At 35.0% G+C, this 139,538-nt stretch overlaps 1 protein-coding gene and 1 non-coding gene across 2 annotated transcripts; both read left to right on the top strand.

Moving 5' to 3' along the window:
• The first annotated feature begins 24,399 nt into the window (after positions 1-24,399).
• On the top strand, positions 24,400-134,765 carry LOC124540563 (twitchin). The gene is made up of 153 exons (XM_047118239.1): positions 24,400-24,565; positions 27,577-27,820; positions 29,848-29,987; positions 31,521-31,542; positions 31,962-32,124; positions 33,607-33,748; positions 34,916-35,051; positions 35,132-35,335; positions 35,420-35,721; positions 35,871-36,497; positions 36,586-36,758; positions 36,845-37,018; positions 37,102-37,356; positions 37,491-37,607; positions 37,710-38,180; positions 38,434-38,541; positions 38,657-38,773; positions 38,895-39,059; positions 39,161-39,274; positions 39,429-39,530; positions 39,612-39,710; positions 39,789-39,884; positions 40,274-40,366; positions 40,501-40,578; positions 40,660-40,776; positions 40,892-40,987; positions 41,479-41,592; positions 41,678-41,743; positions 41,978-42,109; positions 42,588-42,695; positions 42,901-42,933; positions 43,203-43,241; positions 43,978-44,010; positions 46,629-46,688; positions 47,762-47,854; positions 48,298-48,366; positions 48,609-48,707; positions 48,793-48,891; positions 48,967-49,074; positions 49,164-49,262; positions 49,470-49,613; positions 49,699-49,803; positions 49,877-50,002; positions 50,080-50,139; positions 50,211-50,279; positions 50,359-50,439; positions 50,518-50,610; positions 50,852-50,938; positions 51,610-51,786; positions 52,173-52,379; positions 52,966-53,010; positions 53,673-53,714; positions 59,477-59,621; positions 59,782-60,018; positions 60,129-60,265; positions 63,581-63,706; positions 63,794-64,223; positions 64,313-64,418; positions 64,511-64,671; positions 65,090-65,228; positions 65,526-65,740; positions 66,063-66,394; positions 66,486-66,669; positions 66,749-66,873; positions 66,960-67,137; positions 67,234-67,358; positions 68,512-68,671; positions 68,850-68,983; positions 69,103-69,274; positions 69,889-70,040; positions 70,743-70,893; positions 71,291-71,399; positions 73,142-73,338; positions 73,753-73,894; positions 74,307-74,455; positions 74,642-74,799; positions 75,538-75,679; positions 76,402-76,541; positions 77,023-77,257; positions 77,720-77,926; positions 78,548-78,711; positions 79,572-79,707; positions 80,181-80,305; positions 81,080-81,236; positions 81,969-82,166; positions 82,600-82,859; positions 83,380-83,530; positions 84,242-84,523; positions 84,865-85,005; positions 85,827-85,985; positions 86,172-86,310; positions 86,731-86,894; positions 87,279-87,592; positions 88,248-88,515; positions 88,786-88,946; positions 89,560-89,701; positions 89,888-89,996; positions 90,142-90,346; positions 90,835-91,102; positions 91,194-91,354; positions 91,507-91,651; positions 92,037-92,189; positions 92,523-92,651; positions 92,919-93,109; positions 93,509-93,623; positions 94,100-94,295; positions 94,891-95,109; positions 95,225-95,426; positions 95,950-96,094; positions 96,665-96,796; positions 97,089-97,302; positions 97,809-97,962; positions 98,461-98,697; positions 99,250-99,464; positions 99,777-99,996; positions 100,104-105,092; positions 105,194-105,361; positions 105,700-105,852; positions 106,254-106,403; positions 106,917-107,111; positions 107,514-107,718; positions 108,465-108,623; positions 109,089-109,293; positions 109,807-109,943; positions 110,563-110,772; positions 111,096-111,451; positions 112,047-112,167; positions 112,547-112,744; positions 113,015-113,134; positions 113,968-114,132; positions 114,791-114,961; positions 115,098-115,214; positions 115,383-115,548; positions 116,036-116,196; positions 116,768-116,926; positions 119,620-119,827; positions 120,344-120,530; positions 121,339-121,493; positions 121,904-122,056; positions 122,571-122,700; positions 123,198-123,297; positions 123,744-123,909; positions 124,595-124,719; positions 127,597-127,792; positions 128,095-128,264; positions 128,719-128,837; positions 129,243-129,393; positions 129,949-130,115; positions 130,643-130,781; positions 131,289-131,394; positions 132,243-132,379; positions 133,196-133,365; positions 133,925-134,765. The coding sequence occupies exons 2-153, from the start codon at positions 27,648-27,650 to the stop codon at positions 134,129-134,131; spliced, it is 29,022 nt and encodes a 9,673-aa protein (XP_046974195.1). The 5' UTR covers positions 24,400-24,565; positions 27,577-27,647; the 3' UTR covers positions 134,132-134,765.
• On the top strand, positions 72,168-72,329 carry LOC124540587. The gene has a single exon (XR_006967150.1). It is a non-coding gene; the product is annotated as a U1 spliceosomal RNA (small nuclear RNA).
• Positions 134,766-139,538: the final 4,773 nt, after the last annotated feature.

Here is a 139,538-nt window from a genome sequence, read left to right as displayed (position 1 = left end):
AATTATATAAATTGCAGCAATAGACTCCTTATGTAATTGCTGTTTGTTGTCTGCCAAAAACATTGAATTGTGATAAGTATCTGAATTCATTTCCGTAATGATTTACAGAATTATATTAATTTAAAACTACAGTCACGTGTACAATGACGTTAATAGGAATGATTTAATAGTCTTATTATTGAATCAAATTAATTATTGGTATAGTGTCTGGAAAATCTTGTTATGATTTAATTTGGAAACTATAGAAAACAACGCAGATATAACAGCAACTAAACATCCTACTGCTATGAAAAGAGCTTATATTACGGAACCAGATTCGCCTAACTCAGAACAAAATTGTTGATTGGTAACTTAGAATTTATTTATTTTTATATTAGGCAGGTGGTCTGGCTGAGCTGAATATAATACATATCCATAAAACCCGTATTTGTATAGTCTGGTCAAAAAGACAATAACAGAATATTATATATCTTAAGCGTTCACGATATATAAACAATTGAATGACGTAACATTATTTTTTTTCTTCTAATTAATGACTACTATCATTAATAATAATTATTTATATGCGTAATAATTAATAAGCGCTTTACAGACGACATTGGAGTATTCCCAAATTATATTTTAATTATAAATTATGTATTATTATATGAAATTATGAAATATATATTACTTTGCATGTAAAATTAAACTAAGCAATTCTTAATACATAATGATATTTTATAGATTATCTGTTTTCAAAAACACGCTATTTTTACTGAAATACATATTATTCAGGTCAAGTGAACATTTGAGGCGACATTGAGTGACGTCATCTACGCGTGCGCATGACATTTCTAACAAAATTTAGGAGTGCGTGTTTTTGGAAACTACAAAAAATTTACTATTTTTTAAGAACAACAACAACAACAGCCTGTAAATTCCCACTGCTGGGCTAAAGGCCTCCTCTCCTTTTGAAGAGAAGGTTTGGAACATATTCCACCACGCTGTTCCAATGCGGGTTGGTGGAATACACATGTGGCAGAATTTCTATGAAATTTGTCATATGCAGGTTTCCTCACGATGTTTTCATTCACCGCTGACCACGAGAGGACTTATAAAGGCAAATTAAGCACATGAATCAGCGGTGCTTGCCTGGGTTTGAACCCGCAATCATCGGTTAAGATGCACGCGTTCTAACCACTGGGCCATCTCGACTAATGAGTCTTCTTAACAATTGTATCAAAGCATTATAATATATTTGTAATCTATATTTATATCATAAATTTGAAAGTAACTCTGTCTGTCTGTCTGTCACGAGCAAACTGCTGAACCGAATATGATGAAATTTGGTATGACGCAAACCCGATTTCCAAGAAAGGACATAGGCTACTTTGTTTTGCCTAAAACATGACAAGTAACACCTTTAAACGCGAGCAAAGCCGCGGGCGACTACTTGTAATCTACAATATATATGTATTTTCAACCGACTTCCAAAAGGAGGAGGTTATCAATTCGTCTGTATTTTTTTTTTTTTTTTTTTTTTTTTTTTTTTTTTTATGTTTGTTACCTCATAACTTTTCACTGGGTGGACCGATTTTGATAATTTTTTTTTTGTTTGAAAGGTAGTGCTTCCCGTGGGGTCCCATTTTTTTTAAATTTTTTTCCGATGATGGTATCCATATGAAAACGACATAAGTCTTAAATTTGCATTATGTATATGCGCGACAAACAGGTGAATAACTGAAAATCACGTCAACCAATTTTGATAATTCTTTTTTTATTATAAAATATATACTACAAGGGTAATTTGGTGAAAGTTTGGTAAGGTTCTGAGCACAGGATCCATGACAAAGTAACGGAACGGAAGGGAACGGAACAATTCTGAGGAGCACGTTAGCGATACTCAGTCGAATCTTTTATTTATAGGTTATTTGGATATTTGAGTCACCTTCCGTAATGTGGTTATGTTTATGTAATTATCATAGTCGAATATTATAATCAACTAGCTACCCACCCCGGCTTCGCACGGGTGCAATACTGATACTAAATATACTACAGAATTTGTTTATTTACGACATCACATCGCAAACTTCTAAAATTATCAGTGTTTCTTTACTATATTGTTCATGTATTATATACACAAACCTTCCCCTTGAATCACACTATCTTTTAAAAAAAATCGCATCAAAATCCGTTGCGTAGATTTAAAGATATAGGGACAGAGAAAGCGACTTTGTTTTATACTATGTAGTGATGGAACTCCTATACGGCTCGCAGTTAGGGTGCGATATGGGGCAGAATTTCTCACAAATTTTGTGTATGTGATGTGATGTCATATGATGTACGAAATATAGTTGGTCTTTTTCAAAGTTTTTTTGCTGAGTTCGATTACAGCTCTTTCGAGGGATCCTTGTAGTTTACACCGCGTGACGTATCAAATCCGCATTTTCGAAAGTCTATTTTTGCTTTATTCGCAAGTTTCCTTTGAAATTGTCCTCGAAGTAGTTTCTGACTCATATAAACGGAACGCTTAATCTATCCATATTAAAAAAAAAATAGTCAACATCAGCTTCACTTAAAATCAAAAAATAAATAAAAATTTTAACAAAAAGAAAAACCGACTTCAAACAAAACACTATTTTAAAACAAATGAATATGCACGAAAAAGTAATAAAAATAATTGCGTATTCAACATATTTTTTAGAGTCTTCCTAAGTTAAATGAAATGAAAAATATTAGACTACTTAAAAGTCGATTAACGATTATATCATGTACTTATAATTATTGTTATATTTGGAGTCGGTGTCAGCCAATAAAACCCTACAGTATATCTATCAAAAAACAATACGAGAATACTTTAACAAATATGTTTTTTACAAATTACCTTTTACACAATAATATACTGGATCAATCAAGGGGCTCGTATCGCTTCTTTCTTTTGATTGTTGGGGCAAGGGCACCGTGGCTGACACCGGCTCCCAATATACCAATAATTATAACTACATGATATAATCGTTAATCGACTTTTAAGTAGTCTAATATTTTTCATTTCATTTAACTTAGGAAGACTCTAAAAAATATGTTGAATACGCAATTATTTTTATTACTTTTTCGTGCATATTCATTTGTTTTAAAATAGTGTTTTGTTTGAAGTCGGTTTTTCTTTTTGTTAAAATTTTTATAATAACTCATAGTAAATTAGTCAACTGCGACAAAAATAAGAAGTAATTATATTTCTGAAAATAGTTTAACAGCTATGATTGACAGACGTGACAAATAGATATTACGATTTTAAACTTGCTCTGACAACATTAATACATATATATAAAACTATGTAAGCTAGCCTTGAAAACATAAATTTTTCATGAAAAACATTTTCTATCGTATCTGGCTATGAGTACCTCAGCGCTAGATAGCTAGTCTTCCTTGGTAGGGCCTGCAAGCCCGTCTGTGCAGATATTCTACCACTAAACAGCAGTACTAAGTGTCGTAGTGTTCCGGTTTGAAGGGTGAGTGAGCCAGTGTAACTACAGGCACAAGAGACATCTAAGTTCCTAAGGTTGATGGCGCATTGGTGATTGTCTGTAGTTGGTGCTGACCACTGAGTATCAGATAGTCAATTTGCTCGTCTGCCCACTTATATCACGGAAAAATGGCACTTCAAGACATGACCTTATATATGTATAACTGGATTTTGTTATAGTTATTTGAGTTATGTACTTCGACGACGATTGAACGATTACCATGAAATATCAAAAGATGGCTAATATACATAAGCCGGTCAATATCTGACTGGTTTACTTAATCGAATAAAACTCTTATGCTTATTGATATATAGCATAAAATCCATTAACGGACACTTGGGCCATCTGATGGCAAGAGATTACGGTACATAGACATTTTGATACTGTTAGAATTATTTACCCTCTCTTCGTCAATATACGCCCAAATTTTGGATCTAAAATGTTATGTTCCTTGTGCCGAGGAAGGAGGAGGTGTACGAGGATTTTAACATAGTAGTATATACCTAACTCATCATCCTTCTTGCTTGTGTATGTTTTTGGCGTTGTAGTCATTTATTTTTATGTGATAGGTATAAAACGAGCAGGAGAAAATTCAACATCTATCACACTGCAACAAACATTACTTTATTGCACAGAAACAATCGTTCAAGGAATATAAACACGTTAACCCTTATTGGGAGGTGTATGTTCGGAACAATTTTGACGACGATTGACGATTTCTGTGTATTTTTTTATGCATGTTCCGTCACTTCTGGTTTATGAAAGATTTGCGATACAGTCCCAAGATTTTTTCAAGATGCGTAAAACTTTTTTATTTTATTTAACATATCACTAACCTTAAAACATTTATGTTAGTAAAGAATTTTATTTCTGTTATGCAAACTCACGATAACCAGCAACAAGTAAAGTGCGAAGTTTGGCGGACTGTAAACGTAATATCGCTATAAAGTTACGGAAATAGGTGCGAAGCAATTGAACTACAGAAATAGAAGTTATACCGAAACGCAGAAATTTGTCAGTGAACGAGATTAATCAGCTTCCAACAATTAAAACATGCGATTATATATTGTCGATTAGAAGCCAGATGACCTTATTTATCGGCGACACGCTGAGCTTATGACCCGTTCGTGGAGATGATGATTCTGGATATGAGGATGACTGATGTACTCCTGAAATTTCCAGTAGCAACTACCTAATATTAAAGCGCTGCCACTCACCGCTGTGAATCTACATACTATACATATAATATACTAGGGACATCTTTCTAGGATAAAATCCGAAATGAGACTATCCGATGAAGAATTGGAGTTAGTTAGCACTTATCCTAGAGTGGAAATCCGTTCAGCAAATGCAGTGTAATTCACCTTCCAAACAGGTGGCCCGATAATTTGAAGGATGTTAGGACTAGACCGGACGCTGAAGGCACTGAACTGGAACAGGGACTGTTGAGACATTTTGGTAAAAATCTGTGTGCAGCAGTGGATTGGTAAAATATAGTCGCTGCTGGCAACCAATATTGAAGACTAGTCTATCTTCTAACACTTTTAACTTCTTTATTCCAAGCTGTTATTCAGAATTCGAAGAACTGGTAACTAACTATAGTTTAATATGAGACAACATCACATACATTACTCTGATCCCATAGTAAGTAGCTAAAGCACTTGTGTTATGGAAAATCAGAAGTAACGACGGTACCACAAACACCAAGACTCAAGACAACATAGAAAACTAATGATAATCTACATCGACTCAGCCGGGAATCGACCCCAGGACCTCCGAGTGGCCTACCCATTAAAAAACCGGTGTACACACCACTCGACCACGGAGGTCGTCATGTCAGTCTATGGCTTGTTTGGCTCAATTCACTTTCTTTTCACTTTACAGATACGTATGTCTTCTACAATATTTTAAACTCAATTTATTATATAAACATTGTAAAGAAATAGGTTAAATTAGTCAGACAACATAAGCGTAGCCAAATAAAAAAAAATTGAACTACTAGCGCAACCGACAGACGTTTACCTGTCTTAACGATAAATATTGATTTGTAACAGTATAATTAATTGAAAAAAAAAACCACGTGTATTCATATAGTTTTATTTGTATTCTGACACGAGAACAGGCGACATATAACTGGCTATGTGAATAACTTTCAAGATTATATATAATACTACAAGAGAAATGAAATTCACGTTAATCATGATGTTAACAGTTTGAATTAAAAGCGAGAGAAATTAATTACACTACACTGTCTGACATGTTTTTTGTTATTTGTTATTACAAAAAAAAACTCAAATGATTAGACATGAGAAAATTGGGCCTAAAATATAAAAAATAGGGCATTGTGGTTGTACCTTCATATAAGTTGAACGAAACCTCAAAATATTTTTTTTTGAATAGGTTTAACGGATATTTTTTGAATTTTTGCAGTTTTGATAATCGGATCAACTAACAAATTTATATAATAAGTATCTTGTAAAAGAAGATTCTTAAGTAATCTAAACTTTAGAAATCAAAAATTACTGAAACGCTAATTAAAGATTAGTATAGTAGTAGTAGTATAGAAGAAGAAGAAAAGTTAGTAAAGATTTCCTGCATACGTTATAAAACTGAATCCAAAAAATAATATTTTCTAAAATTAATAAATTGTTACTTGAGCTTAGAATTCAAAACAATTGTTTCGAAAACAATTTAACATTAATCGCACCCAATGGCAGCGGTGTTGGAATAGGTAGTTGCCTGACTGCAGGCGATCTATCACTGCGATCTCCTGCGTCTGCGCCGCTCGTCCAGTATCCAGGTTAAATCATTTGGGTTAATAGCACCAACTGCATCTACTACTTTATACCTTTGCTGTATCGAACCCGTGCTATTAATAAACTTCTCCGAGATTTATACTAAAGCCTAGGTATTATAAGTGTTGTGAATGTACACACAATGAGGGGTATTTTTGGAGCGACTAGCTGCGGGTTTGGTCCGTGCAAAGCAGTTTAGCAGCGGCTGGCGCCGAGCGCGTATCGTCTCGGCAACGCGAACGTATAACGAGTGAGCAGTGAGCGTGCAGTGAGGAGTGTAAGTTCGGAGGTGCGCTTATTAATCGATTAATGCTTCGAAGTGCTTCGGTGTCAGCGCTGGATTAAGTGGAAGTATTCGCCTGTGCTAACATACTAATGCATGACCGTCGACGGCGGGGATTGAGATCGGAATGGGATTTTTGAGTGGAGCGTGGGCGGTGGGTGTGGGCAGGGAAATTTGATAAGGCGATATGTTGGTCGGCCCGCAGACCACTTTTGTATGCAGCCCGGCGTCGGTCGGCGCGGACTATTTTTGAACTTCGACGCCGCGAGATATTTCGGCCATACACCAAGAGCCACCGTCGACTTCGGCCGTCCCAATAATCTCTGGATTATGAAATATACGACTATGATATGAGTTTCAGTGGAACACTTCAATCATATGCGCTTTGCATGTTAACATAATATTAATAAGATTATCGATATCTCGCAAGACATCGATTTTGAGCTTATCGTGTTTGATATAACCAGAAACGCGTGTACGGTTTCCTAAAATAACTCTTAACGTGACGGATATGATATTAATCTCCCTCGTATTTTATGCTGTCGGTTATGTCATTATATAAATTTAATACGAAACATATTCTTTTTTTAAATTTGTATTATATACAGCATGATTAAAAAACAAACTGTATTTAAACAATTAATTAACTACTTTGGAGTAATAAAATTATTCATTTGTTTTAACAGTAAAATATTAAGTATATTGAAACAATTTAACGTGATATAAGGCTCATTTTATACGCCATATTGAAATATATATTTTGGTTTCAAAAAGTTTAAAATGATGACGCTCGGATGACAAATGTTCTCCGTAATTTACAAATATCGTAACACACAAAATAAAGGCATTAAAAATATTAATAGATATTTTCAAATGTTGTATGCGTGGTGGAGGAACATCTCTGTCCAATAAGAAATTTATACGGAGCGGTAAATTAATAAAATTCGAGTTGGGAAATACTTTTATGTATCTGTGTAACGTTAAGATGTTCATTTCCGAGAAGTTGTGGATCCTGGATAGAATCTCGGACTCGCAATTATTGATTGATGACTGCCAGCTCAAACCCAGGCACTATTGAATTTCCTTAAGCTTATTTGTGTTAATTATTTCACAGAAACCAATTTTAACTTGTAACCCCTACTTTCTGTTTGCATACGGTTATTTATTAAAATAGTGTTTTTTCTTAACAAGGTCTAGATTTAGGTTCGGGTTCCACCACAGGACACTACTTATTGTAAAAATAATTGTAAATCTGTTTATTTGAAAAGATAAACTATGGAAGTTTCTTGCCGTTCCTTCTCACTGGAGGCTGCTTTCCGAAACAGTGGTAGTATTTAAATATCGACGATTCAAAAACGCTTCATTGTGAAGTTTACTTAAATAAAATTGATTTGATTCAATAAAAAAGTAATCCATTCTACTCACTCTGTATTTTTTTTAAGATTTTCTTAGGAAGTTTTTTGCAATTGTAGAAATTTATTAAAATTTGTGGAAACTATTATTTAATGTTTAACATAAAATAACCTTTTATACATAATAACCGAATTATAAAATATACTTTATATTTTCATTTTACTTCTAAAATCAATTTTCGATTGTTATTTTACAATATAAAATTCAATAAATATACAGGTTATACATATTTATAGACATAAAAAAGGTGACGAAAATTAATATCTAGACCTACATATATTTATTGCTTTATGAGACGCTGTAAAAATTGAGATGAAGAGCCGAGAGGGCCCAGTCGAAACCGATGATTGCGGGTTCAAACCCAGGCAAGCACTACTGAATTTTCATGTGCTAAATTTATGTTAATAACTCAACTCGAGCTCGACGGAAAACATCGTGTGAAAACCTTCATATGTCTAATTTCAATGAAATACAGCCACATGTGAATCCATTAATCCGCAATATAGCAGCATAGTGGAATATGCTACAAACTTTCGCCTCAAATGGAGAGGAGGCCTTAACACAGCAGTGGGAAATTTACAGAATGTTACTATTGCTGTAAAAATCTGTCTGTCTTCAAAAATGGTTAAGACAATCACTCGGCAGTACACTTTTGTCGAAGGCCGCCTGAGCAAACATCAATATTGTATTGTTGTGTTTGTGTTGTGTTTCACGATAGAATAGCGAAGTAGGCTGTAACACCAAGACCTATACACGACTTTCAAGTCTTACTCTTAAAAGAAAAGTCATTTATCTTAGATAAAAGTTACTATAATACTAAGTAACAAAATTATTAAATTATTTTCAGCATTGTACAATGTAATTACAAACTTAAATTTTTAATACGCAAATATGAAATCAATACCAAAAATTTTGGGATGTTATTTTAATTAATAATTATATTTTACTCAATAGCGATTGCTTATTTTCAACCTAATTATAATCAAAAACAAAATTAGATAGTCTGAGAATGTAACAAAACAAGAATCCGATAAAAACCTCCTTATCACTTTCTACATAAAGAGGCTGGTCGTTAATGGTTGAGTGCTCGTAAGGTGGTCATACTTGGTCATAGATATGGTGATATTGATATCATTTTGTAAGACGTAGTGCTATATACTTGTTAGTATATGTATTTCCAATATACTCTGTTCAATACTTGATCACTTGGTAATGTGAACCAGCACACACACATAATCACAATTACACAAAAACATTCGGTCGATTAAACCCATAAATTAAATTACACAAATTTCCAGGTATTTAATAGGGAAAGTCTTCTCTAAAATGTTTCTAATTTGTTTAAAAATAGGAGTGTCTGTTTGTAATGTTAAAATAATCGCTTTTTACTAAATGCATATTTATGTATACAAGGTTTTGGTTCATGAACCAAGCATTAACACAAATTTCCAACTTTTGTCTATTTATTTCTTCCGTCTAATCTCTGGAACGGCTTGCCCGATTTTGACGGTACTTTCACCAGTAGATATCTGATGTAATAAGGTTGTAAGGTAAGTTTGTTGTTAAACGAAGTCGCGGTCACAGCTAGTTAAAATGTTTCAGTCATTTTATGTCGTGTTTCAATATTAGTAGGAAATTCAGGACTAACTAGGGCCATTTTATATCCGTGTTAATATTCATGTTCATTTAATTTATATTAATCTGTAAATATTACTTTGCTTCTTAGGTACACTGTTATAAGTACAAACCTAGGGAGCCTTACTTTAGGGCCTTGACTTTGAACACATTACGTTATCATTAAAAATCTAAAGATAACTTACTAACTTCTAGTTAAAAAAGTGCTTTCATTTCTAATCTTTACGTTTATACAAAAAAAATATATAGATATACATATAGGGATCGTGCAAATATCAACAAAAAAAATTGTCAGATAAAACAATATCTTTCTAATATTCTAAGAACAAAATTTAAGGAAAACAAAATCTTTCCTACGATATTCGAAATTCAAAAGTTATTGTAACAAATTAATTGAGCCATATGTCGTTCTATATTTCTCTGACAAATCATTAGAAATCAAAACGACAAGTATATGTAGTCCAGCAAATGTAACGGTATAATTATCCCAAGATGACTAATGGGAAATGGGTCGTGAACGCAACTTGATATAGTTGAACTTCTCTGAACTATCTAGCTGAAATGTTGATCAATGATCTGTCTGCATACTCAGTCTAAGACGTGTTTGGAGCTGAAACGAATTAATCGATTCGATTGGAATCGATTTATTATTGTTTGATTTTAGATCTTAATCCCGTTCTTAATATCGATCGATTAGTCTTAGTGCAACTGTTGACTTCAGACATAATTATTTCTGTAGAATTAACAATAAAGATGAATGTGTATATATTAATATTACTGTTAAAATTAGAGTAAGGTTTGGCTCTTTTATTCAGTACAATATTCAAATATATAATATTTATAAGGATATCATTTTCTAAATCTATTCGTTGGATATTGAATTAAAAAACAAAAGTAAAGTAACAGTCTGTAAATTTCCCACTACTGGGATAAGGCCTCCTCTTCCATTAAGGAGAGGGTTTGGAACATATTCCACCACGTTGATCCAATGCGGGTTGATGGAATGCACATGGCAGAATCTCAATGGAATTAAACACATGCAGGTTTCCTCACGGTGTTTCCTTCACCGCCGAGCACGAGATGAATTATAAACACAAATTAAGCACATATATACAGTGGTGCTTGCCTGAGTTTGAACCCGCAATCATCGGTTAAAATGCACACGTTCTAACCACTGGGCCGTCTCAGCTTTTAGGATATTGAATTAATAAATTGAAATTTACAAAAGTATACTATCAAAATTGTATGTCATTCGTTTAAAAATAAGCAACAGATTAGTCTGACTAGATAACAAACATTTAAAAGAAAATAAATGTCATCTTTAAAGTCGTTTATGTTAGTAGGTGAACTAATATTTAACATTATGTTAAGTTCAATATCAGCGAAAAAAAATTGTAATTGCATTAGCCCATAGCTGTGCCAGCGACAATAAAAAAGTTATTGTTGTAAAGCCTAAGATACTCCTTATTCCATTAGCCAAAGTCACGTCAAAATAGGTCCAGCCGTTCCCAAGATTATATAGACAATCGGAAATAACAGTCAGACAGAAAGATAAAAAAAATGTAAAAAATGTTATTTTAGTATATGTACCGTTTGATTTATTTTGATATTACAAACTGACACTGTAATTATATTATATGTATAGATTAAAAAAGTGAAAGAAAAGTGCAAACGAATGATAAATCTAAATTAGTATCTGTTACAACACCAGATGTCATTCCTCCATCTGTCAGAAAGTCAGTCAGTCAGTTCATAATAAAACAAGAACACATTTACTACGTAGTTTATGATTTATAGCCTGCGTTTGAACAGCGCACCAATGGTCTGGAACTTCTAAGTGCAGGAATGCTAGAACCATTCCGCTCACCAAATATTCTCAGCTAAAATGCAATGCTGTAATAATACAATACACTTTTAGTGTACCAAAAATATATGTGTGACACGCACAATAAATTGTTATGGTCTTTTGGAGGGCAATGTGATTCGCACAGTTTTAAAATGGTACCGTATAAGTTCTTAGTGTTGAACTTCAAATTTTAAAGTGAATGATTTATTTTTATTCCATTCCGCTTATCGAAACATCATAATTTAGGTTTTGCAATCAATCTTGATCGTTGATCATATTTTAGCCAAAGATTTTATCGAAAATAAATTTTGCAACATCAAAAATTAATTCAATTCAATATGAATCATTATTTATGTCAAATTGTTAGATATCTTAACAAAACAAGCATTTATTGGTACTGCAGATGAGAATGAAAAAAAAATTCATTTAAATTATTTTTCTCTAGGTTATATCTGATTTCACTGCTGGTTAAGTGCAATAGGTCATAACTTCAAAAATACTGCTGTTAATAATCACATGTCAATGACATGACCTTATGACTGTAATTTTTTCTCGTAACCAAAATCGTCTGTCCCAGCTCATGAAATTTTATTGTTCAAAAATACGCTCTTCGGATACCAACAATGAAGGCGATGGAAATATTACTTGATACATATACCTATCAATATAATTCCATCGTCTCTTATGTTCCAGTGATTATATATATGTGCATTAAATAGGAGTTACCTTGGATTACAAATGTTGACAAAAAAAAACGAAAACATCAATGTCATATCTCATTATAGAATAGTAATCTAAGAACATTAGGTCCTGTGAAAGAAATACGCACGACTGACTATTCACATTAAGTTACCTCATCTAGGCTCTCCAGATGTTGGTCAGTCCGAAAAAAAAGTTTTTTGGGATCTAAAGATTGCTGCAACTATTGTGAATGATAATAAGTCTTCAATCAAGTGATTTTTCCTGCATCACTTGTAAAACTCATATAAATCAACCCTTATCCCCGTTGCTGCCCAAAACACAACAAGCATATTTTCGCCTTGATGCCACTAGTAGGTATCATAGACTAAAAGATAGTGATAGTAAAACTATCAATACGTTGAACTGTAGCCAAAGTTACTTAAAAGGTGTATAACTTATATATTCTTGGACAAAACCCAATTTTGTCCATACATATAAAACATTAAATAACTTTCAGCCAATGTTATGACTCATTCAGCTTTGTCAGGGTTAAGTTGGATGGTGATCGGTATTCAGTAGGAAAAGTGTTTTTAAAATTGAACAGCTGTGCGCTCATAATTGATTATTGATAACAGAAGTTTCCAAAATATTGTACAACTTTGATAGCATTCTACATCATAAAAATCGATAGACAAGTTTTAGTTTAATACTCATTTTTGCCAAACTTATGAGCTAAATTGGTAATTTAAGCATTATTTGATAAGGTAGTAACAAAAGCATAAACCGTCTTATAATTTCTCGTCTTACATGGTATCCTGACCGATTACAGTCACGGTAAGTCAATGAATATCAGCCAACTACGCAGGACATATTACAGTTCCTAAGTGAAGATTACTTGTTGGTATTGCTTTGTGCAAGCCCATCCCATCAGATATTCTACCGCAAAACAACAGTACTTGGTATTGTTGAATTCCAGTTTGAATGGTCAGAGAACCAATTTAATTAAAGACACAAGGGACGTAACATCTTAGTTTTCAAGGTTGGTGGCGCATATGGATAATATTTGTTACAACGCCTAGGTTTTAGGCTTTACATCCAACTTCCAGACTTCTGGCTGTTACTAAGTAGGTATTTTACTTTAGAAAATATATTTTTTTATTACCTCGCCTTAAGATTTGAATCCCGAACCTCGAGACGTGGCTTCATGTCAAGCCACTAGACAACCCAATCAGCAAACAAACAACGTCTTACACATATAGCTCGTCTAAATATAAAATTATGATGTTGTCGAATATTGTTTCCCTTTCATTCTTATTCTGAAACGTCTACCATTATACGAGTATAAAAGAATTTATGAACAACTTGACTATATTTATAATACTAAATTCTCCAAAATGATTACATAAAGTTTTATTTGTTAACAAAAACTAATGATCTAACAATCGTTAAAACAAAATATATGATAAACTTTGTTTTAAATTTTACCCCCAAAATATTACTAATTCTTTTCTCCTGCTATGTGCTTCAAAACCTTATAATATTGCTCACAAAAATATCTAAGCATAGATGTTTGTGTGGTCAGCCAGTAGAAATAAACTTAAATCATATTAATGAATTATTGCAAACAGTGTGTTTGCAATAATTCATTGATATATTCCAGCTCGAATGATAAATCTCACAAAAATCTTGGACGTAACATTTGAGTCACTGCGTTATTTTGGATAATTTTAATTGTACTAATTGCGTCATTAGAGTTTATTGTTTGACAACTGAGGCGAAGTGAGATACAATCTTATGGCAAATTGTTTATCAGATCTGGCTCAGATGCTGACAAAAATATTTTGACGAGAATCTCATACAACTCAAACGAATCATTATTTTTTCCTTTTCTTTATTCATTATGAAGTTTTCTTAGATTTGTGAGATGAGTATTATAATTGTAGTTTTTACTCTTTTACTCTTATTGTTATACGTCCAGATAACACGTCCATCAATAGATCGAATAATATATTCAACGTCCTAATAATATGATTACACCATTAGCGAACTACTTGTTTAATTTTTATTATTGAAAAATTTGCTAAATATATCTTCAACTAACTTTATTTTTAGTTTTCCAAGACAAGATTTACAACTGTCAAAACATATTAGTGTAGTGCCAATATTTTTATGAAACATAAGAATCGTCCTTCTCAATATCGCTATGTTTTTGTCAGAAGATAACAATATCTGTTATTAGCTCCATTGATGACAGGTGGGCACTGTTTTTGGCCAGAGAGTCGGAATTCCAAGTCACTAGGGAACGGCTACTAGCATTCCTGCCATCATACTTCTCGAGATTTATAGGGTAATTATTTTCAAATTGAACTATATTTCTTTCAGTAAGCATTTTATCGTTCAGGAATCAATGTACAACATGAGGATATGCCCTGTAATGTCCTTAAGCGTTATCTATTTTTTACCTGGTGGTAGGGCTTTGTGCAAGCCCGTCTGGGTAGGTACCACCCATTCATCAGTTATTCTACCGCCAAATAACAGTACTCAGTATTGTTGTGTTCCGGTTTGAAGGGTGAGCGAGTCAGTGTAACTACATACACAAGGGACATATCATAGTTCCCAAGTTGGTGGCACACAGACGATGTAGGGAATAGTTAATATCTCTTACTATATTCTTCTTACTTACATAAAAAAAAAATATTTTTTAAGTACTTTCATATTCGAAATAAACTTTGTGATCGATCAATTAAAGTAATATCCGATTTTAGTATTTATGAATTAAATTAAATTCTCAATGTATTGTTACATAGATTTTGTTTGTCAAATACAAAAATAAGATCTCTTTTTACAGTAAAATGGTTATAGCCTAAAATATGATTTCAAAAAGGTCTTTGGTCTTTTTTGCACTGATATACTTCTCTCCTTTTCACTTTTCGCTAAATCTCAGTCTACCTACATATTAGTCCAAATGTTCGCTCGCGTTTTAGGGAGTTGATTATCATATGTTAGGCAAAAAAGTAGCCTATGTCTTGGAGTTCAAGTTTGCTTCACACCAAATTTTATCGAATTCGGTTCATTGGTTTGAGAGTGAAAGAGCGACACACAGACAGACACAGTTACTTTCACATTTATAATATTAGTATAAATAATGCCGCTGTCAATATTAAAATTTTTCACGATAAAATCAACCGCTAACCAGAAATTTCCGAAACGAAATTCAGTTAACCTTCATAGCGCGTCTCAGAAATAACCGTCCGTCCGTCTATTCATAGTTGAATTCATAGCAACAGAAGGCCTTAGCATAAATATTTTTCACACAAGATTATCACCTGTCCTGCTTCCACTCATGCGAAAAACCATCTCTGTCTCTCTACTTACTGGCTCGTTGCCAAACCGACATGTTACGAAATATACAATCTAATTATGAAAACTGATTTTAATAAAGTTGCACTTACGTTTTCATAACTAAATCGATTTTATCAGAATAAGTTTAATGACATTATCTTTTAGGCTTATAAATATTTGTACAGATATTTACTTACTACTATTAAAAAACAAATAGATTACCATTACTATTTTAAGTGCTCTATGAGAACTGAAAAATTGTTGATAAAAATTATAATTTACTCAGTCATAATGACATACGTGTTTTTATATTTATATTAATTGTTTTTTATCAACCTTCAAAATGTTTAATAACTGCATGTTTATTGAAATATCTGATTGAAAAAGAACGTATTTGACAAATTGGATCTATGTTATAAGTAAACACAAATTGTTCTAATTTTAAATATCTTAAGTTAAGACTTATTTATAATAACAGTTTCTCTTTACACTTATTTAGATAAGACATTTCCGTAATACTCAGTTTCTTTAAACTTAAGACCTTTTCCATTAGAAGCGCTCATTGTAAATAAGCATGTTATAACCAATTTCTAAATACCCTTTAAATATTCATGAATAACTGTCTTCATTTAATTAATATATCAACAAATTAATGTCATACGCCAAATTTTTGAGCCGAAATGACTGCAAAAACATCATTAATTAAGAAAGGTTATCTTGTATATGTTCGTATATCTGTTGAAGATTAATGGACATAGCTTAACCAATCACCATGAAGGTTGACACATATATACATAATTATTTTCACGTATGTCATCATCATCCGCCAATATTGCTGGAGCCCATCTTTACTATTAAAATATATACGCTGACAGGTCATAGTTCGCTGGGTTTTCGTAGTAGACTAAATAACATCATCCAAAACCGCTTATCTGTGTCGCTCAAAGCAGACAAAACCAAAGCAAGTGAAACGTATAAAATCAATGACGATATTTTGAGACCTAATTGAAGACACTCCAATAAATACTTCCAATGTAAAAATGCAAATCAAATGGCATAGTAACAGCCTGTAAATTACGCACTGCTGGGCTAAGGCCTCCTCATCCATTAAGGAGAGGGTTTGGAACATATTCCACAATGCTGTTCCAATGCGGGTTGGTGGAATGCACATGTGGTAGAATTTCGATGAAATTAGACACATGCAGGTTTCCTCACGATGTTTTCCTTCACCGCCACGCACGAGATGAATTATAAACACAAATTAAGTATATATATACAGTGATGCTTGCTTGGGCTTGAACCCGAAATCATCGGTTAAGATTCACGCGATCTAACCATTGGGACATGTCAGCCCTAATCAAATGGCCTAATTATTTCAATTTAGATGTGGAATATTAATAAGTAAATTAATGTGTTATTTGAAAATGTAGGGCTCTTGTACACCGGTTTTCATGGGTACGCCACTCCGAAGCTCGACTCCCGGCCGAGTCGATTTAGAAAAAGTTCATTAGTTTTCAATATTGTCTTGGATCTGTATATTAGTGGTACAGTCGTTATTTCTGATTTTCCATAACACAAGTGATTTAGCTACTTACATTGGGATCAGAGTGATGTATATGATGTTGTCCAATATTTATTTATTATATATTTATTTACTTTCTGTTGAAGAATCTATTTGAACGATCTTCAAGTTTTACTATTTCGTTTCTTCACGTCACATTTTGTCCTTGTTGGTTATTAGAAAACGAATATAATGTTATAGTTTAAGAGGTTAGAATTGTTATTTAGAATAATCGTTGGCACGCCTACTCCTATAAATAATAAGTGCATAGCCATCACGACATATCAATTAGAGAATAATGCAGTTTCTTTGAGTATTTTGGCACAAGTTCCAACAATGTTTCAGAGGTCAACTGAGATGAGTATCGCAGGAAGAAACGATTAACAATGAATTTTTATATCTAGCTATTATGTTATATACATTTTGAAATTCGAAACATTGAAGTCAATTGTATCAATTCTAATGTAAAAGATGGAATTTTATGGAACAGGCGTGCCGGAATAAAAATAGCTTAAGATATTTAAGGAAAGAAAATAACAAAAATATATTTTCACAAACCATACCGTTGGAAGATTTTTTATCCACTATAAAGGTTTATTTGTTGGGTTCAGGTGTTCAGCAAAACTTCAAAGATTTTTTATTAGGCAATAGAAATACTAGAGAAACTTTAGAGAGAGAAAGGTATTGCCGATTGTGAGAGATATTTGTGGACTATTGTTTGTTATATTGTTATTCTGATATGCTCGTCACTTCCCGTGGACGCAGATCTGACCCATGTTGACTATGAGCAAGCACCTCTGGAGAAGAAAACATCCCGAAGAAGTTTGCAAGTTTCCAAAGTAATTCTGTCACTTTTATGGGATATAAATAAAAAACAATGTATTGCAATAAGTTTCAAACTTAATGTTCAAACAGTTATGTATATACATATATATGAGATCTTTACAAAGTCCCACTCCCTTAAAGTCATGGCGAACAAAGATACAGTTGCAAAACTACCCTTTAAATCTCTCGAACTTGACCTGCAAATTGGCATAACATATAAATATGAATATATTTATATCGATTCGTATAAAGCGTACATATGAGTCATATTATCAAAAACATCTGTTCTTTGATGTAAGATGTTATAATCACAACTCATGAATTTACACGTAATATCGAATGATACATACATATATTTACAATGATAATGTTCATACTTAAATAAAATTTATGAGCGAATGAAAATAATTTTCCCTTAAGTAGCAAATAAAGTCACGCGTTCTAACCACTGGGCAATCCCAGCTCAGTAGCAAATAATAAGGACGTTATTAATGCCTCACAGAAATAAAAAATGAATAATAATTAAATAGTCACAATATACTTAGCTACGTAAATTAACTTATAAGCTTAATTTAACACAAATAATGATGATATAACATACAAGAAATTATGAGGCCCTAGTGTTATGGCGCCCAACATGGGACAAGTATTTATTTATACTATTTTATACAAAATATTGTTTATTCAATGACTTAAAACAAATTACAAGTTATTATTATAATAAACCCACGTGTTATCGTGATATAAAATTCAAACACCTGCATCCATAAAAATAACATAAAATACCGACATAAAAAGGATTTTTTTTTCAAAGAGATGTACTGTGCAAATTTATAGTAATAATAGTTAAGATTTTTCCCCTGTCTTCTTACTCTATATAACATTTTTAAAGTTCCTAAACCTGTGATCCAAATATTTGACATGACATGGATATAAAAAAGTAAACTATATATGGCCAGGAAGATTATCAATTGAAGAATAAATAGCTCTAAATGAAAACCGAATGAATAATTTTAGAACGATACTGCACTTCTGAAATACTTGGACGCAAACAATGCATGCGCCTACGCAACTTTGCGTGGGCTTCGCTGAAACGTGTTGAGTTATAAGTTGTGACCTTTACATATAAGACATTTTTTGTCACACTAATATGGCTTAGCGGATACATCTAATTAATTTTAACTACAGATCGAATGTTCTAATCCTATTCTTAAATATTAGGTACTATTAGTAAGTAAAAAAAATAGATTTGATTTTAGATGTTGGCTTATAATGTAAAGATTCCAAGATTAGAAACCTAGTCAAAAATTGTGACAAAAATCGCTAAGATTCTGTTAATTTTTCATCAGCTCAACAATAAGGAAAAACTTGAAGACACCTGTATCACATAAAATTAGCACATGTTAGCCACCTGATACAATAATTTAAGACAAAAATTACCGAACAGTGCGATATTAACCGTTTATATTTATATACGTACCTGAAATAAAGACCAAAACGTAACACGTTTTGGAACAGTAAATGATCGGTAAGAATAATGTTAAGACAAAAACATCTGTAGAATACTGGCCTACGAACACATAATATTCTAAAGTTATTTTGAATTTAGAATTTAACTCGAATTCGCAAAATTTACACAAATACGAAAATTTCGCCGAAATAATTTGCTTAAAGATTTATCATTATTTATTTTAAGAACTCACGCACTTCGAAAACAATGAGTAGGTTCGAGAAAACAACCCACGCATTCGTTGATAGAAATTAACTGGTCATTTTACATACTCATTATATACTAAAAATAATATATACTTAAAAAAGAAATTGGTTTTAGAAACTTATTTCCAAACGATAAAAATTAGCGAATTTTTCAGGTTTGATTTCATCCAACTTTTAAATTTTTTAAAAAATAAAAGAAGAAAATCAGATAAATATATTTTCAGTTGAAGCAGTGGTTGAATATAAAATATCCACTAGCGGAAAAAAAACAGTTACATTAATTTCCAAATCTTCAGGAAAATTCTTTTTAATTCTATTTTCAATTTTGAATTTAGAACATATCGAGATTATTTACAAAGTCTGTTTATTATTGAACGAGTGGCGCTAAAATAATAAGACAGATTTAGGTTAATTTTTAGCAAATGTTTGTGTTAACGATTCCTGAAAATATGACCGAAGAGAAGAAACAGAACTGTCAATCGACTTACTTTGTTTATTTTTTACTATACAATAAAAACCTATTTATATATAAACAGTTCAGCATTTCTAATGACTTTGAGCTTTTCTTAAACATTTTATCTTTCAGGTTTCGTATTATTAAGTTCTAGTATAATTGCAAAGAATATATGATCACTGGTTTCATCCATAATCACTTACTTGATGAAGAAAGGAAGTACTGGGTATAGGGTTTCTTTCCTATACCCAAGAGTGCTTCCTTTCATTCATTTCCTAAAATTGTATTTCAATTTCAATTTATGAAAATACTAGTGTAGTCTATGTACTTATTTTAATACTTCTTGTAGTAACAGTATCTGCTATCTAGTAGTGTACTCGTTAGATTATCTAAAAAAAAAATTGTACAAAGGCTTACCCATCTTAACGTGTTTATTTTTCTTCTATCTACATCATAATTCCATTCGAATCGTTTAAACTTTCATCAATGATATAGTCATTGGAATACGCTGAATAATTAATCTCTCTAAATGATGCTTCAAAAATAAATAAAGCTATATTATTATTTATTATTATATTATAAATGATGCTTCTCCTAATTTAGCATGTCTGTCACTATAATTGTCTACGTGCCTTATACGAGGTATCAGAAATTTCATCTTAAAGTATTTTCAGGCGAATTAATCACTTAGCGCGTGTTTAGTGACTCGGCCAAATCACGAGACGCCTGTAATTGATCATTTGTTACGCGAACTAGCGTGACAGATCTCATAGGTTTTAGTTTAGCGACTTTGAATTTTAGTTTAAAAAATATTATTATATTTTTTTAATTAAATTATTTTTGTATATTGCCAAATGTTGAATTTATTTAAAAAGTCCTAATTTTTTACCATCATATTATTACCATGTATTATATTATTACTGAATATATAAAGAGGCTCTCTTGTAATATTTTAATTTAGATTGTTTAACGTGTATGTGGGTATATTTACTGTGTCATTTTTTAGAATTTTAGTAACCGACATTAGCACATTCAAAACCTCGAGATCGCATTTTATGTCAAGATATATACATATTGATTGCTAATACAAATTTAAACATACAAAATCACTTGAAATAACCTTGTCTGATATTGATAGATGATCAGGTTCCCTTGAAAGATTAACAGCATAATATATAAAGGTAAGCATTTAGGAATCGTAATGAAGATTCATAAAAATCTATAAATAATAACAAATACAATGTAATAACAAACAGTAAGACCAGCAGGAAATCTAATTCAAACAATAGCAGACAAAACAAACTAACAAACGACCCACGCAGCAGATATTTTCGATGATCGGGACACATAGCCTCTGATTCAATCATTTGTATATTCAACGGTGAGACTGAAGAATATAAATTGGCTATATATTTTAGCACATTAAGAAATAAACGATTGAGATTAAGGTTGTCTGAGCTTATGTAAGATTAATATTTACACCATTTTGTCATTTCATGTTCCAATTAATCTAGATCTTCTCTTTCAATGACCGTATTTTACAAATAATCTCACACTAGCGACATTGACACTTTAATATAATCCTTTCCTAATATCAAAATAGAGTGCTGTTGTAGTCCCTGCGATTTCATTACAATGCTTTGATTAAATCTTATGTGAGATTTGGGTGGCGCATACCCAGACAGACTTTTAAAAATACCAATCACCAAGTAATATATTCTTGTTACTAATTACTTTTGCAATGTCGTCATTATTCGTGTCTGTTTTTAAATTGTTACAATGAATACTTGAAATAATACAAACATATCGTTTCTTTTTTTCATGGAATAGGTTGACGGATGAGAATATGGGCCACCTGATGGTAAGTGGTCACCATCACCCGTAGACAATGACGCCGTAAGAAATATTAACTATTCCTCACATCGTCAATGCGCCACCGACCTTGGGAACTAAGTTGCTATATCCCTTGTGCCTGTAGTCACACTGGCTCACTCACCCTTCAAACCGGAACACAACAATACTACGTACTGTTGCTTTGCGATAGAATATCCGATGAGTGGGTGGTACCTACCCAGGCGGGCTTGCACAAAGCCCTACCACTAAGTAAATCGTCATGTACTCCATCTATACATTATAATACTATGTTAAATGTTGAATTGTATAATCATCGTGATACAGGATTTATTTCCTGTAAAGCTATCGTTGATTGGGATTTATATTGTCTAAATTTAGCTTTACCAAATAAGTTACAATATGATTTTTTTCATTACTTTTTAAATACACATCCAACTTAGGATATCATTTATATTTTCTCTAAATGAACGATATCTTTAAAGACATATTTCTCATTATCTTTTAAATCTATGGAGACCTAAATTATTGCAATAATAAATTTTCAAGTAAATCACAAGCACATGAATTGAAATCAACTCTCAACACAATTTACATAACGTAAATTTATTTTGGTAAGTCTCATTGACTGAATAATGACGAATTTAAAGCTCGCTTACCTGTGAATTTATTCGTCACCTGACCACCTGAGTTGCCAAGAAGCAATTTAATGAAGAAAATGAAAAATATAGTAAGATAAATGGGCCTAATAATTCTGGACTCGTTGACTGGTGATTAAGTGTAGCTTATAGGAGTCAAAGTAACACCGATTTTGTAAGATATTGTAGATTTAGAATCGTGGATGTAAAAGAGAACCATCCAAAAATAAATAGAAGAGTATTTAGTGTACTTGCTGGTACTTAAACGATCAGTATGTATCACATATAAAAATCCGAGAGACATAGATTTACATTTAGATAAATTGTGCTAGCAAACATTGACTTCTGTTGGTTTAATTTGTGTTTCCCTATCCCGAAAACTATTCAGAAGGTTTCAGGCTTCCTCAGTATAAAAAATCATTATGATCGGATCAGAGGTGTAGGATAACGTTGTATTTAAAATGTATATAGTTTTGGCTTGCTGTAGAACATATTCATTTTTCTTGTTTTTTATTTAGAACTAGCTTACTAAGTTTAATTGATATGTATTAACGGAGTGATATGTTAATGTACCCGTAGATATATTTATAGCACACTTGAACAATAAAATTAACTTTAACGTTAACGCAGATGGCAGCTTTAAATTCAATGTCACGTGAAGTAACGTAGTTAGTGAAACAAATCAAATAGAAAGGGATTAAAAGCATAACTTAATAAAATGTCATTACGACATTTTTTACTTAATATTTAAATGGCAAAATAGTCGATTTTAACTGACTAGCTTACTAAATTGAAAGCAATTTAAATCTTATAAACATATTTGGATATAAATTGAAGCAACGAAAACAATTTGCCCAATATTTTGTCATATCATCGATTTTCATTCAATTAACATTTCAATTTTTATCTGCGCCAGATATTGGTCACCTAAAAACAAACTACACAAACTTGTTATTACTATTTTAAATATACATATAAAGGATTTAAATAAAAAGGTTAACCTATCTGACATTTACAATCTGAATTACACAACAAGACCTATTAACCGGTAGATGAACTCGCTAACGAAAATAAAATTGTTAACCAGAGACCAAATCTTTGAAAATATTTAAATCTTATTTAGTAATCATGAATTTAATAAACATGTATATAAATTGTTTTTACAATCTATTTCATTTCCATTAAATATTTCAGAACTATGATAAAGGACTTAAAAGGAAGCTATTTATTTAATATCGTTAACAAAAATCCACGACAATATTACCTGATATTTATTGAGAATTTATTTCCATCACAAGCTAAGCGTCTTCTGTTGAGTAATTTACATTGTTTATTTCCGTCTGTAAACATGTTCTCTTAGTTATTATGTTCAGAGTAACTGTAATTATTATCTAAACATATACAACTAATTGTTTTCTGTAACTTCGTCCGCTGTTTAACAGCTTTGCTTCCGTTTCTGTCATAATATCAATCTCATAAATTTTATGGTTTTATGATATATTTAGTTTTGGTATTAAAAAGTTACAAACTAGAAGAAAATCTTAACATACTCTAATTGAGGATCGCTTAACATTAATTTCAGTTTAAGGAAAGGATATGCATCATTTTGTTTTGGTACCACAATTATGACAATGTTAAATTGGTAATATTGTAATACTTGAAACAGTCAGTCAGTGCTGAAAGAATTCGTCTCAATCCAACCCTTAGGATCCATTAGATCATATTCTATCTTCGACGGAAAACACCTCTGCATTGGGAACGTCACGTTTCGTTATCCAACCGGCTGCAGCGTCCCACGCGAATTCCCACACCACCTCGGCGGTTCGCCAACTTTTCATAGTTTAGTTACGATTTCGAAAACGACCCGACGCGTCCCGCCGCCGGCGACAACCCTGTCTCTCGATTTTTTATCTTTGTCATTTTCTCGAACATCGTCGTTTAACTATTTGACTAATTGTGTGTGTGTTTTGATTGTGAATTGACTATCTGTGTGATTTGGATTACTTGATCGCTCATCAGACGGTACGTTTAAACTTTCTTTATCTATTTCTATCAATTAAAAGATAAAAGGCAAAAATTATAATTTGTCAGAATATAATGAATTAAACCAGGAAAAAAAATTCAAGGATAAAATTTTAAGAGATCATTTCAATGAAAACTGTAATATTCAAAAATTATAAACTTAAAAGTTTTTGAGGAATGGTCAAATATAAGGTTTTAGTATAGATATTTGGTAAAATGAAAATAAAATGAAGGAGCATTAGGTAATCGTCGGAAGTTAGACGAAACTAAAAAGTTCTCCGAGGCCTTCAACGATTACAGAAATAGATGCGACGTTTCATTTATACTTCTGAAATTCTAACACTGGACACCCACACACTCACACTTCACCTTGTTGGTAGATGGCGCTGACCGCAAAGAAAATGACTCATTTCAGAGCTTTAAGACAAATCTCGCCTAGCTACGCTTACGTTATTTTGTACTGAGATCATTGATTTAGTCATTGAAAGATATTAGACGATCTAATATATTTGAATGATATTTTAGCTTCTCAAAATTTATCTGACTCTAAAGTCTGAATAGATTAAAATAAAACTGTCAAATCTGTTAATCTAGATTAATGATACAGGATTATTGACCTTTTTAATTTCTTGCTCTTAAATCATTTATTTACCTTTATTAATTAATTTTCAATCATAGTAGTTTCCTCATACTAGGTGTATGTTAGGTGTAAGAACAAATATTTCAGTAGTTTTGATATATTAAACTTGATTACCACGACTGGCACTATCTAGTATACCAATCCTATGATGGCACTAGCAAATTTAACGTCGAAAACGTTGGTCTATGTTTCAAATTCTACTCGAAAACTATCTTCTACTCAAGTTCTTTTATTACCACCACGAATATCATCTTACGTTAACAGTTTCACTCATTCAACTATAAAGAAACGATTACTAAATATTCGTACTTGTATTTTGACAAACTAACTACAATAAAAAGTGGAATAAAATGTATAATTGATTATACATTTTCCAATAATTTCAGCCATTACATGACAATTTCCACATTAATTATTGGCAATACAAGAATAAGGAATGTCAATGCCATTAAATACAGATCACAGTTATCACACTATCCTGATAATCATAAAGATAATTTTTCATTTTAATTATATCTATGTCATTACATATTATAACAGGTTACGGATATGAGTTCTTAATTTTTATACGAACTTATAACAAAAACAACGACACGGTGACGTCTCAAAAAGGGGTGTCAATGTCTGCCGTGCGTACAAATAATAATGTAGTTTTTAGTACAGTCTACTAAGAGATGAATATTTAATAGTAATGTAAACACCTATATTTAAAAGTAAAAAAGTTAAGTAACAGCCTGTAACTGTCAAAATTGCTCGTCTTTTGAGATTTCGGAGCATTAAGTATGAAATCGCTAATCCAATGTAATTTGGTGGAAGAGCTTCATCCATTAGATGCAGATTTCCTCATGATGATTTTCCTTAATGTTCTGATGGATAAAACACAATTCAGTGGTAGTTAGTCGGATACAGCTTCAATGAAGATTCATGTCTTCTAACGACTGTGATATCTCGGCTCGGTCTACACTTAACTCAAGTTAAAACTTGTATTTTTACACTTCTGGTTGTAAATCATTCAACTCGTGCAAGATTTCTGACGATATATTGTGTCACCATCGAAATAGAAATACATAAATAACGCGTGGCGTCCGGTTTTGAAAACGTAACCTTCAATTAAGATTTACTATAGCCACCATACCGGTTCAAAATACATTTTGAAAGCAAATATTTATAATTTTTATATTCTCACAACTCATAATTTTAGAAATTTAAATCCCTTTCAATGTAAAAAATAAAAATAAGTTCATTAAAGATTAATAAAAAATAAAATCTTATTTGCAATTAATTACAAAAAAGTATACAAATTTTTTTTTATTTTTTGATCGTAGCAAAACAGATTCTTAATTTTCGTCGACATGGCAATTACTTGTATTCTACAACAGCCATTCAAATGACTTTATTTGAAAAAAATAAATAAGTGCGCGGCAGCGTATGCAATAACAATGGATTTCTATACTAATGTATGAAAAATAACAGGCTATAAGTGTATGAATTAAGTATCAAGATTATTTGAATATTAAAATTATTAATTTAATTAATGTATAGTCCAATCCAATCTATAACACAAGTATCAAAGGTAGCTTCTATCAAAGAAAGACTACTGCTTCACACACCTCGTCCGTAGCGTAGCATAAACTAAAATGATGTAGAATTTGCATCAAAGTAAAAAAAAAATTCAAGTTCCAATCTCCACACCGACGTGTCATAATCGTCTCTCTTTAATACTAAGCATAATAACATGACTTCGGTTCAAAATTCAGGCTAAAGAACATAATTACTCATAAACTTTTACAGTTCTTTATACAATGAGCAATACATATAACTTATATACAAAGTTTGTTTTTGTAGTAGAATCTGCGGCAGTACATATCCACATTGACCTCTAAAAAAAGTTGGTTAAAAGCACTCTTTGTATTAAGACTAAATAAATCGATGCATTTATTCGAAACGTTTTATCCAAATGCTGAATACTATAGATCTTACCGAGATAAATCGACAATATACCATGTAGTTATTTGGATTAAACGTGAACGTATCTAACAATATTATTAATAAAAATAGTGTAAATTAACAATAATAATAATACAAACATCCGAAATCAAACTTCCTAACGCTTTAAATCTATTATTATTGACATTGAAATGAGAATCAAGTTCACCTACAGGTACCACCAAATATTCATATATTTTACCATCAAACAACAATACTTTTTATTGTTGTTTACCAAGGTTGGTGGTGCCTTGGAGGTGTATGGAAGGATTGAAATTTCTTACGGTTCTAACATCTATAGGCTGTGGTGACCACTTACCATCAGGTGGCCCAATTGTGCATATTAGTTAACAAATGCTTATTATATAAATTTCTATTCCACCAGGTCGACAGCTCGTCCGTTTTTCATAGACGAAGCTTCAATTTTTCAACCAGTGATGACAAACGGCTAGCAATATGGGGGTGACCGACGATTTTGCCCCGAGCTTCACTCAGAAGCCGCAGCTGCGCCAAGAGGATGATGGCAATAAGCTCATCTTCGAGTGCCAACTCCTGGCTTCCCCGAAGCCAGAGATCAGCTGGTACCGCAGTGATGAACTGCTCAAAGAGGATACTAGGACACAATTTAAGTAAGTCTTTTCTTTTTTTATTAATTTTCAATTTATCAAACACATTTTTAATCGAGTTAATATAACAGCCGTTAAACTAAATAATTTAAATACAATAATCTAAATAATGGAATAAATTATTCATATTCGTAAGTTGTATTTTGTAATGCGTCTTTTTAATTTGCATTTTTTTTTAAAGTAAACGAAAATGTTTATGTAAACTGATATTCAGTATTCTTTTTTTTATTTATCTATAAGGTTCACTTTAATACACCGCGTTAAGATCATCATGTTTTTTTTTTTTTTTTTTTTTTTTTTTTTTTTTTTTTTTGACATGTTGACAGCGTTGAGCGTATACTCGTAACAGACTAAAACACCTTGGTTCTCTTTGCCTTTACAACGTAGACCAATTAATTTATAGCATTAGGGTCAACGACACGGTCGCCTGACCGATTCACGATTTCTTCTTAATGTTCCTTTTGATACTAATATAAGCCAAGACAAACGAAAGTTGACACATTTGGCACGGCCGGCCGTCTCGAGACAAATAAAAAGGACAAAATCGAATCGGTATATTTGAATCATTAAGTAATTGAACAAATATTGTGACTGTTTTAACACCTGTATTACCACTTACTGTGCTATAAATCTTCATATATTTGAATTTAAAATACCTAATTACAAGTTGTACTCTATTTGTCGCCGACGTTAATGTTACCTTTAAATTCGTCAGCACCTTAGGGCGACTTTATTTGACTTAAAGTACAGTGCTTTTGTAATTTTAAAGTGCTCTTCAGTTTTCATTTACGTGGCAAATATTGAAACCGATGTTATTTTCGTATTGAGTTTTGCTGACCCTACTTTCATCAGTACAGTTTTTCACTGTAAGAATTAATCGAACGATGCTGATGATGACCATATCATTATGACCGATATATACACTGCACAAAAGTGTGTGCAAAAATAAGTGCACTTTCTATACCCTTGTTTTCATAATCAGATGGAACAGCAAATTCAACACGTTTGGAAAAAGTTTATTCGTAGAACGAATAATTTAGATCATTTACATATCTATATAGTATCACTCTACAGGAGAAGCTAAACAAAAAGGCTATCTTTATTATCTTGTGTGAAGGCTACGCATTTTATTCCGACGCGTGTTCAGCTTTTACACTTGATTTAGATATATAACAGCTCTTCCCTCGTCCTATGAAGAGACAAATCTAATACATGATTCGTGTTTGTGTTCAAAATGTATGTTATCCAATTAACTATGAAAATAAAAATGGATTGCTAATATTTAAAAACATTATCTACCAAGAAAATTATATACTCAAACTCAATAAATATAAATATGGAAATGAACCTATAATAGTAGTCTGTAGTTTTGAGTTCTAAAAGATTTTCTTTAATGGTACAAATCGATCCCATGGGCAGATAAGGGACATAATCAGATTTAAAATTTGACTGTAAAAAATCTTATGATATTTTTCTTCTAACTAAGAAGGTACACTACTGCTCGGATACATAAATTGTGAGATCAGGATTAGAATTCAAATTTTTTTTGTTCTATGTGATAATTTACCTCTTACATTTTATTCTTCAGAATATACGAATATGATATTACATATAAAATTTAAGGACTTTTTATAACATCTAGATGACCACATCAATAAATATAAATTAATTTGCTCTAAAATATTTCAATTATAAAAGTAACTTCCTCAACAATGGTTAATATGTTTGGCTGTCACCATTACGATCTGCGGTCATTGGGATTCGAAATAAAAAAGTTTCTGCGTGATCTGAAAGCACATATTATTATTGATCCTGAAACTGATTTTCAATTCTGATATTGAGACAATAGTTATTAAGTGCGTAAGTGTTTGTACACATTTGTGCATTACGTCACAATCTTGTCTTGAGATGTTACTCAAATTACTAAATTAATTTTTATTAAAATGTCAGTATTTCTCTTGAATCGATGCTAAGGAGTATGATTTTATCTCGTGGTGATGGTGTTATTTCAACATAATAAACTTCCTCAGGATCCAGAGCATCGCCAACAACAAGTTTCTGGTGGTGCTGGAGCTGGACGACGTGATCGAGACAGATGCGGGGCTCTACAAGGTTAAGGCTAAAAATAAGATGGGCGAGGTGGCCGCCTCCATCAACCTTAACTTTAGCCGTGAGTATCGAAACAGTACCATCAATAACCAGCGCGACTTCGCCTGTTACATATATCTGTGGATTTTATAAGCGACATGTTTGTTAATCTTCAAAACTTAAGTGATATTTTTTATAGTCACGCTATGAGTAAAAATTACATTTTGAATAGGCTATTTGAGGAAAATTTAAGCATCTCACCGTATTATTTCGAATTATCTATGTCGAATTAATACGCAGATATGAATAACAACAAAATTATTATCCAGAGTATGTAATCAGCTACCTGTATAAGTTATATTTCTCAAAGAAACTTTAAAATTGTAAATCACAATCTGTATATAGAAAATCATATTCCTTTTATTTTTAAAAGACGAATATATGATTCAGGAATGTTCGTTAAAATCTATTTATATATAGTAATAAAATAACTATACATTGTAGAACACAGCGTAACTCAACACTGGTGTCAATAAAAATACAAAAATAAAAGCATTAGTCAGAGATAAAAATATATTAAGAAAAAAATCCGCCGCGCTGATCGCAGCCAAGCATTGGCAAGATAAAACTAAATACGATGACATGTTCATGACAAATACTTGAGATGGCATTGTCATGAACATTTAACATATTAATGTACGTCTTGTATCCCTATTTACTTGTTATTTGAATAGAATAACCTGACATTCTGTTGACATTATTTATGTAAAAGAAATAGAGACAAATCTCTTTGATGCAACCTCTTTGCAGTTATTGTGTACTTTGAAACAAATTACTTTTACGTGTATGTATATGTTTGATAAAAATAAGTGTAGAAATGCAGTATTTCTTCTGTCTGAGGTGTTAAATTACGAACTGACGGTAAACTTTTGACTACCGATAAGCATTGAATAAAGATTTTGACTTGTCCTTAACTAGGAATAAATTCGAGATAAAATAAAGAGCACTATTTACAATTATAAATAAATAGCAAAGCCCAGGCAGATCGCTGGTGTTTGAACTAATCACCTTCTTAACAAGATTATGCAAAGTTTAAATTGAATATCAGCAAGAATTAGATGTACTAATATTCAGAGGTCGTTCGAAATACCAGGCACCTGGATATATTCTGAGATCATGCCTATTGCGATTTCGAATGTTTATATCTGTTTGATGTTATTCAAAGTAAACTTTCAAACGATCAGACTGTTACAGTGCTATTTTGTGAATCTAATATATTTAAACGAAACATAGTAAATCATTTTCACGCAGAAATAACAGTTTATATAAATAATTGCAATTTTTTTGTGGTATAAATTAATATTTATTCTTCAAGATTCCAATGCTTATTGGTGGATATATAGCAAATTTTCATTAGAAAAATACAGACTCCTCATGATTTATTTAATCTAAGCACAAACTAGGTACATAAAAACCAGTAAACTCTTGCCCAATTTCGAATTCAGAATCTTGGGTACAATTACCTGTTTTAGTTTACCAAGCCTTCTCAGATTCGATTAAAGTAAGTGTAAGAATATAATTGTTATGAAATTAAATGAAACCTTTTCATTTTCAGCCGCTGACGAAGACAAACAAAAGTGAGTACTTCTAAATTTTTTTCAAATGAAATTTAATCTTAGTGACAACGCTTTATTAAAGTTTTTCTTTAATGGTGCAAATCGATCCTATGGGCATATAAGGGACATTCTCAGATTTGAAATTTGACTGTAAAAAATCTTATGATTTTTTCTTTCTAACTAAGAATGTTCACTTCTGCTCGGATACATAAATTGTGAGATCAGGATTAGAATCCAAAATTTTTTGTTCTTTATTATAATTTACCTCTTACATTTTATTCTTTATAATATACGAATATGATCTTACATATAGAACTTAGCTAGAGACAGATAAATAAATAAAGCTATATGAAAAATAAATGAACACACTTATAGAGCTAAAATACAAGGTACATTTATGTAAGTTATTCAAGTTCTAAGTGATATAAATAATTTTACAGACAAGTGGACGGTAAAGCGCCAACGTTCGCGCGCAAGCCAGCCATTCGACAAGAGGACGATGGCAAGCGACTCATATTCGAGTGCCGTATCGAGGCCGAGCCGGTGCCCAGTGTTGCCTGGTTCCACAACACAGCGGAGGTCTCACCAGGATCAAGGCACAAGGTAGGCCTTTGAAATACAGAAGCAAATTGAATCACAAATATTAATAATCTGTAAATTTCTCAATGCTGGGCTAAGTCCTTCTCTTCTTTTGAGGAAAAGTTTCGAAACATATTCCACAACGCTATTCCAATGGTGGAATACATATGTGGCAAAATTTCTATGAAATTAGATACGTGCAGGTTTCCTGCACGATGTTTTCTTCGGCTATAAATTATAAACACAAATTAAGCTCATGAGTATTTGGTGGTGCTTACCTGGCCGTTTAAACGCGCAATCATCGTCTAAAATGCACGCGTTCTAACCACTGGGACATGTTGGCTCATCTTTATCATAATATTTGCGAAATTTAAATAGATTGAATTTCTTTTTTTGAAATTAATAGAAGAATGAATTATTGATTCAGTGTCTAGATATTGAAATAAAATAAAAAATAAACAACTGTTAAGATAAACAACATAAAGATGACCTTGACCCATATAGTTTGTTTGAAAGATAGGACTCAGCTGATAAACTGACCTAAATTTATATAAATGTTCAGCTTGTTAATGAAATTATAGTATACATCCCAAACCCCAGAATATCATCTGTATCTGTTCCATTACTACAAAGCGTGATAGTGTAAACTGAAAACAATGTCCCTTATTCATAAGATTCTAGAAATTTCGATGAAGCTTTTATACGACCATGCAAATACTAATTAAACAATTATAAGTGACGCAGAATTTTTATTATTTATCTTTCATTCTAATCAATATACCGTTAATTTGTTTGAAATTATTTAGTTCCCAAAAAACTGTACGAAATAAATTTCGATTTAATTACAAGACTCACGCAAACATTTTTTTTTTTTAAAAGTAAAGTAACATGTAAATTACCCATTGCTGGGCTAAGGCCTCCTGTTCCATTAAGGAGAGTGTTTTGGAACATATTCCACCACGCTGTTCCAATGTCGGTTGGTGGAATGCGCACGTGGCAGAATTTCGATGAAATTAAACACATGCAAGTTTCCTCACGATGTTTTTCTTCACCGCCGAGCACGAGATGAATTATAAACACATATTAAGCACATACATATATATAGTGGTACTTGAACCCGAAATCGTCGGTTAAGATGCAAGCGTCCTAACCACTGGGACATCTCAGCTCTTTTTTTATATGATAGAATTTCAACTAATTTAATTACGTATAAATTAGCTTAGACATCAATATATTCAATTTTAATTACATAACTACCATAAGTAAATAGGAATTTAATTTTTTGAGCGACGATGGCATATATATAATCCAAAATAATACTTTATCGAAATTTAAGTCACCATATCTAAACATGAATCAATACCAATACGAGAATATAAACATCAGTTGTTTTTTCGAAAAATCAATTTATTTTCATAACTACAGATAACAATATATGTCGAAGGAAGAGTTATAAAGATTTTAAATTCTTATTGATTAATTGAGTTTGCCTATTTTTTTTTATAGTTAACAGTAAGCAAAGACGGCAAATCATATTATGCATCATTGGAAATCAACAACGTGACTGTGGAAGATGCCGGCAAGTATCGCGTGACGGCCAAGAACGAACTTGGAGAAAGCAATGCGACGATCAGCTTAAATTTCGACAGTGAGTCTCATAAATAGCATTTTGCAAGTAAAGTTAGTTAATAAAGCAATTTTAAATAAAGAATATATCGTAAGTTCAAAAAAAGAAGATAAAAAGACAGTACAAGTGACTGTATAATTTTTTTTTAAATATATGAAAATTCCATTTTCAAATAAATAGCCTATAAGCAAAAATATACAGCCAAGTCATATTTCAATGATTAAATAATTTTAATACAATGATTTATATATAAAGACCTTAAACACATATTCATTAAAATATTTAAAAAAGAAACACGCAACGCATGATAATTACATTGTTGTACTTCGCACTCTATTGTAGAGTATCAGTTTCGACACACACACTCCATTGACACAGACACACACACACAAACAAAGTTATTTAATTTACGAAATTAGCCGTCCAAATTTAAGAGTCACATCAATTCTGCTTACGGTGTTATGCTTCATTGTATTTGTGTGGTTCTAATCCAGTAAATGTTATAATGTATACTCATTATTTTAAACGTAGTATTTGCAGCACAGCTTATTTCGTTCATCAACTAATTCCCCGAGTCAAAAAAACACTCGATTTTATCTTTCAGCTTATATTTTAAGATGTTTTCTCTGAAAGACAAATTTTTACATACATTTTTCAATAAAAGTATATATGAAATACTTTTATGAACATTTGTTTTTTAAATACACACACTCAAAAGCACTTAAACATTTATGTATTTTTTGCATTTCACTAATAATATTATTATCTTTACGTATTTTGAATCTCATTTAGTATATGTCTCGCTGATTGCTTTACTAACCTCTTACCCCTGAGCATATGACATTGTGTTAAATGTTTTAAAGTTCTTTGCTTTAGCGTACGCTCTAGTACGAGATGAATATTTGTAACAAGAGCCACTGTAATGCGTACTGTTTTGAGATATCTTAGATTAAAGATAGTTTAAAAACAAAAAATATTATTATATATGTATATGTATCTATTCGATAATCTTAACTATACTCTATCCCTCGATTAACTCTTATATACCTGGCGATGTTATTAATACATACACGAGTCATAAGAAAACATCTTAAATATATTGCCAATCAGTCTTTGTGATAAAGCTGCAAATCTTCGTGAGAAATTTATAACGAAAGTTAGGGTCCACTAATATAAAAACTGATATAGGCGACGAAGCGCCCGTGCCTGAAGACTTTATCAAACCGACATTCACGGAGAGACCTGTCATCAGGCAATCGGAAGATGGTACCAAAATCACTTTCGAATGTCGATGTGTTGGCAAACCGAAACCAACCATTACATGGTAAGGACAATCTCATTGGAAATAATTACAAATCAGTATATGTCCTTTTATTTGAAACTAACGTGAGGACGTATAAACAGGTACCATGGAAAGAAATTAATAAAAGAAAGCAGTCGATACAAAATATCATTAGAAGAGGATCAAACATTATATCATATGGCGCGACTAGAAATTGTAGGCGTAGAGAATTCAGACAAGGGAGAATACAGGGCTGTGGCTAAAAATAAACACGGTGAAGGCGTAGCTAAAATAAACTTAAATTTCCAGGGTGGGGATAAACCAAAGTAAGCGTAATTTACTATAAAATCTTTTAAATAAGAAAATAAATTTTGGGATCTTTATTAAGATTTTTTATCTCTCTTGAACAGAATCCCAGATGGCAAAGCACCTAGATTTCCTAAAAAACCTACAATTAGACAGGAAGGGGATATTTTAATTATGGAATGTATACTCGAAGCGTACCCTGTACCAGATATTACATGGTATCATGGTGATAAAGAAATTAGGGACGGTGCTAAAATGAAGATGTCTAGAAAAGCCATCGGGAAGGATACATTTAACCTTACCTTAGAAATTTTAGGTCCTACTAAGGAAGATGGTGGAAATTATAGATGTAACGCTTTCAATGTGTTTGGTGAGAGCAACGCCAATATTGCTCTAAACTTCCAAGGTAATAAGAGGTTGACGTAAAACAAAATTAAGTAATAAACAAAGTACGCATACAGTAGCAATGCATGACAAGCTTGAAGCTTTTGAGCTGCATGAAACTCATTAGCGACGGTAAGTATAACGTAATATTAATGCACTTTTGTTATTTAGGTGGGGATGACGAAAATGGTTTTGCACCATCATTCATAGAAAAACCACGAATCATTCCCAACGAGGATGGCACACTCATTACAATGCGTTGTGTCTGTAAAGCCAAGCCGGCGGCTGAAGTAACGTGGTACCGTGGCACGACCGTTATCAAGGCTAGCAGCAAAATACAAATTAAATCATCTGTAATAAGCGAGGACGTTTACGAGTTGGTATTGCTCATATCAAATCCGACGGCAGCAGATGGTGGCGCTTATCGCTGTCACGTCCAAAATGAATTTGGTGAAAGCAATGCTAACCTCAACTTAAATATTGAGGCTGAACCGGAACCTGAAGGAGAAGGACCAACATTCGTTGAGAAACCTACAATTCAGTCTAGGGAAAACGGTAAACTCGTAGTAATGGGATGTAAGGTAAAAGCTAGCCCAAGACCAACGATCATATGGTACCACGAGGGTAAAGAAATCAGGGACTCGTCGAAAATAAAGACCAGGGTCGAAGTTAAAGACGACATTTACACTATCACTTTGGAACTTATAGACCCTGGCATGGAAGACTCCGGATTGTATAAATGCAATATCAAAAATGAACTTGGAGAGCTCAATGCTAATCTAACGCTCAATATTGAAAGTACGTTTCTTTTATTTTACATATTCATTATAATTTTATTCCTATGAATAAAATATTTTTAATTTTTTATTTATATTTTTGTTTACAGTCATTCCAGTTATAAAAGAAAAACCAAAGATCATTAAGATAGTTAAAAAGAAGACTGTGATTGTTGAATGTAAAGTATTAAGTAAATTTGCACCTTCTTGCACATGGTTTAAGGAAGCCAGTGCTGTTAAAGAAGATTCTAGACACACGGTGCTAATTGAACCTGTTAGAGAAGTAAGTTTAAATATTTTAATTGAATTTATTGTTACAAAATACAATTATCGAACACTGTAACAATTTTTTTTTTTGTGTTATTTAAGGGTGAATTCGCAGTCAAATTAGAAATCTCTAACGTATCACAACAAGATAAAGGATCATACAAGCTTGTTGCAAAGAACGAAAAGGGAGAAGCGACTTCACAACAAGTCGAAATCACTGAAATTGTTGAAGAGAAAGGAGAAAAACCACAAATCATTAAACATCTCCGAAGTTTGGTGAGTACTTTACATGCCTAATGATCATCATGTACTTTTGTCATAAACTATTATACTTAATTGTAAATATTTTTCTTTTCTAGGCCAGGAAAGAAAATGAGGAAGCTGAATTCGTAGCAGTTCTCAAAACATCAGATCAATCCTGTAGATGTACTTGGTACAAAAATTCGACAGTGATTAGAGAATCCTCAGAAGTAAACACGTCATTTGATGGTACTAATGCACGTTTGATAATCAGAAAAGTATCATCAAAATATGTTGCTAACTACCGAGTAGTCATTAAAAACGAATTCGGTGAAGATGAATCAAGTGCAGATTTAACACTCACCGAAGAAAAGGTAAATAGTTGTAAAACCTTGTATCCTATTAAGTAATTATATCATTTTTAACGAGTACAATTACTTAACAGATATAATTAAATAAATAAAATTAAATTTGATTTTCATAATAACAAATTATATTGTTATATTAGAAAAAGAAAAAGGAAGAAGAGGAAGAAGAAACTACTGTAATAGAGGAGTCTGAGGAGGAGATGTCGATTGTAGAAGAAAAATCTATAATCGAAGAAAATCATGTCGAAGAAAAGAGGGTAATTATTAATTTATTAATGTGTGAAAACTTTAGAATACCTGTTTAATTCGTATTATTATTTATATAATCGTATTCTTTACTCTTTATACTTTTCATTAAGCAGAAAGAAGAGAAAAAACAAGAGGAAGAGGAAGAACAGACTATTATTGAACAAAAGAAAACAGCAGCTAAAAAGGTATCAAAGAAAGAAGAAGTAAAGGTGGAAGCTAAAAAGGAAGAAGTTCAAATTGAGGCCCAAAAAACTGAAACTAAAGTCGAAGCAAAGAAAGTAGAAACTAAAGCGCAAGAACAGAAGAAAGCTGAAGCAGAAATAGAAGAGGCCAAAAAGATTCTGGAAAAGAAAACAGCTAAAACAGAAGAAGAAAAGAAGGCCCTTCTAGAGAAAATTGAGAAAAAGAAAGTAGAAAAAGTACCTGAGGCTGAACCTAAAATAGAAGGCATTCCAAAACTGAAACCAGTCAAACCTAAGGAAGAGCCTAAGCCACAAGAAGAAAAGAAAGATACCAAAAAGACCGAAGAGAAAAAGAAAGTTGTTAAAAAGAAGGTTGTTTCTAAAAAGAAGGAGGCAGACGTAAGTATATATTTGTTAATTAATATAATTGCAAAAACTGAATGTAAAAAATTTAAGAAGATTATAGAAGACAACAAAAACTCATATTGTTTTATATAAAAATTGTAATAACGAGTTATACATGTTGTACATGTATTGTTACTGCAAATATCAGCTTACATCTCTATGTTCTGTATTTACTACGTAAGTGATAACAAATTGTTTGTTGTGTGTTGTGATAACATTAGACGTGCTAAAACTTTATTTAATTTAGGATGTGTTGGAGTTCGTTGACGATTACGAGCGCCCTGTACTGGAGAAATATGAAAAAATTACACCAACACCTCTCGAAAAGAGACCAAAGGTTAATGACACACTAAAGGTAATCACTTGACAACATACTCCACTTGACCACAACATTAATGAATATAAATAAATATTTTCTAGAATAATTTAGGTTATTTAAACGATTTTGAAATAATGTATTCTATATATAGACAAAACGCGCGTCCGTAACTGAGAGTATTGAAAGTCAGCCAGAGGAAAGTGACGAGGAACCCTCAGTTGCAACTCCGACACCGGAGAAAAAGACAAAAGTAGAAACTAAAGAGAAGGTATAACACGGCAATAATGCTATTTCAATTTCTTTTCTAATCACTCAGGCTTTGACACTACATAATTAAAAAAAATTACGTAAGAATTAAAAAAATACTGTCTATTTTTTTATTAAAATAGGTTCAAGAAGAAACTAGGCGTTCAAGCATTAAAAAGAGCGTACCTAAACCAGAGGAACCCGTTGACGAGTTAGGTCAAGTAAAATTGTCTAAGGCTCCTACAAAACCGGTAATAGAAACACCTGAGGAACCACAAGTAGCAAAAACAAATAAAACAATTAAAAAGGTAGATCTTAATATTATAAAGTATTCTTGCTCAACTAAATATATAAAATTTATTTAAAATTTTCGGTAAACATAAATCTTTAATTTTAACTTTTACTTTAGCCTGATGAGCAAAAAGAATTTGTGGACGATTACGAAAGGCCAGAACTAGAAAAATATGATAAAATCAGTCCTACGCCGATTGATAAAACAAAGAAACAGAATGGAGTTAGTGAGGTATAATTGCATATTAGTATTTTCTCGTATTTCTTTCTTGAACATCTTTGTTGATTCAACAACACGTGAAATTTTATACTTATTACCATAAAATTTGAAGTGATTCTCTCAAATCTATTTAGCAGAAAATTAAAATTAGAGTAACACTTTTTAGGAAACATCTGAGTTTATAGACGATTACGAAAGGCCACAACTTGAAAAATACGAAAAAATCACACCTACACCGAAAGACAAACGTCGTCCTAGTGATACACAGGTATCTTAAAATTAATTCTTAAATTCTCAATTAGATAAAACAAAAAACTAACGATATTAAAAACAAATCAACTCTTTAAAGGATGAAGTTGACATGATGAAGGGTAAAATTAAACCTAAACAAAAAGAAGACGAACCAGAAATGCCGACACTGCGAAAACGGTCTATTGCTAAAGATAAGGTAGTAATCAAAATCAATTTCGCAAACGAAACATCTTTTAAATTGTACCATCTAAAATAAAATTATTATGTAATTTAGGAAGAGGAGAAAAAACCTGACGAGAAACCAAAACCAAAATCGGTTAAAAAAGATGAAACAAAACCTAAAAAACGTCCTTCTATCAAAGAAAAGGAGGTACAAACAAATTCTAAACAATCTAACAAATTACAAAATAACACAAGAATAATTTACGTTTTGGATTTATGAGGCATAACTACTTCTTCGCGATTTTTATATATCTTCCTACTTATAATACACCTTATTAATCGTTTTCAAGAAAATAAAAATTCTTTATAACAACGCACACCTATTTCTTACATAACATTTTAAAAACCTTCCAAAGATACTAAGCTTACGGCATGGCGGAAATTACAATTATATGCTTTTTAAAATATAATCCGAAGCAGGCTATTAAGAAGCGTTCTGACTTTCGACATAATATTATTAAAAAAAAAAAAACTTGCTTAACTTAAGTTGGCTTTATTAAATTACATTAGTAGTAATTTATATGAATAATTTTGAAGGTCGAAGAGGAAGAATTTATCGACGACTACGAGAGACCGGTTCTCGAAAAATACGAAAAAATCAGTCCTACGCCTATCGAGAAAAAGAAAAAGGTAGACTTTAATGAAAACAATAATAACCTTTTTACGCATTTGTTCATTCCAAAATATTAAGCGTATCATTAACTAGACTTTGAGTAATTATAGACTTATTACGTTACAATAATATTTTTTTAACAATTAATTAGGAGGACAAAAAGCCAGAAGAAGCAACTTCTGTTACTGCTCAAAGGCGTCGATCCGTAAAAGACAAAGATAAGCCTGAGGTAGATTCACATACAAAACACGTATTATATATTTTTATTATAATTTGACAAAAAATAAACTAAACACATTATGTTTCATAGCCTATGGAGGTCGATGAAACTGTGAGCGTAACAAAGCCTAAAGGTCCAGTTAAACCGGGACAAGAACCCGAAGATGTTTCACTTACACACAAAACACCAGCCGAAATTAAACCTACGGTTTGTATTTTAGTCAAAACAAATTTTACTCTTAAAAAAATTTATTTGTTAGTAAAAATAGCTCACAGTATATAGGTACATGTAATAAAACAACACAATGTTATATCTCATTTAGGAGGGTGAGGCGGAAGCTAAACTCAAAATTCAGAAACCAGAAATCGTTGAAGATAAAACTATAAAACGACCCACTCCCAAAGATAAGGATCAAAAGGTATGGTTGATAACGTTTGGAATATTAAAAAGGATAGAACTTTATAGTAATAATGATCTCTATACAAAAGATAATTTTAATAATTCAAAATTATTCACAGACAGAAATCAGATCCAATAATATATTACCTCTATCAGTACCGCAAATATTAGAGAGAATAGTTCTTGTGAAGGTAACATTATATAAGGCACGTGAATCGAGTAGTGCATAGACATAGACATCAGTTAGAATTATCAAATGATATATTGTACTTGAAAATTTATAGAAAACACAACCACCAGCAGCTATATCTTCTACACACTTGTTTTTACATTTCTAACTTTCACTGTATTCGCACTTTTTAGCAAAAACATTATGGAAATGTTTTATTTAACAAATAGTTCTTTCTCTTGTTACACTTTATGATATATGCACGCTAAAGTGCTTGAGTTATTTTCCTTAATCACTGATTTATTTTCTTACACCTCTTTTTCTATCACTCGCGGGCTTAGGGCGAGGATACTGAGGAATCTGTCAGCCTCACCAAGCCAAGAACTAAGACTAGCACAACTGCCCCTGAAGAGGCATCACTGACACAAAAGAAACCGGCTCAGAAAAAACAAACGGTACTTTAAATTTTCAAATTTTATAATTATCTCAGCTATTGAAATCAGCTACTTGATATTAATAGTATTCAATAACATTCCTTAGGAGGGTTCAGAGGCTGCGGAGCTTAAAGTCAAAAAACCCGCTGTTGTCAAGAAAGACAAGAATGAGGTAGAAAATTACATAAACATGTTTATTATAAAAATATTAAAAATAATATCAGAGCTGAGATAGTTAGAAAATAGTCTAATACTTTGGGTTTGAGTATAACTTTATTAATTGCACAATTTTTCTGGATAGAAATAAAGCACAAAACTTACTAACGTTATAGAGCCACCTGCACTAGACAAAAACGCTTTAATAATGTAGAAAATCCAATTAGTTTAACTTGTAATGCATCTTTAGGAACCACTGATGGTCAGAGGTGGTAAATTTGAAGTGCCACCACTAAAGAAAATTGTCAAGAAGACACCTGAAAAACCTAAAAAAGCTACATCTGATACTGTTACTACTGACAAAGAATATTCTGACGATGGGGTAAACATTTTACAATACTGAAATGTTCTCGTGACGTCCCCTGTCTTTTTGCGTCTCCTATGGACTTCTCTTATTATCTCACACGCCTTATTCTCTACACTGTTTTTTACACTTACACATGACACTTATTATTTTTCGTATTTTCTCTTACACTCAATGTTGCACATTTCACACATACATAAGTTTTACACACACACTGCTACAATATAAATACAAATAATGTATGTATATGTATTTATCGTTTGATCATCAGGTTTCTATTTGACCATTATTTTCTAGCTTGATTGGATCTTCGTCGTATCTATAATGGGTTCGAAAGTCGCATGTTGCTTGTATACTTGTTATATGTTTTCTCTTACAGGAACACCTGGTAGGTATTTCACAAATTGCCTTCTAAAAGAAAATTAACAATATATGAAATCATAATAATCGTAAAGTTTAAATTTGACTGACTTAATAAATCTCTTAACGTTCACAGTTCGAATTGGATTTCGTCGACGATTACGAAAGGCCTGTTCTTGAGAAATATGAAAAAATATCGCCAACCCCACTTGTTAAGGAGAAGAAAGAAAAGGAGGTGGCTAAGGTAAGAGACACAGATATCAAATATTACTACACTGGATAGAACCCACAACAAATGTGACTACGTCCATGATATACATGATAATATTTCACTGCTGAGAAAGAAATAGATTCAATAATATGAAAGTTCAAATTGCTGCCTAAATGTCAACAGATAGCTCAGACTAATTCTAGGTTACAATAATTAATAACTGTTATTTTCTTTTTAGGTTGAAAGCAGAAGAACATCAGTTCAAAGCGAGGTTAGTCAATGTCTATCAATACTATTAAAAAATAATAAAATTAAAGATACGTAATCAACTGAAACACTGACAAACTTAAGTAAATTAATCGGCTTTAATCTATGTTTAATATAACCTTTTTCAAATAAAAAATCAGATTCAAATTATTTAAAAATTCTTCTCTATCTATCACTAACTAGAAAATTAAAAAATAATAAACATATTAAAATTTAGATGAGCAGTAGGTTATTAATATTATCTTAATTATTAACCTAATTATAATAAAACAGATGCATGTAGCACAACAGCAGCAACATCTCTCTGTGAAGGTACTGCGTTTTGAGGGTTTTACCATATTATGTAAATAGGTCATCACGAATTTTGGAGTTTCAAAGCGAACATGATACTCTCTTAATGAGGTCGACCAAAACATTCAAAGCGAATTTATATTGCTGATAAAGGCAATTAGGTATTTGTAAATCCATCAATGTCACATTAAAAGGAGGAGAAAAAGTTCGTTCTGAATGTTTTTAACACACAAATTGTTTTTGTTTACCTGCTTTAAAAGATAATGCTCCATTCGTGTATATGTCACCGTAAGATTACATAATTCGTTAGATTAAAATCTGACGAGACAGATTTTAATCTGTTGAAAAATGTGTCAAAATATAATAAAAAGGAAAACTTCTAAGTTAGCTTCCCATTGATAGATTACAATATAGCGAAAATAATGCGTTAAATTGTTAATCTAACGAATTTTGTAATTTGACGGTGACATATATTATCACGTTCAAAGTTATTGGTTAATGAGGTGATTTTGATAATCTATTGTGGTTTTCATATAGCGCCACAGTTTAGCTATTTATTTGTTGCTTAAAATCCTCTTATTTCAAACGATGTATAGTATCTGTACAAATCTTCATATCAAGCTTTATTTCGACGTATTTCCCATTTATGCCTTTGTATATATTTAATATGATATTGACGTCATTAATTGCTTTGTTTTTTTTTTAATGAGATAGAAAAATGCGTTACCAATGTTACATGTTAATAATTGTTTTTCAGACCGAAAGCCGGAGAACGTCCATACAAGCCGAGGTTAGTATATTAAAATTTTATTTAGTTATTTTCTTTTGAAACAAAAAAGGTTGATTTTAAAAGTATTATATGCACACATTTGAAGTAGGTTTTATGTTGTACGTTTATAGCTGGTGATATTGATCTATATTAATTTGACTACTGAGGCTGAGACTTAGACTTCGTATATCAGATTCCTTATCAGATATTCTACCCCCAAACAACAACACTACCTACTGATACACTACTAGTGATTGAGCCAGCTTAATCGCAGGCACATTGGTAATGTAAGAAATGAAATATTTCCTGATGACCCTTTACCATCAGGTAAGGCTACCTGATAGTAAAGGGTCATCAGGAAATCTGCCTATTCAAAGAACATATATATTTCAGTGACATCATCGGCTATTAAAGAATTAGTTATAATTTTCTTATTATGAAAATCATAGTTATAATCACAGTATTATCATAGTAGCAAAACGCTTGACGATGGCTCGAAACTGAAACAGCCAAACCGATATAAAGATTGATGTTGATTAATATAACTATCTGTTAGAGATTAATAGACTTCGACACCATTTGACTGGACGTCATCACAATGCTTTCAGTACGGTGAATATTTTAGCGCTGTACGCTCTGATGTTACTCGCCAATAAAGATCATCTATTTATATATATATACAGAAGTAAATAAATATACACAGACAGGACCACGTCTGCTGAACTTCTTTAATATATAATAGCAATTAATATTAAAAGAAAATTTCTTCATTTATTCTTTATTGCACAGCAGTGCTTAAAGTAGATTTGACATTTGAAAAAGTTACACGAGGTGCACTATTTTATCTTAAGTCGCGTAAATATCACAACGACTTAACAGGTTCACACCTGTCAAGCAAATCACTATAATCGAAGAGTTTTTAATGAAAAAATTTCCAATTTCAAATTTGATTATACCTACTGAAAAGCTCTACAGGTACCGATTGAAATTTGTAATTCATTGATAACAAAACACGGATTGTGAAATGCCTGTGAGTGATACACGACATTGAGTATACTAATTATAACACTCGAATGTGAGTTCAACATTTTACGAGTGTTATTTTGTGGTATATTTACAGGACAGCGTTTATAAAGCACTATTCTGTGATAATAAAGACGAAACTCACCTCAGAATACGATTGCGAAATGTCAAAAACGTAATAAAATACAAAGATTATCCTGTATAAACATCCATGTAATTTTGTACTGTATGTTAATTGTTACATATCTGGATGATAGGTATACTAGAAGTATGTATGACTCATACTGAAAAGATCTTCGATCTTGCATAGGAGTAATGGCCTTAGAGTATTTACGTGGTGGCTTTATTTATTTTCACTGTGTACAAATTAAAAGACCACTCATAGTATCTAGCCTACTTCAAATCTGTGGATTGGTATGCTTTTTATTACAACGGTGACAACTCTTTAAATTTTTCTTTATAAGTAAACATATCATGCAAAACTTGTAGTAGATGTTATAGCAGCAAATTTGTCATTTTTGGATAAATCTAATTAAATTTATACAAAATTTATATTATTACAAAAATGATAGTGTACCAAAAGAACTGGCATTTGTTAAGAGTAACAAAATACTTCGATTGAGTACTTAGCAATTTTATAAATATTCCGGCGCTAATACGAATACCAAAAATTGTTGACACAATTTCCAAAACCGTTTGAAGGTTTAGATAGCATACATTGTAATCGCATTGCTGAATGTATAAACTGAAATGAAGTTCATTGTAGTCCCACATCAGCATTCGAGGGTAATACGTGGGAGGCGGGAAAAATTTTGCCTCGAACGGAGTCTATAAAAGTTATAAATTTTGGCAAGAGTGGCCACTTTGCGATTGTCCGCCGTGAAGTCTAAAGTTCTATAATGCTTCGGTATCGGACGAGTGAAACCTACGTTGAGAGTGAAACCTACGTCGAGAGTGTGGTTAGTGCTCTGTGGTGTGTAGTGGTAGTGTTCGTGGTGGTGGATTGTGCTACCATCGTGCTCTTTGCGAGGATCGGTGCTCTATGTATCGTGAATGGGCAATTTGCAAAAAATTGCAGACATGAAAGGGATATTAAAAAAAACTAATGGTTTTAAGACGAATACAATAGTCCTTTCAATTAGAAAATGCCTTTTTTTTATAAATTTTGATAGATTTTTTCACTTCTGTTTAAGGCTAAACTTTTTGTGGATTAAATTTTGGAACTGACTTTTAAGCCAGTTTCATCTAGCTGCAGTCCTGTACACATTTTTTAATCTTCAGTTCATTTATTAATTTTAGTGCAACAACAAAGTGTTTAAATTTTTTTTTATACAGATACACTTTTAAAAATGTACCTGACTGTATTCGGCATATTATTAAAATGTTTACAGAAGAAACAAATTTAATTTAATATCGTATCAATAGTTACTTCTTATAAAAACAACAAATCTATCTAACAAACAAAACATTTTGCAATATTTTATAACATCTACTACAAGACAGAAAAAAATTTAATACATATACTAATTAAGTCTTATTGATGAAAAATTTACGCGTTGTATGCAAATGCTATCATTATTTGGATTTTTTTTTAAAACAATAACTATTCTCTTTAGGTCCAAGAAGTCAAAACAGAGAGCCGACGTAGCTCTATCATCGAAAATAAACAGCTTAAGGTGAGTTAAAATATCAAGTCAAACATTGAATTAACTAACTTACTCAAATACGTGAAAATTAAGAAAATCTTTATATCTACAACCAACGTATCTAAAAAGACTACTATAGAAACCTATTCTGTAAAAATAAGAAGTATTGCTATATAACTCTGGCATTTTGTACAAATCTCGACGACATCCTCATCCTCCTGCCCTTATCCCAATACTACTTGGAGTAGGCGCAGCATTTCTTCTTCCATACTTCTCTGTCGGACCTCATCTCACGAGCAACATTCTTTCTAATCATATCGTCTTTCAATCCATCCATCGTTTATTTGGTCCTCCTCCATATCCACATCCAAAACCTTTAAATCTTCACGACGTAATAAACTACGAACACTTGAATTAAGTAATAATCATGATATAATGTTAGTAAAACAATGTAGTGATCATTTTAACGATTGGAGGAAAGTGAAAAATTATCCAAAGCTTTTATTTCGTCCCGTACACCTGTGACTCCCAAAAAAAACGCGAGCTGGCCGCTTGCCACTCGCGAGGGCCGCATCGAGACGGTATGTGCAGATTGTAGCTGCTATATTGTTAGCTACAATAATAACTTACTTTCCTTGCGACATTGTCCACATGGTGTAATTATTATCGTATTTATAAACAGCTGATTTAAGATTAAGGTCGAAACTATAATCTTTATAAGTTATATTAGTTATTATGTAGGTGTTTTGTTTAGCAGATGTTCAGCTAAAGTAATTTGATTTGTCTTTTTCATCATTGATTTGACATTTGAAAGAAGCAAAAATAACACTGTTAATTGATCACCCCTTAAACAACATTTATTTAGGTAAAGACGAGAGTGTCACAGTAAACTATTAAAACGCCAGTACTATTTACGAGCATTTATTGTGTAAACAAATCTCAAAACTTTAGTAGATGTTTTCGCATCGTTACCAAACAGAGGACGTGCCAGAATTTGAACGACTCAAATATAACCGATTCAACTTTAGAATAAAATATATTCTATGATGAAATCGTTTAGTAAATTCACGTCTTAATACAATGTCATCAATATTTTTTTACAGTTCACAAAAGAAACTTCTGAGAGCAGAAAATCATCGGTTTCATCGATATCTGAACAAGAACAGGTTTCACAAATCAAAAAGACTGGACTTAAGGTAAGGAATTATTACAAATATGTCCAACCGAAAACGGATAACTTACAAGATATTCAAACTAAATTAATTTCAATTTTAAGTAGTGATTTATTTTATTATGGCTACGCGAACCCTACAAAGCAAATCCTAGTTTTTTTTTACAAGTAGACCTAGAGTTTTATTAGAAAATGATTTCGCCTATATTTTGGTACATGACACCAAAATCGCTTCGCAAATTTTACTAATCAAAGTATTTTAAGCTTAAAGCCAAGCCTATCCCCGAGGAGTGACGAGTCTGTTTCTTTAATGTCTTATTAAAACGAATTGGTGCATATGCATCAAAGTGCCAAAAGTTATTGTAATATCGTCCTTAGTGCTTTCAGAATAAGACATAACTGAAACGGTCATTTTTATTTTGAGTAAATATAGATTTAATAGCTTATTTATTAATATATTGATTTTAGAAAAAAGTAATTCCCCCAAAGCAACCGGAAGTAGTGAATGAGTTAGCGCAAATAAAGCAATTATTGAAGGTAAGTTCGCTTCTAGGCCGCCCTGCATGCTTGTATATTATGTAAATACAAAAATGGAGTACAGAATACATCTCACGTCTACTATATGTGCTTTTGTGGAAACGTCTTCATTGTTCGGATTATTTTAAGTTGTCCTGTATATGTCGTTTGTATATGTCTACATTTTTCTTTTAAGAAAAATGATATCCGTTTATGATGACTAAATTACGTAAGATTATATATCAAATATATTTTCTAAATAGGACGACACTAAAGCTACGGAAGATAAGGTAACACAAAATCTAGACGATACACCCAAAGAGAATGTATATCCATGGCGACCTACGAAAACAGACACACAGGTACACACACACATTACTCACACACATTTACACAATACAATTAAAACAAAACACTTTTCTTACACTCAATTCACTTTGCAATTAGGATGCTACACAAAAAACGCAACCAAAACGTAGCTTAAGTTTGGATCAGCCAAAACCAAAAGACGACAAAAAACCGACACGTCGTTACAGCAAAACTGAGGTATAACTTTATTCAGTTGTTTGAGGTACAATTCTATCATCAAATTTTATTATTAATAATAATAATTTTATATAGGATATCGAGGAAACAGAATCTGAAAAAATGTATAAATCAAAACGTAAAATTTCTATTGATCGACCTACAGAACCGACTTACCCTTGGCGTCCAAATATAACTAATGAGGTAAAATAAAGTAGTTTAATATTCTTTAGTATTATTTTGATAATAATCTTTAGTATCATTTTTAATAATACGATGACTTTTAATGCTAGGACGATGAAAGCTCAGAAGTAGTTAATGAATCTGAACCTGTTGACAAGTTTGACACTTTGTCTACCAAACCTGATTACATTACTACAAAACCAAAAGAGGTAAATTTTTGTAGAGTTACTCTAAAGCAAAATTGTTTTGTAATTGTTTTTTTACAAACTCGAAACTATTTTAAAACTTATTTATATTATAATATAATTAAAACAAATTTAAACCACACAAATGATAACATATTTGTAATTAAAATAATCGTCATTGAAAGTAATTGATTTTTCAAAATAATTTATATCCTATTTTTATTCAACAAGGATAAGACAAAAGATGAAATCAAAAGTAAGCCTGAATTGGAAACACATATTAAAGATAAAGGTGTAGATAAGCCCAATGTCGATAAACTCGTAACTGATAAGAAAGCAGACGAAACAATTAAAACTGCACCCCGAGTTACTGAGGTACAAAATTTCATAGCGTTATAATACTCATATCTTTTTTTACATAAGTAATTGACAAACTAAACAATGTGAATCTTTATCATAGCAGGAAAGACCTGAGGTATCAGAAACAAAGACCAAACAAACTAATATTAAAATCGAACCTGCGGATAAATTAGATAAATCTGATCGTGATAAGCCAATTGCAAAGGTAGCGTATTTTAATAGATTTTGGTTTAATAAACTTGATTTTGATCTAATTTTAATACCGTTTATTTGTATAGGATACACACTTAGATACAGTCGATAAAAAAGATACGATCGCGAAAATTAATAAAGATAAAAATACAGAAATCGATCAACCATCAGAACCGATATATCCCTGGCGTCGTCCAAGTAGAACGAAAGAGGTAGTTCTTTTTTTTAATTTTTATACATGAGGATAATTTATCAATTACTTAAAAACTTATTTTGTTGTATATTATAGGAACCAGAGGTACTTAAGGATGGTTTAAGTGAACCTAATGATCTATTAAAAAAAGATAAGGTAAAAATAACATGAAAATTAATTGATTTTAAGTTAAATAAATTCTTTTTCTAATTTAATATATTTAATAGGTACCCGATAATGATACAACAGACGCTTCTAAAACGCAAACACTTTATCCTTGGAGGAAACATAAAGAGGTATACAAAAGTTCTAAATGTAAACAAATAATAAATATTTAAGGTATAAACATACATGTAAAATATTACCGATTGTCAGGTACCGATTCTGATTACACCAGAGCCGGAAAAAGAGAATGAAGTGCCTTTCTCGTGGCAAGCTATCCCAGAAATACCACAGGTATAAACGTTAACTGAAATTAAAAATGAAATAAAATGACAGGCAATTTTAAATATTAATTAATGTACTTTTGGTCAGGCTGAACAAACACCGGAATTAGAGGATAGTTTTAAGCCAACATTACGTGAAACACAAGACACAGTACCTTGGAGAAGGTCTCGTTCTCCCCAGGTATACAGTTTAACACACATACACTTACATGCTCACACAAATTATGCACCCTATACTTACACTATCAAAAAGACTTGACAGATTTTAACACACACACACACACACAAAAAAATATTATTTCTTTACACTAAAATATCAATTAAAGTAATATTATTTTTTATACTATATAAGAAAAAATATTACTTTAAACAAAACACAATATTCGTATGGTCGCCATCAACTAAATTTAATTTATATATAGGCTGAATCAGAGGGCACAAACGAGAAAAAACCAGCTTCTTTAGAAATTCCACAAGCCGCTATAAGCAGCAGACCTCCACCTGACGAGGTAGAAAAATTGGCAATAGATCAATAACAACACCGAAATTTGGCACAATGCACAAACTTTTTTCACAATATTTTTATTCGACGCCTGCACAATGCACTGCACCTAGTAGTTAATGAGCACAAAACGTTACAAGTAGTTACTTCTTACACAGATATTTTTGTCGCAAAAACCACAGAACTTACACTATATACTCTGTTAACGTTGTAAACAGTATGATCTCGATGAGCTTTAATTCTACAAGTATTAGTAAATCTTTAATATAGATAGTTCACAATTACCATATATATGTGAATGCATGATCAAGATAAGATTTAAATAGAACAAAATTTTGTAGATATTGTAAATACAAATGAACTGTTTGTCTGTGGTTACGTAGCGTTGGATGTTAACTGCGTTTTATCTTCTCTTTTTTTTGTAGACTTATTTTCCTTGCTTTGCTTCATGCTTTATTAACACAATTTATTGTTATGTCATATTTATGTACTATGTTGTAATTTTTGTAAATATAAGGTAAGTAATACAGGTAATTATATTGTATCTCTTGTTTATTTTTAACTTATGAAGATCTAGATAACACCAACAATTGAAGTATTTTGAAGACAAGAAACAAAGTTTATTTCAGAAATCATTCCTTTTTTAAAGAAATTACTAAAACATAAGTAAATTTTCAGAAAGTTGAGGTTAAAAAGGAAACAGTAGATGAAGAAGCCAAAAAGGCCAAACTTAAAGCAGTTAAGAAGAAGGAAGAAGATTTACCTGAAATCCCCGACTATGAAAGGCCTGATCTTGAGAAATATGAAAAGATTTCACCGACACCTACAACTAGAGAAAAACCAGAGAAAGACAAGGTAAAATATATTTCTGTTCAATGTTTAAAATTACATTTTTAAATGAGTAGAATTATCTAATATATACAGGTATTTAAGAATTCTGTATGTTTGCTTGGTATATGCGACATTGGATATTCTTGCGTCAAAAAGCATTACCTAGTATTGTCATGTTCTAGATGGAAGTGTAAATAAAGCAATGTAACATCATACACTAGAGATATAACATCTCAGCTCCCCAGATCGGGACTGCATTGGCTATAAAAGGAATGTTTAATATTTCTTAGAGCACTTATGCGTAGTGGTTACTAATATCACATCATCATATATACTATAGCAAATACTATAAAAAAAGCATCTATAAAACTATAAAATTTTATGAATAAGAATAATTTAAATTTAAACAGCCGGCTGAAAAGCCGAAGGTCCCAGAAATTAAGGCACCAGAAGAAAAACCAGTGGCACCTAAAATTGAGGTTGTACATGAAAAATCTCCAAAACCGGAGGCACCCAGAAAACCATCGTTGTCACCAGCTCCTCCAGCGAGGAGGGGGTCGCTCATTCCTCCACCAGAGGAAATGGGACGACGCCCGTCTTTACTCATCAGCGACGAGGTATGTAAAATTTATGATCATAGTAACACAACAGCATACAAAATTGATAAAAACATATTGAATTTGAATCTTTTTGTCAACTGTAAAGGTATGAAAATTCCCTTAGATTCACCTATTTATTGTGATGTCTGATTGTAGTATAGAATTATACAATAGGAATACCTATAATTATGGTTTCGAGCACGCACTTATTTTAAATAAATATACCTACATACCTACATCGTAATGATTTAATTTACACAAAACTGAAACACATTTTACAGAACAAATCAAATAGGTGCGTGGTTATAATTGTATTTTTGAACCCTGTAGACCCCTATTCTGTCAAGCCGAACCCGTAACAATAAAACACCCTAAATATACCTTTGAATTACGCTAATAATCGTCAATATTATGATGATGCTTAAGTGAACCGCGTGCTTGAGTAACGAAGATGATTAGTTGATTTAATTGGTTGATATTAAGCTTAGATTCCCTCACTCCTGGCTTTTTAGAATTTAGTATTCACACAATAGGTCGTATCAGAGACAAAACGTTTGATAATAATCAATGTAGATATTAAGACGGTAAAACACGTAATCCACAGGAAAATAGAAAACTAAGACCTGGTGAGGTGATCGAAGAGAAGAAGGTAACAGCAAAATTGCTACGAATATTTCGTTGAATGCTATCCGTTATGATGTTGCCGTGAAAAAATTTTAACTGTAATTCTGTCAAAGAAATTATGTTAATGCATTTGCGGCTGACGCGGTTTAAAGCACATTAAGGGAAGCCATCTGGATAGTCACGTGAAATACTTTTTACAAACGTGGAATAAAAACAGTAAAGCCTCTTTTTTGGCAAAGACAATGGCTAATGTTAAATTGAAGTCGAGAGAGTATTGTTCATTGTTATTTACGTGATTATCCAGCACTTGTCTTGACGACATGTTCTCGTACAACGCACCGAGCTATTGCACATTTTTTGTGACACACAAGCACACAAGTAAACTGCACAGCTTGTACGCACGTATGCACACAAATAACGGTTAAAATGATTGGTTATTTAAAATACGGGAAATAATAACGCAAATGTCGTAAGAGAAAAATTTCTTACACATGGGCTCGAAACGAAAACTAACAAAAATAACATATGAAGCAACATATAACGTAATAACGCTGCAATACTGACAAGGTCAACATTACTTTCACAGTTTTCCTTTTAGGATAGGGCTGTAGGGTACTCAGGTTCGGCCGCACAGATAGGCGATATAAATGATTTGGCAGGGTTATTATCACTATTTTTTAACAACAGGTCACCAAATTACGTCCTGGAGAAGTTTTAGACGAGAAAAAGGTGAGATCGTTTGGGTCTGGTCAATTTTAGGTGGACGCTGCTCGCTTTGCAAAGCATTTTGTTCAATTTTTTTTTTCTATTTTATACCGCACACGACTTTACGGACAGTATTTTTACTAGAAGAAAACTTTTTTAATTTTTACACCTCCACACTTTTATTTTGCCACAACAGTCCACTTTAAATTCAAAAAAAAAATCACACAAAAGTTTTACTTAAATTTTATTATTGCTGTTTAAAAAAATCCCTCTTTTTCCCCCCTTTCTTATAACGAATAGTTCATTATTTCCTTATAGATTACACTCCTTCTAGTTCACTTAGACTTAGACTTTTCAAATATACAACATGACTATAAAACGCCGCTATTTTGACGAGCGGGGCTATAACTTTTATCGCAATTGGCAGATTAGCAAATTAGTTAGTTTTGATATATCGCTACTAAGGGGTCATAATGGAAGAAAATTGATTCCAAAAAAATTTGTCAATTTTCTTTAAAATTTCGCTGACATTTTATATTATGATTCCTTAACGACTGAAGCTTTGGAAAAAATACTAGAATGGCTTAATTTCAAAAACTAAATTTAACCTTTCAAAAAACAATCTTCCGCTAAATTCATCTAATCATAAACTAGTTGACCATCCTTATATCCTCATTAAACAGCAAGAGCACTAGTTAAGATCATTGGAATAGCTTTAAAATTGTACAGACATTATAAAAAAGAAAACACAATAACAAACAAACACTAACACAAGCTAAACACATATAGAACATTGCACACATTCACAAAACTTACTCATTGTTACAAAATATATTAATTTATGCACAATATTAACAAGGAATGTTATACTAAAACATTTATTTTTTTTTCCAAAAAAGAAACGCGGCAGGCCGGGTGAACTATCAGGCGAGGTATACACTGTGTGGAAATATATGTTTAGAATTCAATGTTATAGAAAACAAATATATTAGATTCGTGGCTAACATAGACTTTTTTCCAGTGATTAATTATATGTCATAAATAAATGAACGTTGAGACAACATATTATAAAACGTGGTCCGTAATATAATCTGTTTCTCAATTTAAAGAAGACACAAGAAAGGGTTAAATGGATTATGTAACGAAACTATATCGTCGTTTCCGATAATAGTCAATAGTGCAACTAACACTTTATCGTTCTAATGTATTTTTATAAAACTTTCAACCTTAACTGACAACCGCAAAAAATCCAAAACATTAAAATAAATTGCACGATGCATGCTGCTATAACTTTATATTAAATTGGATTAATGGATTCTTTCTCGTGAAACATCGCGTTATTCAAAATACCTAATTGGAGTTTGTCAACAGCCATTTTCTTTATATTTCTTTACGTTATTTCCGTAATACTTGTCTCATACTGAACAGTAACTTTTTTCCGCTTTCTAATCGATTCTCGGTTGAGCGCAACAATTTAGTAAATTTGAATTAAGAATCTCTTTATTTTTCTGCACATGATTTCTGGAGCTCTTCAAAATGAGACAACAACCAAACCAGCTATCATAGCTGATTTGGTTGATTCGCTATATATATGATAATAATCGATGAATTACGATTGAATCCATCCATCCCCTTAATTTATTATAATGGAGATAACATCAACCCACGCTGCCCTAATTAAATGTACTGCTTTGCCATGCAATGAAAATACTATTTTAAATGTATTGATATATTTGTGTAATTAACAAGCCATTGTGTATATCCAACATAGTGGTATTAACATCAATGGATTAGTAGCTTTAAGTAATTATCCACAAGTTATTAACGCTAAGAGATGCCACAAAACATATTTATCGTAAACATATCAGTTGCATTCCAAAACAATGTCGTGTCTAATTATGTCTTATCTAATTTATAAATCAAATGTATTGAATTTAGAAGCGGAAGCTAAACAAAGATCTATAATTAACAACTAATGAATTTAGTTTTGAGCCAAACTTGTATCGACGACGCAAGTGTATATGTATAAAAATAAATACTTAACGATACATTTAATAATAAAGAATACTGCAATATCGAATTACATTAAACAAAAAAAAGAAGAAAAAGTAATCAAACCGCCTTAAAGTGGTGTTAAATATTAAAAGGCACTGTTAGAGGATTCAAAGTTTTGTAATAGATCTAAAAAAGTTAAGAACGTAAGTGATAATGGAGTAGTTATTTTCGAACTGTGACTAAAATCAGGACCATGACCAGTAAAATACATCAAGAAGATAGACACTGACCAGCCATGCCAGCTCTCTGCCGAATTCCAATGATTGATAGTTACTCTTATAATAAAAGCTAGAAGCTAGGCCAAGGTGAGGTCCAACTTTGATCAGTCGCTTTTATTATAAGAAGTTGCCAAAACTAATGACTTATTGAATCAGTATCATATTATTAAAGGAATAATTAAACCGATCGCATGTATTTTATAGATTATAGAAGTGAATGCATTAGAACAACTTCATATTGAGCCAAATAACTTTTTAATTCACTGTTATAATTTTCCTTAATCCGACCTTTTTGGACTTATAATAAATATAAGATAATTTAGAATAAAAAACAACTTTAAACGACTTAGTCGATGAAGACAATGAAATCCATATCTTAAATCGTGTATGAATTATTCGAGCAAGTATTTGTTGCAGTTTGGGAGACAACTGCCCTTTCTATAATTCATATTAGTACCTCATGACATTTCATTAAAGCCATTACTTATCTTTTTTAAATCGCTCTCAAAATTCACTTCAAATATCTTTGACAGAAAATTAATCAAAGTTATTCAAATTTGTTGATTGTAAATATATTATATAGTAAACATATTTTTGAATAACAAAGAAACTGTTAAATATAACTTAGAATTCCTCTATTTTAAAAAATAATTAAATGAGTAGCAACTAAAATGAAAAAGTTAATTATAAAGTCAACACAAATATGATTAAATGTAAACAGATAAAAAGGTGTGCATTCCATATCGTCACATAATTAGACAATACTATAATTAAAGACAAGGACAAGCTACAAATAGACAAGAATAGATTTAAATGTGATTGACGGATAGATATAGAGATGGTTCATACCTAAGTCAACTCGCGTGGGCGGACCGTCCTAGCCGTGGGACGATATGATATCTTGAAACTTGGCATGGATGCAGTTCTTAAAAGTATTGGCCTGTCTAGTATATCAATAACTTTATTGACAGGTGTTTTTCTTGAAAGAGCAATAAATAATAAAAAGATTTTTGATTACATAAAGTTAAATGGTCACATTGCTTGTATATTCTTATGGAATTCGAAACTATAATTCCTGTACATTGAAATTACGTGCAATGATAAGACAAAGTCAATACTCGGTGTTATTACTGATGTTGATGACATAGTTTTATGAACAATAGTTTTAGAAAATTAGCTTACTTACCATTCAATGCACAAATAAGTAGACATCGCAACTAATTATTTAAAATAAGAAGTAAAATTGAATTAAGTTTGAGGCTTCACTGAAACTTCACTAGATATGAAAAAGATTGGTCTAACGAAAAAAAACAATGAACAACAACTCAATTAATTAAAAAGAAATGTAAGCGATATTTTTAGTACACTAAATATCAAATTACAAAGTCGTAAATTGTTTCGCAATTTATTTTTGATTATATTTCAATTCAAATAAAAATCAAGCAAAACTTGTTATTTCGATCGTGCACTGAAATCACTAATTCCAAATGTCTCAAAAGAAATAGAAAATGATAAATTTATGCGACGAAGAAATGTTGAATTATTAATGCACGATGTTAAACGTTAACACTTGACTCTCGAAATGACCGAGAGAGTTTGCGACAATGATAAAGCAGTACAACTGTATATGTCGCAAATACACTTCCTTATGTCCAAATGTATCGGATAAATTACTGCAGATATCTTTTGACGACAACTTCACACATATGTTAACAGCATCGTCCAAGTACACACGGATGTTCACCTTAATCTGATAATTAATTGAATTGGTCTGCTGATTTGTGCTGTGCACAAATAGATACCCACCTCCCTCCCCTCCCGTTCCATAATCAGGCAACTAGGCGCGCGCGACCCCTTCAGTCTTTTCAGATTCGCGCCCATTTTACATGGAACTACATTAATCGAACTGTCCCCAATTGAAAATCCATTATTGATTCAAATTAGCTCAGAATTAAATATTTACGAGCTATAATATATCTGCTGTATAACTATATCTGAATTTCATAGTGAATATGTGTGGATTTGTAAATAAAAACAATTTGAGAATATCTGTTCTAGTTAGGATAATTGTTGAGATTTTTTAGTAGACATTATGTGATGGAAATGCAAGTGTCATGAACTCGTGTAATAATAAGTGTTAATTAATATATATTTATCATTGTATTGTGGCATCTTGATTATCAAATGTACTTAAAATAATGGCAGCTGTTGCTAAAAAACCAGCTTCATTAGCTGTACCTAAAGATACAGGGGTAAGTACGCATGACTCCATAATACATTAGGTCATTCAATTAGATACGTCGAAATACTTTTGAAACAATTGAGGTACTTTTTTATAAAAATTGTAAAGCCTTATGTATTTTTATATCTTATAAAATTATTTAATTTGTTATCTTAATATATTTGTATAATAATTAAATAATATGATTACTTTAATTTGCATTGAGACTATTTCAAAAACAAATGTTACCCTTACAAAATATTGCATAAGTAAATGGTTATAAATATTCGATTAATACCAGCTGACGTCAAAAAGTTCAAACTAAGTTGCAATGAATAAAAAAGTTTTTCAAAAAAAAACTTTTTTTTGTTACATATATGTGTATATATTTGTCTATATAATGTAGTTTTTTGTTCAATTGATGTTTGTAAACAGGTAATATATTTTGCAATAAATTTCCACTATCGTATTTAATTTTATTCCAAATATTAAACAGTTGTTCTATACACAAAATATAAACGATGAAAAACGTTAATTTTAGAAAAGTATATGTACTAGTCAACTTTAAAAGCGAAACCAGTTTTTATAACTGAATCTTCCATTCAATTAATGGATTCAGTATATCGTATACTTTCATATAAGATCATATAGTAGTACTTAGTACCATCATTATATTCGGTAATGAAATCATGCTAAGGATTTTTTTTATTATAAAAATATAATCAATGACGTCATTGAAAAGTACAACTATAATTCACACTTGTAATTATTTCCAAGTGCTGCCTCCAACACTTGCGCTACATTTATCAGGAAGTCCAGATCTTCATTGTCGGGTCATTTGGCTAACGCACATGATGCACAGCATCTGTCATAACACAACTAATGTGTCTTGTATTTAGTTACGGTATAATTTTTCAATCTAAATTTAATCAGTACCAAATCGTTTCAAACGTATCTCGATGACATTTAACTGGCTGACAAAGTTTCAAGTTTAAGATTAAAATTATTCCAATCTAATTAAAATTTAATTAATGACAACATACAATGTTCCATTTTCAAATATAAACACACCCAATAAATAAAATATTTTAATTACAAAACTGATTAAACATGTTTAATCGATATTTGTCGCTTTTATGTATCATAATTTTCAGATTATATTTTACAATTTATTTGCTAACATTTGATTTTGTTTATTCCATAAATTTGTTACGTCTATGTTGGTTTACACGTGATTAACAACTGAATGTGTGATATGTGTTGAGATATTAATGCTCGTTTGATAAATGTAGCGAAGAAAATCTGGTGACACGAGAAGACCATCAATCCAAGACCTAGAAGACTTAATTAACAAGCCTTCTATACCATTGAAGCCACACGGCAATGAGGGACCTCCACAAATTGTTGATGTACAAGAAAGCAACTCTGCTGTTGAAGGTAAGACTTGGTCTAAATTAACAAAAAAAAATCGAATTATTTTTATTTATAGTAAAACATTCTTCGAAAGAAAATTATGGGTCTCTAAAACAAATAAAACGGAAATCTTTGACTTTATCTAAAAAAAATTGAGTACTCCGAACAATTATTTCTCCCACAGATCAAACTGGATACCTCACTATTCAAGTCGAGGGTAACCCAGCACCGACCTTCAAATTTTACAAAGGTGTCACAGAAATCATTGAAGGTGGTCGTTTCAAATTCGTTACTGACGGCGAAAATGGTCTTATCACACTCTGTATGAGGAAAGTAAAACCAAACGATGAAGGAAAATACAAAGTCGTTGTTAGTAACATTCACGGCGAAGACTCAGCTGAAATGCAACTTTATGTGTCCGGTAAGTGATATATCTATATATACAAGAAATAAATAAAAATAACTTAAACAAAATGCGATACATTTATACTTGTATAACGACTGAGGATGATATTACTATACTATACGTAGATGCCAGTGGTATGGACTTCCGTGCTTTACTCAAGAAAAGGAAATATGCTAAATGGGGTGAAAAGAAGGATGATCCAGATTGGGGTGACTTAAAGGAAACCGAAAAACCAATTCCACCACTAAAGAAAGTCGAAAAGGTAAGGTAGATGTACTAGTTTACTAGTGTAAAAATGATAATAATAATGTACTCAATGAAAAGAAGAAAACTAAGAAGGTGGTGATATAAAATGCAATAAAAGCTAAAAGATAAATAAAATGAAATATTTAAACTGATAATTTGAAGAGAGCCAATGGTAAAATTATTATCTAAATCAGCAATGCGCATTGATAGCATTGCTGTGTTTTAATAATTTTATCACTAACTCTCGGTTTAAAAGATTTAAAGACAGCTCCATCAGGTAAACTATTAAAGTATTTGTTGAATGTTCATTGTCAAACTTTTACATTCAACCATTTAAACGATGAAGCATATTCGAAGAATAAATGTATTATGGTAGTAAATGTATATTAGTCGAAATTCGCCATATTACATTTACATACTGACGGTACTGAAAACATTGCTAAAAACAAAAGTTATATACACATTTTAAGTGGAGTAAAACTAACATCACAAAATACTAGACACACACACAGACTTGCGCTATCACAATATTTGTGTATTCATACTATATGTGTCGCACAATTTTTTTATTTGTTGTAAGGAAATGAGATTACAAAACTGTAAAACATCGTCTGCATCATAAAATTTGGTTCTTAGGGATTAGAGACTGGATATTTCGAAGATGAAGATCACATTGTGGTCGTATCGGAAGGTGTCGAGATGTTTAGATTCCCGTCCGACAGGCGCAGAAACTCCTCAAATTGGTCCTGGTTCAAGGTCCTCAATATTTCTGACAGTATCATCTTTCATTCCAATCTTATATTTCTCTTGAACTTTAACTTTCTCTACGTTTTATTATATACATATGATCAATGGGACGCCATATGTATTAGTTTTATTTTAAATAACAACTCTTTAGTTTCAAATCTAATTTAAAAAAAAAACTTGTCAGTTTTACGCAATGAATATGTCAATCTATCATACTTCGCAGTGGGACAACGTTTATGTATGAAAGATTAATTTAAAAAAACACATAATGGCCGGGTGGTTCATAAGAAAAATAATAGACATTTTTCGCGTTAGTATTTTGGTTATAAAAGTAAGTAATGCAAAATAGTTTAATGTTCTCTAATAAAGATAGAATGGTCGCTACATTTTCGACTAAATATCTTTCCATGAATATTAGAACATTGCTTACATTAACGTAGCTTTTCATCATTGTTTACACAACACAAAGAGACAAATCTATAAGTTCTGCTGTCGATTCTAGGGCATATATGAGATAAGGAGACGTATGTCTCTTCCCGAACTAATACCCGATTGGCCCGCTTTGATGGAGACTGTCAAAATAAAGGTTCGATAAAATGGAGGAATAAAAGTAAACCTAAATAGCAATAAACTTCCGTTCTTATTGGAAAAATTAAATAAGAAAGTGTTAGAATTACATGACATCATAAATGTAACCAATGACAAATTTTCAACAGGATCGGATGTTTGTTTTAAATAATGGAATGTAATAAAATGATAAATAAAGTAACTAAAACTATCCTCTAAATTATTATTATCGATTCTTCATTCGTTATCATTGCAATTCTTTACTTTTGTAAATTTAATCATGAGGACATTGTGTAAGATTGATAATGGTAATTTAAGAGCGATTTAAAAAACAATGGATTTTAAATAACCGGCACAAGGTTTTTGTATCACCACTTCACTATTTTCTTCTTAACATTTTTCAGGGAATGTAAGTGGAATGAAGTTGATGATCATTCACTTTATCTTGGATTGTTGTTAAATAAATTTGATTTCAGGTTTCTGTGACGTCGGTTTGAGGAGCTTTTGTGTTAAAATATTCATTTGATTCATAATTAATTTCAGTTGATGCATTCGGTGTATGCAGATTTTGGAATTTTGTTAAAATTTTACGTGTATATACAAAAGTGCTGGTAAAAAAGGCATTTCAGTTTTAAGGAAAACCGTCTATACGTTACAAATATTTTTATATACTCTAGTAAACTAGATACATAACTCACGCAAATATATTACATACAATATAAAAACAGAATCGTTGATCGGTAAAAACAACCCTATTCGTTCGTACCTAAAGTCCAGTTTCGTTTTTAAGAAATTGTCAATAAGAGTTCACTAAGGATTTGTGGATATTTTATAGAGATCCCAAAATAGAAGACCGTCTCTAGCGGAACTGATTCCAGATTGGCCGGTGCTGCACTCGTTCAAAAGAAACGAGGTTTGACACCGCGTTTGTCCGTCGTTAGATGACACAATGCATCTTGAATTGTATCACTAAATGCAATTTGTCGCACAAGAATATATCTCACGTCCACACTTGAGCATAAATCTGTCCAGCAAGATTAGAAATGATCGTCTTGCACTGATATCTAAAATTAATTATATCAACGAATGACCTACAAAGAATTTAAATTCACATCAGATAACGTCGGCCGTGTAACAGACGATATATTAATCGTTTCAATAAATGCTATCGCTTTTCGGTTCGTGTCGAGAGTATTTCAATAAATATTAAATCGGATACGAGGACAATTTTACTTTCAGCATTTCATATCTATTTTTCAACATTCCAAACTTTAACTTAGTTTTTTTTTAGTTTGACTTAAGTTTTTTTTTGCTTTCACGACACTTATTTCATGGTTCAACAGGACGAGCCATCTTAGTTATCAGTGCAAGCACTATATTACTTCGAAATCTTAGCAAGAACTAAATTCACCTCAAATAGTGTAAAGAGAGCACATCTATTGTACCATCTATTTTCTTCTATCTCCCTCTCAGGCTCTTCTGCACTCTACGATATTTCTAATAGCAGCACTTCGCACCGGGAATTGTATAGTGACATCGATGTTTTAAAGTATTTACGTAATTCATTCAAAAATAATGAATATAGCGTACATTCTATTTATTTTATAACACTGACATAAAATTGAAAATTGATTCATTATTTTTGAGTGATCGTTGTGTCCACTGTCCACAAGTCTTCGGATACGCCCACTTTTGCACATTTCTTCAAAATCAAGGAAAATTCCAATTTCTGTACAGACGCATGGTGTTTGAAATTATGATTGGTGATGAAAGGATGGCTGATGAATTTAACACCTCGAATGTTTCATCATAAATTTCAAGTGTTCCATTCACTGTCACGCATATTTGTATTACTGTGTCACTTCTGATATTGTATGATCGTACAAAGTGTTCAAATGTGAAGTCGAGGTTACGGGTGATCAGCACATAGCTTTTTGTCTGACGAGCACTTTTTGTTATTGCACCGATTTAAATTCATGTTAATAAGGTATATTAATTATGCACAACATAATTTCAGAAACAAGAGTCATTCTTGAAGCCCCTCGTAGATCAATTTGCGAAGGAAGGTAAGGATAAGAAGGTTACCTTCGAAGCGATATTCACGAAACCGAATGCAAAACCGAAGTGGTTCTTCCGAAAGGATGTAAGTTACTGCAGTATAAGCACCAATATTACAACTAATACGATCTTTTCGAATACATATGTACAATAATACTATATTTCATTTTAGGAATTATTCCCTGGATCTAAGTATAAGATGACGAACGAACAAGATTCATATAAACTCATTATCATGAACCCTAAAGTCGATGATACAGGAAAAATTACAATTGAAATTGGTGGCATTACCAGCACTGCTTTCTTACAAGTTGAAGAACCTGATCCAACTTACAATTTCACAAAGCATCTGAAGAAAACACTTACCGGATACACGAAACATGAAACTGTACTTGAATGTACCGTGTCCAACAGTTTGGCAATCGTCTCCTGGTGGAAGGGAGAAACGAAAATCGAAGATGGAGAAGATTTTCAAATATCTAAAGATTTATCTGGTCAATGTAAATTGATAATTAAGAAGGCTAAATTAGAAGATGCTGGCAAATATTCTTGTAGAATTGAGAAACAGGCAGATAAAACCGAATGTGAAGTCAAAATTGTTGGTAAGTAACATGTGAAAGCTTTACCAGAAAAAATGTAATATAGACAAAAAATAATATTAAAAATGCCAATGTTTTCTCTACTTTTATAGAATACCCATATAAATTCACCAAGGTGCTCAAATCTCAACAAGCTATTGAAAAAGATACAATCACATTACTTTGTGAATTGGACGACGCTTCGGGTGATGTGAAATGGTAGGTTTTAACGTACAATAACCAAGAAAAACAATTAAAAATGATTGGTGTGATGTAATGAAACCTAATAAATATAATAAATGTGATCATAGGTACAAGGACGATCAGCCTCTTAAGGTAGACAAGCGTATCACAATAGTGAAGGAGGGTCGCAAGCGAAAGGTGGTTATCAAGGATGCGAAGGTTACTGATGCCGGCAACTTCAAGTGTGTCAGTAACGCCGATGAGACTGCCTGCGAATTGATCGTCAATTGTAAGTTAATATGCCCTTTGCAGCCTTTTCTCAAACATCTCAAATAGTTTAGGATTACCTACATGTTGAAACAAGTACGTTTCCCACATGAACTACACGTGTTTTCCAAATTTGAATTTGTTAGAATTTTCTTTGGGATACATTTAAATTTTTGAAACCTATTGTAGGTTTTAAAAATTAATCCATCTTTGGTATAAAACAAATGACAATAGAATTCTAAGAAATCTGATTGCTTTATTGGGATGGGATTATTACCTATTGTTTGAGGTTAATGGACCTAGTCTGCAAAAATGCAGTTCTGAACTTGAATGATCATTTATAGGTTTTCTTTACAAGTGATCAATAGGCTTACTACCCGTGTAAGTCTTTTTTATCTTTATAACAAAAAATATAACTTGATTACTTTATCATTTTATAGACTCTAATCGCTTCAACAAAAAGTTGAAGGATACAGAAGCAATCGAGAGGGATAAGGTAGTTCTTGAAGTGGAATTACAAGATCAAACCGCTGAAGCTGTTTGGTCTTTCAATGGAACACCCATTGTGCCTAATGAAAGGTAAGGTTGCTCAGTGATCTGATGCTAAAGCATCAAAAAGCAAAGCAAAAAGCATATCCTAATTTTTATTTTTAATGGTCAAAATATATAAGATTGTTTTTAACGTTTTCTTTATTTTATGTAACTTTTACGTATATCAATTCGAACCAACTGTGCACCTATGTTTTCTCACACACTTGAGTTTGTATTACATACATATATATTATTTCCTACGGAGATAGTACTTGCAGTAGCCGTAGTAGTCAAAATGTAAGGGGATTGCACTCATTTTAATAAATCATATTATTTTTTTAACAGGATAGAAATCAAGAACCTTGGTGGTGGTAAACACCAGCTTATTTTCAACAAGATTGAGATGGAGGATGACGGTGAAATCCTTTGTGAATCCGGTAAACTCAGCTCGTCTTGTAAACTGTCCGTCAAGCAAGGCGAGTCCAAACCTCAAATTGAATGTCCCGACGAGTTCAACGGGCCAGCTGGAAATCAATTTGTCATCGAAGTGCCTTATAAAAGTAAGTTTTCCCTTTTACTTAAGTCTGCTTTAAAGCCCATTTTATATTTTTTCCCATGTTTAATTTCCCATGCTCAATATTAGTATGTCAAAATCTATATATATAAATATCTTAAATTTAAAATAAAGTAAAAATATACAATTTTGTATACATTTAAGTCGTATAAAATCGTATAGAAAACAATAATTTTTATAACGACAATTTACGTAGGTATGTGTTACATGGCACAGACCCCCAATTCTTTCTGAAATATCATTTTTTGTGTAATGTTTTTTGATTTATTCCAATTTGTGAAATTTTTAAAACAAATACTTTCTTGCAGTTTCTGGCACTCGTCAAACGCCAATTGAGGCGAAATTACTTAAAGATGGTAAACCGTTGCCTAACAAGGAAGTTGAAGCGGTGGTTGAACAAGAGAAAGTTCTCTTCAAGATTAAGAGACCGACTAGAGAAGGTTCTGGAAAATATCAGATCAGGCTTTCAAATGCACAGGGAGAAGACTCCAAAGATGTCAATATCATCATGCAGACAGCGCCTACGCCACCCAGAGACGTTGAAGTCAAGGAAGTCTTCCAGACTTCATGCGTTGTTACATGGAAGGCACCTCAAGACGATGGTGGTTCTCCAATCATCAAATACCTTATTGAGAGACAGGTACATAATTAACTTATATGAAACATTATACTAAAATATTCTCAGTATATTCATTTATGGGTATGTAATAATTTTATTTATTTGATATTAGGATCTATCTCTCAAAGCTGCTTGGGACAGCGTTGCGGAAGTGGCACACGGCGAGCAGACGACTTATAAGGTCGAGGATCTCATTCCAAAGAAGACTTACAAATTCAGAATCCGAGCTGTTAATAAGATCGGTGCCAGTGAACCTGGTCTTTTCGCTAAGCCTGTTCTGGCTAAAGACCCATGGGGTAAGTTTCCATTTTAAAATAAAGTGTCCAAAAAAATGTCTAAAAATTAAGCTACATGTATAAATATATAAATTTCTAGACGAACCATCGAAGCCCAGAGGCGTGGAGATTACCGACTGGGACAAAGATCATGCAGATATCAAATGGCTTAAGCCAGACAATGATGGCGGTGCACCCATCACAGGATATGTTATTGAATACAAGGTATGAATATCAGAAAAAATCATACAAATATTAATTAAACCCAAATAAATATTGCATTTATTTAATCAATATATTCAATATTACAGGAGAAATTCGGCAAAGACTGGGTGAAAGGTGTGGAAGTACCCGGAGATGCATTGTCTGCTACACAAGACGGGCTTAAAGAAGGTTGCACTTATGAGTTCAGGGTACGCGCTATTAATAAGGCTGGCCCTGGAGAACCTAGTGACAGCACTAAGCCTATTGTTGCTAAATGCAGATTTGGTAAGGAAAATTATACTTTTGGTGATATTATTCTATTGTGTTCTTGCAACTATTTTTAAATGCAATCGTAATAATATTTTTTAATATTGTTTACAGTTAAGCCCTACATAATCGGTGAAGGCCTTCAGGGTATGATCATCAAAAAGGGTCAGGTTATATCCTTTGACATCAAGTATGGAGGTGAACCTGAGCCTGAGGTCAAATGGCTTCAAGGAGAAGAGGTAATTCGACTATCTTATCATATTGATTTAATTCAAACTTCCAGACAGCTATCAACACACTTCTCTTATTGAGAAGCTACAGTACCCTAAGAAGATTTTCATAGAATATATTACATTATTAAGACAATTTAAGAATGTCTCGAGTGTTTAAATTTTAAAGCCGTGATCAAAATCAGATATTAATACCATTTTTATTTTGTCCAAAAAAGAAACGCGGAAAGGCGTACACCGAGAAGGTCAGATGGGTGAAAATAAATGTTGCCACATTGTTCTAAATAATTACTCATACAGTTTACTCTTTTCTACACTTCTACTATGTGCTAACATGACTACACAAAAATATACATTACCGCCTTATCATGTTTTACAGAAGATATTAGCATTTTGCAAATATAATTTGGTGTAGTAGGAATAGAACACAAATTCTTCCTACATCAATGACACAACACAAGACCTCGAGATCAATTTTAATTAAAAATAATTATGGTTCATGCCAATAATTCTGTAAAACATTTCATAAATCTTATCGCAGTGGATGCGATGATTTATATTGTTGTTAAATTGTAAAAGCTTTCGATGTCTTTATTTATATCTTCAAATACTGAAACGGGATGCATTAAGGCGAGATATGAACATTACAACACTTATGCATTATTCTCATAAAAACACGCATGTCATTTACAATATCAAGAATATATGTTACATGTACACATATTATATGTTTACTCATTATATATGTTTACTCGTTCGAATGCAACTCAAATGGAAGATATATGTGCACCGTCTCACAGTTCACAAAATGTTAATCACTATGAATCTAGCGGAGCACACATGGTTTCAAATTTCAGAGAACCGTGTATTATTTACTGTGTTTAACACTAAGCCAGAACATTTTCCTAAATTGTATACAATTACACTAACACAACTTGATGTATGCACTATCACTAAACAATCGATGTTGTGACATTTTGTTTTATTTTTGATGGAATCTATCATAAATATCATCTAACTCTCAGCGTACAACCTACCAAATCCAAACGCATTTAATAATTTCCGGTTCTTAAACTAGTGTTAATTTATGATAAATTCCATTAAAATTTAAATATTCAATAAAAACATTATAAGCAATCACTAATATCTTACGATTAAATAGGAAATTCGCGACGATGGTGACCGTATCACCATTGACAAATATGAAAGGAACACTGTGTTGACGGTGAGAAGAACCACCAGAATCGACAGTGGAAAGTACAAGCTGGTCCTGACCAATTCATCTGGCACGTGCGAGAGCATCGCTGATGTTGTTGTACTTGGTAAGAATCATAAACCAACCTTTAATAATATAGATTTAATTGCTAGTAACATTGCAATGTACTTCATATAAAACAAGAATTTCAATATGTCCCTTGTTATTCAGAAACATTTAATTTATGCAATTGCTTAAGTAAAAATGTAATATTTATTATTTACTTATCTTAACACTTATTTCAGACAAACCAAACCGTCCAAATGGTCCCATCGAAATCACTGATATCCGTGCTGAGAAGGCGACCGTCAAATGGCAGAAGCCTGATGATTGGAAGGGATCTGATATCACTGGATATACTCTTGAAAAAATGGACATGGTAAGTGGAATTATTAAGCATTTTTTATTCATAATATTTTTTAAGTACGTTTTCTAAAGTATCTAGTGTTGTTATTGATATGTACCTATGTCAATTTTGAGAGTAATATATTTTCTCAGGATACCGGCAACTGGGTACCATGCGGTGAATGTGGCGCTGAACCAACGGAATTCACTGTCAAAGGCTTAACGCCAAACCACAAGTACAAGTTCAGAGTTCGAGCTGTAAATAAGGAGGGCGAATCTGAGCCTTTAGAAACTGATGGATTTATTGTTGCTAAAAATCCTTACGGTAAGTGAAGTTATCACTAATCCATTGTTCAATCTTTATATTAAAATATTGTTATAGAATGTTATTTTTATTATCATTGTTTGGGATGGAAAGGAACGTTTTGCAACCTTATTGTCATTGTCAATGTCAACAAATTTAAATTTTTGCCGTCTACAGTTTGTTTACAAACAAATTTAAGAAAGATACTACAACTAATAAGTACTGAATTTTTTATATATTTTACTTCAAAATGACAATGGTAAATACTTTGTAACAACTAGGATATTATTTAAGACTTATAAAATAATGCAATTACAACTTATAATTTTTTTTTTATAAATATTGGCCAATAGATTTTAATCGTATAAAATTCATAAGATTATTTCTCACCTATACAACAATTAAAATCGACCTAATTGTCTTTACAAATAGTATCTTGTAAACAAATCAGTTAAATTTGAAACTATTGCAAAACATTAAACATTTCATATGTCTATAAAAGAAAATAACCATTTCTCGTGACTCGATCAGAATCGTATTATTTTTTTAGTCGATTATTTTTCTGTATAAGGCAACCAAAAAAACAATAAAGAAGTAGGCAACCAGAGTCCTCATATCGTTTTTTTTTTCTTCAGATCCACCGAAGGCCCCAGGCAAGCCTAACATTATTGACTATGACAACATGTCTGTTACACTGCAATGGGAGCCACCAACTGACAATGGTGGCCGACCTGTTCTCGGATATGTCATTGAAATGAAAGACAAATTTACTGCTACCTGGGTTGAGGTAAGAACAAGTAACACACCTTGTTTATCTTATTTTTAAAGTAATCATAATCACAACCATCATAAACCTGCAAATAAAAAAAAAATTAACTATCTATTATTAACTAAGCTTAATATGCACTTGTTGACAAATTAGTAAATCAAAGTTTTAAATACAATTTACTAATCTTACAATTAAGGACATACTTATTATTAAAAAAATATTCATAATTTATATCATTTAACTTAAAAAAATCTGTCAGTAGTCTGTTACTGAAGGATTATAATATTTTCAGAAATTGCATTTTGACTAATGATGATAATTAACTAATAGATAGTAGTAGATAAATAAAGTATTTCACACATTTCTGAAAGACAATTCTGACGTTCAGAATTATACAGGGTACTTGTAACATGCCCCTCAGATGTGGTAACTTTTAATGGTGTACTAAAAATCCATAATATATATTTTAATGAAGTAAATAACCAGTCGACATCCATGCTATTCCAGTGCTGTTGGTGAAAACTTACAAAAATGCTTACCCATTAAGCATGATATTAATATCTGAATAAAATAGATAAAACACATTTTAACTTAGTCAGGTCACCGGAATTGAACCCACAATCTTTCACATATTCTTGGCTATTTCAGATCTTTAATGTAAGTAATGATAAAAGTATAATTTACATTACTAAATAACACAATTGTTTATTTATTGTATAGGTGCAAAAGACTCAAGATGTGAAGACAGAGGCTAAAGTGGAAGGTCTGAAGGAGAAAATGATCTATCAATTCCGTGTAAAGGCCTACAACAAGGCCGGTGTTGGTGATGCCTCAGAGCCCACCGAAAACCATCTCTGCAAACACAGGAACTGTAAGTGTACTGTTCAATATTCTTTATTTTTATTAGCTCTTTAAATTTTTAACAAGAAAATTTAGGGGTTTATTTACACATCTATAATTGTTAACCCTAGCACTACTGGTTGACCAAACCAGAATAAATTTAAGGTCACTAATAAAAAATACAGTCAAAATGATAACCTCCTCCTTTTTTGAAGTTGGTTAAAACAATTTAACTTGAAATTATTAAATTTTTTGTTAAAATAAGCTCTGGTGATAAAAGGGGTAATAACATATGTTATTTTTTAATTACTATATTTTTCTTAAAGTTTGTGTTAAAGACATAATATTATATTAAATTACGTTCAAGAATGAATTATTTAATTAAATTAAATTTGAAAACATAATATTTGTTTGTAATCTGTCAACAGTGAAGCCACGCATTGAGCGCAGCACATTCAAGTCAGTCATTATCAAGGCTGGTCGCACACACAAGTGGTCTGTGGATGTCATTGGTGAACCTCCACCGGAGACCACATGGTAATTATAATAATTAAAATTCTTAAGTTCACACATCAAAAACCAAGTTTAAGATCTTGTTGTTGGTACATGCACATTTAACACATACATTGCTATTGAACAAACAATTAATCTTAGAGCCACATTTTCTTTTTTTAAATTAAAACAACACTTTCCAACTATTTTATAATATTATTATAGTTATTATTACTTATCAATTTAACAGAGTTTTTAATGGTAGGTTAAGTTTTATAGCAATAAAATTTCAATTTAAATACACTTATATGAAGCTATCTGTCAAATGCTAACTAGTGAATAATTAATTTCAAAATGGTTGACACTAATATACTTCTCAACTACCTTTATAAAGTAATGTTTAAAGTAAGTTTATTATTAATAACTTGATCTCTATAGGAGAACTGTGAAGCTTAATCTGAATTGCTGTTTCTCTTTTGCAACGGCGCCCTCTTTGAATGAAACGATTCATTGTTAAAAGATAATTGGGAGTTATGTTAGGTTAAACTAGATGGCGCTACGTTTAAAATTTACATTTCTCTTGGATAATTATTGTAAAAATAGAGGATGGGTCATAAGTGATCAATAATTTTAAATTATAATTACAGTTCAGTGGTTCTTATCATGTAAAAATCGAATAAATGTAATTTTACTTCAAGACAAATTATTACCAAGCTCCGCTAGATGTCGCTGTGCTTAAAATCTCCCATTCTACATCGCGGTGGCTAGATTTTCGCGCAAATAATGACTACCCTAACCTACGCTGAGCAAAGCATACTTACCTGGCGTAGGGGATACCGTGATCATGAAGGCGGTTCCCCCAGAGCGAGGCCTATTCATTGCACTGCGAATGGGTTGACCTCTGCGATTATCCCTAATGCGGATAACTCGGACGCGTAATTTTTGGTAGTGGGGACTGCGTACGCGCCGTCCCCTCCGGAAATACATTGAAACTAGTCATAGGACATGGCTTCCCATATTATATTTACTCATTGCTTGTTGACTAATCGACTCGATTAATGACTTCAACAGTAAAAACTACTGCTATTAAAAATAAAAAAGATAACTATTTTACCGATTTTAATGAAACTTACACTGATCCATACGTTGAACTGTATCTTAGAAGAAAAATGATCATCTGAATACGATTTTTAGTTTTCGAGAAATTCATAAAAAAACATACAAAAATACGGTTACGAAATTAAGCACACGTGCTTCGAAGCTTAAATGGATCATCATCCTCAAATATAATTAAATTCTAACACTGTTACAAACACATGTCGAACTGATAACCTCCCTTTTCTAGAAGTCTGTTAAAAATGACAAGGTATAAGTACTACACAACTAAGATGTAGCATCGGCGAAATTCGTAAAACCGATCACATCCGAATTAAGTACGTTATCCCAAATTATCAAATTATATTTCATACGAATATGATCTTTACACATACGTAATAACTTGTAATATATATTCGTCAATTTGGCACATCGATTTACATGCACTTGCTTTCTCGGGTTGAACTGACGTGAGAATTTATAGCGTCGAATGGCGCGATAGGGAGCTATTTCTATTGGTTTTATAAATCGGCATCACGAATTCGCCGATGCTACATCTAAGTTGTGTTGTACTATAGCAGCATCATAATGTACAAAATAAATAACTTATTATAATAAGAGTAATTATTGGTATTATTGCTCACCTAATAATCAACAAATTCAAATATAATAATTATGATTGCTTATTCCAGGTCATGGCGCGAGAATATAAAACTGGTGAATACAGAACGCATCAAGATCGAGAATGTGGACTACCACACAGATTTCACCATCGTGAACGCGGTACGTCGTGACACCGGCAAATACACGCTCAGAGCTGAGAACTGCAACGGTTTCGATGAGGAGACCGTTGAACTTACCGTTCTCAGCAAGCCTACCGCTCCTAAGGGTGAGTTCGTTATTTTATTAGCGGCTTTAAAGCGCTACACTAATAGCGCGAAAAAGTTGAGATAGCTTAGTGGTTAGAACGCGTGCATCTTAACCGATGATTTCGGGTTCAAACCCAGGCAATCAAACCCTTTCCTTAATGAAAGAGAAGACCTTAGTCCAGCAGTGGGAAATTTCCGAGCTGTGTACTTTTACTTTAAGTGAAAAATAATTACCCGTAACACTTAATGTGTAACGAGTAGTTAGATTGTGATGATTTAATAATGAAGCACAAAATGAAATAAATATTTTACTAACTAAATTACTTTATCAATGTATACAATATAATTATCTATTTTTCAGTATACTAACATTAGATAATATATCCAAGAATATTTTTAAGAACTTTTTCAAATCAATGGCATTTTGTTTTCAGGACCATTGGTAGTGACTGATGTCCATGCAGAGGGCTGCAAAGTTAAATGGGAGAAGCCTGAGGACGATGGTGGTTCTCCCGTTAAGGAATACGAGCTCGAAAAGATGGACGTGGCTACTGGCAAATGGGTCCGTGTTGGCAGGTGAGAATCTGATACCATGACCAAATAATTAAAACAACAAATAAAAAATCGCTTGGCAATAAGTTTGGCATATTTCATGAATATTAAGATTTCTTATAAAACGATATGTAATTATTAATATTAAACCCTAAAATGCTTTAATGGACAATTGACTGATTTATGTTTACTATAGCTAAATATTGTGGGTTCAAATATGCACTGCAAGCACTATCATGATTATCCACCGACGCGCCTTAGAGCGGTGTGGTGGTATACGTTTTAAAACTTTCCTCGAGAAAGGATTTGTCCTTTTACAGGCTGTTGGAAATTAAAAACCTATTACATTTCCTTTTTATTCGATATTTGTTGAGATTTTTATGTATTTAGTAACATTTAGTCTTATACATTTTTAATCTAAATAATTAAAATTCAGAGTTGCCGGTGACAAAAAGCCATTGGAAATGGAGGTGACCGGATTGGAACCTGGTCATCAATACAAGTTCAGAGTGACGGCTGTCAATGACGAGGGCGACTCTGAACCCTTGGAGACAGAGAAGGCGGTCCTCGCTAAGAATCCGTTTGGTAAGTTTCTAGATATCCAAAAAATTAAAGATAGCCATATAGCTGAATCATTATACAATTTATTAGAATTTGTTTCATCCCTACAAGATGTTACTTATCAGTTATTTCAATACCTTAATACAGCTATCGGTATTGCTATACTGCAAGTTAAAATACTAGTATCATAACCTAATTTTCCATGTCCAGACGTCGCTGATAAGCCCGGAAACGTCGAGGTCGCAGACCATGACAACCAAAGCGCGGAGATCAAATGGGAGCCACCAAAATCTGACGGTGGAGCGCCCATACAGAAGTATATCATCCAGAAGAGACCAAAGGGTGGTGACTGGGAGAATGCTGCTGAGGTAACATTCAGACCCTTGGACGTTTTATAAATAACTAGGAATCCGCCCTGGCTTCACGCAGATACAAAATTCACAGTTTTTCAGTAATTTGACAATACAAACCGTTTTGTCACTGTTTCCTTACTATATCTTGCATCTATTATACATATAAACCTGAGGAAGGTTCAATCTATTGAAGAAAACTTCTTCAAAATCCGTTTAATTGTGAAGTGTAATTTTGAAGATCTAAGCATGCATCATGCGACTTTGTTTTGTACTAATGATTCTATTTTATTAATAAGTGGATGTTTTGAACTCAATTACGCCATAATGATTGAATGAAATTTGATTGATTGAATTCAATGAAATTTGGCAGAGATACTTTATAGTTTGAAATTGCACATAGGTTAGTTTTTATCCGTATTTTCAAAACATTTCCAACCCAGGCGAAGATTCAGTAATTATTAAATTTTTCATAGCGGTTGATGTGTGCAATATTTTGCCTTGTTATTTCGACTGGCAATATTTTATGGCAGTAAAAGTTGATATTGTATTTTATATCTTTAATGATAATAAGAGGCAGCAATATCTGTGTTTGTCCATTAGTATTTTAACTATACCAAAATTAAGAATATATATTTTTTTTACAGTAAAGGCAGGTTTAGATAATTCATAGATAATCGTTCATATTTTCATTTAATATAAATAATATCTTATGTTTGGTTTTTCTTAATACATATATAATATTGTTGTATTTAGGTACCCGGAACAGCGACGTCCGGAAAGGTAGAAGGCCTGCCTGAAGGCAGTGAATACGAGTTCCGCGTGATCGCCGTCAACAAGGCTGGTCCATCTGAGGCCTCTGAGCCAACAAAGATGACCACAATCAGACACAAAGCTTGTGAGTTTTCAATGTATTATTTATGCATGAAATGTAATATGAAGCAAATGAACCAGAATATCTAAGACTTATATGAATAGGTACATTTTAATTTGATTTTAATGATATACTCTATTTAAAATGCTGGAAAAGAGTATCTACTGTGTTTCTTGCCGGTTCTTCTCGGTACTTTCCGAAACTATTCTAAAGTTTTAGCTTTATGAGCCTACTACTTATGTTTATGGAGAAAAAGTAGGCTCATAAGACGAAGAATTACTAAGTAATAGAATTACTTACTCAATTTAAATTTGTTTTGTCAAGCAACAAAGCCATTGAAGCTGGGATGGCCCAGTGGTTAGAACGCGTGCATCTTAACCGATGATTGCGGGTTCAAACCCAGGCAAGCACAACTATATATATGTGCTTAATTTGTGTTTATAATTAATCTCGTGCTCGGCGGTGAAGGAAAACATCGTGAGGAAACCTGCATTTGTCTAATTTCATCGAAATTCTGCCACATGTGCATGTCCACCAACCCGCATTGAACAGCGTGGTGGAATATGTTCCAAGCCCTCGCCTTAATGGAAGAGGAGGCCTTATCTCAGCAGTGGGAAATGTACAGGCTGTTACTTTACTTACTTAGTTTACTTTAAGCAACTATATAGTAACTATTTTACCATTTGATTTTTAGAAACCTGTCTATTAATATTGTTCTCTGCTATAAAATACCATTTCGTTTTTAGTGAAGCCTCGTATCGACCGAACGAACCTTAAGGCGCTCGCCGTGAGAGCCGGCAAGTCGATCTTCTTCGATGTCAACGTTCGCGGCGAACCCGCGCCGAAGGTGCAGTGGTTCCAGAAGTGGAAGAACGAAGAGAAGGAGGTAATTTGTTAAAGAAACTAGTAATTAGCTTAAAAAAACATAACTGCTTTGTTGGTGAATGATGAAAGAATGGGTATAGTTTATGTTTTTTCAGTGTATTACGTCATCCAAAAAGACTAGCTATCTGAGATAGAGGCTCGAAATTTCAGGCATTTGTACCCATTGAATTATGGCATAAAAAATTGAACCGTTTGAAATTAGTACCCAAACACAAAATTATTAAAAAAGGTACATATTCCACTGCGATATGAAGGCATTTTGCCAATAAAGATTTATAGCTTATTCCATCACAGCACTCCAGAGTAAATTGGTGAATATATGTATTTGTGATAGAATCGAGGCGTTTCCTTCAACGCCAGAGACTAGATAAATTACAAACCAAATTTGGCGCCCCTTTTATTGAAATTTGAGCATATAACCTTCAGCTATGAGCTCAAAGAAACGTTTTCCGTTTGCATTACAAACCACAAATCTCTCGCAGGTTACCGAAAACGTAATCAATGTGGACTACAACACGAAACTGGACATCAAAGAAGCTGTTCGTGCCATGACCGGTACCTACCGCATCCTGGCGACCAACGAGCACGGCAAAGACGAGGCTGAGGTTGAGATCACCGTCCTCTCAGCCCCGGGCAAGCCCGGCGGTCCATTGAAGGTCACAGATGTCACCAAGAATGGATGCAAGTTGGCCTGGAAGAAACCAGAAGACGATGGTGGTAAGTGCACTAATGGAATATTCTAGTTTAATTAATAAATGTTAACGATATGATATGCGCCTTATGTTTACTTAATTATTTTATTTTGTCTCTCTTAAATTAATTTAAAGATGGGTCTTCTTAATCTGTTGTTATTTGTATACAGTCTTATTTCTAATGTATATTAAAAATATGCAGGTACAGTCAGAGTAAGAAAACCTTCGTCAGTTTTCAAATTAATTCCTTTATCAAGTCTTAACATCTTAGTACCTTTTGAATCTAAATACCAAATAATTGCGAAGCAATATGTCATTCTCAATAGGTAAATCAGATTATCGCTCATATTGAGCACACGAAAATAGATCTTAAGGTAACGAACCTGTTCTTACCCCGACTGTACATTAATAAAAAATACATTAAAAACACAAGTCAATGACACGCCAAAGGCAGAGACAAAATAATTTTTTTTTTTAACTTTTTCAGGCAAACCTGTAACCGGCTATGTGGTTGAGAAACTCAACAAGGCAACCGGCCGCTGGGTGCCAGTCGGCAAAACCGATGACACTGAAATGGAGATCAAGGGTCTGCAAGAGGGAGAGGAGTACGAGTTCAGGGTCAAAGCTCTGAACGACGAGGGAGAGTCTGAACCATTGAAGACTGAACACTCGATCGTTGCTAAGAATCCATACGGTGAGTTATGCTATAGGGCGAATTGTATTCAGCAAATTAGTTATTAGACTCCTCTACTGTGTTGGAATAATACAAAAACTCTCCTCACAATCAATACTTTATCTCTGAAGTGGTTCACGATCCTTCCAATTCGACGATTAAAGTAAGAATGACCATTTCTAGGCTTACGTGTAAACATTAAATACTAGGAGTATTTAATGTTTACACGCCCCTCCTCCGACTGTAGCAACATCCGGTTTCGATCCATTTTAAAAACAATTTATTTTAGTCAAAACCGGATGTTGACAATCAACGCAAATTGTAACAACTATTTAAATCGAATTATTTATGCTGATAATACTTTAATACATTAAAACAATAAAATATGATCATATTAAAATAAATATGCTAACAACTGTTAGTGAGAATGTCATAGCTTGTTCTAAGATTCTGCCCAACTGTTTATTGGCTGTACAAGTTGAAGAATTCATTCAAAACTTATTTCCTTATATACTTCTCGATTATTGTGGCAATATAGTTAGCCCAGATTTGAATTCACGAATTAGTTTTCTTTTCTACACTAGACCATCTCAGCTTTAAACATGTGTGTCGCTTGAGTTTTGATGATGATATCCTTCTCAGATATTCCCGGCAAACCGTCCGCCCCCACTCTGGAGGATTGGGACGTAGATCATGTGGACCTCAAATGGGAGGCGCCCAAGAACAACGGCGGAGCACCCATCACTGGTTACATCATCGAGAAGAAGGAGAAATACGGACACTGGCAGGAGGCGCTTGTTACTACGGTAGGTTTAGAAATAAGTATAGTACGACACAACTTAGATGTCGCATCGGCAAAATTCGTTAAACCGATCACATCCGAATTGAGTACGCTATCCCAAATTATCAATATTTATTTCTCATGCGAATATGATCTTTACAACAACGTATTAAGTTATAATATCATATGACCTAATATATGACGCGTCGATTTACATGCACTTGCTTTCTCTGACGCTTGAATGTATAGCGACGAATAGCGTCGAATGGCGCGATAGGGAGCTATTTCTATTGGTTGTGTAAATCGACAGTAATCGGTTTTATTTTCATTCCATTGCATTTTCCGATGCTACATCTAATTTGTGTCGTACTATACCATTTATTATGGATACTTTAGAGTTAGACTATCAGTTAATGAAGGACGAGAAGAACTGGGATAAATCTCAATAGCTTTTCATTTTCATATCTCGCATTTAAATCTATTAACTCCATGTTCTTCTATTATAAATATGATTTTGTTGAATAACATTACCGTTATATGTACTTATCAGTAAATTATTGTAAAAAAATGTATATCATATTATGAATAGAGTGGTTAGAAAGTGTGCATTTTAACCGATGATTGCGGGTGCAAATCCAGGCAAGCACCACTGAATATTCATGTGAAAACATTGTGAGGAAACCTGTATGTGTCTAATTTCCACGAAATCCGGCCACACGTGGAGCCACTGACCCTCATTGGAGCAGCGTGCTGGAATATGCTTCCACCCATCTCCTCGAAGGGAGTAGAGGCCTTAGCCCAGCAGTGGGAAATACACAGGCTGTTAATGTTTTGTGTTTATATAGTAGTATAGGTATTTGAGTTTGTTTTTGTATCTGTGCGCAGACGCCAGAATGCAAGGCCCGTGTCCCGGACCTCAAGGAGGGCAACACGTACCAGTTCCGCGTGCGCGCCGTCAACAAGGCGGGGCCCGGCGAGCCCGGCGAGCCCACGCAGCCGCACGTCGCTAAGGCCAGATTCCGTGAGTCCATGTCATATGCTATGGGTGATGCTACGGTGATAGTTTATAGGCAAGCAGATGTAGACCGTATTGACTAAGTGATTGACTTCATTTTAAATTGTTGTTGTCTGAAAGAAGTGATAACCATACACTCTCTTAGTATAAGTATATTAATGTATGGTTTTTAGTTGAAGTAATTGAAGACGCTTTTTTATTATGTATTTATTTTTAAAAATAAAACACTTCCTCAGATGATATACCTTGTAGAGAATTGAGGAAGCCCGTTTGTAAATAGGTACCACCCTCTCATTTCTCCAAAAAACGTCAATACCCAGTATTGTTGTCTTCCGGTTTGATAAATGAATGAGCCAGTATAACTACAGGTACAAGGGACATAACATCTTAGTTTATAATGGTTAATATATCTAACGGCTCCAATATAAAGTGATCATTTGTGTTTACTTAGTTATGAACTATTTCATTTTGTCCTCCAGTGAAACCTCACATCAACCGTGACAAGATGGTGGCCGTGCGTGTACGCGCTGGTACTACCATCAAGTTGGACGTTGACATCAAGGGTGAACCTCCACCGACCAAAACATGGACCTTCGCTAACAAGGTATTGTACAAAATCCGTTGAAATACTTCAATGTTACAAATAAACATTGCCCTTGCCCGACCTGTATCAGATGAAGCTGTGGCATTATTACGGTTATATAAAAAGTGTCTCCGGGCTAACAGTGTATCTAACAATATGTTTAGTAGCTCTTAAGTTGATATAGATTATTTAAAATTTTGTGTACTCTATGGAGCGACGTAGTCCAAGAAAGGACCAAGCTCCTTAAATTAAAGGGAATGTTACAAATAAAGATTTTCTGCACAAAAACGTGCAACAAGGTGTAACAAGCGCTAATACTTCCAATACTGATATCTCTATCTGAATTTGTAAACTAGTAAAACATTTTGTATCATATATAGTACATCAGTTATTCTACCGCCAAATAACAGTACTCAGTATTGTTGTGTTCCGGTTTGAAGGGCAAGTGAGCCAGTGTAACTACAGGCACAAGGGACGTAACATCTTAGTTCACAAGGTTGGTGGCACATTGACGATGTAAGGAATAGTTAACATTACTTACAGCGTCATTGCCCTTGGGTGATGATGACCACTTACCATCAGATGGCCCATATGCTCTTCCGCCAACCTATAACATAAAAAAAAAATTAAATATTAGAGCTATTGAATATTTAATACAATTCTAATAATATTTATTGAATACATTTATTTAGAATTAGTTTTGATTGATAGTAAACGTGCCCATTAAATATTTTAATGTTATTTAGAATGGTGCCCAGTGATTGTATAATAATAATTATTAAAAAATTTATTAAGGTCGTCGAGAACGGACCTGGAATCAAACTCGAGAACGAGGACTACAACACGAAGCTTCAGATCTTCGAATCCTCGTGGAAGAACTCCGGTATTTACACGCTTAAAGCTGAAAACGACTCAGGAGTCGACGAGGCTACGGTGGAGATCACTGTGCTTGGTGAGTATTACACACACACACACATACATACACATTTAGTGCACTATAACGCTAAAAAAATTGCAATTAATCTTAAAACATCTTGTCTTGAGTATAAGGCTTGTAACTTAGTGAACTCACTAAGCGGCATAAAAATTTTTGAATTTAGAATACAAATAAGATTACATTAATTAAATTGATTACAAAACTATCTGTTTGTCTGTATGTTTCTGTGCCAAACCACTGAAACGAATTCGATGATGTTTTTAGCGAACAAGCTCGATCTCCAAGAATATTTTTTTTGCCTGAAACCTGACAACCAAGCGAACGAAACCACAGGCGGAAACTAGTTTACTTTATTACACATACATTTAACTTTTTTTATCTTGCAGACAACGTGCATTTATTTATAATAAAGTGAGAGTATTGAGGACCTCGTTATTGTGTTAATCACTATAGGCTGTTCAGAATACTTGACTTTATGTCTTTTTATTTTGACGACCTCCATGGTCGAGTGGTGTGTACACCGGTTTTCATGGGTACGCCACTCTGAGGTCCCGGGTTCGATTCCCGGCTGAGTCGATGTAGATTACCATTAGTTTTCTATGTTGTCTCGGGTCTGGGTGTTTGTGGTACCGTCGTTACTTCTGATTTCCATAACACAATTGCTTCAGCTACTTACATTGGGATCAGGGTAATGTATGTGATGTTGTCTCACATGTATTATTATGTATTTATTCCCCCCCCCCCCAGACAAGCCCGGCAAGCCCGAGGGTCCGCTGGAAGTGTCGGACGTGCACGCCGATCACGTGAAGCTGTCGTGGAACAAGCCCAAGCACACGGGCGGCCTGCCGCTCAGCGCCTACGTGGTGGAGAAGATGGACGCCGCCACCGGAAAGTGGACGCCGGCCGGCACCATCGACCCTGACGTCACCGAGGCCACGGTCACTGGTCAGTTGGAAATTTATACAAATCCTCGATTTCAATATTGTAAATACGAAAATAACGCTGAAGCTACTTAGATTGAATTTGGGGTAAAGATATCTCGAGTCCCGTGGAAAAACATAGGTTTTTTTAAATTTCTTACTGATGAAATAAATTATTTTATTTATTTATTTATAATTCACATTTGAGGAGGTGAATTGGGTGGCGACAATAAGGAGGAATTTCTATTATTTTTAGCTCGGGTAAAGCGGCAGTTTCAGCTAGTTTATATAAAAATCAGCATAATTTCTGAGATGATGAGTTTTTATTTCGTAATGAAATTAAGCCTTCAATATTGGTCATAATATATTAGATTAAAATTAGTTCAATTATAAGTTTTTATTGTATCTTTCCTAAACATTACAATAGCACATGAATTCAAGTCAATGATTTTTCACAGGTCTTGAAGCTGGCCACACATACCAGTTCAGGGTCAAGGCCATGAATGAGGAGGGAGAATCTGAACCCCTCGAGACTGACCATGGCATCCTCGCCAAGAACCCCTACGATGTACCAGCGCCACCTGGCCTCCCGGACATCGTGGATTGGGACGAAAAGTCGGTCAAACTTAAATGGGAGCCTCCGATTAGAGATAATGGAGCGCCAATTACAGGATATGTCATCGAAGTTATGGACAGGGATAGAGGAGAATTCGTTAAGGTTAGTTTTAGAAATCTAGTTTGGGAAAAAATATTGTAATCGTCTAATTTTGCTTTAATTAGAAAAAATATATAATTTAGTAGTAAAAAGAACAAACGAGAACGGTTCACGTGATGGTAGGTGGTCTCTTAAAAATTAATAAAATTTGATACTTGCACTATTCTTTTTAATTGTAGCAAGTTCACATTAACTTTTGAACTCAAATCATGACAATATAGACGAATTATTGGTGACTGGTGGAAAAGTGTGTAAGGTACCCTTATTTTTTCCTTGTCTGCCAATAACAAAATGTATTCCTCATATTTCGAATAAAATTTTGAATTTAATTAGTGAAAGAATGGACTCAGACTTGTACAGGAGATTCACTGAACTACATGTTCTGAGAACTTAATAATAATAAATAAATAAATATTAATTATGTAATACTAACATAGAATAAGTTAAATTGTATACTAACAAATATGGACTAATATCTGAAAATAAATGAATTATTATTATTATTATTATTATTATATTTCAGGCCGCTGAAGTTCACGGCAACGTATGTCAAGGAACAGTGCCAAAGCTCGAAGAAGGCAATCAGTATCAGTTCCGTGTGCGAGCGCTCAACAAGGCGGGTCAGTCCGAACCCTCGGAGAACACGCCCTGGCACACCGCTAAGCCACGGTTCTGTAAGTATATTTATCACTACATATTATAAAACTACTTCTGACCGCGTCGGTCTATACGTTCGCAATAAACTCCAAAAGTACTGAACGGATTTTGGTGTGGTTTTCACTAATAGAAAAAGGGATTCATAAGGAAGGTGTAGGTATATAATTTATTAAGGTTTTTTTGTAAATTAATTGAAATAGAACGACAATTGTGAAACATATCGGAAAAAGCAACAAATAAATATACAACAACAACAACCTGTAAATTCCCACAGCTGGGCTAAAGGCCTCCTCTCCCTTTGAGGAGAAGGTTTGGAACATTTTCCACCACCCTGTTCCAATGCTTGTTGGTGGAATACACATGTGGCAGAATTTCTATGAAATTTGTCACATGCATGTTTCCACACGATGTTTTCCTTCACCGCTGAGCATGAGATGAATTATAAAGACAAATTAAGCACATGAATCAGCGGGGCTTGCCTGAGTTTGAACCCGCAATAATCGGTTAAAATACACGCGTTCTAACCACTGGGCCATCTCGACTCGAATATAAATAAAATAAAAGTAAAAATAAATAAAAGGTAAAAAAAATAATCTTATATCCACACGAGCGAAACTAGAAATTATATCATGTTTGATGATTTTTCAGTCTTTAATAAGGTTCTTAGTTTATGTATTAATTTTACGACAAAATTTGATTTGATAATTATCAATTATTTTATTTTACAGTGAAACCAAGGATCGATCGCACAAACCTCAACCCTATCAACGTCAAAGCTGGTCTGCCAGTGTCCCTCGACATTAAGGTCTTTGGAGAACCACCGGCAACCGTCACCTGGCACTTCCAGGGCCAGGAGCTGTCGAACAGGGAGAATCTCGAGATCATCAACGTTGATTATAATACGAAATTCTTGATGACCAAGAGTAAGAGAGCGAACAGCGGCAAATATATCATCAAAGCCAAGAACGAAGTCGGTGAAGATGAGGCAGAAGTTGAGATTACTGTACTTGGTAAGTTTTTGATGAAATTGCATCGGATTTTAATGCGGCTACATTCAGTAAAAAGAATAATCTAAAAGAAAGACTTGTGTTATAAAAAATGCATATCATAGTAAAGAAAGAAGTTGTGCGTTTTTTTCTCAATCTAAAGGTGTATATAACATTATATTGTACCCTAATGAAGAGTCGGGTAACAAGTGCATGTGATAAATATTACTATTACTGATATAGTTTATGAAAATAGAATTACTCCATCTCAAATTGTTGGCATTTGCTGTTACAAAATAAATAAATTATAAATGATGAAGAATTATGTCAGAAATTACATTAGTTAACACATTTTATTTCCTCAGGAAAACCAACCAAACCGCAGGGACCATTGGAAGTGGCAGATGTCACAAAGAATGGTTGTACTCTGTCGTGGAAGAAACCAGAAGACGACGGTGGATCGCCCATCGAATATTACGAGATTGAAAAACTTGATCCGCTTACTGGTGAGTTTTTTTTTAAATTTATAATCTTAGAATTAATTATCTTCTTATTTTATTTAAAATATTTTTTTAACGTTAGACATTAAATCTGACGTTGCACGATGTCAACTGACGTATGTACGTATAGTACGACACAACTTAGATGTAGCATCGGCAAAATTCGTAAAACCGATCACATCCGAATTGAGTACGTTATCCCAAATTTCTCATGCGAATATGATCTTTACACAAACATAATAACTTGTAATATCATATGACCTAATATATTCGTCAATTATACACGTCGACATGGTTGGTTGACGCGAGATTCTATAGAAACGAATAGCGTCGAGTGGCGCGATAGGAAGCTATTTCTATTGGTTGTGTGAATCGGCAGTAATCGGTATCATTGCATTTTCCGATGCTACATCTAAGTTGTGTCGTACTATATATGACTAGTATATGAAGACTTCAGAATTATTTTTCTAACATTTAATTCTGAACTAAAATTATTATAAATATTTATCACATTAAAAGTATAGACAATTATGATATATATAATAAATAGAATACGATATTCAAATCTTATTATCATTATCGGTGTTGACGGATACGGATTTTGCAATATGTGTATTTACCGCAGTTGAGTGCAACGAGATTCATTTTTTATGGCATAGTATGTACAGACTGGCAATTTTAAGAGGATACCACTGCTATACATAATGAAACTAAGAAATGTTAATCCTTCCTCACATCACCAATACGCCACCTACCATAGGAACTAAGATTTGATGTCCATTGTGCTTATACAATAAACTCGTCAATAATTGACATTTCGTTTACAGGACAATGGATACCGTGCGGAACAGCCAAGGACACGAAGGCTAACGTTACCGGCTTGCAGGAAGGCAAGCCTTACAAGTTCCGTGTGAAGGCCGTTAACAAGGAGGGCGAATCTGAGGAATTGGAGACCGAGAAACCGATCATCGCTAAGAATCCATTCGGTGAGTAATCAATTAAGTGGACAAAACTAGAAATAACACAAGGAGTAAACTACTAAAGTTAAAATTATTACAATGAGTTCATGATGTTAAATATTGGGCAATTTGTTTTTCTCGACTTTTTGGTTCCCCAACAAAAACTCCTTATTATTTAAATTTATATAATTAAATGATTTTTGATTTCTCCAGATGAGCCCGGTAAGCCCGGTCGTCCAGAACCACGTAACTGGGACAAGGACTTTGTGGAGTTGGAATGGAGCGCTCCCAAAGACGACGGCGGTGCTCCCATCACTGGATACATCATACAGAAGAGAGAGAAGGGAGGAAGGTGAGATAAATATTCCTTTTAATTGTTAGAAATTTATGTTCTGTCTTTACAATGGGGGCTCCATTGTTAATGTATTTTCTAAAAATAGAAATTTATCAGATGAAAACTTTTGTTTTTTGGGTGAAATTTTGATACATCTATATTAATATATGGGCAATGAATATCAGCTTCATGGATTATATTTAAATCTTCTTAATATATCTAAAATGATATCAGGTTTTTTATCTTTTTTCTTGTAAACATAAGGCTATCCGAGATAAGACCAAATTTTGACTATGGATTAAGGTTCAATAGTAAAACAGTCAATTATTCTGTATTATTAATGTGTGCCACAATTGAGAATTAATTTAACCTAACATGACAGAACGATCTTGAGATTTAGTATTGAATAATCAATAAGATTGGTCTTCCCCCGCACAGGTCGTGGTCGGACTGCCTGCGCACGTCGGGCGACCGGCCCACGGGCCGCGTCACGGACGTGGAGGAGGGCCACGAGTACCAGTTCCGCGTCATCGCGCTCAACAAGGCGGGCCAGTCCGAGCCCTCCGAGCCCAGCAAGTCTGTCACTGCCAAGCCCAGATTCCGTGAGTTTGATTCATATAAGCATATTGGTGGTAGGGCTTTGTGCTAGCCGGTATGGGTTGGTACTACCCACTCATCAGTTATTCTTCCGCCAAATAACAGTACTTAGTATTGTTGTGTTCCGATTGGAAGGGTGAGTGAGCCAGTGTAACTACAGGCACGAAGGACATAACATCTTAGTTCCGAAGGTTGGTGGCACATTGACGATGTAAAGAATAGTTAATATTTCTTACAGCGTCATTTTCTATGGGTGATAGTGACCACTTACCATCAGGTGGCCCATATGCTCGTCCGCCAACCTATACCATAAAATAAAATAAAAAAAACTGTCCCAAATGTATTATGTAATCTGGAGGAAAAAACTGATTTTCTTCTTTTTTCCTCAGTGGCACCCAAAATTGACCGCAAGTTCCTCCAAAGCCGCAAGGTCAAGGTTGGCCAAGTGCTCAAACTGGAGGCTGACGTCAAGGGTGAACCAGAACCTACCATCACCTGGACCTTCAAGGACCAGCCTCTCAAGAGCACAGAGAGGCTGAAGATCGAGAACGCTGACTACCACACATCTTTCGTCCTGCAAAAGGTGACGAGGGAAGACAGTGGAAAGTACGTGGTGACGGCTAAGAACGAGACCGGCACTGATACCGTTGAGATTGACATCTCAGTGGTCAGTAAGCCCGCTAAGCCTAAAGGACCTCTGAAGGTTTGTATTCCATTATATTCCTAGTATCAACTAGCATTGTTGTAAACTTTGTTGAAGCCCATTTTGTTTTGTATAAAACTTTATCCAATATAACTAGCACGTCAATTATTTTAACGCCCCCATCAATTCAATGAACAATACACGAAGACGTAGCATAAGATAAAGCTACTCATAAGTTCTAATATTTTATATATACTACTATGTATATTATTAATATCAAAAGATATACAAAAGACCTATATGTCAGATGTAATTTATTAAGGATGATTAATAGAGAAAAATACTTACATTGAATTTTATTTACCGTTATGTTGTACAACCGTTACTAGGGATCACATAAGCTTACTATTACTCCAAGTTTGGAAGTGAATATTTCGTATATGATGTCTTTATCATTTTAAAGTAATAGAAACATTATTTTATGCGTTACCTGTATTAATATTATAAATGTGAATGTAACTTTGTCCATCTGTCTGTTTTTCAAGACCAAAACAATAAACCGAATTTGATGAAATTTGGTGTGAATCAATCTTGAACTTCAAGTAAGGCTATGTTTTTCCTAACAAATGATAACCAATAATCTAAAACGCGAGCAAAGCCGCGGGAGAAAACTAGTTTTTATATAAGTAACATTTTTCTTTCTTTGTCAAATTAGGTATCAGACGTTGTAGCAGATGGTTGCAAACTTAAATGGGAGCCACCGGAAGACGATGGTGGTGAACCAGTGGAGAGCTACGTCGTTGAACGTATGGACACTGACTCTGGTCGCTGGGTGCCGGTCTGCACCACGAAGACTCCAGAGGCTGATGTCACTGGCCTCAATGAGGGCAAGGACTACATGTTCAGAGTGAAGGCTGTGAACCCTGAGGGTGAGAGCGAGCCGCTAGTCACGGAAACCGCCACCACTGCCAAAAATCCTTACGGTGAGTTTTCCAACTTTGTTTACCTTATATTTATCATTACATATATATTTAAATAAATAGGATGTTAACTTATACTTGCAATGATACGCTAATTACTCCTCAAGATTATAATGAAGAAGTACGCTCGATCAGCTTAATAGCCGACTTCTGCTACTACTAAATACCTTAATATATAAATATATGTGATACAATAATATAGGAAAACTGTTTATATAGTATGAGACAATATTTCACATCAATTGGTTTGACACTTGACGTTTTTATCAACAGGCGAACCAGACCCACCGGGCAAGCCTGAGTTCAAGGACTGGAGTGCCGATCACGTGGATCTCAAGTGGGAGAAGCCACCCAGCGATGGTGGAGCACCCATCACCGCGTACATCGTGGAGAAGAAGGACAGAGACACTGGCAAATGGGTCAAGGCTGCTGAGGTGAGACACAAGCAATTTTCTATCTGTAAGATGGCCGAAAAGATCTAGTTAAGTTAGAAGACATTAATCTTAAGCGAATCATTTTCATATGTTCAATTCATGTTTTAATTCATCACTTTGAACCAATCTTGAGAGCAGGTATAGTACGATACAAATTAGATGTAGCATCGGAAAATGCAATGGAATGAAAATAAAACCGACTACTGCCAATTTACACAACCAATAGAAATAGCGCCCTATCGCGCCATTCGACACTATTCGTCGCTATAAATTCACGCGTCAGAGAAAGCAAGTGCATGTTAATCGTCGCGTCAAATTGATGAATATATTAGGTTATATGATATTACAAGTTACTAAGTTTGTGCAAAGATCATATTCGCATGAAAAATAAATATTGATAATTTGGGATGGCGTACTTAATTCGGATGTGATCTGTTTTATGAATTTTGCCTATGCTACATCTAAGTTGTGTCGTACTTACTGGCATTAGAGAAGCTTGTCTTGAAGTCATGCCTCCAAAGTTAGATTATTGTCTATATCCCAAAGTTATATAAAAATTTATATATACAGTGAATATGTGCGTGTATTGTATGATTTGTTAATATCCCTTCAGGTCCCTGGCACTAAGACGGAAGCTCGTATCCCCGATCTAATCGAGGGTAAAACGTACCAGTTCCGCGTGAAGGCTGTGAACAAGGCCGGTCCGGGTAAACCTTCCGCGGCCTCCGAGAGCCTCCTCGCTAAGGACAGATTTGGTAAGTTAATATTTTTATAACAAAAGATAATTCGTATTAGAAAAAAAATAGGGTATATCCAAGGGCTATAAAGTACATAGCTATTGAATAGTACATGATATGTTTTTATAAACATACATAGTCTTTGAAAATTTGATAGTCTTTTTGAAATAGGGGGTATTTTAAAATCTATGTGTTATATAACAGCACCACCGAAGATCGACCGCACCAACATGCGTGACCTGACACTGAAGGCCGGACAGATCATCAGGCTGGACGTCAAGGTCACCGGTGAACCTCCACCGACTAAGACCTGGTGAGTCATTGCATTCAATTAAAAATGAAAAAATATAAATATATATTTAAGTAGGCAGTGTATACAAAGTTGCTATAAATATTAACTAGTATTTTGTCTGCTGTATAGAAAGGCTAGATATTCATTATCAATCTGAATACTCCAGGTTCCACAACAAGGAGCGTCTGTCCACTCGTGATGACCTCACCGTGGATGTAGAGGACTACAGGACGAAGCTCTCAGTCATGGTCGCTACTCGCAAGCACAGCGGCACTTATGTACTGAAGGCGGAGAACAGTAGCGGCAAGGATGAGGCCAGCATACAGGTGTTCGTTCTGGACGTACCCGCCAAGCCCGAAGGACCACTCAAGGTAATTTGGACCTTATCTGTAGCACATACAGTTTAATTTACTTCCATAAAATAATTGGTATAGTAAAGTGAAGTAGTAAAGTAACAGCCTGTACATTTTCCACTGCTGAGATAAGGCCTCCTTTTCCATTAAGGAGAGGGTTTGGAACATATTCCACCACGCTGTTCCAATGCGGGTTGGTGGAATGCACATGTGGCAGAATTTCTTTTAAATTAGACACATGCAGGTTTTCTCGCGATGTTTTCCTTCACCGCCGAACACGAGATGAATCATAAACACAAATTAAGCACATATATATAGTGGTGCTTGCCTGGGTTTGAACCTGCAATCATCGGTTAAGATGCACGCGTTCTAACCACTGAGCCATCTCAGCTCATAATTGGTATATTTGCGAAATATTGTTTTATTTTTTTATTTGGTAATGAATAAAATCATAGGAAGAATGAAGCTGTTGAAGCTTATAACTTATCAAAATAATCAATTTCCAGATATCCGACGTTCACAAAGAGGGTTGCACTTTGAAGTGGAACGCTCCTTTGGACGACGGCGGCGCTCCAATCGACCACTACTTGGTTGAGAAGCTGGACACCGAAACCGGCAGATGGATGCCAGCTATGAAGACCAAGGATCCAAAGGCCGAGATAGAAAACCTGGTGCCTGGACACGAGTACAAGTTCAGGGTGTCCGCTGTTAACAATGAGGGCGTGTCTGAGCCACTTGAGGGCGAACAGTCCATCATTGCTAAGAATCCATTCGGTACGTATTAATATTAAAAAGAAAACACATAATTTCGCGCTACGTAATTGGGTCAATGAATTAACTTATTAAAATATGCTTCGATCAACAGATGAACCCGGCAAACCTGGTACACCAGAGGTACTGGACTGGGACAAGGATCACGTGGACCTCAAGTGGAGCAAGCCCATCAAAGATGGCGGCGCTCCCATCACCGGATACATCATTGAGAAGAGGGAGGTCGGATCGACTAAGTGGGTGAAGGCCTGTGAGGTACGTAAAAGTGTATAATCTTCCTCTTCCCATGAGGTATTAACTCTTGATTCTTGATTGATGGGAAATTGATTCATTAATAATTGGAACAAATTAATTGTTGAATGATATAATAAAAGATCTTAACTAATGATAATGCTGTTCCACGATAGGTCGGTCCAAATGACAACGAAAAAGCCACAGTCCCCAACCTGGACGAGGGTACGGAGTACGAGTTCCGCGTGAAGGCGGTCAACGAGGCCGGACCCGGAGAGCCCAGCGATGCCAGCAAGTCTGTCATATGCAAACCAAGGAGACGTAAGTGACGACCAATAATTGTGTTAATCGCTATAACATATGATCAGGTGAGATAAATTATCTCGTTGGTCTTGTCTTCAATGCCCGTCCGAATATGTATTCGTATCGTCTATATTTATTCATATAAATTCGAATCGGCTTAACTACTTTTATGCGACGTTATTGATATCCATTTCTTTTTAATAAGTTTTTTTTTTTGTGTCCGCCTAATTAACTTTAAGAGAAAATTGAAAAAAAAATGTATAAATGTCGTTTGTCTTGTATAATAAGGGTTACTCTTTTAATAATATTACAGATTACCTGTAATACCAATGTAATGTCTGTCTGCTTTGTATGTATGTATATGAGAGTGTGTCTGTACTGTACTGTTGTCTATCGTCGGCAGTGGCCCCCAAGATCGACCGTCGCAACCTGCGCGCCATCCACGTGCGCGAGGGCGAGCCAATCGCGCTCGACGTGAAGGTGTCGGGCGAGCCCGCGCCTGACGTCACGTGGACGCTCGGCGGCAAGAGCGTCAGCAGCGGCAACGGCCTCAAACGTAAGCCGAGCTCCTATGAGAGAAAAGGAAAAGAGATAACTCGCTATCCTTTTCTGAGCGTGTATTTTTTTGTCTGGAAGAATTTCTTAAAAATGTCTAATTCTCTAAGGAATGATATTGTACTTCATTGTACATCTAATAGATACCATACATGGTACAAAACCAAGTTATGAATAAAAAGTTTTGCTGTCGACAGTCTTTTGAAATAATGAAGCGTCAGCATAAACCTAAGAAATAAAAATAGTGTATGTTTTTAAAACTATGGATTGTTTCTCTACTGAAATATTTCCAATTGAGTATAAATGTATCAATTAACAATGTAATCACTCTTAGTGGTGAACGTGCCTTACCTGAGCAAGTACCAGCACTCGAGCCCGCGTCGCAAGGATTCGGGCACGTACAAGATACAAGCCGTCAACAAGTACGGACAAGATACAGCTGAGCTCGAGATCACCGTCACTTGTAAGTTTCAAAATTATTGTTATTATTTAATTTTCTTTCCGATAGGCTTTTATTTTATTTAAATACTTTATTGTACACCACAAATTAAACAGATTAGCCTTATTGAGTAAGTACACATAAAGAATAGATGGTACAACCGGCGGTCTTATCGCTTTAAAGCGATTTCTTCGAGACAACCGAGGTGATATGGAGTAGTAGCCAACAGAGAGGCTTTTATTGCACGATTAATTATTATATTTTATTAAATACCATTTTATTTGATTCCAGCGAAACCCGACAAGCCCGAAGGACCATTGGAAGTGTCTGACATACACAAGGATGGCTGCACGCTTAAATGGAAGCGGCCCAAGGATGATGGTGGGGAACCCATCGAGAGTTACGTGGTCGAGAAGTACGACCCAGAGACCGGGGCCTGGATGCCCGTCGGAAAGACCCTCGGCAACGTGCCTGAAATGGAGGTCAGTACATGCTCTCGTTTTATATTTATATTTCTAAACAACTGTTAAATGACTTAAACTAAAAACTATATACTTAAACTCATACGTTCAAAAATTTTATGTTATTGTTTCAGTTATTACTTTTTGTTTACATTTTGAAACCACGATAAATTACATATTTCTGAGTATCATTTGTAAAATTTGTGTGCCTTTTCGCTTAAAAGCTAAACAAAACGCGAATCACTTTTTACTTTATATATTAAATGAAGATTCTAAAGTCATTGTAAAAGTCTGTTTGTACTTGTTGTTGCATAAGATCGAAACTCAAGCTTTCTTTAATAGTCAAAATTTTTTTTGGCACATCTATGGCATAAAAAGTATAAATCGTATTCATAATATACATAAATGTAAAATTATTAGGTTGACGGTTTGATCCCCGGTCACGAATACAAGTTCCGCGTGAAGGCAGTCAACAAGGAGGGCGAGTCGGAGCCACTCGAGACCTTCGGCTCCATCGTCGCTAAAGATCCCTTCAGTGAGTAAATATAAATAGCATACGTCATTTTAGAATCTAATAAAAGTAATATTTTAAGTACCCACCTATTTACATAAGCCTTAGCTTATTCAACGTTGATTTGGTGACTACTGTAAAGTAAAAGTAAAAAGTAAAGTAACAGCCTTTAAATATCCCACTGCTGAGATAAGGCCTCCTCTTCGATTAAGGAGAGAGTTTGGAACATATTTCACCACGCTGTTCCAATGCGGGTTGGTGAATGCAAATGTGACAGAATTTCGATGAATATACACACATGCAGGTTTCCTCACGATGTTTTTCTTCACCGCCGAGCACGAGATGAATTATAAGCACAATTAAGCACATATACATAGTGGTGCTTGCCTGGGTTTGAACCCGCAATCATCGGTTGAGATGCACGCGTTCTAACTACTAGGCCATCTCAGCTCCTACTACTACTATTGTTCGATTAATATTAAAAATGTCCCCCCCGCCAGCCGTCCCGGACGCGCCGTCGACGCCGGTGCCGGACGACTGGTCGGCCACGCACTGCGACCTGAAGTGGGAACCGCCCACTAGTGACGGCGGCTCGCCCGTCATCGGCTACATCGTGGAGCGCAAGGACAAGTACAGTCCGCTGTGGGAGAAGGCCGTCGAGACGCACTCGCCCACGCCCGCCGCCACCGTCAACGGGTACGGTGTCGATACACTGTTGTCATTCATATCTTGCTAAAGATTACATATTCATTTCTACTTGGTAGGGCTTTGTGCAAGCCCGTCTGGGTAGGTACCACCCACTCATCAGTTATTCTACCGCCAAATAACAGTACTCAGTATTGTCGTGTTCCGGTTTGAAGGGTGAGTGAGCCAGTGTAACTACAGGCACAAGGGACATAACATCTTAGTTCCCAAGGTTGGTGGCCCATTGACGATGTAAGGTAATATATCTTACAGTGTCATTGTCTATGGGTGATGGTGACCACTTTCCATCAGGTGGCCCATATGCTCGTCCGCCAACCTATTTCCTGCTGATTCGTGCACTGTACGATCTAAAGACGAACGATTCCAAAGTGCTCTAAACTAATTTTCGATTTGATTGGATTCGTCAAATATATTATTTCAAATTAGTAAATAAATACGTTAAATGCAAGAGCATTTAACAATAGACGTTTTTACCTTTTTTATTCATTCCTAACCTTAAAAGCAATCGTCTAAATCATTGAATTTTTGATAGCATTTGATCCTTTTTCTACTTCTCTTTTCTCATTTTTAATGTTTTTTTTTTCAGCTTAATCGAAGGAAACGAATATCAGTTCCGAGTGATCGCTGTAAACAAGGCTGGTCAGAGCAAACCCTCAGATGCCAGCAAGACCTTCATTGCCAAGCCAAGGTTCCTTGCGCCGAAGATCGACAGGAGACACCTTCGGGATGTTACTTTGTCTGCTGGTTCGACATTGAAGCTGGAGGCTGCCATCACTGGAGAGCCAGCGCCAGCTGTTGAATGGAGGTTTGTACAGTTTTAAATTAAGAACAAATAATATCTTCGTTTAACTGACAATAAATTTTCTTTAATATATATCGATTGTATTTTTAATGTGATCCGAATATTCTTATACCACCAGATACCAGAACATGCCGCTGAGATCATCCAAGGCGGTTACAATCGACAGTCCAGAGTATTTCACCAAACTGGTTGTAAGACCTGTGCGACGAGACGATACTGGAGAGTACACCGTCACGGCTGTCAACTCGAGTGGCAAGGACACCGTCACCATCAATGTATTGGTCACCGACAAGCCCAACATGCCTGAGGGACCATTACAGGTAAAATACTGTTGTGAAGATTTCTTATTTAATGCTATGATAGTTATAATCATGTCTTCCAAAAAGAAGCGAAATTCAGATAATTATTTGTTATTAAGAGAGTTGCGAGTCGAGATGGCCCGCGAGTCGAGATGGCCCAGTGGTTAGTACGCGTGCATCTTAACGGATGATTGCGGGTTCAAACCCAGGCAAGCACCGCTGATTCATGTGCTTAATTTGTCTTTATAATTCATCTCGTGCTCAGCGGTGCAGGAAAACATCGTGAGGAAACCTGCATGTGACAAATTTCATAGAAATTCTGCCACATGTGCATTCCACCAACCCGTATTGGAACAGCGTGGTAGAATATATTCCAAACCTTCTCGTCAAAGGGAGAGGAGGTCTTTAGCCCAGCAGTGGGAATTTACAGGCTGTTGTTGTTGTTGTTGTTGTTGTTGTAAGAGAAATAAGTTAAAAAGTATATAATTCAAAAATGGAATTTCCTTTAATTTTCACAATATAATGATATCAATCGTTCTGTTAGATTTCGGACGTCCACAAGGACGGTTGCACGCTCAAATGGAAGCGACCGAAAGATGACGGTGGAGCGCCCATCGAGTACTACCAAGTGGACAAACTGGATACGGAAACCGGCTGCTGGGTGCCCTGCGCGAGATCTGAAGAACCTCGTGAGTTTATTTTCATGTCTATATTATTGTATAGTCTGACACAAATTAGATGTAGCATCGGAAAATGCAATGGAATGAAAATAAAACCGATTACTGCCGATTTACACAACCAATAGAAATAGCTCCCTATTGCTCCATTCGACGCTATTCGTCGCTATAGATTCTCGCGTCAGAGAAAGCAAGTGCATGTAAATGGACGCGTCAAATTGACGAATCTATTAGGTCATATGATATTACAAGTTATTACGTTTGTACAAAGATCATATTAGCATGAGAAATAAATATTGATAATTTGCGATAGCATACCCAATTCGGATGTGATCGGTTTTACTAATTTCGCCGATGCTACATCTAAGTTGTGTCGTACTATACTCTCTTAATTTGAATAACTGAGATAACATATAATAGGCAGTAACTAAATAATGTTGCTCAATGCCTGTCTGTCATCATTTTGACAAAATACATTTTGGAATATTCTTACTATAACTTGCTTACCTTCCGTAACTTCAGAATATATGAAGCAGTTGCAATTTAAAAATATGACTTATTAACACTGAAATTATTTTCCAGGCTGTGAAGTAACAGGCTTGACGCCCGGAAAGGAATACAAGTTCCGCGTATCAGCTGTCAATTCGGAGGGAGAATCCGAACCTCTCGTTTCTGAGGACAAGATCGTTGCTAAGAATCCCTACGACGAGCCTGGTACGTATTAATAGTTTCTACTAGATTTAGACTACAGGCGCAAGGGACATATAGTCTTAGATCATAGAGTCGGTTGCGCCTTTACGGTGATAGACAAGTGTTAAAAAAAACTTAAGGTTTTTTGAATGCGCTTGTCTGGTAAAGATTCTCTGTTACGATTTTATTAAATACTCCTAGAGTATATTTACTGTCGATATATTTTGTTATGTTTATTATGAGATATTTTCCTTAAAATAAATATTATTTATATATTATTTATACCATGACTAACGTGATGCGATTTATCTCCCAGGTGCGCCAGGAACACCATCAGTTACGGATTGGGACAAGGACCACGTGGACCTCAAGTGGTCCCCGCCTCAGGAAGATGGCGGTGCTCCCATCGAGGGCTATATCATCGAGAAGAAGGACAAGTTCGGCAACTGGGAGAAGGCGCTCGAAGTTCCGGCTGATAAGACCACTTGCACAGTCCCTGACTTGGTTGAGGGACAGACTTATGAGTTCCGGTAAGATTGAGTTGTATTTGTATACTGTTTTTAAATTAATTTTGACGATTGGGTCGAATACGGTATACGGGTAATTGGGTAGTACAATAATATAAGAACTTCTCCTTTGATGTTGAATGCCTTTGTCAGTATAAGCCTTTTATTTAACTTTGTTTTTCTTTTGGAAGTGTGTATCTCCCATATTAATAACTATCTGTCGCTCGCGGCTTCGCTCGCGTTTTATGGGTTTGGGTTGTCACGTGTTACACATAAAAGTAGTCTATGTTCTTCGTTGGAGTTCAAATTTGCTTCACACAAAATTTCATCGAATTCGGTTCAGCTTTTTGGTAAATGAAAGAGCGACAGATAGACAGAAAGATACTTATATAATATTAGTATAGATTGGCATTAGCGCCTAAGTATAATCAAGTGCCAATGTGAAATAAAGGAATTTACATATACCTATCAGTATTTTCAACCCTGTTCTATATCCTAAGCAAATGTTTACCACGTGAATATATTTCCAGCGTCCGCGCAGTGAACAAGGCAGGTCCGGGCGTGCCCAGCGACAGCACTCATCCGATAGTCGCTAAGCCCAGGAACTTGGCGCCGAAGATCGACAGAACTAACCTTATCGATATCAAGATCAAGGTCGGACAGAAGTTCGGTTTTGATGTCAAGGTGTGTATAACTTTATCGACGAAATCTCATTCACTAATAGATATTTTCCAACTCATTTTAATGTCGGAATTACAAAATGCTTATAATGCTTTCGAAAAATAAATTTTAAACGATTATAAGTAAGACACAAATTAGATGTAGCATCGGAAAATGCAATAGAATGAAAATGAAACCGATTACTGCCGATTTAAACAACCAATAGAAATTGCTCCCTATCGCGCCATTCGACGCTATTCGTCGCTATGGATTCACGCGTCAGAGAAAGCAAGTGCATGTAAATCGACGCGTCAAATTGACGAATATATTAGGTCATATGATATTACAAGTTATTACGTTTGTGCAAAGATCATATTCGCGTGAAAAATAAATATTGATAATTTGGGATAGCGTAATTAATTCGGATGTGATCGGTTTTACGAATTTTGCCGATGCGACATCTAAGTTGTGTCGTACTATACTTATGTTCAAATGTCTAAATGTAACACTAATCTCCAACAGGTTACCGGTGAACCTATGCCAGAAACGAAATGGTACCTCGGTAAGAGGGAGGTGAAGTCTGGTGGAGAAATGAAAGTCCAGCACTCGGATTACAACACCAAGTTGCAGTGCAAGGCGGCCACGCGCTCCGACAGTGGTCGGTACACCATCACCGCTGAGAACTGCAACGGCAAGGACGTAGCTGAAGTGGAGGTCATCGTACTGAGCGTGCCCAGCCCTCCGGGTGGACCTCTCAAGGTAACTGGCTATAGTTTTAGAAATTTTCAAATTTCTAAGATCACATTTAAGATTATGACCTCCATGGTCGAGTGGTATGTACACCGGTTTTCATGGGTACGCCACTCTGAGGTCCCGGGTTCGATTCCCGGCCGAGTCAATGTAGATTACCATTAGTTTTCTATGTTGTCTTGGGTCTGGGTGTATGTGGTACCGTCGTTACTTCTGATTTCCATAACACAAGTGCTTCAGCTACTTACATCGGGATCAGAGTAATGTATGTGATGTTGTCTCATATATTATTTATTATTATTATTATTTAAGATACAATTGATTATAACGATAATCTATTTGTTATCAAAAGCTTGATATAAACTTAATGCTAACTTTGTCAACAATGTACTCTAAGCTCAAATTAACTTCACATTCTTATCTTATCTTGGTTTTTTTACAATCTCAAACAAATTTAAAAGAACCTAGTGTATTTAGTAATTTCTAAAGGTTTTTTAAAATTCTTCTAATTAATATATTTTATTATGACCTCATTAACGATATCAATTATAATACTTTCAGGTATCCGATGTTCACGCAAATGGTGCCAAATTATCGTGGAACCCACCAGCGGACGATGGTGGTCAACCAATCGAGAAATACGTCGTGGAACGTATGGACGAAGCCACGGGTAGATGGGTCAACGCCGGAGAGACCGACGGACCCGTCACCAACCTGGAGGTGGATGGACTCCAGCCTGGACACAAGTACAAGTTTAGGGTGCGGGCTGTTAACAGGTCAGTTCTACTTTATATGTATTTTCCTAATGTAGTTCAGGTAGTACAAGGCTACCACAATTTTGTCTCGTTGTCAAATTTAATAGTGGTCGGTTCTGTACTCTAGCCTTGATAAAGTTACTATGACATACAAATATACTTGCATTCATAATAGCAGTTTCGTTAGATAATGAAGAATTTTTTTAGACAATCTTGCCATTTGTCATTGTGGGTACGTTTGTACAATATAATAAGTTCGGGAAAACTCTTCGTATTTTAATTGTTAATTTAACTTATTATTTTTACTAAATTCCTTCTTTTTTTTCCTACCAGACAAGGAAAGTCCGAACCTCTCACCACACCTCACGCCACGGAGGCTAAGAATCCGTTCGACGTCGCCGGAAAGCCCGGTACGCCTAAGATCAAAGACTTTGACCGAGATTTCGTGGAATTGGAATGGACCAGACCAAGCACAGACGGTGGAGCTCCAATCACTGGATATGTTATTGAAAAGAAGGATAGATTCGCACCGGATTGGGAGGAATGTGCACAGGTAAGAAAGTTACCTTTAAAAATAGAATATAGCAAAAAAGCGTTGATGAATTAAATGACTACAGAAATAATGAAATACTTTTTATTGACAAATATTTTATGTTACAGATTGAAGGTGACGTCACGACTGGTAAAGTTCCCGACCTAATCGAAGGAAATACATACGAATTCCGCGTTCGCGCTGTCAACAAGGCGGGTAAGGGTATCCCAAGTGATGGAACTGCCCCGCATCTGGCTAGGCCAAAGAACCTGGCGCCAAAGATTGACAGAAACTTCATGTTCGACATCAAAGTTAAGGTCGGACAGAACTTCGAGCTTGACGTACCAGTCGCTGGTGAACCTACACCGACTAAAGAATGGTTACATGGAGAAAACCTTGTACTTAATACTGACAGAATTAAGATTTACAATGACTCGCACAATACTAAAATTCGAGTCATTGACGCTAAACGTTCTGACACTGGTACATACACCCTCAAAGCGAAGAACGTAAACGGAACAGATACTGCTACAGTCAAAATATTGGTTATGGACGTGCCTCTTCCACCAGAAGGCCCATTACGTGTAGACGACATTACGAGGTCTGGATGTTCGCTCAGATGGCGACCACCTAAAGATGACGGCGGCAGTGAGATTACCCACTACGTTGTTGAAAAGATGGACCAAGAAAATCTTCGCTGGATTCCAGCTGGAGAAGTTCAAGGATGCCACATTCGCATCGACCATCTTATCGAAGGCCACGATTACAATTTCAGAGTTCGTGCTGTCAACAAACATGGTGAGTCGCAACCACTTGTCGGCCAAGAACCAATCACAGCCAAGGACCCATACGGTACACCAGACAAGCCTGGTACACCAGTTGTTAAAGACTGGGACAAAGATCATATGGACTTAGAATGGGTTCCACCGAAGAAGGATGGTGGCTCACCAATTACTGGTTACATTATTGAAGCGAAGAAAAGGTACGGTCCTTGGGAAGTGGCTGCTACGGTAACAGGTAACAAGACAACAGCAACGGTACCAGGACTCCAAGAAGGTGAGGAGTACGAATTCAGAGTAATTGCTGTTAACAAGGCAGGTAACGGTGAACCATCGGACGCATCCACACCTCAAGTGGCTAAAGCTAGGTTCTGTGTACCTACATTTGACAAAATGCTTCTTGCTGATAAGACCGTTAAAGCAGGCCAGAGGATACAATATGATATTCCAGTTGAGGCATCTCCTAAACCAACCGTCGAATGGCAGATTAATGGTAAAGCTGTACATCCATCGGATAGAATCGATATTCAGGTTACGCACAATAGGGTCATACTAGACATTCCATTTTCCGTTCGTTCTGACGGTGGCGTATATAAACTAACCTTGAAGAATGACTTAGGAGTATGCTCAGCCAGTGCTACAGTTACTGTGTTGGACAAACCTTCGAGACCAGAGAAACCTTTGGTTGTTTCTGATGTTACAAAAGACTCCTGCTCGTTATCATGGAAAGTACCACTGGATGATGGTGGATCCCCAATTTTGCATTATGTCATTGAGAAAATGGATCTCTCACGTGGCACCTGGTCTGATGCTGGCATGAGCACCTTCTTATCACATCAAGTGACCAGGCTTATCCACATGAAAGAATACTTGTTCAGAGTAAGCGCTGTTAACGCTATTGGACAATCAGAGCCTTTAGAATTAGATCGCGCTATTGTTGCAAAGAACGAGTTTGATGAACCGTCCGCTCCAGGTAAACCAGAAGCAACCGACTGGAGCAAGAGCCATGTTGACTTGCAATGGAATCCACCCAAATCCGATGGCGGAGCGCCCATCACTGGTTACATCGTCCAAAAGAAAGAAAAGGGCAGCCCATACTGGGTAAATGCTGCACATGTACCACCTAGCAAAACTAAAGCGACTATACCTGATCTGGTTGAAGGCCAGGATTACGAATTCCGTGTAATCGCAGTAAACCAGGCTGGACAATCAGAACCCAGTGAACCTTCAGATACTATCACAGCCAAGGATAGATTTGTTGCACCTAAAATTCTTACACCACTTAAAGAGATTCGTATCAAGGCTGGTCTCATCTTCCATTGTGATATTGACTTCATTGGAGAGCCTATACCTGAAGTCAAATGGACGTGTGACGATAAACCAGTGGTAACAAATGAAAGGACCACTGTTACTTCTGTAGGTCACCACACAATCGTCCACACTGTAAACTGCAAGAGATCAGATGCCGGAAAATACCATTTGTCACTGAAGAACGATTCTGGTTCTGACGAGGGAAGCTTCGACGTGATCGTTTTGGATGTGCCCGGACCACCACAACCACCATTCGTATACGAAGAAATCACTGCCCAATCTGTAACTTTGTCATGGAACCCACCTAAAGACAATGGTGGCAGTGAAATCACTGGTTATGTTATTGAAAAACGTGATTTGACTCACGGTGGTGGTTGGGTACCAGCTGTCACTTACGTCAATCCCAAAAACACACACGCAACTGTACCCCGTCTTTATGAGGGCACTAAGTACGAATTTAGAGTATTTGCTGAGAACTTGCAAGGCCGTTCTGAGCCTTTAGTTACTGACAAGCCAATCATTGCCAAGAACCAGTACACGGTACCTGGCAGACCAGGCAAACCAGAACTCATATCTGCAGACAAAGATCACATCAAAATCAGATGGTCTTCGCCAATATCCAACGGTGGATCAAACATTATTGGTTATGACGTTGAAAGACGAGACAAGGCTTCTGGTAGATGGATTAAGGTTAATAGAGAACCAGTTCGATTCAATGAATATAATGATGAAAGAGTGCAAGAAGGTCATCAATACGATTATAGAGTATCTGCTGTTAATGCAGCTGGTGCAGGACAGCCTTCAGATCCATCAAACGTTTTCATAGCCAAACCAATGAAGGAGAAACCGAAGTTGTGGTTAGACGGCCTTATTGGTCGCAAGATCAAGGTTAGAGCTGGTGAACCTATAAACATAAACATTCCAATTTCTGGTGCACCAACGCCTAGAATTACATGGAACAAGGGAACTGTTCCAGTCGTGCCTTCCCACAGAATCTCTGCCGAGACTAAAGCTGATGAAACAAAACTCAGCATCGAAAAATCTACTAGGGAAGATGCAGGCAAATATACAATTACTGCAAATAATGAGCATGGTAAAGATTCTGCTGATATCGAAGTCATCGTTGTCGACAAACCTGGAATACCTAAAGGTCCGCTATGTTGCACACCAGTAACTCATGAATCAATGAGCTTATCATGGCAGCCACCAACTGATGATGGTGGCAGTGAAATCACTGGTTACGTTGTTGAAGTCGCCGAATTTGGTGTTAACGATTGGCGAACAGTTGCAGGCTTCTGCCCTAAATGCTCATTCACTGTTAAGAACTTGACTGAGGGTAAAAAATACGTATTTAGAGTTCGCGCAGAGAACTTGTATGGTGTTTCTGAGCCATTAGAGAGCAAACCTATTGTGGCTAAATTGCCATTCGATCCACCAGATGCACCCGATACACCTAAAATCACTGGCTACAGTGCTAATAGCTGCTCACTGGAATGGCAACCACCAGCGAACTGCGGTGGAAAGCCTATCACTGGTTATTACGTCGAAAAGAGAGAACGTGGAGGTGAATGGATTAAGGTTAACAACTACCCCACACCAAACACTTGCTACACGGTACAAGATCTGCGCGAAGGCAATCGCTACGAATTCCGTGTCATTGCTGTTAACGAAGCTGGACCTGGTAAACCTAGCAAACCCACTGAGCCTATTGTCGCGCAAACTCAGAGACTCAAGCCGAGCCCACCGGAAGCACCCAAGGCAGACAGAATCACAAGAGACTCTGTCACATTGTCCTGGAGACCACCCAAGAGTGATGGTGGTGCTAAAATCAAGGGCTATATTGTTCAACAAAAGGGTAAGGGAGACAAAGATTGGAAGGACGTCAACGACGTACCTGTACCGACCCTCGTACACATTGTACCTAACCTCAAGGAAGGTGAAGTGTACCAGTTCAGGGTCATCGCTGTTAATGATGTCGGCAAATCTGAACCGAGCAAACAGACAGGTGATATTACGATCGCTGAACAACCCAACAAACCTTGCATGGACCTCGGTGGCGTGCGTGACATTACTGTGCGCGCTGGTGAGGACTTCTCCATTCACGTACCATACACCGGCTTCCCGCAACCAACTGCATCATGGTTTGCGGATGATAAGTTACTCGATGTTGAAGGTGATTCAAGAATATTCCAGAAAATTACACCTGAATCTGCGTCTCTTGTTGTCAAGAATGCAAAGAGATCAGATGGTGGACAATACCGTTTGCAATTACGTAACCCATCTGGCTACGACACTGCCACAATCAATGTTCGCGTACTCGACAGACCCGGAAAACCGGAGAACTTACGTGCGGATGAATTTGAAGGTGAAGCTCTTACATTGTACTGGAACCCACCGAAAGATAATGGTGGCGGAGAGATTACAAACTACGTCGTCGAAAAGCGTGAAGCTCGTACGCCTAACTGGACAAAGGTGTCCGGTTACGTCACGACACCGTTCTTACGGGTGAAGAACTTGACCGTTGGAAAGAGCTACGAATTCAGAGTCATGGCCGAGAATCAGTACGGCCAGTCTGATCCGGCACAAACCACGGAACCGATCAGAGCCAGACATCCCTTCGACCCGCCTGGTGCACCCGGTGCTCCTCGTTCCGTCGAAACGACAGAATCTTCGATCACAGTCACCTGGACGAAACCGCGTCACGATGGAGGATCACCCATTACCGGCTACATTCTCGAAAAGAGACTGATAACCGAAGACAAATGGACCAAAGCTGCCCATGCACACATTCCAGACACGACTTACAAGGTGATAGGGTTGATCGAGAACCACGAATATGAGTTCCGCGTATCCGCCGTGAACGCGGCAGGCCAAGGCCCGTGGTCGCAGAGCTCGGACGCCATCCGTGCCTGCGCCCCGCCCAACGCGCCACGCATCACCAGCGACCTCAGCCTTCGGGACATCACCGTCATCGCTGGCGAGGAAATCAAGATCACTGTTCCCTTCACAGGAAACCCGAGGCCGAAGGTTAGCTAAATACATTTCAAATAACATCCTATTCGATATAAATGGCTATAAGTCTTAATCTCGTTGACGATTTATATTCAAATACATTTTTGAATCCTCAGGTATCATGGATAATAAACAACGAGGAAGTATTCCCCGACCACCGCATCCGATTCGTAACATCTGACATCGACACGGTGTTCCACAACTCGAGCGCTAAGCGATCTGACACGGGCTCGTACACTGTACAGTTGACCAACAGCGAAGGATCCGACAGTGGTACTTGCAGGGTAAGCTATTTGGAATTATTATAGTTGTAACAGAGATATTAATGAAACACCTGCTAGTTCAGTGTTTTTAATTTAATGATAAACAAATTGTTTAAATAAAACGGGTCTACCCGTGACCACGAACGCTGTAAAGTGCTCGAAACGTCGGGATGTCCAAAATAATTAATATACGCGATTAAAATCCGTTATAACTAGTTTTATTTAAATGTGTAATAATCGCAAAAATTTAAGACAACAAATTGTTTTATTAAAAGTATGTTTCAAGACATACATTTCTGAGCTTACTGTTTCTTGCTTTTTGTACGATATAATATACATTAATTCTATTAATCTTTCAGGTGCTAGTCGTAGACAGGCCATCCCCACCGGTGGGACCACTCGACGTGTCTGACATCACGCCGGATACCTGCACGTTGTCATGGAAACCACCACTAGATGACGGTGGTTCGCCCATCACTAACTACATCGTTGAAAAGATGGATAATATTGGAGTGAGTATTTAAGATATTATTTAAGAAATTCGAGTAGGTAAATATACTTCAAATTGTCAAGTTATAAAATTTCGAATTTTCTTTTATACTTGTATTATCGTCGACTTATTATATATAGGTTGGAGGGAATATTCTGTCATATATATTTTTCCTGTAATAAAAAATAAAAATCTTGCTGGTGAGTCATTGGGATTTTTACCTGAAAGATGGCAACAAGTTGTAACAAATAACGGGGCATATATAATGGAGTAATATTAAATATCTATTTTTTTTAAATGAATTCAAATAGTTTCTATAAACTATGACAGATATTTTCCTCCAACCTATTAAATCAAACTTATAATAGGCGTTTTTACCTATTAATATTGCATTATTATTATATGTTCGTAACTTCTATATAGGTATGGTCAAAGATCTCATCGTTTGTCCGCAACTGCCACTACAACGTGATGGGCCTGGAACCGAACCGCAAATACATGTTCCGCGTTCGCGCTGAGAACCAGTACGGCGTTTCAGAGCCATTGACAATGGACGACTATATCACTGCCAAGGTATTGAAACTTAACTCTATTAAACTTTTTTTTTTATGGTTTTTCTTTGTGCCAAGAGGGCACAGATTATTTCGCCAATGTCACGTGCTATGGAGAAGACACGACTCTATTAAACTCAAAGACTTCCGTAATAGGATTCGTACCCGACTAATGTCATTAATGTCAAATTGATTTATTTTTTTTTTAAATGGCAAAGATACATTCATGTGCTGCAAAAAATATAATTTTAAAAATTAGAAACAATTATTTATTAATTTTAAATTAATCGCTATCTACATTAATATTATATACGTGAAAGCAACTCTGTTTGTCTGTTTATCGTTTTTTCGGTTCTAAATTTCATGAAATTTGGTATGGAGCAAACATGAATTCCAAGAATATAGGCATATCCATAGGCTTCTTTTGCCTAACACATGACAACGAACACCATAAAACGCTAATGAAGCCTCTGGCGACCACTAATTTACAACATTTATGAGACATTTAATGAATTGTTCTATTAATTGTCTACAGTTCCCATTCACGATACCCGACCCGCCTGGCGTGCCTCGCGTGTTGGACTGGGACGGTTCCACTGCCAACGTGGTCTGGGATAGACCAAGATCAGACGGCGGAGCTCGCATCCAAGGATACAAGATCGAATTTAGAGATGTACAGGACAAGTTATGGACTAGTTCTGACTACCTCGTTAAGGATTGCAATTACCAGGTACTGGAAATTATATTGACTATTATGGGCAATACTATACACATCTACAATATTTTATTACAACACTATTTAACTAAACAATGTATATTAAATTTCTTAGTTCTATAGAGATAATACATAGGTATTAAATTCTCAAAATAAAGATCATCCACCATATTAGGTGTATATTCTTCTAATTTATACACCTATACTAATATTATAAATGCAAAAGTAACTGTCTGTCTGTCGCTCTTTCATGACCAAACCAATGAACCGAATTTGATGAATTTTGCTGTAAAGTAAACTTGAACTCCTAGCAAGAATATAGGATTTTTTTTTGGTCTAACACTTGACAACCGACTCCCTAAAACGAGCAAATACGTGTGTGACAACTAGCTTAATATAATAATATAAATCCTCCAGGCATATAACCTGGAACCTGGTCATGAGTATGAGTTCCGCGTCCGCGCGAAGAACGCGGCCGGCTTCAGTAAATATTCGGCCAGCTCGCAGCCCTTCAAGGTCCGCGGCAAGGCCGGCCCGCCCTCGGCGCCTCGGTCGCCGAGGGTGCTCCGAGTGGGAAGGAACTACGTGGATGTCTCGTGGGACCCACCGGCATCTGACGGAGGTTTGTAGCTTGAATAAAGTGAAATCAACAACAACAACAGCCTGTAAATTCCCACTGCTGGGCTAAAGGCCTCCTTTCCCTTTGAGGAGAAGGTTTGGAACATATTCCACCACGCTGTTCCAATGCGGGTTGGTGGAATGCACACGTGGCAGAATTTCCATGAAATTTGTCACATGCATGTTTCCTCACGATGTTTTCCTTCACCGCTGAGCACGAGATGAATTATAAAGACAAATTAAGCACATGAAACAGCGGTACTTATCTGGGTTTGAACCCGTGATCATGAGTGAAATCATAAATTATTTAATTATTTTCGGTCAAGCTATTTGGTAATAGTTTCAAAATTTCACTAGGAGCCCAATACTTTCCTTGCCTATGTGTATTAAAATATTTAAGCTCTTTTAGGACCAACTAAATAGCATTACCATGTAGGGTAGGTTTTTGTTTGAACAACAATTGACGACCTCCGTGGTCGAGTGGTGTGTACACCGGTTTTCATGGGTACGCCACTCCGAGGTCCCGGGTTCGATTCCCGGCCGAGTCAATGTAGATTATCATTAATTTTCTATATTGTCTTGGGTCTGGGTATTTGTGGTACCGTCGTTACTTCTGATTTTCATAACACAAGTGCTTTAGCTACTTACATTGGGATCAGAGTAATGTATGTGATGTTGTCTCTTATTTATTTATTTATTTATTTATTTTATTTATTTATTTATTTAATTACAATCGTCAAATCCCCACAGGTTCCCGTATAACGGGCTACATTATCGAGCGTCGTGAGCTCAGCAGCTCAGTATGGCTCAAGTGTAACGACTACACCGTGCTCGATACCACCTTCACAGCGCTCAACCTCAGCGAGAAGGCTGACTTCGAGTTCAGGATCATAGCTGTCAACCATGCTGGTTAGTTGCATAATTTATATCCGTTTTTTCAAACGAAAAACAACTTAATAGTATCTGACTACAACTTATGAGTATCTAAATCAAAATCAAAGTATACTTTATTCAAGTGGACTTTTACAAGCACTTTTGAATCGTCATTTAACAATTAAGTGAAGCTACCACCGGTTCGGAAAGTAGATTCTACCGAGAAGAACCGGCAAGAAACTCAGTAGTTTACTCTTTTTCAACATTTAAAAAAATACAGTCACGTTAGCCAATACAATTATCAAACTACTATCCTGCCTGGAAGTCAACAGGTATTAATTCCACACTTTTTTTATCATCTACAAAATCTTGTATCGAATAATACGCCTTTTTCACCAATGTATTTTTTATAAACGATTTGAATTTACGAGACGGCAGAGTTTATCGGCAAAGTTTTCTGTGCAATGATCCTTGTTATATAACCAAATAATTGTGATCCAGGCAAATCCGAACCGTCGAGTTGCACCACCCCGGTGCGCACCGGCGAGGAGGTCGGAGGGGCGAAGCCCGAGTGGCTGAAACAGATGCCCCCCAACATGTGCGCGCCGCTGGGCCGGCCCTACGTGCTGGAGTGTGTCGCGTCCGGCAGCCCCGTGCCCGTCGGCCGCTGGCTGAAGAACGGCCGGGAGGTCGTACTTGGTGCCAGGTCAGTAGACACATATACTCAAGATCAATTAAAAAAAGCCATCTACAAAAGTATAGTACGACACAACTTAGATGTAGCATCGGCAAATTAAAAAAAAACCGACTACTGCCGATTTATACGACCTATAGAAATAACTCCCTATCATGCCATTTGACGCTATTCGTCGCTATAGTGTAACCCGAGAAAACGTGTGCATGTAAATCGACGAATATATTACGCCATATGATATTATAAGTTATTACGTTTATGTAAAGATCATAATCAAATAAGAAATAAATGTTGATATTTTGGGATTCATTCGTACTTCATTCGGCTGTGGTCGGTTGTATGAATTTTGCCGATGCTACATCTATGTTGCATCGTACTATACAAGGAATAACGACAATTTCCTTCCAACATTAAGTATGTTGGCAGGAAATTGTAATGGTAACATTTGGAATTACTTATTTCCAAATTGACCCTGTCGATTTGGATGCTAATGACCGCTTGTGCTAATAATACTCTCTTTAACAGATTCATAGCGGAGTCCCGCGAAGGAACGCTCAAATTGAACATCCTCGAGGCCACGGAAGCTGACGAGGGCGACTACACGTGTGAAGCTAGCAACAGCATTGGACACATTTACTGCACCGCTCATCTTAAGATCGGAAGTGAGTATACACTGTATATTTTGTCTCGTGTATTATTCTTTTTAAAAATATAAATCATAACACTGATAACACTGACTGAAACTACTACGTAGTCAGTTGACGTTATAAGGAATCTCCTCAATGATTATATTTATACAATAGGCTATTTGACTGGTTTTTAAAATCCATTTTATATTATTTAGTAGACGTTAAGGAACCCTGTAAGAGTTGATTTTTTTAGTTCTAGTACATATTTGCCGAAAAATATCGTATTAAAAATTCCATATTTAAATAACGCGCGAAACGAAACGAAACGCTACTTGGAAAATATGGCGCTGCAATAGGGTCGGTGACGTCACTTTGCTGTATTTTAATCTGTGGTACACAGTAGAAAAGCAAAGTTAACAAGAAAGTGACTTCATCATAAACTCGTCCAATGAGGAGCGTTTTGTGTCACGTGACAAACGTTTGAAAAATTGAATTTTTATTTTGATGAATAAATTAAGTAATATTTTCAAGTTTCCTTAGTAAATGACCATTTTTAAACTTTTTATATACACTGATTACAATAATTCATAATTTATTTTTCGCATTGTCAAATAGCCCCATTATCGTGTACTTATAAAATCAACATCCCTAGGTCCTCCACGCATCACTCGCATGCCGGGCGACCTTCACTTGCCGGAGCATGACAACACGAAGATCAAGATCTTGTACACGGGCGACCAGCCCGCTGACGTCACGCTCAGCAAGGACGGACACAAGCTCAGCGAGTCGCCTCACCTCAAATACACCGTCTTCGATGACTATATACTTATCTTCATCAAGGACATCACTAAGGATGACATGGGTATGTATCCCATACAAAAGAAAAAGAAAGAGAGATGAGTATCTTTCTATCTTTGTTGCACACATATTCCATCTCTTAGCACAAGTAGTTAACTCTACTATGTGATACAGAATTCTTAATAAGTTTTGCTTTTGAAATGGATAAAAACTTCGCTGATATTCAAAACGCTACCTTCTTCGATTGCAATTCGATGTTCTTTATTTGCTTTTACTCCTCTTGTGGTCGAAATGTGTCCAATTAAATGCAAATAATAAAGTAGAAGTTAATTAAAATTAAATATTCAATATAATATTTACATAATTAACATTTTTTTTCTCTTACAGGAACATACAAAATCACAATTAAGAACAACTCTGGTGAAACATCAGACTCGTTCTCGGTAACCGTCACAGGATTACCTGGACCACCACAAGGACCGCTGGAGACAACCGATATCAACAAGCACACGTGCACACTGGCCTGGAAACCGCCCACATATGACGGTGGCATGCCAATCACCCACTACGTGGTCGAGAGGATAGATATATCTGGCACCACCTGGATTACCATAGCGTCCTCGGTCAGGGATACCAGGTTCACGGTACACGGTCTGACGGAAGGTCAAGAGTACAACTTCAGGATACACGCCGCCAACGACAATGGCATCGGTCCTGGATTGGAGGGTGTTAACCCGATCAAGGTGAGATATTTTGGTTTCATATATCATTAAATCGCTATATAAATTTTTATGATATCGGCTTAATTTGTGTTTATAATTCATCTCATGCTCGGCGGTGAAGGAAAACATCGTGAGGAAACTGTGTAGTGTCTAATTTCATAGAAAATCTGCCTCATGTGCATTGGAAGGAGTCGAGATGGCCCAGTGGTTCGAACGCGTGCATCTTAACCGATGATTGCGGGTTCAAACCCAGGCGAGCGCCGCTGTTTCATGTGCTTAATTTGTCTTTATAATCCATCTCGTGCTCAGCGGTGAAGGAAAACATCACGAGAAAACCTGCATGTGTCTAATTTCATAGAAATTCTGCCATATGTGCATTCCACCAACCTGCATTGGAACAGCGTGGTGAAATATGTTCCAAAATCTTCTCCTCAAAGGGAGAGGAGGCCTCTAGCTCAGCAGTGGGAATTTACAGGCTGTTATTGTTGTGCATTGGAACAACGTGGTGGAATATGTCCCAAAACCTTCTCCTCCTTAGCCCAGCTGTGGAAAATTAACAGGCTGTTGTTGTTGTAACCAGTATAATAATAAGCAATGTATGTTCTGCTCCTCTCAGGCCAAGGCGCCCTTCGACCCTCCGTCGGCTCCGGGAGTGCCCAGCATCGTGTCTGTGGGCGGCCACTTCGTGCATCTCGAGTGGGACAAGCCCGAAAGCGACGGCGGATCGCGAGTGCAAGGTAACACTAGCAATAGTAAAGTAGAACTCAGAGTAGAAGACTATATCCAAGATTTACGTAAAACTACGAGATTCGAAATCGTAAAATTTAGGACTGAAAACTGACAGTTTTAAGCAAAACATTACAGATCTCTCATTGGTCTAAAACTATATTGCATTCTTAATTATTTTTAACAGTCTCAATAAGAGTTTTTTTTTAAGTTAAACCGTATCTCTATAACAGGTAACACTGATTGCCATAGGAATTTGATAATATAAGCAATGGAACTTTTATCCAACATGAGTTTACATATCCCCATTTAGCTAATAAAACGTACTAATGTCTATATAATACATAAGCATATATAATATATAATTAAAATAAGCAATACCTTTTTTAGGCTATTGGGTAGACAAACGCGAAGTCGGCTCCATGAGCTGGCAGCGTGTGAACGCGACCTTGTGCGTGGCGAACCAACTCAACTGCGCCAACCTCATCGAGGGTCGCCAGTACGAGTTCCGTGTCATAGCACAGAACGAGGCTGGTCTCTCGCCGCCCAGCACCAACAGCCAACAAGTCAAGGTCGTAGACCCCAAGGGTAAGTAGTCAAATTAGAAAATATGTGTTGACTGGTGTACTCCTGGATGATTATGGCGTACTGTGTTTATTGTAACTAAAAACTTTATAAATATTCATGTTTAATAGTCTTCATATCAGATACAATCAATTCGCTAATTAAATGTTAAAAATTTAATTAAATTTAAGTTCATGATGAATTGAAAACATAATTTATCATCCTATGATAATATGTTACGTTTTGAATTAAAAATATATTGCTTTCTATAATCTGAGTGTAAAAATATTTCAGCTGCAACTCCACCGGAGATTGTGAAACCATTGAAGAATGCCAACTGCATCCAGTACCACAATGCCAAGTTCCAGTGCACCATCACTGGATCACCCAAACCCACCATTACGTGGTACAAGGGTAAGTAAAATACCACAAATATATATACTACTAAAAACTTACTATTTATTAATAAGAAATATAAAGCAATACCAAAACCTTTTAGGATCAAATGGTTGTAAAAGCCATTGTGCTTTGTCGTATTTATTTAGATTTTATTATAAAATAGCGGCAATCAAGGAAAATATCGTGAAGAAAAGACCATGCCATGCATGGAATTATATTGTAATACCAACGCATTCACCAACGTTGTATGGCAATGTTCTAGTGTGAAGACTCAGCGAGTTAGTGTTTAGGCAACTGATAAATCAAATCACACCATACGCACGTTTAACATCTGAACCACTAAACCGATTTTGATGAAATTTTATACGAAAATATAAAAGTACGGACACTTCTTATCTTATATTCCTAAAAGACTCCCCTTCATAAACACGCGAATTCGAGTTGTTTACATTTATCAAAGCACTAATTTACCACCATACAGTATCGAATGTCTACGTGACTTGTTCGTTTGTTTGTCCCTGTGAAAACAAATGGTTATTAAAAAATAACCTCCTCTCCCTTTGAGGAGAAGGTTTGGAACATATTCCACCACGATGTTCCAATGCGGGTTGGTGGAATACACGTGTGGCAGAATTTCTAAGAAATTTGTCATATGCAGGTTTCCTCACGATGTTTTCCTTCACCTCTGAGCACGAGATGAATTATAAAGACAAATTAAGCACATGAATCAGCGGTGCTTGCCTGGGTTTGAACCCGCAATCATCGGTTAAGATGCACGCGTTCTAACCACTGGGCCATCTCGACTCTTCACCTCCTCTAATCATTAATATATTATCTGTCGTTACCAGGTGCCCGCGAGATAACGAACGGTCCGCGCCACCGCATCTGGAGCGAGGGCGACAACCATTTCCTGACGGTCATGGACGTGTTCGGCGAGGACGCCGACGAGTACGTGTGCCGCGCCGTCAACAAGGCCGGCGTCAAGAGCACGCGCGCCGAGCTGCTCATCATGAGTGAGTCTTATCACCTACCCATAAGGTTCAAAAAGACGACCTCCGTGGTCGAGTGGTGTGTACACCGGTTTTCATGGGTACGCCACTCTGTGGTCCCGGGTTCGATTCCCGGCCGAGTCGATGTAGATTATCATTAGTTTTCTATTTTGTCTTGGGTCTGGGTGTTTGTGGTACCGTCGTTACTTCTGGTTTCCATAACACAAGTGCTTCAGCTACTTACATTGGGATCAGAGTAATGTGTGTGATGTTGTCTCATATTTATTTATTTATTAAAGTCGTTAAGGAGAACGCCGCATGGCAGATGTAACTCATTTGTCATAAGTAAAATATAATTTAAGTCACTTAAGGCTGCTGTAATTTTGATCCGTGGCTTTGGATCCCGAATGCCGTCTGGATAGTTACCACAAGCTCATCATACAATAAACCAAACCACCATACAGCAATACCAAGTATTGTTCTGTTTCGGTTTGTAGTGTATATATAGTAAGTCAGTACTACAAGCACAAGGGATATAATACTGGTATGGGAAATTATAGATATTGCTTAGGACGCTAATATGTATGGCCAGTGGTAACCATCAGTTGGCCAATCTAAAGCTAGTGTCGCTTAAGACTAAACTTAACCGTTCCAGTTATTAATATACCTCATTTCCTTTCAGCCGCACCAAAACTGAACGTGCCGCCGAGATTCCGCGACACAGCCTACTTCGACAAGGGCGAGAACGTGGTCATCAAGGTTCCATTCACTGGCCACCCGGTACCCAAGATCACTTGGGTGCGAGAGGGAGAGACTATTGAGTCTGGTCTGCACTACCATGTTGAGAGAAAAGGTAGGATATAGTGTTGTCTACGATTGACGATGCTAATATTATTCTTCAAAATAATTAAGTTTTGATTAATCATTTCTATTTCTCGTATAATTAAATATTAAAATGAATCTTAATTATCTCATAATATTAATTTCAGAACGTCACGCCATCCTCACGATCCGTGATGCCAGCAAGATGGATTCGGGACCGTACAGGATCACTGCTGAAAATGAACTTGGACAGGATTCGGCCATTATTAATATCGAAATTAGCGGTAAACATACTATATACATATACATATTATATGCTATATATTTAAAAAAAAATCAAATTTTGTACTCGAGTTTCTACAATTTGACCAGCAAAGTTTATTTACTAATTCAATTTATTGTACTTAAGTTGATGCCTATAGTCTTCAAATTTTTGGATCTCCCGTTTCCAGATCGTCCCGACCCACCACGCTTCCCATCCGTGGACAACATCGGCGTGGATTCGCTGGCACTATCATGGAAAGCGCCCGTTTGGGACGGTGGTTCAGACATCACCAACTACCTGGTGGAGAAAAGAGAACACCCCATGTCCAGCTGGATAAGGGTAGGAAACACCAGGTAAGACGTCGTGCAATATTAAACCCTAGCAGTAATCATAGTTTATGTGCCTTATAACAATCATGAAATTAATAATGAGGCAACAAAACTAAAACAAAAAAAATATTTTATAAATGTTAATAAATAATTAGTGACATTACCAAAATGCAATACTGAAAATTAGAAATAATTAACATTTCATTATAAAGTAAAAAGTAAAGTTTAATAGAAAAGAGCTTACAAGTAACAACTGCTACGAATATGATAATAGTATGTTATAAATAATAAAATAGGTAAGTTGACGTTACTATTTGTACCCCTCATTACGATTAATATTATAAATGTGATTGGGTTGCCTGGAAAAGGTGACTAATTACCCATAAGACCACTCATTGTACAACACATGAATAATGTTTATATATTTTTTTAGATTTAAGCATTATTTATATTTGCATTTTTGTTGTGATGTATATAAAGTGTGTTAAAATTTAATTTTTATTTTATTCAGATTCACGACAATGGCGATCACGGGATTAGCGTCAGGCAAGCAATACGAGTTCCGCGTGTACGCTGAGAACATATACGGACGCTCGGAGCCCAGCGAACCCACGTCGCTCATACAAACCAAGTCCATCGTCAAGAAGGAGTTCAAGAAGATGGAATATCCAGGTATAATACCATAGGATGAACTTTAAATATTTTATTGACCACAGATAATATTTTGGTACATATGATGAACGTTACGCTAAAGGCATTATTGTCAAGCATAAAGGTAAACCGACAGAATGTGTTTTGCCAAAATTCCATAAATTATTCAATAATTTAGTTCCCATAGCTGGCAGCACTGAAAAGTACTAGATTTTTTTTAAATAGTGTCTATGATTTGACTTGAAAATAGAAGCTCAATTTACCGGAGTAAGACGATGAAATATTAGGAATTGCTTATACTTCAACAAAATTAAATATGTGCTTTAAATTTAAGCAGCTTAAAAGAGCCTTGGAATAATCCCATATAATCTCCATTCTACATCTTACTTTGTTAATGACCCACAATAATATTATATCATTTGGCAAAATGAGTTAGTGCTATCTAACGACCGACTCTAGCTCTTGGTTATATTAATTTATATCCACACACACACACACACACACACACACACACACACACACACCCACACACCCACACACTCCCGAATAAGAGAATAGTACACATTATATCTTTCTTTTTTTTGGCCAACAGTCGACGAAACTGGCAAACGCATCCGTACAAACGCAGACCACGGCCCTGTAAAGGACTACGACAGCTACGTATTCGATATCTACAGTAAATACGTACCGCAACCCGTCGAGATCCGCACTTGCTCCGTGTACGACAAGTACGATATCCTCGAGGAGATTGGTAAGTTTATAGCTGGAACGATACATCGCGATCATTGCAATATAGATAAGCCTATTGAATCACATAGATAACTAAGCCTAGTGCACATTATTTGTCATACAATATGACTTCTAATAAATTCCATACCATTGGTCTAGTTCACGACTATGAAACAAATACAGTAAGATTTAATGATACGAAACACCAAAGTCAAAGTACACATCACATATAACAGTAGACACATGTCACGTGGCATTTGGAAGGCTCACACACACATACGTACTATAACACATACTTACGCACACAAACTCACACATAGGCAGCTAAATGTACACACATGAATACACACACAACACAGACGACAGTGGTTACATGTTACGTAGTATTAAGTAGTTTCACAAAAAAACGTACAATAACACACATATACGCAAACAAACACACATTCGAACACAAACCTACACACATGAATACACAGATAATACATACAACAACACAGTGGTATGACACACACATACGCTTACATACACACATATGCATACACGGACAACACATACAAAATTGGTCATATGTCACGTGGCATTTAGAAGTCTCTAACAAACATATGTACTCTAACACACACATACAAACACACATACGTAAATAAGCACATACATTCACACACGCAAACAAACTAATCAGGAAATGTAAGAAACACTGTTAATTTAGACATAATATAACTTTAAAATACTGGAGTTTTACGTCACACTTTAGTAGAGCAATACATTTGACATATGCGTATACAATCTAGAACCACATGTTGCCAGGTGTGTTTATAGTGTGGCACTCCCTTACCCCTGTCATACCGAAAAAGAGCACACGAAATAGACGCTGGTACAAGCTACCTGACATATATCTATACTTAACATAAAGCATATTGAACATCCTATATCACATGAATTGCCCCGCGGCACAGATCTCGTTATCATTACATTGCGACCGAACATATTATCATTTAGCAGAGCATATTATAGAACAGTGTGTTATTCTAGAATAAATTAATAAAATGTAGAATTAAGTTTATTTTTAAAAAGTTTTACATTCATTGCAAATTAGTTGCATACTAGTTGATTATTAGTTTAATTTTTAACCATGTGTGGTAAATTAGAATAATTAATAATTTACTATTTATAAAAACGCTAATTTTTTAAATCATGATGATAATTAAAGAGTTTTGAAATTAAATTTGTAGCTATTTAAATAAAATGTTTCATGTTAACGGTACAAAAAAAATACATTTATTTTGTGCATGCTACAATTTTTACATCGGACCTAGTTCAAATGGAGGGGTAAGTAAGATCGAATTGATTAACCCTTTAAAATACCTGTAGCTTTAAAATATACCTCGGAATAAATCCAATAAATCCAAAACAATAAATTGTTTGTGGTTTGAGAATAGATTTCACAGACAAAATATAAAATTAAATTAAAAAAAATATATTTTTTGTCGACGATTTTGATTAAATATTTTGTATCTAAAATGAAGCAAGTCAGTGCCGACTTTAATAAAATAAATAAACCAACGATAAAATGAACACAAGCATGAAAGTAAAGCGTAGAACTAAACTTAACTCACGAAGTTGCTTGGGAAAATAGATTTTTTTGTTAACACATGACTAACACGTAGTCGTTCAATTTTGAACCTTACTGGTATAAAAACAATGTCGAATTTCGCAGGTGACTTCGTGAGAGCTTCTTCTAAACGGAAACCCCGTGGAGGTCTGTGTGTGAATAGATCGATGTAGTGCATCTCTATCTATCTGCATCTCTCTCTCACACGCATACTATATATTATAATGTTATAAGTTTATTTTTTTTAATATCATAATTACACTGGCTTCTAGGCACGTTCAAACACAGATATGAAAAATATATTATTTACAAAAATAATTAATAATAACCAGTTTATAATATATATTATAAGCAATAAGTTTTCATAATTAAAATAAGAAAATATTTATCGAAATTAAATTAAAAAAAAAATACAATAGACACTTTATTTTATTTATTTTAGTATTAATGGATATTGCTTATTACTATATTTATGTTAGTTTTAAAATTATTGCACGGTGTGCGCTTTTAAATTGTTACCATACACATATATATTATATATTATTATTATTATAAATTTATCGCACAATATATATCGTTAGACGTTTAAATAACATTTTGAAAATATTGGAAGTATAACTATTAGGCTGTTTTATGATTTTGATGATTATAATATTTTGTCATTAACCATTTCGATATACGGATCTTTTAATTTTAATTAAATAATGCATTTTCTTAAATGTCAAAACTTTTTTTGCTGTCTCTACTTGGCAAAGGTTGTACTGTATGTAGAAAAAAAATTGGTTGCCTGTAAAGTATACGGGCGAAAGTTTTACGTGACAACGACTTTGAGTGGTAAAATAATTCTAATTGTCTGTCTCTCTCGCTCTTAGGCGGGCTAACCATGCCCGAGTGGAAGGGACGCGTGTCTCTCACTCGCTCTCATTGTGAGCGCATAACGTGAGCGGAGCGTAACGCAGTTTCTTGAAGTGTCACCCGGCAAACCAATTTATAAGACGTTGTCACGTCAAAAGTCCAATCCCTTGTCTAATAATTTGTTTCGAAAGTTCCCGATGTTTCCCTAATTACCCAAAAGTTTATAATCAATGTGATCGCTACTGTCGTAGGCACAGGGGCGTTCGGCGTCGTGCACCGCTGTCGCGAGCGCGCCACCGGAAACTACTTCGCTGCCAAGTTCATACCTGTCGCCGGAGCCATGGAGAAGGAGCTCATCAAGAAGGAGATTGATATCATGAACCAGCTGCATCACCGCAAGCTCATCAACTTGCACGATGCCTTCGAAGACGATGATGAAATGGTGCTGATATTCGAATTGTAAGTATTTCTCTCCCTGATTATGGACGTAGTAGTTATCGCCCGCGGCTTTCTTGCGTTTTAGGGTATTATTTGTCAAGCGTTAATAAAAAATAGCCTATGTCAATCCTTTCAGTTCAAGTTTGCTACGCACCAAATTTCATCAAATTCGGTTCATTCGTTTGGTCGTAAAAGAGCGACAGACTGACACGAGTTACTTTCACATTTATAATATTAGTATAGATTGTTGAACAGCATGAAATAGTTATACAAAATGAACTAAAAAAAATATTGTTTACGAAAGATACTTTACTTGGCATTTGAAAATTTTTGATTAAGATAAAATTGGTTAATAGTCCCAAAATGTAGTTATCTCATACAGTAATGTAAGAATGATTTTATTAAACTTACTTTTAATCTCAACCTTACAGCATGAAATTGTTGATAAAATTAGTTGATATTCCCAAAATGTAGTTGTCTCATACAATAATGTTAAGAATGCTTTCATTAAACTGACTTTGAATCTCAACCTCACAGCATGTCCGGAGGCGAGTTGTTCGAGCGCATAACGGAGCCCGGCTACAACATGAGCGAGGCGGAGGCTGCGCACTACATGCGCCAGGTGTGCGAGGGCGTGCGCCACATGCACGAACAGAACATCATCCACCTCGATCTCAAGCCAGAGAACGTCATGTGCACCACCAGAACTGGCACCGACGTCAAGGTATAACCACAGACCTTAGTAGTTCCTTATAATTTTATAATAGGAACAATGTAATTGAACCGTATTCTTGTCACAATTCAAATGTGCCATCGTGAAAAAAATGTTATAATTTTTGCCACCTATTCCATAAAAAAAAAAAAAAATTAAAGTTAGCGTTTGGTTGAGTCGAGATGGCCCACTGGTTAGAACGCGTGCATCTTAACCGATGATTGTGTGTTCAAATCCAGGCAAGCTGATTCATGTGCTTAATTTGTCTTTATAATTCATCTCGTGCTCAACGGTGAAGGTAAACATCGTGAGGAAACCCGCATGTGACAAATTTTATAGAAGTTCTGCCACATGTGTATTCTACCAACCCGCATTGGAACAGCGTGGTGGAATATGTTCCAAACCTTTTCTTCAAAGGGAGAGGAGGCCTTTAGCCCAGCTGTGGGAATTTACAGGCTGTTGTTGTTGTTTTTTGGTTCTTGAAAACCCTACTTAGAAGATGTATGGCACACCTATTTATCACGTATGTTCTTTATATTCGTTTTTTTTAATACTATTTTTTACCATCGGGATGTGTCCTTACTAAAACTTCTTTCTTTCTGATTGTTATTTTTCAATTAATGAAATATGTAATGGTTTCGATGTGGTTTTATATTTCGTCGAGTCCATTTCAAATATATTATTATTATTCTGAGTAATACTAATTAATAAAAACTTTCAAGAATCTCAATAAAATTTATATTTCAAATCGTTCTTAATTCCATATTAACGTTCATATAAACTCGTAATGACTATTAAACATTAAATTTCTTTCCATCAGATCATCGACTTCGGCCTGGCGACCAAGCTGGACCCCAACGAGGTGGTGAAGATCTCGACCGGCACGGCGGAGTTCGCAGCGCCCGAGATCGTGGAGCGAGAGCCCGTCGGCTTCTACACCGACATGTGGGCCGTCGGCGTGCTCTCCTACGTGCTGTGAGTACTCACTGTTGGAGCCTTAAGGCCCCCTGGCTCTCGAAAAGACGATCGAAAGAAGATTCGTATGGATTTTCAATAAATATCTGCTTGATGCCCGATATAGCTTATGTTGAAACTTGATTTAATCCAAATTGGAGTGGGTCTACTTTCTAATCATTTTTACGCAACATGGTCACGATATATGTGAACTTGTTGAGTGTTGAAAAGAGGAAAAGAGAGCGAGAATATCTCTAGCTTTTTCTTTTTTTTTTTGTCTGTTATTCGTTTCGCTGTTGGTGGTAGGGAAAATAATTACGTTTAGTATATAATAGTGTAATTTTAACTGTTACTATATTTGTATACTGTACATCAACTTGATATATTCAGTCTATATGGTCTATATGGTCACCAATTTCTTCCGTTCTTAGACTATCTGGTCTGTCACCGTTCGCTGGTAACAACGACATCGAAACGCTGAAGAACGTCAAGGCTTGCGACTGGGAGTTCGACGAGGAAGCCTTCCAGCACGTGTCTGATGATGCCAAGGACTTCATCAGGAGACTTCTCGTTAAGAACAAGGAGTAAGTATCGTTGATATATATTTTACCTTTATATAAAGACTTAAAAGCTTTATTACCATCCATATTAATAGACGAAAGACTGTCAAGATAATAATGACCTATGAAATAACTGCAGTTTATATTATTAAGTATCATAGATATTGGTAAATCCAGAAATTATTAAAGTCAAAATATTTCAAGGTCAAATTTTCAAGCGACATGTGACATATTAGTGAAAGGTTTTTCAGGCAAAAATGTTTCATTCCTGTAATGTGTACTGTAAAGCTTTTGGGTCTGCAATTGATATATAATTTTTTCTTAGTATTGATAACTGACAAAGATTACTATGGTTACATTTTGTATATATTAATTTGATATACTGTTGTTACATAGAGACTACAATTCCATTCCAAATTTGAATCGTTTGTTTGATAACAGTTTGACTTCTGATACTCCAATTAACATTTATAAGCATGTGTAATATTGCCCATACCAATTCACGTGCCCAACGACTAAGACCCCCCCCCTACCTCAGGAAGCGTATGACAGCCCACGAGTGCCTGGCTCACCGCTGGCTGGCCGGAGACGCCACAGCCGCGCGCACCGCCACCATACAGGCGAGGAGATACGAACAGATGAGGAATAGGCTGCGGGAGAGATACGAGGTTTGTCATACTTGCTATTCATTATATGTATAGTGTATTTCTATATCGCTATCTCTTTTTCGCGAGTACTGTTACAAAAGGATAGATATATTTTTGTTAGTAGCTAATTAGTTTAAAGAATATATGTTGTTTTCGGTTGAATATGAAATATCACCACTACCACCCCCCAATCATCATATATTCTATCCCAAACAGTAATGATTGGTACTTTTGTGATCTAATTTGATGGGCGAATGATTCAGTTTAACTATAGGTACAAGAAACATAACGTCTTAGTACCCAAGTTTCAAGGTCATTTACGGAAAGGTGATTTTTTCTTACGGTGACAATGTCTATGTGTGGTGACAACTTACCATCAGGTGGTACATATATCCGTCCGTCCAATTATTTCATGAAAGAAAATCACTACTGACAAAAAATTGTAAAAGGCAAGTTAGTGCAAAGTTGTGGATAAAATTTCGCATTCTATGATATTTAAACCTGATGTTGTTCAACAGAACTGGTCATCATTCGTGCTGCCGATCGGAAGGCTCAGCGAATACAGCTCGCTACGCAAACTCCTCATCGAGAAGTGGAAGATATACGACGGACAATTCGGTAAGGAATTTTGGTTTTATCCATTAAAAATTGTTGTCTTTGAAAGTACAACTGATCTTAATTATTTTTTAATGTTTAAATTGGGTTGATATCCTAGTAATAAATAAGGATTGCGTGTATTCAAATCCTGCCAAGTATTATTGAATTTGTAGGTACTTAAAAATATTACTTCTTGTGTTTGGCGGTGATTGAAAACATTGTGAGGAAACCTGCATGTGTCTAATTTCATAGAAATTTTGCTACATGTGTATTACACCAACCCCCATTGGAACAGTGTAGTGGAATATGTTCCAAACCTTCTCCTCAAAGGAAGAAGAGGCCTTAGCCCAGTAGTGGGAAATTTACAGCCTGTTGTTGTTGTTATGAATTTATCGACTTTTCGTGTAATGACTATCACAAATTCCACCAACGTGTCTGTGATTAACCCAACCGTGGTGTGATTGCAGACCGTCGGCAGGCGGCGCCGCGGTTCGTGATCAAGCCTCAGTCGGCGTTCTGCTACGAGGGGCAATCTGTGAAGCTGTACTGCCGCATCATCGCCGTGGCCGCGCCCACCGTCACGTGGTCGCACAACAACCGCGAACTGCGCCAGTCCGTCAAGTACATGAAGAGGTGCGCACGCGCAGCTTGACACCACACCCTAACACTTTGATTCTGGTTCTTTTGTTTCAAATTAATGACCTCCGTGGTCGAGTGGTGTGTACACCGGTTTTCATGGTAACACCACTCCGAGGTCCCGGGTTCGATTCCCGGCCGAGTCGATGTAGATTATCATTAGTTTTCTATGTTGTCTCGGGTCTGGGTGTTTGTGGTACCGTCGTTACTTCTGATATTCATAACACAAGTGCTTTAGCTACTTACATTGGTATCAAAGTAATGTATGTGATATTGTCTCATATTTATATTTATTTATTTATATTTATTCATATTTTTATCATTAAATAATTAATACACAAACATATATAGACTACAATTATGAATATATATAGAATGTGTTCACGTTTTACAAGAAGTTAAAACCATCTGAAACTTCAGTACTATGTATTCTCTTGTTCTGGTTGTAAGGGCGAGTGAGTCAGTGCACGGGAACAATTATGAGCTTACCTTAGATCTCATTGTGTGTTTCTTTCAGTATGAAATAATATAGCTGGAAGTGAAGGTGACCATCATGTCCCATTTTCTCAGCTACCATTTAAAATAATAAAAAAAACACCCTATTATTATGTTTCTTTAACCATTTCATAAACTATCACAAATGTGTACCCTGTATATAATGTTGCATAAAATGTGTGTACAGATACGCGAACGACGATTACTACTTCATAATCAACCGCGCGAAGTTAGAGGACCGCGGCGAGTACATCATCAGGGCTGAGAATCACTATGGCTTCAGGGAAGAAGTCGTCTTTTTGAATGTACAACGTAAGTACTACTTTATAATTATAACTTTTAGAAAAATAATAATAGTACGTTTCGTGCAAAATGTATGAAACCGTCGACAACGTTATATGTATGGATAAAAAAAGTTATCAAATGTTTGTAAACCAATATGCCCAATATTATAGTTACAGTAAACGTTATATAGTAAAAAGGTTGCTGATACTAATAATTATTGTCTTTTAAATATTCAACAAGAACACTCATTTAATCATGCTTGTGACGTCATGTTCTTAAAACTATTATACACTAAAACCTCTGACGCTCTATCCCTTGTTATATATATATTTTTTGGTATTTTTCTCATTTAGGTATTACAAAAACATTTCACCATTATTTATTTGTTAGCCTAAGCGTGTACCATCCATTGATTTAATTGTGTATGTCTAACTAGACACAATAGACAAATCCAGATTAGAGCCTGTCATTAACGGTTCATTGATGTTGATATCGTTTATCAGTCAGAGTTTATAGGCAAATTAATCATATACCATAAATGGACCATATTTAGTATATTTGGGATTTTATAGTAATCAAATAAGAACAATAAAACTCTCGTAGAAAGGACCTTGCATTTCATAGTAAATTTTTACAAAAAAATATATGCTTACTACTTTATTTCTAAGAGTAATTACCGTATTCATCTAGTTGTTCTTCTGCCATATTAAAATAAATTTATATTAGATTATTCAATACAATCAGCAACCTTAATAGTAATTTAAACTGAAATGCTACCTTTATATCTAAAGTAACATCACACGAAGCATAATTATCAGTAAGTACTTGCTCAATTAAATATGTGCTATTGAATTTCCATCAGGCGTTTTGTGTTGTTTCACTAGCTAAAATTTCATTAATAAATGAATATTAATAGTTTATTTAAAAGAAAACAGATAAAACCGTTTAGGTTTAGATATTTTTTTAAATAATAATACTTTTTATTATTAATTTTACGTGGTGGTAAGGTTTCGTGCGAGTCCATTTGGGTACAAGATTGTCATATATTCTAGCGCGAAACAGCAATACTTACCATTATTTTGTTCCGATTTAAAGGGTCTATGATCCTCTGGAAAGTTACAGGAAAGATAAAATCTAAACTTCTAATTTGGTAATGCATTTGCGATGTAAGGATTGGTTAATATTTCTCGCCCATGTGGTGGTGGTGACCACTTACCATCGTAAGGCCCGTTGGGATGTCCACCTATAAATAGGCATAAAAGTACAAAGATATTTCCAAAATAAAACACCTTATCATTTAAATGTTTACACTATTTCTTAAAATTCCTGCTAATATATTTCAATTGTAATAAAACGAAGTCTTACAAGTGTTAGTAAATCACAAATCCAACATTCGAAACGAGTGCGATGTGTGTTGTATAAATAAATTCCTCTCTGACATTAGACATCGGTTTCACAATTACAATTAAACCTAAATTCGTCCGCTTAGTTAAATGCCAATTAATAAATATGCCAGTTCAAAAGACTCCACAATTTGTCGCATTAAACATAAGATCGTTTATCAAGAGGCGCGCTGTCATGGCGTGCGCGTCTTGACGAGAGATTTATAGGGAGCGTCTTGGATTTAATGATTAATACTTGTTATTGTTTAATGCAGTGCTTGTCAACGTTTTTTTTTTTTAAGTATGGTAACACTATGTTGTGTGGAATACTATCTATCTATAGTAGCGCGATTTTATTAATTGAAATAATGATAATCATATAATTTTGTAATATTTGAAAGCAGTTTTGTTAAACGGAGCCTCGTTAAATGTTTTAAGGTTGAGAGAAACTGATTTAATGTGTTACTTAAACCTAAATTAATTTTAATAGTAATAATAAGTAGTGGGGCGCTATTTCTTGCATCTTTTCTTCTTCTTAATCTGCTATTAAATATATTTCAAGAATCAAATAATTTTGGTTAAGATATAAGTGTAAGCAGTATAACAAGTTCGATTAACTGTAATATAATGTTTGCAATATTTTAGGAGGATTATATTAATTTACCGATAGAAAATTTCGTCATTACAATAATGACTTATTAACACAACCTGTAGTTACATATTAAAAAAAAAACAATCAATGTGTTATTCGAATATTAGCTTTATTTTATGACATACATATAAATTAAATCTCATTTATAAATAATAAAATCACTGTATAATAAATAATAAAACTTTATTTTTAATATGTGTATTTGTTACACTGGTATAATTACGCATGTCAAATTTAACAGCCGTTGTAAGACATTTTATATGTACGAACGAAAAGTTGATTCGTTTAAATCTAGGTCACAAATGTGTCTATTCTTAAGCCTAGTTCATTGGCTCTTAGATTGTCTAGGATTTAATTAAATCTCGTTCTAGTCAGGGAGTTATAAACTGATTGACTTTAAACTTGTGTTACAATTTGATGAAATAAACTCGTGGATCTGATTGTTTAAAAGTAATTTGATACGGATGAAAATATTGATAGATTGTTTGATATTTTATGCATTTTGTTTATTTAACCGGATTTTAACACTGAGAAATGTTCTCTATTCGGAAAGTGAGGTAATAAAAAAGTATTTTAAGACATTTTTGCATCTTAACCGATGTTTTCGGATTCGAACCCAGGCAAGCACCGCTGAATATTCATGTGCTTAATTTATGTTCATAATTCATCTCATGTTCGGCGTTGAAGGAAAATATCGTGAGGGAATGTATGTGTCTAATTTCATAGACTGATCTGTCACATGTATATTCCACCAATCCGCATTGGAACAACGTGATGGAATGTGTTCCAAACCTTCTCCTCAAGGGAAAGGAGGCCTTATTTAACTATGACAAAGGGACCGTGATGTTAATTTATCATTTCTGTCCTCAGCGGTTCCCAAAGTGCAGAGACAACACGTCTCCGAAGAGCCTCGTCGTCGCGAACCTCTGCCGTACACCTTCTGGCAGGAATGGAGCGAGACAGCGCCTTCCTTCACCTTCCAGCTGCGTCCGCGTGTCATGCAGGCGAGGGACACTTGCAAGCTGCTCTGCTGTCTGAGCGGCAAGCCCACGCCCACGGTTAAATGGTAAGTTTGGGCGCCATATTGCACAAGTTAACAGTTATATTGTTAGTAGGACTTTGTGCAAGATCAACTGGGAACGTGGGGTACCCCTATTCATAGGTGTTCCTAATATCAAACGTCAAAAATTTAATATCTGTATTTTGGATTGACATTTTAGTGAGAGATATTACAGCCACAACAGTATCAGGAAGGGTTTGCTTGTAGTCCATTTGCTCACTCAATTAATGCCTAACGGAGTGTTTATATCAACGATGGTTGTTTTTTTTCGTATGTGTAATCCAATCAAACGTCACTTTAAATTCCAGGTACAAGGATAAACGCGAATTGTCAAAATACGACTACGCGATGACCCAGTCCGACGGCGTGGTAACCATGGAGATCATTGACTGCCGGCCGGAGGACAGCGGCAAGTACTCTTGCATCGCTACCAACGTGCACGGAACGGACGAGACCTCTTGCGTCGTCATCGTTGAAGGTGAGGGTCCACTAATTTATAATGTTTAGGAATGGTCGTTTTCTTCTTGTGAGCCGATCTTGCGCAGATGATATTCCAAAAATATGGCGCTTACGATTCGTTAATTCTTATAAGAGAACGTCTTGATGGCTCGTGATTGAATCGAGAAATACTGCTAATATTTTGGTGTCTTATCAATGCAGAAGATAACTCATGTGTTAAATATTTAAATAGTCATGATTTTGCTAACTGTACTTTAATTGCTTGTTAGGTTGTTTTAATTTATATTTAGATGATTGGCAATGATAGCCTATGGTAAAATATGTGGAATGGTCAGGCAATACTTGATGTCATATTTGACATTAAATTAAATTAATTTAACTAAAAATAATTTTTCTTTTATTAATTTCACCGTCAAAAGTTATAAATGTAATGGTTCATCAGCGTGTAAACTAAACCCATGATTGAATTCCAGGCGAAGTAGTAAGCGAGGAGCAAGCTGCACTCGCCCACAACCTCCTGTATTCGGGCGAGAGACGCTACATCGAGAAACCCCTCAAACCTGCGCCTGCGCCGATAATCACCAAGACTAAGGTAACTTCTGTCACACATCAAGGATTTGTTTTAAGTAAAACTTTTACAAGGAAATTTATCGGTTTTTTAAAATCGACGTAACTTATTCGAATACACTGTTTTATATATACATATATATATATATATATATATATATATATATATATATATATATATATATATATATATATATATATAGACGGATTATACATTACAGGCGTAATCTGTCAATATTTTTATTTGTTATAGATAATCCTCTTACATTAAGAAAGTTTTTGAGACAATCAAATACACAAGCTGTCTGCTGTATAATATTCCAATAGCTGATGCTATCGACGCAATCACTAATTAAACACTTGTATTACAAAACTTAAGGACATTTTAAGCGTTTTCTTGTTTCATTTATTTCATGACACAATTAAATAGGTGACAGTTGACCCGCCGGCCAAATCATCCGGGCCGCGTCCGAAGTTCTCGCCCCAGACCTCAGTAGAGGCTGGCAAGCAGAAGAAATACGGCGCCAAGCTGGACTCTGACGCAGCTTCGAGGTCCAGGAGTGCGACGAAGGAATTAGTCCGTAAGTCTAGTGATATCCTTGTAATCCAAAAGTTTCAGTGTTTGTTTTCAATGGCATTTCAATAATGATGAACACAATTCATTAATATTTATCTGTCTGTATAGAACATATTTAAAAGGAATACATCTTTTGTTACCCTAAATGAAATTACATTTATGGAGTTATTTTTTCTCCAATAAATCCTCGTAATTCGTCAGTCATTAATTTAAAATTATAACTATGAATCACATGACAGTTCCGTCTTTTAAATATAGTAGATTTATGTGTTCCAATCATTTTATTTAGAGACGATTATTTAACGACTTGTCTTTATAGTAACTACTGAGTTTCTTGCCGGTTCTTCTCGGTAGAATCTACTTTCCGAAACGGTGGTAGCTTCACTTAATATAGTTGTTAAATGACGATTTAAAAGTGCTTATGAAAGCCTACTTGAATCACGTATATTTTGATTTGCTTTTAATATTTTCAAGATGTTCTCTTAAAAATAAAACTATTCTTTACATCTGTATGTATTTTCCAAAACTTTGTAATAATCTATTTATCTAATATTTCCAGTACCAGCATCAGATTCATCAATGTGCAAGCCTTCCTTCGCCCGCTCGTTGCCAGACTCCTTCGCGGCTAAGGATGGTGCCCCTCTACTACTGTCATGTGCAGTTAGAGGAGACCCTGACCCCAGGGTCGAATGGTTTAAGGATGGTAAACCTTTGCATTCGTCTGAGGTCAGTATATTTTGGTTTCACAATTAATATTCCTATGTAATTGAATTATTTTAACCAAACTATATTAACAAAACTTACTCATTCTCAAATTACCTTTAAAACCATAACCCATTCTTACCATACAAGGAACAGAGATAAACTAGAATCATCTAAAACTCGAACCAAGTACGGCATTAAAATTATTTCATTTGAAGGAGCACAGCTGTATAACTCTTTGCCTCTAAGTGTTGTAAATTCAAAATCTCTAAATATGTATTTAAAAAACGATTAAGAACCCATATATTAGATGATTTCACTGATCTTATTTAATATCACTACTGTTTATTATTTGTAATGTCTTAATTGTAGTTATAATTTTAAAATTTTCTTTGTAAGCGAACTTTGTTCTTTTTGGAAATAAACTTCTTTAAACCTAACTATTGATGTACTTCCACGGTAGATGAGCATTATCAAATATGACCATTGTTAATTTAGGTGGTTTATTGATTTGCCTTTGTCATTTTAATTAAAAATAAAACTGTCACCAGGTCGTCGACCTCAAATACAAGAATGGCGTCGCGTCGCTGGTCATAAACGAAGTGTTCCCTGAGGACGTGGGAGTGTACTCCCTGAAGGCGATCAACAGTCAGGGAGAAGTCGAGACCAAGTGTAACGTGACCGTCAGAAGTAAGCATTGAACAGTTTTTAATCAAAATTTCGCCTATAGTTGATAAATTATGTCCTATGGTAGGTTCCTAGTAATTGTCATTTATTGCTTTTGTTAAAGAAGTTATTAGTCATTACTTGGCCACATTGCTAAAGGTAAATTAAATTGATTTTAAAAATGTATCCGTATATATATTTCATTGCATATAAGTCTGTTCAATCGTTTGATTTCGTTTATCTGATAAACATCCGAATGCATTTGAGTTTATAATACTGGTGAGAGGGAATAGTTCTTTTGTTATTATTAGATATGGACTTTCGTTCCATTTTCAAAATTACCATACTTTATGAAATAAGCACCATCACCTCAATTCTGTTACTTTAACTGTCACCTGTAAATGAAAAATTTAACATTTTTCAACTATATATAAATTGTTTTTGTTTATTATACATGTAAGAATATAACTAGTTGAATACATGTAAGATAAGATATGATAACGTGTGAGCTAACGTCGTGTGTTGCGGCAGCGGATGGGCCGGCAGCGGGCGCGCCCAAGGACCGGCCGCCGCGCATCGTGGACCACGCGCGCTCGCAGAACGTGCGCGACGGGGAGCCCGTCACGCTCGCCTGCAGGTACGCACACGCACCCCCTCAGGGGGTATCACACACATTACTCTGATCTCCATGCGAGTAGCTAGAGCTCTTGCGTTGTGGAAGATCAGAAGTAATGACGTCACCACAAGCACTCAGACCCGAGGCAATATAGAAAACTAATGAACTTTTCTACAACTGTGTGGTGTATCCATGAAAACCGGTGTACACACGACGCACCCCCTCAGGGGGTATCACACACATTACTCTGATCCCAATGCGAGTAGCCAGAGCTCTTGCGTTGTGGAAGATTGAAAGTAACGACGGCAACACAAACACTCAGACCCGAGGCAATATAGAAAACTAATGAACTTTTCTTCAACTGTGTAGTGTATCCATGAAAACCGGTGTACACACGACGCACCCCCTCAGGGGGTATCATACACATTACTCTGATCTCAATGCCAGTAGCTAGAGCACTTGTGTTACGGAAGACCAGAAGTAATGACGTCACTACAAACACTCAGTCCCAAGGCAATATAGAAAACTAATGAACTTTTCTAGATCGGTGTGGTATACCCATGAAAACCGGTGTACACACGATTGGACGACGGAGGTCGTCAATTAAGTTTTAACTGATGGTGATGTCAATAAGGATTTATGTTATGGGGGGGGGTTAGGTGTGGGATTTTTTATTGGTGGGAAAGTTGTTGAAAAGTGCCCATTTGGATAGGATAGGGTGTTTTTGTTTTGATTAAAAGAAATATTTTGTACATGTGCGTTGACAGACACAAAATACATGACATCACCAAAATATTGAAGTATTTTTTGTATGTTTTTCAATAAGTCCAAAAAAGTAATTGTAATATGTAATTAATCGAATTGAACAGGATCGCGGGCGCAGAACGCTTCGATGTTGTCTGGCTGCACAACAACAAGGAGATCAAGCCTTCCAAGGACTTCCAGTACTCGTGCGAGGCGAACATACACAAGCTGCAAATCGCTGAGATATTCCCTGAGGACGCCGGTATGACATGACATGACACGCAATATTAACACGCGAACATTATCTCCATACTTTTAAAAGAAATATAGGTTTCTTAGTAATGTTAGTAGCTTAGTAAATTTTGCCAAAATGACTGATATTTATATTCATTAATATACAGCAAACTTGATTAGTCTATGTTTTATTAGTATTCGTAATTAATTATAGTATATTCTTCATTACACAGTATAAGACAAAGTCGCTTATCACTGTCTGTTCCTCTGTATGCTTAGATCTTTAAAATTATGCAACAATTTTTGATGCGGTTTTTTTAATAGATAGAGTGATTCGAGAGAGACTCTTTTGTATATAATACATGGTCAATATAGTAAAGAATCAAGAAAAAAATCTGTAGTATATTTGGTATCAGCATTGCACTCGTGCGAAGCCGGGTCGCTAGTATTTATATAAATTTAACCTACCATAGATAAAGATATCGATAGAACTGACCAAGTTTTAGAGTCGAGATGGCCCAGTGGTTAGAACGCGTGCATCTTAGCCGATGATTGCGGGTTCGAACCCAGGCAAGCACCGCTGATTCAGGTGCTTAATTTGTCTTTGTAATTCATCTCGTCCTCAGCGGTGAAGGAAAACTTCGTGAGGAAACCTGCATGTGACAAATTTCATAGAAATTCTACCACATGTGTATTCCACCGCATTGGAACAGCGGGGCGGAATATGTTCCAAACCTTCTCCTCAAAGGAAGAGGAGGCCTTTAGCCCAGCAGTGGGAATTTACAGGCTGTTGTTGTTGTTGACCAAGTTTAAGTACGGCTTGGTAACTGGTGGTGTTGTCCAGGTGTGTACACGTGCGAGGCGTTCAACGACGCCGGCGAGTCTTTCTCGTCGTGCACGCTCGTCGTGGCGGTGACGGGAGAGACGCCCGCCACGCCGCAGTACCGCGACTTCCCAGCCTCCTCCACCGTCACCAGTGGCGAGCCCGCCGTGTTCAGCGCGGAGCTGGATAAGGTAATGGCATCGTTATCGATTATTTAAACTGCTGGTAGGACATTGTGTAAATCTGGAAGTAGAGCTTCATGAGTCAGTGTAACTACAAGCACACTAGTTAATCAGTAATGGTTATAAATTCTATGAGCGGGTGGTATATATGAGACAACATCATCTACATTACTCTGATCCCAATGTAAGTAGCTGAAGCATTTGTGTTATGGAAATCAGAAGTAACGACGGTACCACAAACACCCAGACCCAATACAACATAGAAAAGTAATGGTAATCTACATCGACTCGGCCGGCAATCGAACCCGGGACCTCAGAGTGGCGTACCCATGAAAACCTGTGTACACACCACTCGACCATGGAGGTCGTCAATTAACATCAGGTGGCCCATTTGGCTGTACCATTATCCATATAGTGACTGAATTTCTATGTGCTTACAATTCATCTTTTGCTCGTCGGTAAAGGAAAATTTCATAAGAAACCTGCACGTGTCTAATTGAATCATTAAAAGTTGGAGAATTACAAGCTGTTGCTTACTTCTACAATAAAGAATGTATTGTGTTTGTAGCCACCACTCCAGCTCCAATGGCTGAAGGACGGCAAGCCGATCGACGAGACGTCGAGTCGGTACAAGTTCACAATGGAGGGCACGTCGCGCTACCGCCTCGAGATCGTGAAGAGCAACCCCGACGACGCCGGACAGTACACCGCGCGCGCCGTCGGCTCCAAGGGCGACGCGCTCGCCGCCTTCTACCTTAACGTCGTCGACAACTAGCGCCCCCCCCCCCCCCCATGGACTGACACACACTACTCGGGACCCAAGATGCAACCTTGCGGCACCCCGAATACATTTACATTTTTGGGACCCAAGATGCAACCTTGCGGCACCCCGAATACAATTTTTTTTACCAATTTTGCGAACATTATTAATGGAAAACGATTTTTATACGATTCGGAGTCCTAGTGTAAAGGAGTTTTTTTTTTATATAAATGATTATTTATTAATTTATTAAGTATTGTTTAAGTGTTACACCCTATTGAAAGCTTACGAGAAGACGCTCGGAGCAACGGTCCGGCGTTCTCTAGTCACCGTTTAAAGTTTAAATGTTCTAATACTTATTCGGTTGTTATGGTTATTTATTTTCTACACCTAACATATTTATTGCAGCTTCCGGTTATTAAAGCTTGGATTTAATGAATGTTGCTTAGATCGGGGTCCGAAAACGCTGGTGACCATTCCCCGGGTACGCTGTCCGCCACCACAGACTACCTCCGGAACGGTCGTCCGCGAGCCGACCATGATCGTTAATATTATTTTTTATATAAATTTAACTGTATTATTTAATTGTAAATAATTTATATCATGTGACCGCGTAATTTATGAATAAATATGTATATTAAAAATATAATCATGTTGTTTTTTTTTTTCATTTTCCATTATTAAATAATTCTGCATCACCTACATTGGGAGTGCGGATTATCAATTTTTATTTAATGCACAATAATTGACATTTAGCTTATTATTATTTGATAATGTTAGTTAATGATGGATTGGGGCATATCTTTTCCTAAATATATGCCAAGATACTTTTACAAACGTTTACATAACATACACTACAGATACATATAATAGGTCCTAATATGAAATCCTAATATAATTGTTATATTATGATCTTCACGAATTTAATAATAATAAATGACGTCATGGCTAATATGAACAAAATAAACGGATATTAAATAAGATAACATTTTTTTTAATATTACGCCGTATACATGTAGTCCACAAGTGTGTACGTAAAAACGGGCAATCAAATTACTTTTCAATTCACTTATAATCCGATGGCCAGAAAATCCGATACAAGAAAGTTTCAGGTGTAGGACCAACGAGTTTACGTGCTTTCCGAGGCACGGGATTGGACACTATTCTTGAGAATTATTCGACAGAAAATCACCTATATAATGTTTGCTTAACCGATCTGGTGTTTGAGCCTAGAACTTCTGGATATGTGCCCTTATTCCTAGCCAGCGAGATAGCTACGAAAACTACAAACCAAAGGTACAAGGTAGTAGGTACTCAGTATTGTTGTGTTCTGGTGTGAATAGTAAGTTAGCCAGTGTTTTAGCCACAGGGGATATATAAGTTCCCAATATTGTTGGGACATTGGCGACGTAAGTAATAAAAAAGACCAAAAATACATTCCTTGAAATGTTATACTAGAGAATACACCAACACTGTTACCTTCTCGTTTAATTACGCATTGTGTATTTTGTAACGATATGCTAAGCCGAGCCAAAGTAAGCTAAGTTAAGCCAAGCCAACCCAAGCCTTAGAACAGCCGACCCATTCTTTTCCAACCGTCAACTAATGAGTTTATCCAAAAGGAACTGTCGCCATGGCAACCGATATAACAAAAAGAAAATAAATTGTCGCGATAGTAACGAAATTATATAAGAATAATAGGGTGAAGTAAAATTATAAAAAAAGGTGGTTAATAACAAAAAATATTGAAGATGATATTAGTTTCTTTTTGTCTTTCGTTTCAATTTTTATTGGACTAAAATATTCGATATTTTGATAAAGCTAGTCTGGTTTTTTTTCTATTTACTATTATTATTTATTTATTCTATAACCAATAATGAGAGTTGTAAAATATATCTTCACTTGGGGTTGGGCCTTGTGCAAACCCCTCTGGATTCAATATCTTGATTGTAGTAATGCGAATTATACATATACTGCTACATATTTTTATTATATATTATAAAAATATCAAATTATTTATTGTAGATTATGTATATATTATTTTAAAATATTAAAATAAAAAAAATCAGTGTGGGCCACGTCTCCCAAGAAGACGACAAGAATGATTTCTAGCGAAGATCTGCTGATGCTTAGTATATAATATAAAACGCCAAAATGTTTAAATATATAAAATGTAAAAAAGACACGGGCTTCTGCGAGCCTGTGGATGTAGTAAATTAAATAATATATATATATATCTCGTGACACATGCTACTGGCTACTGCTTAAGGGTAAGTTATGTGAGGGTAACTGTGCACAAGGGATGTTATATGCTCAGCTCCCAAGCTTGATAGGACGTTGGAAGCAAGCAAATATGTTAAATATATCTTAATGCGCCAATGTCTGTGTAAGTTGGTAACCAATTACAATCAGATGGTCCATTTGTACGTCCGTCTATCCCACAAAAAATAATATAACAAACAAACAATAAATATAACAAACCTAAACATCATTTTAGGTTAACATTTATTTGATTGGTCAATGTTTTTATTAATTTTAGAATCAAAATATATTTTATTCAATTATTTTTTACAAGTTTTTAATCGTAAATTATATTTAAGTATCTGATTATTTTCAATTAAATCGAGGCCAATGACTTCTAAGAAAGTAAATTGTTTTAAATGTCGCGTGTACATTATCTGATTTTAATTTCAAAATATTACATAAATTTAAAAACACACTTCAAATGTAATATTTTATGAAAATGTTAAATTAAATTTCATTTGAATGTTAAACTTCAAAAGTAGGTTTTACAATTTTAATACATTTTTCATAATCTGGATCTTGTGTCGTTAAATCTAAATATTTAAATTGTCCAACAATATTTAGAAAAAAAAACATAATCTTAATTAAAAGTCAATGACCTAAATTACATTTGCTTTAAACAAGTAATTATTTATTTAGTTAAAAATCAAAATTAATTCAACCCCGAGCTTCCAGTATCGTTTCTTTCATGACACGAATATTTATTAAAATGAATACACACACAATTATATTATGTTATTTCTCTTATAGTTCAGTGTTTTATATTTTATGATTCATCCCGTGCTTGGCTGTGAATAAAACATCACGGGGAAAGCACGTGTCGCATAGAAATCAACAACATGGCATGGCAAGCAAATTCTTGGTAGTAGAGCTTAGTGCAAGCCCGTCTGGGTAGGTACCACCCACTCATCAGTGATTCTACCGCCAAACAACAGTACGCAGTATTGTTGTGTTTCGGTTTGAAGGGTGAGTGAGCCAGTGTAACTACAGGCAAAAGGGACATGACATCTTAGTTCCAAGGTTGGTGGCACATTGACGAATTGTAATATTTCTTACAGCGTCATTGCCTATGGATGATGGCGACCACTTACCATCAGGTGGACCATATGCTCGTCCGCCAAACTATATCATAAAAAAAATCATTAAATATGTATATAAACAAAAACGAAACTCAAAAAAGCCCAAGAAAAGTCCGTGGTGAAAGAAATGAAAAAACCACATTCGAATCATCCATTTTATACACCACAAAACTATTCGAACACACGATATGATCAAGTTATTGATTATTATGTACTTAGCCTTATCATTCGTACGAATACATTTTTAGTTGGACCTTCTTATTTTATTAAAAAGAAATGACTCCCTATACACTAAAGCTTAAAAGGGCTTCCGCCCTCCACAAAAGGTGTAATCTAGTGCCCCTTAAAAATTATAATGCGTCTACTACAACTATAGTGCATAGTACAACTGTAGTTTCAACAACAACGACAGCAGCCTGTTAATTTCCAACTGCTGGGATAAGGCCTCCTCTCCAATTGAGGAGAAGGTTTGGAACATAATATATACATATATTTGGAACATACCACCACGCTGTTCCAATGCGGGTTGGTGGAATACACATGTGGCAGAAATTCTATGAAATTTGACAGACATGCAGGTTTCCTCGCGACGTTTTCCTTTACCAGCGAGCATGAGATGAATTATAAACATAAATTAAGCACATAAATATTCAGTGGTGGGTACCTGGGTTTAAACTCGCAACCATCGGTCAAGATGCACGCGTTCTAACCACTGAATCATCTCGGTTCATCAAAGGTATAAACTAGTTGTAAAAAACACAAACTACAAATACAGTGTGTTTTCGTTTTAATTAAAATAATTGCAATGTTCGAATTTTGAGGCACGTGACAATTTAATGTGTCGATAAACCAACTCCCACTGGTAATATCGATATTATGTAAATAATAGACCTCTCTATTTTGCTTAACGACGAATCAAACTACGCATGTTAAGGTCCAGATCTGTCCGCCTACGTATTCCATATTCATTGAGTCTCCTCTTCCGTAGGAAGTACTATTTATATTTTATTATATACAAGTTATAGCCCGCTTTCGCCTTTAGCTCGCTTTTTAGGGATTTGATTAACATGTGTTAGGCAAAAAACGTAGCCGATGTCCTTTTCGAGTTCAAATTTGCTTCATAACAAATTTCATGAATTCGGTTCAGTGGTTTGGTTTTCTAAGAACGACAGCCAGGCAAACAGACAGACAAAATTACTTTCACATTTATAATATTAGTATAGAAGTATAGATAGTATACATTAGTATAGATTAAATGCTTTGTAATTTCGTATATTAATACGATACGTTATATTAATAACCTGCTAGGGAAAACATATATATATATCTTTATTTTAAATGTAATTGATAGTGTAAAAATTGTTTATTAAATATTTCAAAACTTTTGCCCCAGTATTCGTTGTATTACTTTATTGTACACCAAACGGAGAAAATAAATAAATACATCATGGATCCAGCCAAAGAGGCGTACAATTTTGGCGACCTTATAGCGATCTCTTCCAGGCAATCAATGGATAGAATATGAGCTGAGTGTTGCTGTAAATAAATATTCCATGTTATAACACGTATACCGGCATCTAAATGTACGTGACTGCTGATCATAGATACTGGCACTGTTGTGTTAAAATCCATTAATAAATAAGCCCCCAACTTTGGGACCTAGGATTTTATGTAACGCACAAAGGATTACTCAGCTGACAGCTGTTAAAAGTGTAAGGAATTGCACAGCACGAATTTCTGATGGTGATTTACATCGAGAGCACAGTTATATGTGTTCTTTTTAAATTACACCCTTTTAAATATTGTGTTTGTTATGAATTTTTTAAGACGCGTGCTAGTCAAAAGGACAGCAAGTGTATTGTTTGTGTATGTGTTTAACCTTATGGTCGATAGATGGCGTTGCATGTACATTGAAACTATATCATTTGTCTGAAAATTTTATGGTATATTAAAGGTAAGCGTGCTGGGTTAAAGCAGCGTGTATTACTAAAATAGATAAAAATTCGTTGAAATTGATTTTAATAATATTATCGGCCACG

The sequence above is a fragment of the Vanessa cardui genome, chromosome 25 (assembly GCF_905220365.1).
Source record: "Vanessa cardui chromosome 25, ilVanCard2.1, whole genome shotgun sequence".
Lineage (NCBI taxonomy): Eukaryota > Metazoa > Arthropoda > Insecta > Lepidoptera > Nymphalidae > Vanessa > Vanessa cardui.
The sequence above is the reverse complement of the archived record's forward strand: the minus strand, read 5'-3'. Positions and strand labels throughout refer to the sequence as shown.

Excerpts from the sequence above, each read along its gene's own strand:
- LOC124540563 (XM_047118239.1), top strand. The coding sequence starts at position 27,648 with ATGGGGGTGACCGACGATTTTGCCCCGAGCTTCACTCAGAAGCCGCAG. Across the intron at positions 39,060-39,160 it reads CAAATAAAACAATTAAAAAG|CCTGATGAGCAAAAAGAATT; the intron begins GTAGATCTTAAT and ends CTTTTACTTTAG. Across the intron at positions 39,711-39,788 it reads GGTCTATTGCTAAAGATAAG|GAAGAGGAGAAAAAACCTGA; the intron begins GTAGTAATCAAA and ends TATGTAATTTAG.